The sequence below is a fragment of the Chiloscyllium punctatum genome, chromosome 40 (genome assembly GCF_047496795.1).
Source record: "Chiloscyllium punctatum isolate Juve2018m chromosome 40, sChiPun1.3, whole genome shotgun sequence".
In the NCBI taxonomy this organism is placed as follows: Eukaryota; Metazoa; Chordata; class Chondrichthyes; order Orectolobiformes; family Hemiscylliidae; genus Chiloscyllium; species Chiloscyllium punctatum.
The window spans coordinates 52,232,031-52,341,728 of record NC_092778.1 but is presented as its reverse complement, the minus strand read 5'-3'; the positions used below and the strand labels follow the sequence as shown (position 1 = coordinate 52,341,728).

Here is a 109,698-nt window from a genome sequence, read left to right as displayed (position 1 = left end):
AACAAATGCTGAAAATAAGAACGTACAGTACAAATTTGTTGAGTTTATTGATTAATCTTTAACTGTTGTTCAAACAGTAAAACAACCCACCAAACAAATTTACAAGACAACTTTGACTTTATTGCTTGATGATGATGAAGACTCAAGCTCAAAGAGCAGCATTTCTATCTTGGATACTGCAAGGAAACCTGTCATGGTGTTGTGTGATTTTTAACTTTGTACACCCCAGTCCAACACCGGCATCTCCAAAGCAAGGAAATAAGTCCTTGTTTCACCAGAGAAGCAGTCATCGTTGGCACAAGGTGGTGATAATTCATTTGAGGTACTTAGTAAATGCCACAAATTTTTAACAATTGTTGTCCTTAATTTATCTCGACAGGTCCAGATTGCAGCATGCACGTTTGGGGAAAATAGGATACAGGTTGCAACATTGGGGCTGGAACCCAGCAGCTGTCAATCAGATTGTCGCGCAGGCGCGGAGTTGGTGATTGAGGAAGATGCTGTCCGGGAAACCGTCAGTCTTCCTTTTAATGGTCAACGGGCAGATCGAAAGTGCCGATGTAAGCATTACTTTTATTTTATTTCATGAAGGAGGGACGTTATTTTCTGGTCTTTGGCCGGTACGATGTAGTTTCTGTCCTGGACGTGGACGGGCCTCGGGCCTCGGGCCTGGTGGCGACCATCCCCCGGGCAACCAGCCTCCAGTCAGCGGCTCTTTATAATCCGTCTGGTTAGTCCCACAAAGTGTCCTTTATTAACTGCCAATTTCAATCAACACCCATTCGTTACTTTGTGAGCAGTAACTAACCTACAGTTTTGCTGTAATAAATGTTATACAGAGTTCAAGAGCCTCCCTCAGGGTAAGGGGGAAGCAAAAAGAATTAGAAGTTCGAACCATTTAGTGTTGTACTTGGTGTATCTGCCAAGTAATGTGTTTTTTTTGGTGCTAGGAATAACATGTTAACTGCCACGTTTCATCGTCAATGCATTCACAAATAGACGGGTCTACATTCCCCTTCTGGATTAGTGGTGCTGGAAGAGCACAGCAGTTCAGGCAGCATCCAAAAGCCCTTTGCCCGAAAGGTTGATTTCGCTCCTCCTTGGATGCTGCCTGAACTGCTGTGCTCTTCCAGCACCACTAATCCAGAATCTGGTTTCCAGCATCTGCAGCCATTGTTTTTACCTCGGTCTACATTCCCCTATCAACCTGCTCTTTGCAGACCTGGTTCCCAGTTAAGTCATTAAATAAAAGAAAAATAATGCAAATTTTGGAATTTCTCTCGCCACCGAGACGACCAGATGTGCTGAGTTTATTCAGAATTTTCTGTTTTTATCCCACTTAAACAACACCTTGTTTTCAATCCATCCATATCGGGTCTTGCCTTGTGTCAGTAATTTCTTCCAGTCCCACAGCTCTCATCTCAAGGCTACACTACTGTCATTCTGGTATCTTGAGCGTGTCTTATTTTAATAACGTCATCACTGGTCGTGTATTCAACTGTGTAAGCCCTTAGCTTTGGAATACCCACCCCATTTTGTCTTTCTTAATTTTAAAGTCTCCAAACTTTTGTTCACCTGCCTTGATATCTCCTTATGTGAACTGATCAAATTTTGCTTCATTCTTGGGATGTTTTGTTACATTAGTGTTGCTTTATAAATAGGTTTATAGGTTATTAAGTGCAGGTTTTTAAAAATTCATTCATGGGATGTGGGCATTACTGGTTGGGCCAGCATTTATTGCCCAACCCTAAATGCCCATGAGAAGGTGGTGATGAGGTGCCTTTGTAGAATCCCTAAAGTGTGGAAGCAGGCCATTTGTCAATCCTATCTCAGTAATTGTGCATTTCCTTTCGCTAATTCACCTAACCTACACATCCTGGGACTCTATGGGCAATTTAACATGGCCAATCCACCTAACCTGCACATCTTTGGACTGTGGGAGGAAACTAGAGCACCCAGAGGAAACCCACACAGATATGGAAGAATGTAAGCTGGAATGATACTCATGTCCCAGGAACTGTGAGGCAGCAATGCTAGCCACTGTACTGCCCTTCTTGAACAGCTGCAGTCCATGTGCAGTAGGTAGACTCCCAATGCCTTTATGGAGGCAGTTCCAGGATTTTGACCTCGCAACAGTAAAGGAACAGTGATAAATTGCCAAGTATGAATGTTGAGTGGCTTGGAGGGAACTTGCCATGGTAGTATTCCCATGTATCTACTGCCCTTAGCCTACTAAATGATCGTTGTTGTGAGTTTGCGAGGTGCTATCTAAGGAGCTGTGTTGAATCGAGTGAGCTGCTTTGTCTTGGCTGGTCTCAAGTCTCTTGAGCATTGTTGGATCTGTTCAAGTATGTTGATGGTCATAGGTTGTTCTCTACTGCCTCAGTCACTCTCTCAATTTTTTGATGTGGAGGTGCTGGTGTTGGACAGGGGTGGACACCTGACAAAGGACCAGCGCTCCGAAAGCTTGTGATTTCAAATAAAACTGTTGGACTATAACCTAGTGTTGTGTGATTTCTGACTCAATATTTTGACGTGTATTTGCATGCCGACAGCAGGACAGATACGCATTCACATTTTGGGGTGAATTGTGTGCTCTCTGTGCTACTGCTGTGACTTATGTGAGGAATAAGCGAATGGTCAAAGAAAGAGTAGGGTTAGCATAGGGAATTTGTGTGTGGAGTCTGAGGAGGTAGGGGAAGCCCTAAATGAGTTTTTTGCTTCTGTCTTTACGAAAGAAACAAACTTTGTAGTGAATTAAACCTTTGAAGAGCAGGTGTGCATTCTGGAATGGATAGAGATAGAGGAAGCTGATGTGCTGAAAATTTTGTCAAACATTAAGATTGACAAGTCGCCAGGCCCGGACCAGATTTGTCCTCGGCTGCTTTGGGAAATGAGAATTGCAATTGCTTCGCCACTTGCGAAGATCTTTGCATCCTCACTCTCCACTGGAGTCATACCTGAGGACTGGAGAGAGACAAATGTAATTCCTCTCTTCAAGAAAGGAAACAGGGAAATCCCCGGCAATTAAAGACCAGTAAGTCTCACATCTGTCGTCTGCAAGGTCTGAAAGGATTCTGAGGGATAGGATTTATGACCATCTGGAAGAGCATGGCTTGATTAAATGCAGTCAACGCGGCTTTGTGAGGGGCAGGTCATGCCTCACAAACCTTATCGAGTTCTTTGAGGATGTGACTAGAAAAGTTGATGAGGGTCGAGTTGTGGATGTGGTGTATATGGACTTCAGCAAGGCATTTGATAAGGTTCCCCATGGTAGACTCATTCAGAAGGTCAGGAGGAATGGGATACAGGGGAAATTAGCTGTCTGGATACAGAATTGGCTGGCCAACAGAAGACAGCGAGTGGTAGTAGAAGGAAAATATTCTGCCTGGAAGTCTGTGGTGAGTGGTGTTCCACAGGGCTCTGTCCTTGGGCCTCTACTGTTTGTCATTTTTATTAATGACTTGGATGAGGGGATTGGAGGATGGGTCAGCAAGTTTGCAGACGACACAAAGGTTGGAGGTGTCGTTGACAGTATAGAGGGCTGTTGTAGGCTGCAACGGGACGTTGAAAGATGCAGAGATGGGCTGAGAGGTGGCAGATGGAGTTCAACCTGGATAAATGCGAGGTGATGCATTTTGGATGGTCAAATTTGACAGCTGAGTACAGGATTAAGGATAGGATTCTTGGCAGTGTGGAGGAACAGAGGGATCTTGGTGTGCAGGTACATAGATCCCTTAAAATGGCCACCCAAGTGGACAGGGTTGTTAAGAAAGCATATGGTGTTTTGGCTTTCATTAACAGGGGGATTGAGTTTAAGAGTCATGAGATCTTGTTGCAGCTGTATAAAACTTTGGTTAGACCACACTTGGAATACTGCGTCCAGTTCTGGTTGCCCTATTATAGGAAAGATGTGGATGCTTTGGAGAGGGTTCAGAGGAGGTTTACCAGGATGCTGCCTGGATTGGAGGGCTTATCTTATGAAGAGAGGTTGACTGAGCTCGGACTTTTTTCATTGGAGAAAAGGAGGAGAAGAGGGGACCTAATTGATGTATACAAGATAATGAGAGGCATAGATAGAGTCGATAGCCAGAGACTATTTCCCAGGGCAGAAATGACTAACACAAGGGGTCATAGTTTTAAGCTGGTTGGAGGAAAGTATAGAGGGGATGTCAGGGGTGGGTCCTTTACACAGAGAGTTGTGAGAGTATGGAATGCATTGCCAGTAGCAGTTGTGGAGGCAGGGTCATTGGGGACATTTAAGAGACTACTGGACATGCATATGATCACAGAAATTTGAGGGTGCATACATGAGGATCAGTGGTCGGCACAACATCGTGGGCTGAAGGGCCTGTTCTGTGCTGTACTGTTCTATGTTCTAAATGGAGTACAACATGGATCAGTACTTGGGCCCTAGCTGTTCACAAAATATGTCAATGATTTGGAGTTGGGAACCAAATGTCAAAATTTGTGAATGGTACAAAGCAAAGTGGAATGTGTGTTGTGAGACAGTAGCTACAAGAGAATTTGGCTTAGTTAATAGACAAGAACATAGTAGGTGTAAGATAATGTGGAAAAATGTGAGGTTATGCATTTTAGAGGAGAAACTGATGTGGATTGTATTTCTTAAGAGGCAGTATACGTACCTCCTTGTTGATAAGTAATTGAAGGGTAAAATGCAGATTCAGTAAGCTATTAGAAGGGCTAAAAGAATGTTAGCCTTATTGCAAGAATATTTGAATACGGGAGTAATTGACTCAATAGTATCAGTACTTAGTTAGACTGCACCTGGAGTACAGTATGTAGTTTTGGATTCCTTATCTCAGGAAAGATATTATTGCCATTGAGGGAGTGCAGTAAATGTTCACTCGACCTGTTCTTGGATTGGCAAGATTGTCCTATGAGGAGAGCTTGGGCAAACTGGTTCTGTATTCTCCAGAATTTCAAAGAGTGACAGGTAATCTCATTGAAATTTACAAAACATTTGAAGGAACAGACGGGTTGGTGCAGGCAAGATGTTTCCCTGAATGGGGAAACTAGGAGGCAGCAGCCAAGGAGTAGGAGAATTGTGTTTCAGGCATAAGCCCTTCATCAGGAATGGGGTATCTCCAGCATCTGCGGTCCTCATTTTTTCATGAAACTAAGAGGACAATTTAATGATGAGGTGAGGGTGGGGTTCCACTTAGGTCTGGGATGAGAGTTGTGAAACTTTGGAATTCTCTACCATCAAAGGCTGTGGAAGCTTAGTCTTTGAGCATGTTAGAGATTGAGAGATTTCTAAATACCAATAGTGTAGGATTATGGGTATAGGGTTGAGTAAAAGACATTGAAGTGTTTGATAATCCATGATTACACTGAATGGAAGGATTGGATTGATAGGCTGAATAGCATATTTCTGTTTCTTTTAAATGAGAATTCAACCCATACATTACAGTTTTCCAAGTCAGTAGTTTCCCTCCATTAAATGGTTGTTTCACTTCAAACTATCTATAATTATAAATATAGCACTTGATGTTCATTTGCATGGATCATTTTAATTGACCAGTTTAGGGGGCATATCTGCTGTTGGGTTTATTACTGTTTGGTGCCTGGTACTTGCAGAGAGAGGTTGTGTAGGCAGAGGACTTCCAAACCTCCAATCACTTCCAATCAAAGGACAAGGGCAGTAGACCTGGGAGACATCACCACCTTCAAGTTCCCTTCCAGGCCATTCACTGTCCTAACTTGGAAATATATCATTGCTCCTTCAGTGTGATTGAATCAAAGTCATGGAATTCCCTCCTTAGTGGTAATAAGTGTCTCTATGCAGCATTGGTTCAAGAAGGCAGCTCACCACTACCTTCTCAAAGCCAGCTAAGGAGGGGCAATAAATGCTGGCCCAGCTCGTGACACTCACATCCAATGAGTGAATTTAATTAAAAAAAAGCTGGAACACATTCCAATTATATGACTGCCAACAGCTGTTGGCATGAGATTGTTGGAGATTAAAGCAGCAGAAGGAAGGGACCATTGCAACAATTACTTCAGTTGGAGAGATTAATAGATGGAGGAGAAAATAAGGACTGAAGATGCTGGAGAGTCAGAGTTGAAAAGTGTGGCACTGAGAAAGCACAGCAGATCAGGCAGCATCCAAGGAGCAGGAAAGTCAGTGTTTCGGCTATAAGCCCTTCATCAGGAATCAGATTAATGGATGGGTTGAGTATTGGCAGGAGGGACAACATAAGAATGACTTCTTGGTGGGTGGGTGTGTGTGGTGGATACAATGATGTAATTTGTTAAGTGTGCAAAAAATCAGGAACAGTTATTTGATACATCTTATTGCTTGAAAATTATTCTTTCTGCTAAAAATGAAGATTCACTGGATTTGAATGAAAGCTTTTTGGGAAAGCCTTCCAGTTTATGCAAAGAATATTTCAGCAATTTTAGATTAAGGAAGAGGTTGGTAACATTGAGTTTTTTTCATGGTCTCACTGCAGTGACCATGCTGTTGTCAAAACTTAGACTCTAAGAAAGAATAGTTATAATGTTGATATGATGTTGAACACGGGAACAAGATTGGTATTGTTACAAAATAGCCTTGAAGTTAATTCCTTTGATTCAAATGTACGTTCGGGCTTATGTTTGCTATGTAATTGTTTTTTTTTAGTTAGTAAGTGCATGTTTAGCACTATGTTTTGAATTAGGAGCAAAGTGCGACTTTCAGCTCAGAAATACAAGTTAAGGTTCTACTGGTCTAAACATCGACTTATGGGATCAAGCAGGCAATACGTAATGTGTTGCCACAAATGTGCATGGGAGTTTAAGACACCTTAACACAGACCTCACGTGGCTGCAGACCAACTGAAGTGGGTCCTCCTGCATTAACGCCTATGCTTAATTTATACTCCATGTTTAAGTTGGCCCCTTTTGAAAACATATTTTGATTCCTCAAATATTGACTGATTGCACTGATAAATTCTTAAATGATTGTAGCCAGATTGTAACAAAAGTGATTATTCTTCAAATAATATTGAGCCCTTCAGCTGTAAACTGCTGTTTAAACCCAGGAGAAAATTATTTCTAATTATTGTCTCACTACATGACAGTGAATAAGTCACAATGCCAGACTTTTAACAAAATTTGTATTTCTATTCCTATATTATGGTTTTGTAACTTTTTCCTGATTGAGAACTTTGATTCTGTTAAAGTGTTCTATGAGATAAAAATTAAAATCCTGCTTACTGTTAACGGTAGCTATAAAAATACTAATTGTAGATATTTTGAATCTTTGCTGATTTCAAAATACTTTAAACTGACTAATATTAAATGAGAAACTTTAAAACTAAGCATAATATCAGCATTTGGAAAGTTTTGCAATTTTTGTTCAATTTTAATGTTTTTTTTCCCCCCCAGTTTCCAGAGTTTGATGAGCTGTATTGCAAATACTCCTATGTATATGGACATGACTGGGCTCCAACAACAGTGAGTATTGATGTTAGTTTGTTGAGCTCATTGTGGTTACAAACATTTCTCCTATAATTAATAAATGACTGCAAGCTTAGTTACTATGACAATCTGAATTATTTTCCAATGTGATAAAATTTGAATTCTATTCCCTTGGATATTGAGTCATTCCGGAATTACAGCTGCCTTGTAGCATTATTCTTGCATTACAGGAGCTAATTAAAATCATAAGTCCAAATGAAATGTCACTTCAATGGTGATGCAAGCATAATGGTTTCTGTCATTATAAGCCAGTGAACTTAATGATTGTGCTATTTTTGTTAATCCAAATATTTAGAATAAGATTATTTCTAAATGAAATAAATTGCTTGAAGATTTGTTTTGGAGCTCCCAAGAAGCTGTTTTTAAGGTTTTTGTTACTAAATAAAACTCTGACCAGAGACTGCACTTCTAACCTAACAATTTAAATATACTGTTAATAAGAGTGCAAGGTAGTGTGCTTTTTATTGATTTTCAACAGTTTCGATACACAGTGTGTTGTACAAAATGTTCTTTTGTAGAAAATTAATTTTAGAAATGCTGTTTTGAAATAACTGAATGGCTTGAGACACTTTTCCTGACATTTATAGTGACTAAATTTGTTATGTCATTTAACTAATGAGATAGCTTAATGCATTGAGGAGAAAATAACATTCAGAAGCATCATAAATCTACACCCTGCATTGCTGTCACGAGACTTTCAGTAAAGTGATTTAATGTGCGAAATTTTTGTGCCGTTTCTTTTGGTCTTTAAGAAATAGAAGAATAATAGATTTGTGTGGTAAACCAAAATTTCCTGCGAATCTTATTACCATGACAGTGATGCTTATTGAGGAAAAACTAAATTTTAGATTGGAATTAGAATAAAATGCTTTCCTTGTACATCATTTACGTCCTATCTTCTTGCCTTGTGAAGTCTTTCCTAACTTAATAATTCAGCAATTGCCTCACACGCTGAAAGCTTTGAAGGAAATTATATTAATACCTAGCATTTATTATGAACAGAATTGGCACCTCTGTTCTCTCTCTCTCTCAGTTGTTCAATCTTATTGGTATCGTCAATAACAGACAATGAAGAAATTCCCTACTACTTTTTAAATCATCGATCTTTCAGATACAAGCACAAGTAAACAAAAACATTGAGAAATGTTTTAGGGAAAACAGTTTAAAGCAGAGTGCTGGTTTAAGTCTGGCTCTGTTTGAAAAGTCATCATTAAATTCATCTTTGCATTAATCTTACACACGGAGATTTCAGGTTTGGCTGTTTGTGATGTAAGCGAACTTGAATTTCACAAATAAATACTTGTTGAAATCAATCACGATATGAAGGAGTTGTGACAATGTAACAGGGCTATGCCCATGTTATGCTTTGGATTAATTTATTGAAAATTAGTTGTTTTCTCCAGTCATTTATGCCTTCTAAAATTGCTTGACTAAATGCCTTTAATCCTCTAGAATGTGGTATCAGGCTAATCGTTCGAACAGTCATTTAGAGAAGTCAGGTTTTTAGTTTTATTTCCCCTGCAAAAAAAAACAAAATATATTTGTGTTAATTCTATTAGGTGTGTACCTGTATTCATTCTGAACTTCAATTTACACTTCATAGCCAATTTGACCAGAACTTAACATTATTCATTTCTACAGCTGTTTGCACCAGTGTGTAGTTTCTTGCTTGTGATCTGCTCATTTGCTGGAAACATGTTCAAAGTGTAGAAATGGGATGTTCACCTGTACCAATTTGCACCAGTGCTAAAATTTGTGTCATGATAAAGATTTCCCCACCACAATTTCATTGCTGATTTCTTCCATTAGCCTCCGCACCAAATGATTTCTCACTTCAGTGATTACAATCTTCATCTCAAGTTCTATTATTTTTCAAATAATTATGGAAAAGGGTAGAGCAGATCTAAAAGTTGAAGTTCTAAATTGGAGGAAGGCCAATTTTGACAGTATTAGGCGAGAACTTGCAAACGTTGATTGGGGCAGATATTTGCAGGAAAGGGACAGCTGGAAAATGGGAAGTCTTCAAAACTAAGATAACGAGAATCCAGAGACACTATACTCCAGTTAGGGTGATAGACAAGACTGGTAGGTGTAGGGAGTGCTGGATGACTCGAGAAATTGAGGTTTTGGTTAAGAAAAAGAAGGAAGCGTATGTCAGGACAAAATGGTAACTAAGGAGAGAATAGGACCCTTCAAAGATCAGCAAGGCAGTCTGTCAGTGGAACCACAGGGGATGGGGGAGACACTAAAACTGTATTTTGTACCAGTGTTTATTTGGAGAAGGACATGGACGATATTGAATGTGGGGAAATAGATGGTGACATCTTGAAAAATGTCCATATTACAGAAGAGGTGATGCTGGATGTCTTAAAACATGTAAAAGTCAGTAAATCCCCAGGACCTGATCAGGTGTACCCTAGAACCCTGTGGGAAGTAGTGAAGTGATTTTTGGGCCCCTTGCTGAGATATGTGTACCATTGATAGTCACAGGTGATGTGCCAAAAGACTGGAGGTTGGCTAAACTGGTGGCTGTTGTTGGAGAGAAACTGAGGGACAGGATTTACATGCATTTGGAAAGGCACAGACAAATTAAGGATAGTCAACATGGCTTTGTGCATGGGAAATCATGTCTCACAAACTTGATTGAGTTTTTTGAAGAAGTAACAAAGAGGATTGATGAGGGTAGAGCGGTGGATGCGATGTGTATGGACTTCAGTAATGTGTTTGACAAGGTTCCTCATGGTAAACTAGTTAGCAAGGTTAGATCTCATAGAATACAGGGAGAACTAGCCATTGGATACAGAACTGACTTGAAGGTAGAAGACAGAGGGTGGTATTGGAGGGTTTTTTTCAGACTGGAGGTCTATGACCAGTGGAGTGCCACAAGGATTGATCCTGGGACCACTACTTTTCATCATTTATATGAATGATTTGGATGTGAGCACAAGAGGAATTGTTAGTAAATTTGCAGATGACACCAAAATTGGAGGTGTCGTGGCCAGCGAAGAAGGTTGCCTCAGACTACAATGAGATCTTGATCAGATGGGCCAGTGGGTTGAGAAGTGGCAAATGGAGTTTAATTTAGATAAATGCGAGGTGTTGCATTTTGGAAAGACAAATCCGAGCAGGACTTGTACACCTAATGGTAAGGTCCTGGGGAGTGTTGCTGAACAAAGAGATCTTGGAGTACAGGTTCATAGTTCCTTGAAAATGGAGTCACAGGTAGATAGGATAGTGAAGAAAGCATTTAGTATACTTTCTTTCATTGGACAGAGCATTGAGTTGGGAGGTCATGTTGCGGCTTTATAGGATATTGGTTTAGCCACTTTTGGAATAATTGCGTGCAATTCTGGTTCCCCTCCTTTCGGAAAGATGTTTGGAAACTTGTGGAGGAATGGGATTATGGGAGATGTAGAAGTTTGGATTAGTAATGGCTTGTTGAAAGAAGACAGAGAGTGGTGGTTGATGGGAAATGTTCATTCTGGAGTCCAGTTACTAGTGGTGTACCGCAAGGATCGGTGTTGGGTCCACTGCTGTTTGTCATTTTTATAAACGACCTGGATGAGGGTGTAGAAGGGTGGGTTAGTAAATTTGCAGATGACACTAAGGTCGGTGGAGTTGTGGACAGTGACGAAAGATATTGTAGGATACAGAGAGGAATAGATAAGTTGATAAGCTCCAAAGCTGGGCTGAGAGGTGGCAAATGGAGTTTAATGCGGACAAGTGTGAGATGATTCACTTTGGTCAGAGTAACCGGAATGCAAAGTACTGGGATAATGGTAAGATTCTTGGTTGTGTAGATGAGCAGAGAGATCTTGGTGTCCAGGTACACAGATCCTTGAAAGTTGCCACCCAGGTTGACAGGGTCGTTAAGAAGGTATACAGTGTTTTAGCTTTTATTAATAGAGGGATTGAGTTCCAGAACCATGATGCTACAGCTGTATAAAACTCTGGTGCGGCCGCACTTGGAGTATTGTGTACAGTTCTGGTCACCGTATTATAAGAAGGATGTGGAGGCTTTGAAAAGGGTGCAGAGGACGTTTACTAGGATGTTGTCTGGTATGGAGGGAAGGTCTTACGAGGAAAGGCTTAGGGACATGAGGCTGTTTTCATTGGAGAGAAGGTTGAAAGGTTACTTAATAGAGACATATAAGATTAGATTAGATTACTTACAGTGTGGAAACAGGCCCTTCGGCCCAACAAGTCCACACCGACCCGCTGAAGCGCAACCCACCCATACCCCTACATTTACCCCTTACCTAACACTACGGGTAATTTAGCATGGCCAATTCACCTGACCTGCACCTCTTTGGACTGTGGGAGGAAACCAGAGCACCCGGAGAAAATCCACGCAGTCACAGGGAGAATGTGCAAACTCCACACAGTCAGTCGCCTGAGGCGGTAATTGAACCCAGGTCTCTGGTGCTGTGAGGCAGCAGTGCTAACCACTGTGCCACCGTGCCACCCAAATAATCAGAGGGTTAGATAGGGTGGACAGGGAGAGTCTTTTTCCAAGTATGGTGACGGCGAGCACAAGGGGGCATAGCTTTAAATTGAGGGGTAATAGATATAGGACAGATGTCAGAGGTAGTTTCTTTACTCAGAGAGTAGTAAGGATATGGAATGCTTTGCCTACAATGGTAGTAGATTCGCCAACTTTAAGTGCATTTAAGCCATCATTGGACAAAGATATGGATGTACATGGAATAGTGTAGGTTAGATAGGCTTCAGATTGGTATGACTGGTTGGCGCAACATCGAGGACCGAAAGGCCTGTACTGCGCTGTAATGTTCTATGTAAGATTTACAAAGGTATTGCCAGGGTTGGAGAATTTGAGCTACAGAGAGAGGCTACATAGGCTGGGTCTTTTTCCTTGGATCATTGGAGTCTGAAGGGTGACCTTCTAGAGTTTGTAAAATCATGAGGGGCATGGGTAGGGTTATCAGGGTGGGGGAAATCCAGAACTAGAGGCCATCGGTTTAGGGTGAGAGGGGAAAAATTTTAAAAGGGACCGAAGGGGCAACTTTTTCATGCAGAATGTGGTATGTGTGTGTGCGTGCTTGCGTGCACACTGAGCTGTCAGAGGAATTGGAGGCTGGTACAGTTACAACATTTGAAAGGCATCTGGCTGGGTACATGAAAAATAAGGGCTGAGAGGGATATGGCAAAAGTGAGAACTGCAGATGCTGGAAATCAGAGTTTAGATTAAAGTGGTGCTGGAAAAGCACAGCAGGTCAGGCAGCATCTGAGGAATAGGAAAGTCGACTTCGGGCAAAAGCCCTTCATTAGGAATAAGAACAGGAATTGCTGGAGAAACTCAGCAGGTTTGGTAGCATCTGTGGAAAGAAAGAAGAGTTAATGTTTAAAGTCAGTAACCTTTCAGAATGTCCACTGGACTAGAAATATTAACCCTGTTTTTTCTCTACAGATACTGCTAGGCCTGCTGAGTTCCTCCACTTGCTATTTTAACATCAGTACAGTGTCAGGACAAACGTTGATTCTAGATTTTGTCTGTTTACGTGATAACCTGAATGTTAGTTTAAAATTAAACTGGTTTGTTAATTGACTGTGCTTCATTTGGTAAATGAATGTAGTGGTGGTCCTTTGATATATTTTGGATTTATAAGGTAGGGTTGTAGTCTCATGGTTAGACATGGGTGGACATTTGTTTCTTGCCAGTCCATTGTTTAAAATGGACAGTTCACGTACAGTAAACTTTGTTTGGATCAGTACCCATGATAAACTGGTAAAATTATATACTGAAAGTTTACTGCATTATCGTGATCTACTGCAATGTCTGAATAGTCAGTTGAGGGGGTGAGTGAGAAGACGCTTTGGTAAGTTTTACGTAAGGCAGAGTTTTCTTATTATTTGTGATATATGCTGTGAATAAACTATAAGTGATGTATATATCCCCTGTATAATGGTTTTATTTCTTAGTGTGTGTTTTTACATTGATAAAGTGGAACTCTTGATCAGCCGGCACACTCTTGGTCCCTTGGGTACCGGTTATGAAGGTAAACTGGCCAAAAATATAAGGGAGGATAGTAAAAGCTTTTTTAGGTATGTGAAAGGCAAAAAAATGTTTAAGACTAAAATTGGGCCCTTGAAGAAAGAAACAGGAAAATATATTACGGTGAACAAAGAAATGGCAGAAGAGTTGATTTGGTACTTCAGATCTGTGTTCACTGGGGAAGACACAAGCAATCTCCCTGAGGTAACAGTGGCTGAAGGACCTGAACTGAAGGGAATTTATATTTGCCAGGAATTGGTGTTGGAGAGACTGTTAGGTCTGAAGGTTGATAAGTCCCCAGGTCCTGATGGTCTACATCCCAGGGTACTGAAGGAGGTGGCTCGAGAAATCGTGGATGCGTTGGTGATTATTTTCCAGAGTTCAATAGATTCGGGATCAGTTCCTGTAGATTGGAGGGTGGCTAATGCTGTACCACTTTTTAAGAAAGGTGGGAGAGAGAAAGCAGGAAATTATAGACCAGTTAGTCTGACCTTAGTGGTGGGAAAGATGCTGGACTCTATTATAAAGGATGAAATTACGACACATCTGGATAGTAGTAACAGGATAGTCAGAGTCAGCATGGATTTATGAAGGGGAAATCATGCTTGACTAATCTGGAATTTTTTGAGGATGTAACTCTGAAGATGGACGAGGGAGATCCAGTAGATGTAGTGTACCTGGACTTTCAGAAAGCTTTTGATAAAGTCCCACATAGGAGGTTAGTGAGCAAAATTAGGGTGCATGGTATTGGGGGCAAAGTACTAACTTGGATTGAAAGTTAGTTGGCTGACAGGAAACAAAGGGTAGTGATAAATGGCTCAATTTCGGAATGGCAGGCAGTGGCCAGTGGGGTACCGCAGGGATCAGTACTGGGACCACAGCTTTTTTACAATATATATTAATGATATAGAAGATGATATTAGTAATAACATTAGCAAATTTGATGATGATACTAAGCTGGGTGGCAGGGTGAAATGTAAGGAGGATGTTAGGAGATTATAGGCTGACCTGGACAAGTTAGGTGAGTGGTCAGATGCATGGCAAATGCAGTTTAATGTGGATAAATGTATGGTTATCCACTTTGGTGGCAAGAACAGGAAGGCAGATTACTACCTAAGTGGAATCAATTTAGGTAAAGGGGCAGTACAGAGAGATCTGGGTGTTCTTGTACACCAGTCAATGAAGGTAAGCATGCAGGTACAGCAGGTAGTGAAGAAGGCTAATAGCATGCTGGCCTTCATAACAAGAGGGATTGAGTGTAGAAGCAAAGACATTTTTCTGCAGCTGTACAGGGCCCTGGTGAGACCACACCTGGAGTATTGTGTGCAGTTCTGGTCTCCAAATTTGAGGAAAGACATTCTGGCTGTTGAGGGAGTGCAGCTTAGGTTCACGAGGTCAATTCCTGGAATGGTGGGACTACTTTACGCTGAAAGACTGGAGCGACTGGGCTTGTATACCCTTGAGTTTAGAAGACTGAGAGGGGATCTGATTGAGACATATAAGATTATTAAAGGATTGGACACTCTGGAGGCAGGAAACATGTTTCCGCTGATGGGTGAGTGCCGAACCAGAGGACACAGCTTAAAAATACAGGGTAGACCATTTAGGACAGAGATGAGGAGAAACTTCTTCACCCAGAGAGTGGTGGCTGTGTGGAATGCTCTGCCCCAGAGGGCAGTGAAGGGCCAGTCTCTGGATTCATTTAAGAAAGAGTTGGATAGAGCTCTCAAGGATAGTGGAATCAAGGGTTATGGAGATAAGGCATGAACAGGATACTGATTAAGGATGATCAGCCATGATCATATTGAATGGTGGTGCAGGCTCGAAGGGCAGAATGGCCTTCTATTGTCTATTAATAAACTTTTTGCTTTACTGTTAATATTAAGGAAACAACTCTCAATTTCCAAATGTTCTATCTATTGTCCAGGTGCTAATTCTTGTTTGAGTGCTGCTCTGTAATTATTATTGGCAGTTTTCTAATACTCATTCAAATGGACTAATATGCCTGTATATACGTGAACCCTTACAGTAAGTATGGATTCACAAGATGCACTTCTAACCCTGCCAGTCCTCACCCAGTACATGTGTGTTTTGTGGCAATCATTCAATAACATTCAGAAATTATTTTTCTTCTTCCTACTCCCCCACAACTAAAGATAGTCTCCTAACAGCAGTCAAAGATCTGATCAGCAAGCCCTGCACCAACCAGAGATCCTTCCTCATACCTTCTGCAATATATTGCTTAATAGTTTTAACTTTCAAGGATACAACTCTCTTTTCACCACAGAAAATGTTGTTTTCCTTATATTTAAATAATATTTATACAATAAAAAAATAAATTTAGCATAATTTTATATCCCTGTGCACATATTATTTTAAATTTTGAAATAATTTCCATACCTGCCATAGTACACCACACTTGTTCTAGTGCTTTGAGAAATAAAACCAAAATAACAAATGGCCTATTGGAGTTGATTGAATGCCTAATTTCCCATTGCTAAATGATGTAGCTTGAAAATCAATTTAAAGAAAATTAAAATTCCTAATATTAATTTACATAGTATATTCTTCTGCAAATTACAGGTAAAATAGCCCCAGCCAATTCAGCCTTTCCCTATAGCTCAAACCCTCCAACTTTGGCACTTGCAAAACTTTTCTGCATCCTTTCAAGTTTAACAACATCTTACCTATGGCAGGGAGACCAGAATTGATCACAGAATTCCAAAAGTGGCCTAACCAATATCCTTTGCAGCCGCAACATGACATCCCAACTCCTATGCACCAACCAATAAAGGCAACTGTACCAAAGACCTTCTTCACTATCCTGTATAGCTGTGACTCCACCTTCAAGGAGCAATGAACCTGCACCCCAAGGTCTTTTTGTTTAGCTACACTTGCCAGGACCAATGATTAAGTGTACAGTCCTGCCCTGATTTGCCTTACCAAAATGCAACATCTCGTTTTATTGAAATTAAACTCCTCTGCCATTCCTTGATCACAGTCCCGTCGTAAATTTACTAACCATTCCTCCTAACCTAAATTTATTAACCATTCACATAAATATCATTTATATAAATGACAAAAAGCTCCAATCCTTGTAGCACACCGTTGGTCACTGACCTCCAGTCTGAAAAACGACCCTCCATCACTACCTTCACCTAGGTAAAAACAATGACTGCAGATGCTGGAAACCAAATTCTGGATTAGTGGTGCTGGAAAAGCACAACAGTTCAGGCAGCATCCCAGGAGCAGTAAAGTCAACGTAGCATAGAGTACAATAGGTGAGTGGGGGTGGGGTGGAGGGTGGGGGAAACATAGCAAAGAGTACAATGGGTGGATGGGGGTGGGATGAAAGTGATAGGTGGAAAAAAAGATAGGCAGGTAGAACAAGTCATGGGGACAGTGCTGAGCTGGAAGTTTGGAACTGGGGTGAGGTGGGGGAAGGGGAAAGAGGAAACTGTTGAAGTCCACATTGATGCCCTGAAGTGTTCCGACGTGGAAGATGAGGCATTCCTCCTCCAGGCATCGGGTGATGAGGGAGTGGCGGTGGAGGCGGCCCAGGACCTCCATGTCCTCGACAGAGTGGGAGGGGGAGTTGAAATGTTGGGCCACAGGACAGTGTGGTTGATTGGTGCGGGTGTCCCAGAGATGTTCCCTAAAGCGCTCTGCTAGGAGGCGTCCAGTCTCTTCACCTTCATCCACCCATTATACTCTTTGCAACCTTCCACCACCCTCCTCCCTAACCTATCACCTTCATCCCCACCCCCACTCACCTATTGTACTCTATGCTACTTTCTCCCCACCCCCACTCCTCTCATTTATCTCTCCACCAATCAGGCACTCTGCCTGTATTCCTGATGAAGGGCTTTTGCCCAAAACATTGATTTTACTGCTCCTCGGATGCTGCCTGAACTGCTGTGCTTTTCCAGCACCACTAATCCAGAATTCAGTCTCTACCTTCAAGCCAGTTTTGTATACAAATGGCTAACGTTCCCTGGATTCTAACCTTGCTAACCAGTCTACCATGAAGAACCTTGTCAAATGCGAGCTGAGACCTGACCAACATTTTATATAGTTCCAGCATAAACTCCCTGGAACTGTATAAAAGATCTTAAACTCTGTGCCTTTTAACTACTTTGTATGCTGACCCACTACTTTTAAAGAACTGGTATGCATACAGACCAATATCCCTTGATCTTCATCTTCAGCAGGTCTAGTAGTATCTGTGGAGAGAAAGCTGTCAATGTTTTGGGTCCAGTGACCCTTTTTCAGAACAGTTCTGATGCTGCCAGACCTGTTGAATTTCTCCAGCAGTTTCTGTTTTTCTTTCTGGGATCCACAGTTGTTGTTTGTTCCACCTGATATTTGGTACTCTTCATGTATTCCCTTGCCCAGTTTGTCCTGCCCAAGTACATCACTGCACACTTATCCAGATTGAATTCCATTTGCCACTATTCAGTCAGTCTATATCATCCCGTAATCTAAGGCTATCATCCACACTATTTACCGCTCCATCTATTTAGTATAATCTGGAAACTTACTGATGCACCCTCCCATATTCATAGAACATATAACATTACAGCCCTTTGGCTTTCAATGTTGCACTGACCCGTGAAACCAATCTGAAGCCTATCTAACCTACATTATTCCACTATCAACCATATACTTATCCAATGACCATTTAAATGCCCTTAAAGTTGGCAAGTCTACCACTGTTGCAGGTCGGGCATTCCACATCTTACTGCTCTCTGAGTAAAGAGCCTACCTCTGACACATGCCCTATATCTATCACCCCTCAATTTAAAGCTATGTCCCCTCGTGCTAGCCATCACCATCTGAGGAAAAAGGCACTCACTGTCCACCCTATCTAATTCTCTGATCATCTTGTAAGTCACATCTTAACCTTCTTCTCTCAAACGAAAACAGCCTCAAGTCCCTCAGCCTTTCCTCATAAGACCTTCCCTCCATACCAGGCAGCATCCTGGTAAATCTCCTCTGCATCCTTACCAATGCTTCCACGTCCTTCCTATAAGCAGCAACCAGAACTCTACGCAATGCTGCAAGTGTGGCCACACTAGAGTTTTGTACAGCTGCAACATGACCTCATGGCTGCAAAACCCAATCTCTCTACCAATAAAAGCTAACACACCCTATGCTGCCTTAACAACCCTATCAACCTGGGTGGCAACTTTCAGGGACCTATGCACATGGACACAGATCTCTCTGCTCATACACACTACCAAAAATCTTACCATTAGCCCAGTACTCTGTATTCTTGCTACTCCTTCCAAAGTGAATCAGCTCACTTTTTTCCGCAATAAACTTCATTTGCCACCTCTCAGCTCAGCTCTGCAGCTTTTCTATGTCCCTCTGTAACTTGCAACATCCTTCTGCACTGTCCATAACTCCTTCGACTTTAGTGTCATCTGCAAATTTACTAATCCATCTTTCTAAGCCTTCTTTCAGGTCATTTATGAAAATGACAAACCGCAGTGGCCCCAAAACAGATTCTTGCGGTACACCATTAGTAACTGAACTCCAGGCTGAATGTTTCCCATCATGCTATCTTATTAGCCACTGTCTTTAAGAAAGTACAGGGTGCGAAGGTGCCAGTGTTGGACTGGGGTGGAGATAGTCAGACATTCACATGACACCAAGTTTTAGTCCAACAGGTTTATTTGAAATCACAAGCTTTGGAGTGTTGTTCTTTAGTCAGGGGAAGTGTTCCTGGGCTGTAAATTTTCTTTGTTCTTATTCATGACCTTGTTACTCTCAACCTCCTGCACACTGGAGCAACAATGCAGGTTCCCATCCCTCCTCCTCTCCTCTCTTTCCCCTCTTCCCCCCCCCCCCCACATATTAGAACTCTGGTTCAGGTGTGGGCCATCCTGTATGTAGAGGTCCACATTTAAGTCCAAATAATTTATTTGTATAAAAATACCAAAGGCCACATCCCTTTGGGACCCCACTAGATACAGGTTTCCAGCCCCATAAACACCCTTGACCCATCCCCTTCTGCTTCCTGGTACAATACTCTGCTGTTTCTCATCCAATTTGCCAATTTTCTTTAGATCTCATGGGCTCTTACCTTTGCAATTAGACTCGCTTGCAGGACTTTATCAAAAGCCTGGCTGAAATCTAAAGTAGATCAGGTCAAATGTGTTGCTCTCATGTACACACCCAGTTACCTCTGAAAAATTCAATCAAGTTGGTCAGGTGGGACCATTTAAAACAAAAACAGGCGGAGTCTTTATGATGAATCCCAGTCTCTCCAACTGCTGATTTATTCAGTCTTGCAGAATTACTTTCAATAGTTTCCTAATCACTGACTGGTCTATCATTTCCTTGTTTAACCTTTCTCATCTTTTCTTCCTTCCTACCATATCCTGTGGGAATCTCTCCTGTGGTCTGTTTTCTCCCTTGTCTCATTCAGCAGCCTGGGATACATTTCATCTCGCCCTAAATATTTATCTACTTCTAAGCCTGCCAGACCATTCAGAATGTCTATTCTATTTGTGCTAATTTCATTAGTTCTTCTTCAATTTCTATGTATATTGTGCTTCTCTTTATCCAATCCTGTATATCCCTTACAAACTGGATTTGTTGATCCCTTCTTTATTGGAACATCTTAGTACTGTGCCCTCCTGATTTACCGAAAATTATCTGCTCTCAGTACACTGGCCAAATCATAGCTGACTTTATTAAAATAGGTTCCCCGTTTCAGAATATTCCCGTCCTTGTTCTTTTCCATAACAAGTTTGAATCTAATGGAAATACGATCACTGTATGCAAAATGCACCCGACTGATACTTTAAATACTTGGCCGACTTCATTACCTAACATTAAGTCCATGACTGCACCCTCTCTTGCTGCACTTCATGGAATTCCCTACATTATGGCCCATCCAATCCGCACTGACCCTCGAACAGTGTCCCTGTAACCTGGCATTTCCGTGACCAATACACCTAATCTGCACATCTGTGGACTGTGGGAGGAAACCGGTGCACCTGGTGGAAACTGACATAGAACAGGTGAGAACTTGTAAATTCTCTACACACAAATCCAAAACTGGATTTGAATCCAGGTCTCTGGGCCTGTTAAGCAACATTACTAACCATTGTGCCTCTGTGCACTCATACGGTCACTCCACTCACTCACTTCTGGATTCATTTTCAGAATTCTGCCCTCTATAAACTTTTCACACCATGACTACCCCAGTTAGTTAGATATTGAAATCTCCCACTGTCACTACCTTATTACTTCTACAGTTCTCTGAAATGCACCTACAAACCTGCTCCTCTATTTCTCTCTATTAGTGGGGACGTATAATACACTCCCAGCATTATGATTGCTCCTTTTTTGTTATTGTTTTTAAGCTCTACCCTTATGGCTTCATTTGAGGAGCCTTCTAAGATCATCTCTGCTTGCTGCTGTAATTGATTTCCTGATCAATATTATGTCACTTCCTGCCCTGTCTCCCCTGAAGACTGTATACCCTGATGATGATTTCAAATCACAAGATTCTGAGGGAACTTGATTGATTATTCTAGGTTGTTTCTCCTCATGCTGTCATCTAAAATCACAGATCAAAGTTTAATAGCAAATCATTCATTTCAAATAAAAATGAGAAGCAGGTTTCCTCGAGAGGAGTGAAAAATGAGTCATTAAATTCATAAAACCCGAGATGGACAGACTCTTAGGGGTGTCAGGAGTTATGGGAACCAGGTGTGAAAACATAGTTAAGTTCAACATTACTTGTGATCTTTATTGAAGGCTTGAGAGACTGTCTGACATTGTGGCTCCTCATGTTCTTAATTTGCTTGACCACGGAAAATATAAACAAGTTTGCATGTTGAAGTTACAAATACATGGTATTCAAATAATGTCAATTACTCATATGATACAAAAATGATACTTTACTTTTGCTATAACATTTTGAAACTGTTAATGATTACTTTTAAGGAATGCAATGTACTCTTATTTCAACACTTTTAATATATACTACAGTGAAAAAATGTTCTCAGTTGTAGTTTTGTTATCGCATGTCAGAAAGCAGTTGAGAACTAGTAATGACTACATGATGTTCGCTGAGCTGCAAAGTTGATTTGCAGACTTTTCCTCCCCTATCTAGGTGACACTTTTTCAGTGCTTTGGATCCTCCTATGAAGTCCTGCTATACGAGTCTTCTGGAATTTATTTGGTTCTGTTTCTGCTGCTTCTGGTTGTTCATTGTAGTAGCCGGTGTATCGGGTCTAGGTCAATGTGCTTGTTGATGGAGTCCATAATGCCAGCATGACCTCGTCCCCATATACCAGCCACTACAATGAACAACTGGAAGCAGCAGAAACGGAACCAAATAGATTCCAGAAGACACATACAGCAACGCTTCACCGGAAGCTCCAAAGCACTGAAGATGTCACCTAAATGGGACGAAACATCTGTAAATCAACTTCCCAGCTTGGTAAACATACCCACAACCACGACACAGCACCCAAACTACAAGTCTTCACACAAACCTTGGACAACATGATGATTACAAGCAAAGGATAGTTATCCAGTACTATCCATCTGTTACTAAAACAATTAATGTAAGTTGAATTAGTTTTGTTACTGTCTTATAGTGCAAAGTTCCAAAAATAGATTGTGGACAGATAAGGATGCAAGTCAGCTCAGCATTAGTTCCTCAATTCAGAAGTTCTTCCATGTGAAGGGATCAAGCAATCAGTCATGGAATTTCAGCAGCTCCATGGAGGTTTATCTTCAGTAAAATGTTACTGCTCCTTATTGTAGCAATTGCTATTTTTGTTTTGGTTTTTCTTAAAGGGTCTAGAGGAAGGGATATCCCAGATCACCTCTAAAAACAGGGATAGCAATCAATGCTTTGTGTGGAACTTTCCAATGGAAATCACATTCAAGAGTACCAACCCATTTGGCTGTAAGTGTTTTTTCTTTATTAAATTCAGGAACCCTTTTAAACAAAATGACTCCGCTTTTTAAAAATCTTAATACGACAACCTTAAAAACATTAAGAAATAGGGATACTTGCAAAAAAAAAAGCTATTTTTTAAATCCAGCTGTTCAGACAGAATGTGATCCACATCAGGTGAGACTTGAATCAGACCTTTGACCATGATGTGGGGACATTACCACTGTCCTGTAAGACATTCTACTATTTATTTTGGATGTTACGATACTCCTCTGTGACTGACATCCTGATGTGGGATTTTGATCTGGACATTATGGCTGAGATGGAATGCCTTCATTAATGTCACATTTATTGTAGATATTAGTTATCTGAAGCATACACGGTTGCTGAGCACCTATATCTTTCCTTCTCTTAAGGGCCACAGATAGTTATAAGTGTGTATGGTGCTGATCTGTTTGGAAATGATGTCGTCCGTGGCTATGGAGGTGTTCATGTTCCCACCACTCCAGGAAGGTGAGTCAGGTTTTTTTTTAAAGAAATAAATTCATGGTTAGTAGTCCAGCAATTTTGGAAGCATAGACCCAGTGAGGGAAATCAGGAGTGCACATAAAATAGTAATAATGATCCCAGACTGAAACCTATCATATTTGTTTTTTCTGGTTTTAATGAGATGGTCATTCATGAAACACAAACATAAAATGTTGCAGATTCAGGTTTAACAATAAAACAGAAGCTCATTACATAGGAGATAAAATAGAATAAGTCAAATCATATAACACAAATTTGAAGATTTTGAAGCACACAGTAAAATACATAATCTTATAAACCTTCCTTTTCACTTCTGAGAGAATTCCCTTCTCTTTTATATTAATAGGGCTTAATTTAACTGCAGCATTTTGACAATCTGATAGCCTTTTTGTACAACTGAGCTTAGACCTCAGTTTCAAGTAACCCCTTCAGAGTTGGAACTATACGCTTCTGGTCTGAAACTGTTAAACTGCTTACACAGATAAACTATTTAGCTAACCAAAGCTACCTCCCTTCTCAGGAATAACTGTTTTACATATTCAGTTTCAGCCAAGATTTCTGCACATTTGCTCCAAACAAACTAAAAAGTTACCAAAAATTTCTAGAATCTTCTATCTGAAAGCCTTCAATATATCTAAAACGTCAAAGCTTTTCATCGTGCCTCAGATGATGTGATAATAAATTCAATTCAAATGTTGCAGATGACAAAACTGGGTAGAAGGGTTGACCTGTGAGGAGGATGCAGAAATCGTTGAGTGTAATTTGTTAACGTTGAATGAGTGGGAAAATGCTTGGCAGATGTAGTATAATGTGGATGTATGTGAGGTTATCTACTTTTTGGTAGCAAAAACATGCAGTTTGTTATCTGAATGGCAATCGATTTAGAAAGGGCGGGGGGGGGATTCAGTGAGATTTGACAGCCCTTAACATTTGCCACCTTCATCTGCTGCTGCATATGTCTATGTTGGCCTTCATAGTGGGGATGTCATGCTGCAGTTGTTTAGTGCCTTGGTAAGAATACTTCTGGAATACTGTGTGCAGTATTGACTATGGAACGAGTGCAACAGAGTGTTAGGTGAAGGGGTAAATGGGTCTGGGTGGGCTGAAGGGCCTGTTTCCACACTAAGTAATCTAATCTAATCCCTCAGCCTCCAATGCTCGAGGGAAAATTGCTCCAGCCTATTTAGCTTTTCCCTATAGCTCAAACCCTCCAACCACGGCAACATCCTTGTAAAGCTTTTCTGAACCCTTTCAAGTTTCACAACATTCTTCCTAAAGCAGGAAGACTAGAATTGAGCACAGTATTCCAAAACTGGCCTAACCAAAATTCTGTGCAATGACATCCCAACTCCGTTACTCAATGCACTGACCAATAAAGGGAAGCATACGTACTGCCTGATTTGCCTTTCCAAAATGCAGGACCTCACATTTATCTAAATGAAACTCTATCTACCAGTTCTCAGCCTACTGGCCCGTCTGATGAAAATTCTATTGTACTCTGAGGTAAGCTTCTTGGCTGACCACCACAGTTTTAGTTTTGGTGTTATCTACAACCTTTATAACCATACCTGTGTTCACATCCAAATCATTTATGTAATTGGAAAAAAGCAGTAGACCCAGCATTGATCTTTGTAGCATAGCACTGGTCACAAGCCTCCACTCTGAAAAGCAGTCCTCCACCAACACCCTCTTTCTCCTTCCTACCTTTTGAGCTAGTTCAGTATCCAAATGGCTAGTTCTTCCCATATTCCATGTGATCTAATCCCAGCCAAGGACCAATACCAATCCAAACTAGAGACCCAGACGGACACCCAACGACTATGGGAAGGGCTAAATGACATCACAGGTTCTAGAAAGAGACAGTGCATGATAGCAGGTAATGACATATCCCTCCCAGATAGTCTTAGTGCCCTCTGGGCTTGCTTTGAGCAGAATTTCAACGGAGAGGCAACACCTATTCCAACAAGTTCTGACAAACCTACCCAACTGTTACTGCATTAGAGGTCAGATCAGTTTTCCTTCATGTGAATCCAAGGAAAGCGATGGGCAGTACCAGGCTGTGCACACAGGGCATGCACAGATCAACTGGCAGAGGTCTTCTCAGACATCTTCAGCCTCTCCCTGCAGCAGGCCACTGTCCCTGCCTATTTCAAGAGGGCCAACATCATCCCTGCAGCATGTCTCAATGACTACCGCCCAGTGGCCCTAACTTCAGCAGTCCTGAAGTGCTCTGAAAGGTTGGTCATGGCATTAATCAACTCCTGTCTCCCCACTACGCTTGACTCAGTCCAGTTTGCCTATTGGATCCACGTTAGATGCCAGATCACTTGCCCTTCACTCCTCCCTAGAACATCTTGACACCAAGAACAACTACATAAGAATCCTACTTATTGACTACAGTTTAGTCTTCAACATTATTATCCCCTCAAGACTGATTACTAAACTTAGTGATCTCGGGCTAAGCCTCACTCTCTGTGGCCTGTGGGTCAGGAAACTGAGGATCCAGTTGCAATCAGTGATGACTGGGGACAATAATTTATCCTCACAAATACTCAACATGAGCTTCCCAGTGCATATCAGACCCCTATTGAATTCACTTTATACCCATGACTCTGTTGCCAAATACCAGACTAATGCCATTTACAAGTTCATCGATGATACCACCATAGTCATTTGAGTCTCAGATGGCAATGAAACAGACTATAAACGGGAAGTGGAAGACCTGGAAAAATGGTGCACTGAGAACAACCTAGCTCTCAATGCCAGCAAAACCAAAGAACTCATTATTGACTTTCGACAGGATGTTACTCATGCCCCCCTTACACATTAACAGCACAGAGATGGGATGAGTGGAGAGTGTCAAGCTCCTGGGAGTGGTCATCCACAACAAGCTTTCAAAAGCATTCTGTCCGGCTGTATCACTACCTGATATAGCAACTGTACCATTCAAGATTGGAGATGGTTACAGAGAGCGGTGAACTTGGCTCAGACAGTCACAAAGGCTAACCTCCCATCTATAGAATCCACCTACCAGGCCTGCTGTCAAGGAAAAGCTGCCAGCATTCTCAAAGATCCATCTCACTCTGGTGATGTTTTTCTACAACCTCGACCATCAGGAAGAAGGTACAGGAGCCTAAATACACACACCAGCTGGTTTCAAAACAGTTTCTACCCTACTGTTGTTAGAACACTGAATGGACTAACAAACTCTTAACATTTGCCTATTCCTGTGTTTTTGTTTTTACCACTGTTTATCTATTATTTACTTATCTATGCTACTTGACTATGTGATCTGCCTTTATTGCTCACAAGATAAAGCTTTTTACTATGCCTCAGGTCACATGACAATAAATTCAATTCAATTCAATAATTGGTCTACCATGTGGAATTTTGTTGAACACCATACTGAAGTCCATTTAGATCACACCCACTGCTCTTCCTTCATCAATCCTCTTCATTACTTCAAAAAACTGAGTACTATATTCACTCGAATTTAGAAGAATGGGGGGAATCTCATGAAAACTTAATTTTAACAGGCCTAGACATGGTAAACATAGGGTATTCTCAGTGACTGGGGAGTTAAGACCTAGGTGTCACAGACTAAGGTTGCAGAGTAGACTACAGAAATGAGAAATTTCTTCACCCAGAGAGAGTGATACCATAGAAAAGAGTTGAGACAAAAAATTGAATGTTTTCAAGGAGATAGGCATCAAAAACTACACCTATATGGAGAAAATGGGAATGGGCTCCTGACTTGGATAATGAGGTGCAATCATACTGAATGGCCAACTCATGCTCCCAATGTAAACAAACTCCCATTAGCATCCCCAAACATACTCTGACTGCGTTAAGAAAACAATGACCATGGCTACCGAAAGATGTATAAGTTAATCATTAAACTCATGTCCTCACACAAAGCTCATATGCCACTAGGTCAAAATTCAATGTTGCAAAATAAATATGGACTAAATATAAATCAATCACATATCCTACATCATAAGATAGACTGAGGGCTTTTGCCCCAAATGTGGATTTTCCTGCTTCTCAGATGCTACCTGACCTGCTGTGCTTTTCCAGCACCACTCTGATCTCCAGCATCTGCAGTCCTCACTTTTGCTTAAATCTATTCGGTGTTTAGGCTACAGAGGATGAATTCCTGGAGTGTGCACACACTGGTTTTTATATCGGTGCATTGAAGAATTAGAATTGTCAGAGAAAAGGCTAATAAATATCCTTGCTGTAAAGGCACCTTTGGGAAGCAGTGAAAATATAAATTTACATTATTTGATTTCATTTGTTTTATTGTTGTCACATGTATCTTGTTAAAGTGGAAAGTTTTGTTTTGCAGACAGTATAGGCAAATTATAACAAATAAGGACATACAGATCATAGGGTAGATTGGACAGAACGAGGCAGAGTTACGATTGCACGGGTGAACAAAAGCAAGATCAACATTAGATTTGAAATTTGACAGGTCCAGTTAGCAGTCTAATAACAGGGAAGAGACTTCTTTAATCCATTGGTATGTGTTTAAGCTTTTGTATGTTCTGCTGATAGAAGCAATTGGAAGAGATTAGAACCAGCGGAGGGGTCTTTGATGATGTTGGCTGCCTTCCTGCAGTAACGAGAAGTGTAGGTAGACAAAGGTCTTTAACCTGAATAAAGGAACCTATGAAAGCATGAGGGCAAGTTGCCTATGGTGGATTGGGAAAATACATTAGAAGACTTGGTGGTAGACAAACAATGATTAATATTTAAAGAGGTTTTACATGGTCTGCAACAAATATACATTCTTTGAAGACAGAAAAGCTCAGAGGAAAGGTGAATCAACTGTGGCTAAAAAAAAATTAGATTGCATTAGATCAAAGCAAATGAATTGTAAAAAGGTTGCCAGAAGAAGTGGTAAACCTGAGAATTGGGAGCAATTTAGAATCCAGCAAAGGATGACCAAGAATCTGATAGGGGAAGGAATGAGGGAACACAAATGCAAAGTATGAAAGCGTGAAACTTAGAAGGTACACTGTAAAACATCTCTACATATATGAAGACAAAACAATATTATCAAGGATAAATGTGAATTCATTACAGGCAGAGACAGAAGAATTTATAATTGAGAATAGGGAAATGGCAAAAAAACACAATTACTGTGTTTATCTTCAGATGAAATGCAGAAAACCTCGCGTAAGTATTATTGAACTAAGACATAAAAATGAGGAGCTGGAAGAAATTTAATATCAATTAAGAGTGGCTCTCAAAATTATTCACTGGATTAAAGATTCAAAGCCCTCTGGACCAAGTGAGCTTTTGCGGCAAGTATTGAAGGAGGTCACCATAGAGATAATAAATGCATTGGTGGTTATCTTTTAAAATTCTACAGGATGTCAGGCAGGAAGCGGTCGAGTGAGAGAGCTATAATTTACTAAAGAAGTTGAATCTCTTAGCATAGGACTCCTTCTTCCTCTTGACAAGATGAGGTGTGAAGGCTCAGTTAGGGCATTTGAGAGTTACAACTTAGCTAGAAAGGACTTAAACAGCCAAGAGGGGGACACAAGAAGTCTTTGGCAGGTAGGATCAAGGAAAACCCTGAAGCTTTCTATAGGTATGTCAGGAATAAAAGAATGACTAGAGTAAGATTAGGGCCTAAAGTGCAACAATCTTCAGCTGTTTCACAACGAATTACCCTCCATAGTAAGGTTAGAAGTGGGGATATTAGTTGATGATTGCATAATGTTCACCATTAGTGATTCCTCTGATAATGAAGCAATGTCCAAATGCACCAAAATCTGGACAATATCCAGGCTTGGGCTGAAAAGTGGCAATGACCATCTCAAGTAAACAATCTAATCACTGTCCCTTAATATTAAATAGCATTACCACTGCTAAATTTCCCAATATCAACCACTGATGAGAAACTGAACAGGATCTGACAGACAAATACAATAGCTACAAGAGTAGTTCAAAGGCTAGGTAATACTGTAATAAGTAATTCACTTCCTAACTCCCCAAAGCCTGACCATCTACAAAGCAGAAGTAATGTGATGGAATTCTCTCTAACTTGCCTGAATGAGCAACACCATTTTAAGAAGCTTTTCAGTAGCAGCAGTGTGAACTGCATATGAGATGCACTGCAAAAATTTGCCAAAGACTGTTAACCAGCATCTTTCAAGCCAACAGTCACCTCCATCTAGAAGGACAAGGGAAGCAGATACCTGGAAACACAACCACCTGCTCTTTTCCCTTCATGCTCCTCACCATCCTGACTTGGAAATATCTTGATGTTCCTTCACTGTGGCTGGGTCAAAATCCTGGAAATCCTCCCCCCCCCCCATCCTCCAAAATGAGATTCTGGTCTACCTGCAGCAAGTGCACCACAGCAATTCAAGAAAGCAGCTCATCACCACTTCAAAGGCAATAAATATTGTTGGAGTCAGCGACACCCACAAACGAATTAACACCAAATCCTCAAAAATTAGTATTTTTGATAAAGTCCCACATGCGAGGTCAATAAATTAGACTATGTGAGATGATACTGGTATGTATTGAGAATTAGTTAACTGACAGAAAACAGTGGAAATAAATGTCTTATTCTCAGGATGGCAGGCTGATACTAGTGGGCTATCACGGAAATCTCTACTGTAGCTACAGCAGTTCACATTCTATTGATGACAACCTCTGTAGAAGAGTTAAAATTGTGAGGATATAAGGAGGCATCAAATGGATTAGAACTGCGTAAGCAGATAGAATATATTCTGAAAAATGTCTAGTTATGGTGTAATCTTGTACATGGGTGTACTTAACATTTTAAATATTATCAATATTCATAGAATAACAACTTTACAACAAAGCTTAAAATGAAATAAAGCTGCATTGGCAATTTGCTTTTATTTGTAGACATAAAAGAACTATTCCAATGTTTGTCCCAGAGTCTTCATCTAAGCTGCAAAAATTTACAAGGTAATTAAACTTTTGGAAATCATTATTTAGTTGTCATCTCCAAATAAAATATTAAAATAATGGTTATTACAAACTTACAGAACTTTAAAAATATATTATTTGATTAAAAGGATTGTGTTAACATTTTTATGCTTGTATTGTCATATCTATTTGACAATTTATAAGCATCTTCATTTTTGATAACAAATTATCAAAAACTTGAGGATTGATTTGTTACCTCCCATTTTTTGAGCTGCATCATTCCTCTCGTCCCTCCCTGGAGTTATTTCCAAACGAACAGTAACAATCACATCGCGGACTGCAGTGGCTCAAGAAAGTGGTCTAACACCATCTTTTGCAGGCAATTTAGAATGGACTAGCAGGAACAGGGTACAGATTTGTATGGCATGCAGTGATCATACTGAATGGTAGAGCAGTCACATGGAACTGTTACATAAAAACCAATGCTGTTGGAGCACCCCTCCATCTCTTGAGCACCCTGTACAATCAGACTGCCTGTCAATGTTTGGATTCAGCAACGTCTTACGAGTAGTGTTGGAAATTGGTCCTCACAGAATCCCAAATGGACATTCAGAACATAGCAGGGTACTCCTTCACAATAATGGGTAACAACTGGAGTGCTCTTTTGCTGGATGACCAGCTTGAAACCTTGTGAGGTGTAAATGTATCTGAATCCTGAATTAGCATTCAGGCTCCCAAGTAGATCATAGTATTGCAATTTCTAAAATTCTGGGCCCCTGCATTGTTTCTCAATCTGTGTTGAATGTCAGAACAGTCCTGAGGCAGTATCCCTCTAATCATATTTGGTGATTAAGTTATAGAATTTGTTAAAATTCCACCAATATATTATACTATTTACTTAAATTAGTGAAACATTGGAAAGCAATTGAAACAAGAAATTGAAAAGACTTGCTACAGGAAGGATAAATTGGTGTACAGCTGGTGAAGCTGAAGTTTAAGAGGGTAACTAATGCGACCAGAGCTAAAATGTGTGCATGGTTTAAGTGTGATTCAAGGATCATCTGTTAAAGGTAGCTCAGTACATGAGTCAGTAAAATTGGGATAAATTAGGGTCTGGATTGCTGATGACAAACCTGTTTACCTCAATAAGAGAGGTAGTTCCCTGAATTTTAGATTGTGTCGTAAATGCATTAAACCTTAGAGATGAATAATCCACAAAATGGTCGTAACAACAATCCCAAATGCTGATGTTTAAAGCAGTGCTGATAGTTCCATTTAATCAAATCATGATTGCAACAAACATCTGAATTTATTATACAAATGATAGAAATTAAAAATCTGGTGATCTGATTTATAGTTGTTACACCATCTTATAACATTTGATTCCTGCTGTCCATTACTGTGGGAATTATTAAGAACCTTATAATGACGCAGTCATGTTTTAATTCACTATTCCAATGTTGTCTTTCTATAACTAAATTATTTTCATGCATTCTTTTATATTCCATTCTAGTTTATCCCCGTCCTTACACTGCTTGGTTTTAATAGCTATCAATTATATTGGGGACATTTGAGGTTCACAAAAGGTGCCAGTCTCAGCCAGGATGTATGCATTCATGAGACAAGTAAAATTTTAGCATATGACATTTTTACTTTCTGCCTTCATAACTAATCAATGCATATTGAGTAACAGCCATGATTTGAAAGAACATGTTTGCATCTGCAAATCCATATTGCTTATGTTTCTGGAGGCAGTTTGTGTGGATCTTATCACTTTTAAGATAATAGAAGCTTGGCTGAGAATCCTAACTGAAACTGTAATTAAAAAAAATTCTTGTATTTTGAATCCTAGTTTATTTTTCCCAATAGTAATGAAATAGGGGGTTTGAACATGACTTGCATTGTTATTTCTTTTAAAACCTAATTTTCTAACTCTTAATTTTATTACGGGAATATAAAACATCCTCTAATATTTTTCCAAACTCATTACTCATTTTTGTTCAAATAGTGAATATTGCTAAGCTATTTTATTACAGGGTGCAGCACATATGGTTAATTTGATAAGTCACACATTGGGTTCAGTTCTCAATTCAAGCCCAGGTGTGAACTGTCTTTGTGAAATGGCCATCTGAAATAGGTGATTCCTTTGGACTCGTGATGCAGTGATAAAGTCCCTACCTCTGAGTCAGGAGGCTTGCTTTCAAGTCCCACTATTTCAACAACTCAATAGATTGATTTCTTTAAAACAAACACCATGGACGGTTTCTGTAAGAGGCAATGTATGGTGCTCAGCGAGCTAGCCAAATTAAGAGGTTGCAGACCACCTCTATCTAGCTACAATGTAGCGAATATGTTTGAATCAGCAGAAAGAATGTTGTCTTCAGTTTCTGAAGACACAACTTTCCTTGCATCATTATCAGAGATTATGACACTACACATTATTTTGTTCCTTTTGTTTAGCTGGCTCACAGGAAGGCGCCCAGAATTTACAGATCCTAAAGTGGTTGCACAAGGAGAAGGAAGAGAAGGTTTGAGTCAGAGTATTTTCAGTTTATATATTACCAGTGGAACTGCTCTGCTGCACAGGGCTAGTAGTTTCATATAATTAAACCTGACAAGCAGTGACTTATGAATTCGTTACAGATTAGGGAAAATGATGCCTTTATAGAAAATGATATAGCATGCTGAATATCACAGTACTGGGGGGGGGGTCAGATTTTCTTTCCTCACACTGCTTCCACCCCCAAACTGGGGTGAGGTTCACTGCACTTGTTTGCCGCAGTTATGGAATGGGCTTATCAGGCTACAGTTCAGGTCCCAGGGATTTGTGTGTCCTTATCAGATGTACCTGGAACCCTTTACTGAGAGTATCTATCATCGATAGCCATGGATGAGGTGCCAGAAGACAGGTGTTGCCATTATTTAAGAAAGATGATAAGGAAGAGAGCTATAAACTGGTGAACCTGAGGGACATGATTTACATGCATTTGGAAAGGCAAGGACTGGTTAGGGATAGTCAACAAGACTTTGTGCATGAGTTTTCTGAGGTGATGACAAAGACTGATGAAGGCAGAGTAGCAGACTTTATCTATATGGACTTCAGCAGTGATCAGATTTCGTGGACTAGTTAGCAAGGTTAGATGACATGGAATGGGGGGGGGGGGGGGCGCTAGCAAATTGGTAACAAAATTGGCATGACTGTAGGAGATGGAGGGTGGTGATGGTGGAGGGTTGTTTTTCCGGTTGGAGACCTGTGACCAGCAGTGTACTATAAGGATCAATGCTACATCCACTGCTTTTTGTCAACTCTCTAAATGATTTGGATGTGAATATGGGAGGTATGGTTGGTAAGTTTGCATGATAACAAAATTGGTAGTGTTGTGGATAGCAAAGGTTATCTTAAGAGTACAACAGGACTTGCATCTGCCACTCCTCAGGACAGCTGATTGTGTTTAATTTAGATAAATGTGGTTTTACATTTAGTAAGACAAACCAGCACAGAACTCACACACTTAATGATAAGTTCCTGGAGGATGTGGGCAAAGACCTGGGTGCAGGGAGCATTTGGTATGTTTGTCTTTATTAGTTATTGGTGCATTGAGTATAGGAATTGGAATGTCACGTTGTGGCTGTAGAGGACATTGGTGAGGCTACTTTTAGAAAACTGCATACGTTACTGGTCACCCTGCTTTCGGAACAATGCTGTTAAACTTCAGAGGGTTCAGAAAAGATTTAAAAGGATGTTGCCAGGAGTGGGAGTTATAGGGAGACCTTAGGAGGTTTAGAAAATCATGTGTATGGCATAAGCTGCCAGTGGAGGTGTGTACAACACTCAAAACTCACCTGGATGGGTACTTGAATAAGAAGGGGATATGGGTCAAATGCTGGCAAATGGGATGAGATCAATTTCAAGTAATGAAGGCATTAGTTAACTGATAGTGACTCCAAAGACGACATACCAGAACTGTTGTTAAAATATTCAGAGCATTTTCTTTTGCATTTTTAAGATATTAATTCATTGACTGGGTATGGATATTGCTGGCCAGCATGTATTGCCCACCCATAGTTGCCCTGAGAGCATTTGAGAATTAATCATATTGCTGTCCTTACATGGTCTGGCCTGCATATGATTCCAGACCCACAGCAATGAAGCAGACTGGCTTTTCTGGCATCAGTTTCGTGGTTATCATTAGACTCTTAATTATTCAAATCCAAAACATTAACTGGGTGTCTGCATTAACAGTCTAGAAATAATACCAACAGGCCATTGCTAGTTCACTCTGTCCATCTCGTCTCCACTAATTCCCTTCTTTCCTTATAAATTAAACATGGTAGGAAGTGGGTGTTCCTCTGCAAGTAAAACACTTGTTCTTTTTTATAACGAGTACTTCTTTAGATAAAATTATTCCTTCTATGTAATTAGGTCATGTTTTCACCTTTTAGAGCAATTGTTAATAGAAGCAAATGGAATATTCATTGTCTTCTTTTGCATATTTAGTTACAAGGGTATTGTCACAAGGCTACGTAACCATCTCTTTCAACATCGTCACCAAGGACTTGAAGAAGCTTGGATATGATTCAATCCCTGCTAATCAAACATCTGACAATACAGGATTCTAAATGTGTCAGGAAACTAATTTAAATTAATGTCACTATTCTGAAATTTTTTTAAACTATTTAAGTCTTATGCATTTTCTAAATATGTTACTGTCTATAGTCCACTATTTGCAAAATATCAGGATTAATAGTATTTGCTGCTACACACATTCTCTGATCAGGAAAGCATTAGTTAAATAGTATGGTCCAAGGCCAGTAACAGATCCCATGTGGATCTGGTTGTAATACTTTACCTGTGATCTTCCAAAATAATGATCATCTGAATAGATGAGTATATTCACAACAATTTTTCTGAAGATTAGAGTACTCTGCCTATTCCCAAGCCTACTAGCACTTGATGTCCTTCATAGATGTGGGTACAGTCTATAATCATTCAATTGTTTTGTCCAACTGCAGTCATGTTGTATTTCATTCTTTACTGATTTGGAGAGAACAAGAAAAAATAAGATTGTCCACTGACCATCTCCATTCTGCATGTTGTTGTTATCTGCAAATGTTGACCTCATGATGAGCACATTAGAAAAATCTTCCCTTTGCCATAAAGATTTCATCACAATCCCTCAATCTTTTCTCTGACTTTAGCTTTGGCTCAGTAGTAGCATTCTTGCCGGATACCATACCAACCAGGAGGTGATGAAACCTCCCATTCCATATCAACATTTTAAAGTGACAAAAAGGACTCCAATGACTTGAAGCACAAATGTCCAACAACACTTACCAAACAAACTTTGTTTCTTGATTTTTGTTTCTGGTATTAAAAAATGCACTTGATTGAGCATTAAAAGGTTATCCAGTAATTATAGTGTTGCATGGTGTATAAGTTAAGCTCTTTTTGGAAATAAATACAACCACAGAATTTGAGTTACTTTCTAATGATTTTACCATTTTAGCCATTGTTAGAACTATTCTCAGATTCACACATCTGTCAGTAATGGCAACACCAGTTAAGACTAAGGGAAAAGAAATTGAGGCTTTGAGCGAGACTGACAATTTAAAATAAAATTTCAGAAGATGGAGAAAACCTTTTGCCTTCTGTGGAAAGTACTCATGTTGAGTGAAATAGCAAAACTGTTAAGTATCATCAATATTAGGAGTCAATTGAATTATTCCAGAGTAGAGTACTCCAAGATCTTTGTAAATGGTTCACGGCACAATGAGCCCAAAGAGATTGAGTGCAACCCTTGTACTTCCACAATGTGTGATGGTGATTAAAAAGGTGTAGTGAATAACTTTGGTAACCAAATTTTACCACCAAACCAGAAAGGTTTTCTGTCTTTCACAGAAATCAGTATTGCGTATACAAATTTCAGTCCAGGTGCAATGCCCAGTACAGCCCAAATGATCGATGATTCATATTGTGAAGATTCATGACATGATCTAAAAACTTTGGTGTTAAGAACAGAATGCCAGTTTGTTTTATTTTTAATGTTTCATGCTCTTCGTTGTCTTGAGATCTTTTAATAGGCAATATAAATGGCTTATCAATAAGGAATTGTATGACTTCATTTCCCCCCCCCCAAAAAAGCAGGCCAATCAGAGAGAAACGATCTGTACTAGTGGTACTGCTAGTGAGCTGTCTCAAAGTTTCAGGCAAAAGTCCAAAGTGGTTTAGTAGTTAGTAAGAGAAAGGGTCAAAAACAAAAGTTTTAAAAACGTGTCTGTCAGGAAGCATCCTATAAGGCTGCTGAATGCAAGAGTTTCAGGAACATGTGTTCCTGAAGGTGGAGTAAATTTAGTTAAAGGTTCTTCATGTGATCTTTATTTAAAGAAATCACTTAGAGTAAACACAGACCTTTTCAGAAAATATGACTATCCTAACAATTTGAGTGGTTTATGAAATTAGCATGGCAGGTCACTTGGCTATAATGAAAATACAGGCCGAAATATAAAACAAACTTTCACTGGCCAGGATTTACATAGCATAGTCTTTAAAGTTTGCCAGCAACTCATCACATTGAGGATGTCTCACATCAAATCATAATAAATTATTTCCTTTGGAGTGCAATCACTATTGTATTTCATTGCCCCAAGCATAACATCTGTTAACGCCACTGTCTAACACTTGCAATTACTGTTCAATTGTCAATACTGCAGTTTTATATGCGTATAATGTGGCATTACATAGTTACGGTATAACAAATGTGGAATTTGCACAAAATTAGTAACCTTTAGCAATATAAAATATACATTTCTTATGGAAAATAAGTGACATATGCAAACCATAGTAACAGATACCAACAATTTAATTTCATCATTTAAGCAACAGGCCCCTGGATCTTTTCTGCTGTTCAAATGGCATAAACAATAAGATTTTGTGTGAATTGCTACAAAACCATTACATAGAAAATAAAATACAGAACATATGTTACAATAGTACAAATGATAAATTATATTATACAGTAATGACAGTTGAGCACAATACCATAAAAAGCAGCCTGCTTCCAGCATCATGAAGGAGTTTGGTAGATATACAGAACATAATACACGAGAAAGGTAGGTTACTCACCATGTGCAGTAGTCCTCATTTCTTTAAAAGTAGTTATCCATTGCCTTAAAGTAAGCCAAATAACTGGAAAATTAAAACGTTCCAGTCCCTCCACTAAACACTTCAATGAAAGCCTCAAATGATTTGCTTGCCTTAGTACTATACAAGTGTGTATTCCCTCTAATTCCCACCAAACAAAATTCTCCATTTTAAAAAAAAATGTAAATTTCAAGATAATGGTTTGGTGGTACTTGAAGAATGCATCAGTTCACAGTTAATAATTAGAATTAACAATGAATCCAACCTGTATTACAGCAAGCACATACCAAAGTATTAACAATAGCACAAATAGCATGAATTCACTTGCTTGGAGTGTACAGTAACAGGAAGGCCTAAAAATTCATCAGCCAGATTAAATGGATTACTAACTCATGCTGAATAAAGTGGAACTTTATTTTCAGTACGGAACTCTTTGAAACCAAGGCATGGAGATGAATCCTGGTATCGTGCAGAGGACTGTACATGCAGAGTGCTGTGTTTTGAAGGAAACCAAAGTTTTCAATTATGTGCAAAAAAATAACATTTGCCATGTTATTCAATGTATTAATTCCAAAAAGGATCTGATATACTTGCATTTGAAACATTTTGAGCTGTTTAGGATTTCAATGTACAGAAGTGTTCCAAGGCAGAGGCAGAGACACTAGTTTGCCACCAGGTCTGCAACTCTAATTTACTGTTTTCAGCTATGTCTTCATTCAGCAATGTGGAGTAAGTCACCCACAAGCACTTTTTTATATTAGGGTGATGAACTCAGAGACAGAATGCTTACATACTTTCTGAATGATGCACGGTACATAACTTGAGAGACCGAGAGAGAGAGGATGTGATTAAAATACACACTCACATGCTCATAAAAGTTAAAAAGGTATATTAATATATTCTAGAAAGTGTTTTTACTCTATTTTGCAAAATTTCTGCATTATAATTAATGCAAATGTAGTTTTTCTGAATATGCAACTTTCATATAATCTTTTAGTAAAAGATACTTCTACTTCATCTCAATTAAAAGGCCTTGCAAGTTGGTGTGAAGGTTTCTAAATATGAATGCAGAGAATGGAATTAAAGTAATTAAAATTAGCACATATTGTATCCGACACCAATAAACCTCAACAGGAACTATTACAAATGATTTTTATTTGTGAAGGAGTGCAAACAATGAAAACGTACTGATGGCTGAGGTAGTTTTTCTGTGACTTTGTTGCTCAATGTGAGCACAAATCATTTCCTTTCTGCCTTCCGATGGGGCAATTAAGTAGTTTTCTGGAACCTAGTTCCTATAAACATCTCCATGCAAAGTATTTTGTAGGAGCCTTTTCGGATTCACTAAAGTAGTCGACCACATTGTTCACACTTACCTAGGTTTTCTCCAATATAATTACATATTTGGTGTAAATATGCAAATTAGCAAAATGTGGATACACAGCTATAAACAAATACACAAGGATGACCTTGGATGTTAAGAGAAAAGTAGTTGTCGATCATTTGGCTTCTAAAGCATGTTTCATCATTTATAAGGTCATGGCTGATCCAATTGTATCCTCAACTCTACTTTTCTGCCTAACTCCATTATGAGTCAAGCATATCTAATCACAGAAATATTATGTTTTGCACTTTGACTAACAAAGAGTTTATTTCTAAATGGGTCCATACCACACATGAAAATTGCCATGGCCAGCAAATGTAAAATAATGCATTTTGGAGGAACTTTTAGCCTTGGAACTACTTTCCAGGATTTCCTAAAACCTGGTGAGAAACTGGGCAAGAACAATCACTCAAAGAGATCTAACTTCATGCTTTGGAGGAATGCATGAAAATGGGTTTGGCTTGATCCATCACAAATAAGTGAGTTACTACAGAAAACAGTCAAAACTGAAGTAGCAACTGAAAATGACTGAAGAATAAATTAGAACATGTGAAAAGAGAAAGACAAACGTGTGGATGTAGTGTTAGCCTTCATTTCAGCAAGGGCAATTCATGTAGGTTTCAACTGTGTGAGGCCTCTCTTTGATTTTCCAGTTCTATGGCTTACTTAATTCATAATGTGGTAAGGAATATTGAATAGTCAGGATGCGCATTTAGAAAGTATTAACTATGCTATTGATCAAATACCTACTGTACAGCTCCCTGTAGTAAAATACATAACTACAGTACATATGAAATTATACAAGTTGCAGATGACAGACTACATTTACACTGATGCAGTTATGTAATAGAATGACAGTAAGTTTTTACAGTACATAATGAAAACAGTTGTAGATACAAATCTTACCAGAAGCTTTGTATAAATTTTAGTGACTAAATGCAAGACTATACAAGTCGCAGATGCACTCTTAACATGCATACTCTCACACTTGCTAGAACTCGAAGAACACAAATTCAAAATATCTTGACTCGTATAATATAAACATATGGCAGATTGAACAGGGTCACAATCCACATGAATTTGCTTTGCATGAAATATGTACAGGACATTTGTGTGTTTGGTATGCAGATCACCACTTTGATTAAAAAATGCACACGTGTGTGAAAGTAACTTGAGAAGCAATATTTGTATTTAGAAAACTGGAAAATTCGAGAGTTATATAATTTCTCTACTTGTATTGACAGTAAGGACTTTAAAAATATAAGGTGCACACTGTAGTCTGTATATGCTAAAACTAAAGAAATTAGTTTGACATGAACAATTATTCCACATCCATATTTTAAATAAAAGCAAATAATGCAATTGCTGAAACCTGAAATAAAAAGACCTAATGCTAGAGAAACTTAGTAGGTCTGGGAGTACTATTGAAAGAGAAACAGAGTTGGTATTGAGTCCAACATGGCTAATTCTGTAGTATTCATATTGGACTCGAAACATTAACTGCTTTCCTCTTAACAAATGCTGCCAGTTATGAGTTTCTTCAGCACTTTTGCTTTTTTATTTCCATACTTTAAAATATTTACTGCGAGTAGTTTCTTCTTCACAGCCTGTTGCCTCTATCTAAGCAAAATAAAAATCAGTCGGATCTCTGCATTTCATTTCAATCTGGATGACAGGTAACACACAAAAAAATTACACTTCTGAATATAGATCTGAGCGAGAAAAAAAAAAGCAACAGATTATTTACGATAGCTATCCAGTGGGGGTATGAAATCTTCTACGTGCATGTCAAATGTTACTGGAAGAAATGTGAAGTGGAAATACATTGAAGAAGTGCTGATCATCACCATTATAATGCCAGACTGCTTATTATCCACTACCCTGTAAACCACTCCAAGACACATTTTTATTACTTAATAAATGCTATAAAGATGAAGGCTATTGTTTTTCTTCTTATGGAAGTAAACTAATTTGAATGAGTAAACTAAATCCAAGCTTTTCATTTTCCCTTTAAAACAATACTAATGTGCTGTTGGTCAAGTCTACAAAACTCATTACTTAGCCCCCCCTCAAAAAAAACTCAAACTCTGAAAAACTCTCGGTTGTCCTAACCCACTTGTCTTCATAAGAGAAAAATTCCTCATTCATTAAAAGCAGTGCATGGATTGATCACTGTAATCAGCCCCTTTTAGTTACTAAAATACCAACCTAGGGCTACTTATCTTCTCTGCATAGCAATTTATTCTTACATACACATCTGGTCATCCATATATTAAAAAAAAACTTATTTTCAAATTTCATTATGAAACTTTATAAACTGCTATGTCCTGTGTGTTGAACCAACATGACACATTTAAAACAACAGACAAATAAACTCTCATGACTGGATTCCTTTTTCTCTTTCTAAAATGTAGAGCTTAATCTTAACTCAACAATGAAGCAAAGATACAATTTGGACCGCACATTTCATGGCACCTGTCAACACAATGTTTTAAAGCAGATAAAAAACACGGTTGCAAAATCTTACCAAAATCCCTACACAAAGATTAAAAATAGCATAAAACTTGTAAACTACAACATGGTTGCAAATTACAGACTCTAAAATGTGGCTATTTAACCCTTACATGAAGACTCATCTATTTAAAAAAAGCTGTGCAAAATATACAGGATTAACTGCATATACCAATGTTGAGTCTGAATTAGCTTAATGGTTGCTTTACTTAGTAAAATCTAAAAGAAATAAAACAAAATAAGCACCTAGATTTCAAAATTACACAGATGTACATTTTCTTTTTTAAATTCTATTTTACTAATCTCTACTCAGTTTCATTAACAATGGTGAATACTACAACCTTTCATGTAGACAAGTGTTTTTAAATATTCTAGAGAATAGCCATTGTCATCATTAGCAAATCTTAGATTTCAATAACAGAAAAAGACTAATGCATGCAGCTTTCTTCCACTTAAAAACAATCTCCACCAAGTTACTGTGTAAATGGTTTGTTCATCATTTGCAATATTTAATAATCACAATTTTACAAGGAATTTCAATCCTATCAGTACTATTAATACTGAACAATAACTGATACCTTCTGCTTAAATAGAATCTACTGCCAAGAATATTACTTCAAATAGCAATTAAAAGATGCATGCAAGAGTCCAAATTCTAAAGCAATTTTGTGACAGCCTATTCAGAAGATAGCATGACTAAAAACGCCTTACTGCTATGAACAGGTGTGTAAAATTATTTTCAATCCATCAGCTAGGAAATCAGGGTTTGTAGGCTTATTGATATTCTGATTTTGGTTAATTCCATTTTTGTTTTTATGATTAGGAAGCAAATTTCTAACTCCTGAAAACAGTCATTGTGGCCTGTCGAACATTCTTTAAACAGGTCAATAAGTCAGGTGACTTGTGAAATATGCAAAACAGTGATTATACCACACAAAACACTATGTTACCTTTGGACAAACTATAATATGCACTTAAGGATTGGAGGATTCATTAGATGTGAATATTAAATTCACAATACTAACGTTCAACTACATGTTCAGTCACCATATGATACCTCCATTGGCAGCAAATAGCTTCTTTAGAAAATAGTGTAAAGTAACCACTGTAGATATACACTTCATGAAAACCAACACAGCAAAAACCCAAACTTACTGTGAAGGTTTCCTCACCACAGCCATATTGCAGTCTAGAATACATTTAACTTAGCTAGCCACACTCCTATCTAAGGTTTTTCTCTGTAATGAAGACATTTCCTCTGGTATTTTATAATAGGAAAGGATTAGTCGTGGAGGTCTGGGATGTAGGTGGAGGGATGCCTGTTGTTATAAGTGGCTGGGGCATTGCTCCAGCAATGTTCATTCCTGTACCCGTTCGACCAATAACAGGTACCGGAACCATTCCCATTGCCACTGGTGCTGACATAGAGGTGTGTGGCATCGGCTCCATACTGACTGCGGGTAAGGTGCCAAACGTAGTCTGTCCTGAGGCCATCAAAGGACTTGCTCGCATTTGGTTCAATGTAGGAGGCTGTGGCTGATTAATTTGAAAGGGATTAATCTGAGTGACCTGGACTGGCGCTAGAAAAAGAAAATGAAAATCAATAAAATAAATTTAGATTTTAAGACATCTAAACAAAAATTATAATATTAACTTACAATCTTTGCAAGAATTTCCAATCATTTTCTATCTTTATACTAACAAAATGGTCTCACTTTTATTTGGCTTTACATTAAGTAATAAACAGAATTGCTAAGTACTCTACTTTTCTTGAAGAATTTAACCATTTCTGAATTTTAAATATACTGCAGATTAGAAGTACAAGAAACCCATCTGGGTTATAGTCACTCAAATCAGAATTTCATTTACAATGGTAATGCACTTTTGCATTTATAGTGTACATTGCAAGTTTACGAATTTCAATTCTCATCCACATACTTTGGATTATTTTCCATGCCTGGAAACACAAAGCAGAAGACAGGAAAGTGCAAACATAATTGTTAGAAAACTGAAAGTAGGCAGTTTATGCATTTAAAGTTAAAAGTTTGCTGGGATCCAGTAATATATAGAGTCTGGTTCAGCTTGAGAAAATGGTCAATTATGGACTAGGGAGAAATTGGTGGAAATAACACAAGGGTTTGTTATGGAAGCCCAAATCCATTTCAGAATAAAACAGCAATCAATGCAAATATCCTTTATTTCAATTTGTCTTGAACGAAAAATAACCTGAATCATGTTAAGTGCCAGATTTAGAGTACATTCGGGATTGTCAGGCACCATAATATTGAGTGCAAGTTAAAGATTTGAGTCAAGATGGTTCAAATGAGGCGATGGAGAGTCACAGAGTAGCCAGGAAGGATTTAAAAGAGTTAAGAAGAGCAAGACTTTAGCAGGTAGAATAAAGGATAAGCCTAAAGTTTTATATAGATATGTGAGCAATAAAAGGATGACTAGGGTAAGAAAAGGGTCTGTCAAAAGACAGAAGTGGGAAGTTGTGTGTGGATCCTGGCGAGATTGGAGAGGTGCTAAGCGAATATTTCTCATCGGTTTTCACTTGGAAAAAGGAGAATATTGTAAAGGAGAAGACAGATTCTATTATACTTGATAGGATTGAGGTTAGTAAGGAGGAGGTGTTTCAATTCTAGAAGGTGTGAAAGTAGATAAGTCCCTTGTGCCTGATGGGATTTTTCAGAGTGTTCTCTGGGAAGCTAGGGAGAAGATGGTCGGTCCTTTGGCCTTTATCTTTGAGTCATCATTGTCTACAGGTTCAGTACCAGATGACTGGAGGATTGCAAATGTTGTGCCCCTGTTCCAGAAGGGAGGTAGAGATGATCCAGGTAATTATAGACCAGTGAGCCTTACATCTGTTGTAGCAAAGGTTTTGGAAAGGACTATGAGATAGGATTTATAATAGTCGAGCAAGCAACAATTTGACTGGAAATAGTTAACATGGATTTGTCAGGGGCAAGTCGTGTCTCACAAACCTCACTGAGTCTTTTGAGAAGGTAACCAAGCATGTCGATGAGGGTGGGGCAGTTGACATGGTGTACATGGACTTCAGTAAAAGGCTTTGATAAGGTTCCACATGATAGGCTATTGGAGAAAATGCGGAGGCATGGGATTGAAGGTGATTTAGCAGTTTGAATTAGAAACTGGCTTTCTGTAAGGCGGCCATGAGTAGTGGTTGATGGAAAATATTCAGCCTGGAGTCCGGTTACTAGTGGTGTGCCACAAGGATCTGTTTTGGGACCATTGCTGTTTGTCATTTTTAGAAACGACTTGGACTCAGGTTTAGGTGGATGGATAAATTTGCAGGTGATACTAAAGTCGTTGGAGTGGTGGACAGTGTGGAAGAATATTGCAGGTTACAGGGAGGATTGGATAAACTGCAGAACTGGGCAGAAAGGTAGCAAATGGAGTTCAATGCAGATAAATGAGGGGTGATCCACTTTGGGAAGAATAACAGGAAGGCAGAATACTGTGTCAATGGAAAGATTCTTGGTAGTGTGATGTGCAGCAGAATCTTTGTGTCCATCCCGGAAAGTTGCCACCCAGGTTGACAGTGCTGTTAAGACGACATACAGTTTGTTAGGTTTTATTAGTAGAGGGATTGGAATCCAGAGCTGTGATGTCATTCTGCAACTGTACAAAACGCTAGTTCGGCCTCGCTTGAAATATTGTGTACAGTTCTGGTCGCCCCAATACTGGAAGGATGTGAAAGCATTGGAAAAAGGTAGAGGGGAGATTTACCAGGATGTTCCTGGTCTGGAGTGAAGGTTTTATGAGGAAAGGCTGAGGGACTTGTGTCAGTTCTCATTGGAAAGAAGGCAGCTAAGAGGGGATTTAATAGAGACATACAAGATTATCAAAAGATTAGATAGGGTGGACAGTGATAGTCTTTTTCCTAGGATGATTATGTCAGCTTGTATGAGGGGGCATAGCTGCAAATTGAGGGGTGATAGATTTAAAACAGATGTCAGAGGCAGGTTCTTTACTCAGAGTGGTAAGGGTGTGGAATGCCCTGCCTACTAACATAGTTAACTCAGCCATATTAGGGGCAATTAAACAGTCCTTAGATAAACATATGGATGATGTTGGGATAGTGTAGAGTGATGGGCTTAGATTAATTCACAGGTTGGCGCAACATTGAGGGCCGAAGGGCCTGTTCTGCACTGTATTGTTCTATGTTCTAAGTATAAATGGGTAAGTAGCCTCTGGCGATCTAAAATATATGTTAGGCAAACAGCCTTCATACAGTTTAAAAAACACAAACATCCCATAAGAAAGCAAACAATCCTACCTCCATATTATTCCAGCTTTGTGCTGACATGTGAAATTTTAAACTCTCAAAGCAGCAGAATTAGAGAAATTCAAGAATATCCTTATTAGCGCTCCAGTTAATTGAAGCCACAACACGTGGAAAACATCAACTTCCTAGACACCACAATATTTAAATTGGTACAAGTAAACAGGCATAAGTTAATATTTTTGACACACTTCTATGCCCAAAAAGCCATCACCCTGAACATCTTTTGCGAGCTGGTGGGGTTACAGCTAATGCATTTTCAGTGCGCATGCACAAATTGGAATATTTCGATGAGGCATTAACAAACCTGCTTACTGCATCCTGGATTTTAATCTCAAATTTAAATTAAACAATTGACAGCATTCATCAGTGTAGGGCCCATTACATTTTCTAAGTACTGTAGTTCTTGAGCTTAAAACTAGGCTTTGCAAATTTTTTTTGTCAGGAATTCATTGCCTCAGCAATTTTAAGTTTTTCCAGTTAGTTGGCTTCATTCATTGGTATGTTTAATGCTGTTTTTTCTTCTTTGCAGCCTCCCTCTTGCCCCTCAACTCTTGCAGCCTCATCATCCCGTCTTATAACCTTGTCGAACCCCCTCTAAACGTCCTACCCGTCTGACACCCTCAACCAGATACAGCCAGGAGAACCCCTGGTTCTGACAAAAAGCCACTACAGCAGAAGGCTTTCAGCACCCACCATCCCCTTTTGAGCAACACAAGCCTCAAAAGTTATTTCCCTTACATTCTCCACAGTGTCTACAGATATGCTATGGGTAGAGAATTTATGATTTATTGATTTGGAAGGAACCAGAGCTATTGTTGGATAAACATACCAAAAATGTCTCAGATACGATGGAAAAAGACCAACATTTTTCAATTTGTGTAACAACACTATTGGAAGCCATCATACTGAAAATATTGTTGAATGCTGGTATGAACTCTACAAGAACAAAAGCTAAATTCTAAGATATTCTCAAACCTCTCAAATAAAAGAAATCAAGCTCTGGATCAAAACCTCAAAACTATTTTGGCAAAATCTTAAAAATTGTAAGCTGAAGAGCATCACCACTACTTTCCAGAATCAGTATCCCAGTTCAATTTGCAAAAACATTTCTGAAATGCATACCTGAAGCCAGGAAAGGATTTGATATACTGGAAGGTTGCACAGGCTTGGATACCAGGGAATCCAGATTCACTAAAGCTGCATTAGGGCCCAGAAAGGACTCTGGTGTTTTTCGAGCTGTTGTTTGCTTTGATGGTGCTGAACTAGGAAGTGCTGAATCAAATAAATCTGGACTAACTGAACCACTGGGTTTAGAATTTTCTTCCAACAGGTCAGTCTCACCTGAAATAAAATAAAAATTGATCAACTTCAAAATTATTAAAAAAACTTCAGTTGATTGTATAGTAGAGGATGCAGAACCATCAAATGCTAGGGTAATTTTTCAATTTTTGTTTTATATATTGCCACTGGTCTGTATAGTAATGTGAATTTACAATCAACTGCAGCCTAACACTGCATTTTCACTATAATTCTAAGTTTTCTGCAGGTATTAATAAGGCTGACAAATACTACATGCACTATAAAGTACAGGATCAAACATTTAATTACAATCTACACAATACTTTGCCAGCTTCTATATTTAACTTGTGCTTAGTGATAATGACCATTGATCGTCTAAACACAGAAACAGCATTTATGGTTGGAAAGCTGTACAGTATAGACACTTTTTATAGTGAGAAATGCCAAAATTGGTACAAGTCAACAGGCATAAGTTAATATTTTTGACACACTGACACACTTCTATGCCCAAAACGCCATCACCCTAAACATCTTTTGAGAGCTGGCGAGGTTACAGCTAATGCATTTTCAGTGCGCATGCACAAATTGGAATATTTCATTGAGGCATTAACAAATCTGCTTACTGCATCCTGGATTTGAATCTCAAATTTAAATTCAACAATTGACAGCATTTGCTGATAAAAGCCTCTGCTGCAAGCATTTTGATTCAAAACAGAACTTCATTGGAGAGATTGTTTCTTAATAGTAGTTAGTAAGAATAAAAATGTTCCTTGAACTTCAGGAGTCATAAATTCCTCAACTTGTACAAAATTTGATGTAACATTGGTAATAACACCTGGACACCTTTAGCTTGTTATAATTGTAAAGACTGTTTTTTGATTGATGTTTTTAACTGTTGTGGATTGAAATGAGAAGGCAGTATTTGAAAGCATAGCTGCAATTTTTAAAGCAAGTAGCCTGACACCCTTTAACAACTGCTGAATAAGCAATAACTGAAACTGGAGCTGCAGATGATTTGGAGCCAACGGGGTGTACAGATGCAGCTTGTGCTGGGAACAAAAAGCTGCTGTGTCTATGGATCAGTAATAGTCAATAACAGAGATCTTTTTACCTGCTAAAAATTGAGAGATTTGATTCTTAGGTAACTGAACAACTTGGAGCTGGAACAAGAGAGAGAAAGACAGGAGAAGTATTCCATTCTTCCCCAGCATGGGAGCAGTCTCTCCATTCTCTGCAGTCAAAACCTACTGTAAACCTGAAAAACATTCAGTTTATCTTTGCTGCAACAGTTGCTGTAAACTGTGACTTTTAACTGAAAGTTGAGAGACTTTTTAATGAGTGAACTAACCATCTTGAGTCTCTTACTAACCAATGGAAGCATCAGTGGAAGATGATTGAAGCAATGAGCTGACTAATACAAAACTCAAAGTCATCTCAGCCAGAGAATCTGGGAATGAAGACTAGTGAGCTGTTTTTTCCAGTCTTCCCTTTCTGAATGCCCAAAATGGAGTTGATAAGGGGATAGGGAATCAGAATTTCAATTAGAAATATTATATGGTGACTGTTTAACTGTAACTTAAGTCTAACTACTTATTATAAGTGAGAGGGTCTTTGATAGTACGGAAATCTGGCCCGTGTTTTCTACTAATTGGAATCTGAAAGTTAGGTAAATTGGGGAATTTTAAGCACTTTAAAAATCTTTAGCCTTTTGGAAGACACTAGTGATTTCCAGTAAGTCATAATATAATTAGCATTGGAGTATATGAAAACCTTTTAGTTCTGGAACAATTGCATAGGAATATTCAGTAGGCTTCAAATGTGTAATTTTTAAGTATGCGAAGAAATATTATACAACTTTAAAAGCAGCAAATATTGCTTATAGATGTAACATTGCATCAAATTATTTACATTATGTTTAAAGTCTGGCATGTAATGAGCACTTGCTTCAGATCCAAGTAATATTACCTATAGAGTTTTAAGAGTCATATAGTATAGTAAAAGACCCTTTGTCCAACTCATCCATGCTAACCAGGTTTCCCAAACTGAACTAATTCCATCTGCCTGCGTTGGGCCCATATCTCTCTAAACCTTTCCTATTCTTGTACCTGTCCAAATGTCTTTTAAATATTGTAATCTAATTTACTTCTGCTGGAGTCCTTCCAAATCAGTGAAATGGAGTGTTCTCCAAAGTGCCGCAAACACATGTCGTGAAAATTCAGACATCTTGCCCACACACCCTCTGAATGGTTGTCTTCATTCCTATTCTACTTCAATTAAGAAAAGCAACACTTGCACCATGATGAACAAACTTTTGTCAATATTTTTTCTTAAAGGCACTCCCAGAAAAGCCTTAGGGAAGGAAAACTCCATATACACAACACGATGTTTGGATCTTAAATTTCCTCTAAAATCAATCAGCAAGGCATTCAGTTATCAGTAAACCACCATAAAAAAGGTTAAAAAAATTGAAACCAGATACCACCTAGAATTGACTGACATCAGAAATGACAGAAAATCCAGTCCTGTTAATTCTGCCAAGCCCTCCTTAATAATATCGGAGGGCTTCCAGAATTAGGAGAGTTGTTGCAGAGACTGGTGAAACGACAGTCAAACATAGCCGTAATCACTAAATCATAACTTAGTGTCCCACACAAGACCATCACAATCTCTGGGTATTTTCTGTCACACCAGCAAGACAGATCCGCCAAAGCGACAGCACAGTGGTATACAGGTAGGAGGCAGTTTCTTTGCGAGCATGTATTTTTCCACTCAAATGTACTCTGGGTGAGGTAACTTCAATTTTATAGCATCAAGACTCTTGGTCCCTACACTGCTGACCTGAGTTGGCTGAGTCTTTGAGGATGTAACTGCTATGGTGAGTCAGCAGCAGGTGGTGAGGAAACAAGTAAGAGGAAAGAATCACCAACATCATCCTCATCAATCAGCCTGTCACAAATACAGCTATCTATATAGTACTGGTCGGAGTGATTACTGCATCACCCTTCTGGAGACAAAGGCCTGTCTTCATATTGAGGATACACTTCATTGTATTGTGTGATCCTGCTATTGAACTACATGGGATAAATTGCAAACAGATCCAAGAACTCAAAATTGCTTATCTAAGATGCATTGTGGGCCATTAAGCTGTAAAAGTATTTTATTCAAACACAAACTTTAACCTTACAGCCCAGCATGTTTCATACTCCACATTACCATTAAGCTGATGGAACAACCCTAATTCAATGAAGACTGCAGGTGGGCATACCAAAAGCGGAGATGATTGACCTCCAACAGCTATAACCAAAAGCAGCATCAGGCATACCTAAAAGTGATTTTATTTGGTGAAGATACTACTCAGGAGTACAGCAGCATGTGACTGACAGAACTGCGAGTTCTCACCAACTGATGAATCAGATTTAGATTCTGCAAACTTTCCTCATCCAGTCATAAATGGTAGTGGATAATTAACCAACTAATAAGAGGTGACTACTCACCAATATTCTCAATCTTCAGTGATGGGAGATCCCAGCATATCAATGCAAAAGCTGAAGCGGAGCAATTACAGACACATTCAACCATAAGTGCCAAGGAGATGATGATCTTGCCCCTCTCATGAGGTTGCCAGTATCAGACACCACTTGTCAGTCAGTTTGATTCTCTCATATCAAGGAATAGCGGACATCAGAAATAAAGGGAAAGGGAAGCCAACTTCCAGCAACAGTACTGATGACCTTTGCTCCCCAGAGTTAGCCACACTTCTAGCCAAGCTATTCTGGCATAACACCACTTCTAATATTTACCCAACAAATATGGAAAACTGTCCAGGAGTATCTTGTATGCAAAACATAAGACAAATCCAACATGGCCAATTACTATCCTATTGTCAGTAACTTGATTGAAGGGATTGTTGACAGTGCCAGCAAGCAGCAGTGTCTCACTAATAACCCACTTAAAAGTGCAGCATCAAGGGCCCCAGTAAAATCAGAATCCATGGGAATCAAGGGTTATCTCTCCACTGGTTGGAATCACAGCAAAGGAAGATGCTTATAGTTGCTGGAGGTCAATCATCTCAGTCCAAGGATATCACTGCAGAAGTTGCCCTGTGACTAGAAGTTGAACCAAACCAGCCATATTGTACTGTGACTCCAACCACAGATCTAGGAATTCTGCAGTAAGCCACTCATTTTTTAGGTTGCTAAAACATGTCTATTTATGAAGCACAAGGCATGTTGGAATACTCCCAAGGAGCCTGGATGAATGCAGCTCCAACATTACTCAAAGTTCCACAAATTCAGGACAGACAACTCACTCAACTTGCACACCATCTAATATTTTGAACATTCACTCTTTCCAATATGGACACAGCCACAAAAGCTGCAAGTTTGTCCAGGTTTCATTTACTTGGCAAGTTAAAATTCATGTTCAATGGTTTCTCAATAAGTTTTATTTTATAAGTGTATGTCAAAGAACAAATTACTTTGAGGAAAAAAAAGTGTATTGGAAATGGCACGCTTGGGATATCTTCTGTGTTAATGTCCAATAATATAAATCACCATACGGGGTTATACACTCTATGGACTACTAGAATTACACATAGCAGGCTTACTTCACTCGCACTGAAACAAGAAATTAACATGTTTAAAAGGGAAAACTGTGCTTGAGACAAGATAAATATCTTGTTACCTGTTTTTTTTGATGAAGCTCGAAGGTCTTCAAAATCTGCAAAGTCATCCTTTGCTGCACCATTTAATGTGCTAAATGGGTCAAAGGTTGCACCACCTACATTGGGAAGCAATAGAAAAGGGAAATCATAGTAGATATTCATTTAGGATTTACTTCAAATTGGAGGATTCATTGACCCCATACTATATTAACTTTGCAAATCATTCCTGAAAATCAATAATTAGAATAGTCAAAATCAACATGCCAACCTCAAGAATTTACATCCTAAATCTGACTAACTGATATTCTTTTTAAAATTTTAATTTATCTTTAATAAATGAAAAGATAAAGTATTGATAAAAATTACAATGCAAAATGTTGCTGTCAATAAGATAGCTAAGCAAGAACAGAGAGATGTGATTTCCATAGAAACATTCAGATACATTAGGAGCTGGAGTAGGACATTTGGCCCTTTGAGCCCACTCTATCATTTAATAGAATCATAGCTGATAACCTTCCAACCCCTTGCTTACTAAGAATCTGTTCAGCTTTATCTTAAAACACTGAAAGTTTCTGCTTTTCCATCATAATTTTAGGAAGAGTTCTAAAGACTTACGAGCATGAGAGAGAAAAAGTTGCCTCGTCTGTTTTAAATGAGCAACCCCTTATTTTTAAGTGGTGACCCCTTGTTCTAGATTCACCCACAATTGGAAACATCCTTTCCACATCTATCTCACTGAAACATACAAGACCCTGACGAGTCTTAAATCAGGTCAGCTCACTCTTCTAAACTCCAGTGAATACATGTTTTTACTTATCCAAACTTTCCTCATAAGACAACTTGTTTCACAGCTTTAGCAATCTACTAAACCTAATAAGTTATAGGAACAGAATTAGACCATTTGGCCAAGAAAGTCTGCTCTGCCATTCAATCATTTCTTTCTTAAACCCATTCTCCTCACTTCTCCCCATAATCTTTGATCCCCTTACTAATCAATAAGGTTCTGAGCTGCTTCCAACACATTTTGTCCTTCCTTAAAATACACAGAGGCTAGTGTACACAGTACTCCAGATATGGTCTCAAGTCTCCTGTATAACAGAAGCATAATGACTTTCTTTTTAGGTTCTGTTTCACTCACCAAGAAGAATACATTCCATTACCTTTCCTATTACTTGCTATACCTTCATATTAGCCTTTTTGCAATTCATCCATTGATGCCCAGATCCTTCTGAATTTCAGAGTTCTGAAATCTCTCATTTAGAGAATAAGCTTTATATTTTTCCTGTCAAATGGCAAATTCCATACTTTCTAATATTACACCCCATTTGCTAGATATTTGTAAACTTGCTTACTTATATCCCTTTATAGCTTATGTCCTTTTCATATTTTAGTTTTCTACCTACTTATATGCTTGTGTCATCAGCAAATTTAGCAACCATTCCTTCGGTATATTCATTCAAGTAATTTATATAAATTCTATACCAAATTCTTAATGCATTTGAAATAAGACTGAAAAAGACCCAGTTGTGCGTACTTTGGTTTCCTGGTGACTTGGCAATTTTCTATCCAATGTGTTATACAGTACACTGTGAGCCTTTACTTTCCGCAACAACTGTTAACATAGCAACTGATCAAATTCTTTATGAAATCTAGGTATAGTACAATTTCCTATTATCCACAGCACTAATTGATTAAACAGGGTTTCCCTTTTAAAAACTGTGTAGATTCTGTCTGATCCACTTAAATTTTTCTAAATGTCTTGCTGCGATGGCTTGAATAAAGCTGCTAACATTGTAAAATTTCAAGCTTAACTTTCAGCTCTGCAAGTTTAAATTGACAATTCTAAAAATTATGTGGATGAGTACAGAAGTTAGTTAAATAAATGTAAAGCAGAAAACAATAATGATGTACCATCCTTAGATGTCTCTGTAAATAAAATAAAGTACATTTACAAAATATTTAGTTGCATCTCCTACTGCATTTTTTTAAAAAAAAGACAAATTCATACAGCTTAATGATATCTTAAAGTCTATCAATATATGCAGCTGGGATTGAATTGAAATATGAGGTTGTTGCATGGCTAATCTTTAGGCCCTGGACCTACAGATAAATCTGTAACTGTTTTCCCTTTATAACAACCACCTCTGAAATTTTCAATTTGTTAGTGTTCCTTTGAAAGTCAAAGAATACAAACAGATTTTGTTAAAAGTTGAAATCCTTTCAATTTGGCAGAATGGGTTATATAATAGGGTTGCCAATTGCCCTTCAATTTCTGGACACCAGCTTGAATTTTGCCCAGACTAATACAATAGCATACAGACAGCAGAAATAAATCTGCATTCCCTGCATATCCAATAGGTAGCAAATAGCTAATCGCAAATCAGCACGAATATATCTCTGATTAAAACTTGATAATTTCCAAATACTCAAAAATGCATTGGTGCAGAGAATATTTTCAAAAGATATGAAGCAACTTGCAAATTCTTTAGAAAAAAAGCACAAAACTGTGGATGCTGGAAATCAGAAACAAGAAAAATCTCAGAAGGTTAGGCAGCACCTGTGGAGAGAAAGCAGAATTTAGCTTTTGAGTCCAGTGATTCTTCTTAAGAACAAGTATGTTAACTCTGCTTTCTGTTCACAGATGCTGCCTGACTTGCTAAGTTTTTCCAGCAATTTCTGATTTTGCAAAGTCTCTACATGCATCTTCTTGTGTGATGCCTCTGCTTGGAGTGCATGATACTGGCAAATTGGTGACAAACTGGAAAATTATAATTTCATCTTTACAATACACTTACCTAAAACAGAATCAGTCGAAGGACCTGGTCCCCATGGGTCAGCTGAAGACCTCAGAACAGCAGAGGTAGTATCTGAAGTCCATGGGTCAACATTTTTAGGAAGTGCTTGTGTGGCAGATAACGTAGGAGCACCCCAAGGATCAACAGCAGTAGTTGACTTGGTATCTAGGAGCAAATAAGACTTTTTAACATTTTAAGCATTTTAAAAAGAAACATACTTTTAATGCCAATGTCATCAGAATAATCAACTGATCACTGATTCCATGTCCATTAAAAACAAACTGATATTTGAAACAAACAAAAACAGAAACTGGAGGAGAGTTTCAGCAGATTTGGCAGCATCTGTGGACAGAAAACAAAGTTAACGTTTCTATTTTGTTTTTTTCAGATCTCCAGAACTGAAGCTGTTTGTTTTATTTAACTGATATTTGAAATTGGGTGGATATTGCCGGTTTCTGGTCATGCTATAAGAAAACAAATAGGTTGCAACCTAAGTAACAATTAAATAATTATTTTTAAAAAACATTGTTAAAGATATCTAGTACTGATGAATTACTAAGTGCTCATACATTCTGTAGCATAACCCACAATACAGGTTGTGAACACACAAAGGAAAATATTCTGATATTTGGCTAATTGAATGAATAACAAAAAAAAACTTTCTTGGAATGTAGGTTTCACTGGCTGAGTTGCCCATTCATAGTTGTCCTTGAAGATGGTGGTGAACTGCCTCCACTGATCCAATGCAAATCTATAATGGTGCTGGGGAAGGAGTTCCAGGATTTTGATCCAGCTGATGCTGAACGAATGGTGATATATTTCCAAGTCAGAACAGTGAGCGTCTTGGAGGAGAACATGCATCTGTTGCCCTTATCCTAGTTGGTAATGGGTTTGGAAGGTGCTGTCTAAGGGAACGTGGTGAATTTTCGCATTGCACCTTGTAAGTACACACTACTGCTACTGATCACCAGTGTTGGAGGGAATGAATGTTAGCAGATGTAATGGTAACAAAGTAGGCTGCTTTGTTCTGGATGGAGTCAAGCTTCTTGAGTATTGTTGGAGCTACATTAATTCAGGCAAGCGGGCAGTATTAGATCACAATTTTAACTCATGTTTTATAGATGATGGCAAAAGTGAGGACTGCAGATGCTGGAAATCAGAGTTTAGATTAGAGTGGTGCTGGAAATGCACAGCGGGTCAGGTAGCATGCAAGGAGTAGCAAAATCAGCCTTTGGGAAGTTAGGATGGAGGTTACTTGCAAGATTCTGAGCCTCTAATTTGCTCATGCAACCACAATAGATACATGGTGAGTCCAGTTCGGTTTCTGGTCAATGGTAACGCTGAAGGTTTTATCTGGAAGGGGATTCGGTGATGATATTCTATTGAACGTCATGGGACAATGGTTTGTTTCTTTTTTGTTGGAGATGGTCACTGCCTAGTACTTTGTCACTTGTTAGACCAAACCTGGATATTGTCCAGGTCTTGTTACATTTGGACATGGACAACTTCAATATCTGAAGAGTTGCAAATGGTGTTTAGTATTGTACACTTATTGGCGAACATTCCTCATTCTGACCTTATTATGGAGGGAAGGTAATTGATGAAGCAGCTGATTACAGTTGGGCTGAGGACACTATCCTCAGGAACTACTGCATAAAAGTGTCCTGGAGCTGAGATAAGTGATCTCCAAAAGCCACAACCATCTTCCCTTGTTCAAAGTTTGAGAGAAGATTTGTAGCTCGGGTGCTCGTTGTTGTGGTTCTGTTCACTGAGCTGGGAACTTGTGTTGCAGACATTTCGTCCCCTGTCTAGGTGACATCCTCAGTGCTTAGGAGCCTCCTGTGAAGCGCTTCTGTGATCTTTCCTCCACAATTTGTAGTGGTTTGAATCTGCCGCTTCCGGTTGTCAGTTCCAGCTGTCCGTTGCAGTGGTCGGTATATTGGGTCCAGGTCGATGTGCTTATTAATTGAATCTGTGGATGAGTGCCATGCCTCTATGAATTCCCTGGCTGTTCATCTTCCCTTGTGTCAGGTATTATTCCAACCAGCAAAGAGTTTTCCCCTCTGATCCAATCAGTTCTAGGTTTGATAGGATACACACTGTCAACTATGGCCTACATGTCAAAGGCAGGCACCCTCACCTCCTCTGTCCAAGTTTAATTTAAGGCTACAGTGAGGTCAGGAGCTGAGTCGCCCTGGTGGAACCCAAACTGAGCATCAGTTCGGGTGAGCATGTTATTGTCCACTAAGTGTTGCTTGATAAGATTATTGATGACACCTTCCAGGGATGATGAGATGATAATTAGTTGAGTTAATTTATCTTGCTTTTTGTGTACAAGACATAGCTGGGCAATTTTCTATATTGTCAGGTCGATGCCAGCATTGTTGATTCACTGACAACTTGGCCAGGGTACAGCAAGTTCTGGAACACATATTCAGTATTATTGCCAGAATGATGCCAAAGTCATAGACTTTGTAGATTCCAGAACTCCTAACCATTTGTCGGTGTTGTGGGGGGTGGACTGAATTAACTGAAGATCCGTAATGCTAGGGGCTTATGGTAGAGACAAAGATGGAGCATCCACTCGGCCCATGGTGAAAGATAATTTCTTTTCCCTCCAATAAGAAGTTTTATTGACCCCCACCATTCACGACAATGTTTGGCAGATCTGCAAAGTTTAGATCTGATTTGTTGGTTACAGAGTCGCTTAGCTTTGTCTATCACTTGCAGGTTAAGCTGCTTGGCACACATCTAGTCCTGTTTCACAGCTTCACTAGGTTGTCACCTCATTTTAAGTGTGTCTGGTACAAGTCCTGACACACACTTTGCACTCTTCATTGAACCAGGATTGATCCCCTGACTTGATAGTAATGATAGAGTGGAGGATATGAAGGCCATGAAGTTGTAGATTGAAGTCGTTGGAGTATAATGTGGCTGCTTCTAATGACCTGTAGCACCTCCTGGATGTCAGTGCTGAGTTGCTAGGTCAAATGGAAGTCTATCTTATTTGGCATGGTTACAGTGCCACACAAACATACTGGAGAGTATCCCTGATTTGAAGAGTGCACGTTTTTCTCCATAAGGACTGTGGGGTGGCATGTCTTACTCCTACTACAGCAGCAGCTGGTAAATCAGTGAGGAGGAGGTCAAATATGTTCTACATCTTGTTTAATCCACCACACCTGCTGCAGATCCAGGCTAGCACGTGACCTTTAAGACTCAACCAGCTTGGTCAGTAGTGACACTGTCAAACCACTGTTGGTGGATGACATTGAAGTTCCCCATCCAGGGTACATTCTGCACCTGTATCACAAAGTTTCCTCCTAATCATGTTCAACATAGAGGACAGCTGATTCATCAGCTGAGAGGCAGTGCTATGTGACAATCAGTAGATTTCCTTGCTCGTGTTTGACCTGATGCCTTAAGATTTTGCAGGGTTTACAGTCAATGCTGAGGGCTCCTAAGACAATTCCTTCCTGACGTATGCCAATGTGCCAACACCTCTGCTGCTGCTCACTGGTACAGGTCATATTCAGGCAATATGATAGTAACGTTTTTGACATTTTCTGAAAAATAGGATTCTACGAGTCAGACCATTTTTTAAAAATAGTCTGTGAGCTATTCTAATTTTGGAACTAGTGTACAACGTTAGTAAAGACTACTTTGTAAGGTTGGCAGTGCTGTGTTTGCCATTATGATTTCAAGTGCTTTAGTCAGTGTCAGGTGGCCTGTCTATCTATGCTAAGCCATTTCAGAGGGCAGCTAAGAATCAACCACACTGCTGTGGATTTATAGTCACACAGGCCAGACCAAGCAAAACATTTTTTTTTCTTTTTTCATTCCTGGGATGAGGGCATAACTAGCTAGTACAACATTAATTGTCCATTCTTAATTGCCCAGTTCAGAGTCAGCCAGATTGCTGTGGGTCTGAAGTCACATGTAGGTCAGACTAAGTAAGGACGATAGATTTCCTTCTTAAAAGGTCATCAGTGAATCAGATGGTTTTTTTCTGACTATTGACAATGATATGATCAACATTAGACTTAGTTCCAGATTTTTTTTTTACTGAATTCAAATTCCACCATCTGCCATGAAGGGATTTGAATCTGGGTCCTCAGAACATTCCCCGAGTTCTGGATGAATAGTCCAGCAATAATATCACTAGGCTATTGCCTCCCCAGGTGGACAGATTGCTTGGTGAAATAGAAGGGATTTTAATGACAATCGACAATAGTTTCATGGTCATTTGACTTTAAATTCCAGATTTTCAATGAATTCAAATTCTACCAACTGCCATGGCTTCAAATCTGGATCCCCAGATAATTACCTGTGGTCTTCAGAGTTACTAGGCCATTGACATAGTTTACGTTTTAAGTCATACTGTATTCTAGTTGCTTGATACCTTATGGAAGATTAGATATCTCTGCAATTCCAATATGTTAATATGGGATGATAACTTTTAGTTATTTAATACTTAAATATGAAACGTATCTGTAGGATAACCAAAAGTTAGCAATGAAAACAAAAAGGGAAACATTCTGGAATAAAAGTTAACATAATTTGCAAGAAAGGGATTTAGTACCAAAATTTAAATTTATTAGTTAGATTAGAAATTAAAAAGGACCCCCGCAATGTTATTTCTACACACAATGCAATGGACAGTACAAGTAATCTTACCAACAGATTGCCATGGATCTGATGCTACTGGACTGCTTGCTTCTCCCCATGGGTCATTTTTTTCTATAGAAACAGGTCGAACAGATACTCCCCACACTACAGGTTTTTGTGTTGCTGCAGTTGGCAAGGGATCCATGAGAGTAACCATGGATGCCTGTTATTTAATTGGGAGAAAGGAAGAAAAGAAATAAGTTATCCAACAAAAAATACTACAAAAAAAATGTCAGAGTGAAATATAAAGCAATTCTGACCTGGGATCTATTCAGGTTGATACATCAGAGTACTTTAACTAGATTTTTAAGGATTATAAAATGGAATACATTTTAAAGAAGAAGTGTTTCCTCTGTGCACTTGCCACTTTTTTGTCCCCAAATATAACTTTAGGTTATGCAATTGATAATCTTAGGCTTGATTTTATCCAGCTGAAAATTCAATTCATTTTCAGATTTCAAGTTGGGTCCTTACTTTCAGGACTGAAATTTAATGAACAATGATTTTTGGGAAGGATGCAGACAGCAAAAAAACACTTCCCTTCTGGTATTTCTTCCCTGTACTGTCCACAAGTACAAGAGTAAGCAAACTAATTTCTCCCAAGGCACTTTCAAGTAGCTGCAGACTCTATGCAAGGAGGATAAACTAACTTTTTTTACGTAAAGTCTTCATCATCTGACTTTCCTCTCCCAAAACAGCATAATTATGGTGAGACATCAGGAAATGGAAACATTTCCATCCTCCATGACACAATAACAATCAACACCCTGATCTAGCAGCTGGATCATTTTCTCTTAAGTATACATTTAAAAGTAGACTTCACACCCTTACTGCTAAGTAATTCATTTCATCAGTCTCCAGAAAGGTAAACAACAATTCCGAAAGGACAGCAGCACACATGATTAGGAAAAATAACATTTTAAGCCAATACTATTAGTGATATAATATTTAAGAAATGTTTTAATTTTATTGGCTACAAAAGTCAACCATATATTCTATAGCCAAAAAAATTAAAATAGGCCACTGAATCACAAGATACTCTAAATATTTATTACTACTGAATAAAAGTTCCACCTTCCCAATATTAATTTCCAAAATTAATTCAAAGCTACACAAACTTACAGGCCTTAAAAACTGAACATCAAAAAAAACCCCTAGAAAATATAAAAAGAACAAAAGCAGGCTGTTGGTCCCAATAGGTCATTGTTAGTGTTTATGTCCATTAGTCTCCTTCACATTTCATTCAATCCCTTTGGAATATGCTCCTATTCTTCCTCCTTCACTTGCTTGCCCACCTTCCCATTAAATACATCCTATACTATTCATCTCAACAACGTAATAGCAAGTTAACCACCTTTTGAGTAAAGGTTCTCTCAGATACTGATGGCTTCCAGATTATATTCAGAAGCAGCAAGCATAACGCTCACCTTTTTCTTCTTTGGAGCTGTGCTACCCACTACTACAGCTGAATTTCTGCGGCTCTCCTCCAAGGCCATCTGAAGTCGAAGATCATCACCACGGCGAAGACGATCCTCCTGATGAGAATTACAGTGCAAAGTTATAAAGCATTCCCTTTGTATGCAGTGACAGGTTAATTAGGGTACATATTGACAGATGAATTAATAAGACCAAGGCATGACAGCAACTTCAGAAAACTCAAATCTGCCTAAAGAGAATAAAAGAAAGAGAGAAAAGAGATTTGTCACACAATTTTCAAGACAATATGGGGAGAGAAAAGGGAAAAATTAGAATTTTCAGAGAACAATTTGAACAAATGTAAACAATATCCAAGTTAGGTAATCTCCTGTTAAAAGATTATGGGTTGCAAGCTAGAACAATTTGCTCACACAAATTCTGCGTTAGTTGAGTACATTTCTTTGCTAGTTATCTCAACATTGAATACATTCCATGTCACGCTACTCAGTTCTAAACCAAATACAGTAACCAGTAAAAGCTAATTGGACAATGAATGTACATATCTTCTCTCACATCAGAGGCAGTGTTTAGCACTTCACATGCTTCTCTCATCAGCAGCGATCAAATACAATTGTCTACCTAGGAACTTCCGTGTCACTAGTGATGGGCTCTGTGGGTCTTTACATGGTTGATGAGCTCAATCCTAGAGTTGCATTTATGACCACACATCTGGGAGGTGGAATTGGTCCCTGGCCTTGTAATTGTTGCCATTCGTTTCTCTAGTTTCTTTTCTGTACTCCCTCTTGCCAATGTATGTTCTCGAAGAATTGTGTCCTTTCACACTGGAGCTTCCAACAAGTCGGCTTCTTCTGAACAAGGTCTTTCAAGTGCTGAAATCTATAATGCATTTCTTGAGGGAGTTTTTGAAATGTTTCCTTTGTGGTCCTCTCATTAGAGTGCGTTCCTGGAGATACATAAAGATGATCTTCTTTGGCAGTTGGAACTCAAGCATCCTAAGCATATGATCAGCCCAGTAAAGTTGGCTTGAATGATCATGGCCTCAATGCTGCTGCCATTGTTGTTTCAAAGATGCTGGCATCAGAGAAGGGCAGACTTCTCAAGATAGGTCAATATCGCATCTAATGTTGGTTACTATTTTGTGAGCTTTGCAAGTGAAAATGTACAAAGAATTACAGAAGTCTTGGCGCACAGTGCCTGGAAGTACAAAATTGCTAGGACTATTTTTCTAAGCTTGACAATTACATGTCCGAGGCATTATAATGAGATCATGTAGAATTAAAATATAATTCGTGTCACTTAAGGCAATTCCTTATGTTGTTATCACGTGTATATCTGGTGCCCCTGAAAACCTTCAATAAATATACAAATTGGTTTCTGCTCATTAGGAATGCACAGGACAGGTAACATTTTCAGTTTCCTTCACAACAGTATTGAGTGTTCAATTCCATTTGCCTTCAAGAAGATGGTAGTTCTCTTCAACTCCATTTTGATTTAGCCCTCTCTATACCTCTCCCTTACCTTTGATGGTTTTCATTGCCTTAACAGGCTTTGCACGTAAATTATTCAATTATAAACACAGGTGATGTACTGGAGGTGATTAACAGATGAAAAAATACCACAGATGGTTTGGTGACGGGGCGAAAAAAAAAGTTCAGTTGCATCTAACAGCACTCCTAGATGTAAAAAGAGCTGGATTATTTAATGGTTGATAGATTTACAAAGTACTACCGATGATGAAAAATAAAATCATTCACTTGCATGCAACAGAATTTCAGGATATGAAAAAAATGGCACCTCTTTGAACCACTTGAATCCATTCAGGTGCACTCACTGTGCTGTTAGGAAAAAACTTTCAGAATTCTGACCCAGTAAGAGTAAAGGAACAATGATACAGTTCCAAATCAAGTGGTCCTGGTTTGGAGGGGAACTTGCAGATGATACTCTTCCCGTGATCTGCTGTACTTATCCTCCTAGGTGGTGAACATAAGTTACTGGATGAGCTGTTGCAGTGCATCTGTGGGTGTCTTGTATGGTTTCTACTGTATCCTCTAGTCGAGGAAGAAAGTGTTTAAGCTGATTAATTGGAAATCAATAAACAGCTGCTTTGTCTGGAAGTGTTCAGCTTGTGAAAACACAGTTGGAGTAGTCACAATCATCCAGGCAAGTAGAGTATTCCATCACACTTATATCTTGTGGATTGTAGAATGTTTTTGGGGAGTCAGGTACACAGTTAATTGCCACCAAATTCCTCCCTCTGACCTTCGTTTGTAGTCAGCTTATTTGTATGGTTAATCCAGTTAGGTTTTTGGACTCAGTGACGGTAATGCCATTGAACATAAAGGACAGATAGTTACGCTTTCTCTTAAAGGAGATAGCCATTATCTGGCACTTGTATGGAATTAATGTTATTTGTCACTTATCAACCAAAATCTGAATTTCATCCAGATCTTGTTGCATTTAGGCAAACACCATGTTGTATCTCAGGGTACTGGAATGGTACAGAACATATTGCAATAATCAGAAAACATCCTGACTTCTGCGTCAGGTAGTACTTCAACCCATGGAGAGTTCTGCTCCCGATTTTCGGTGACTACTTCGCTCCTTGATGCCATACCCAGTTAAAATGCAGTCTTGATGTCAAGAGAAATTATTCTAAACTCTGCTTAAGTTCAGCTCTTTTACCAAAGCTGGAATCAGGTCGGGCACTGAGTAGTCCTGCAGAACAAACACTGAGCTCTGATAAATAATTATTGATATATTAGAAGCCCCTCAGAACACGGTCAATGATACCTTTCATCAGCTTTCCAATGGTCAAAAGCAGATTAATGAGGTAATAATTGTGCGGGTTAGATTTATCTTGCCATTTCTGCTGGACCGGATATATCTAAGCAGTTTTCCAATATAGTAGATGCCAATATTGTAGCTGTACTTGAATTGCTAAGCTAGGAGAATGGATAATTCTGCAGCACAATTCTTCAGTGTATGGCTGTTGCATTGTCAGAATCCATGGCCTTTGTAATATCCAGTGCTTTCCACTGTTTTGATAGTATTTGGAGCGAATCAAATTGGACAAATGCTGGGACCTGTGATAGTGGAGACCAAAAGGGTGGCTGAGAAGGATCATTAACTTAACAACTCTGTCTGAACATGATTGGAAATGTGTCCACCTTGTCTTCTGCATTGAAACATTGGAGGACCCCAATAATCGAAGGGAATGAGGGGGCTAATAATAAAGAAGCTAGAAGCAGCAATTTCCATTGACTCTGGTGGGATGCCACCACCAGCCTCTCATTCTTCTCCCTTCCCTTGTCAGCATTTCGCAGGGATTGTTCCCTCCTGGACACCCTGGTCCACACCACCTCCAATGCCAATTCTCCCCCATGCCAACTTTCTATAAAATCACAAGGTGCAACACTTTCCTCTACGTTCACAATATCCAAGTCTCCAAACACACCTACCAGGTAAAGCAGCAATTTACCTGCACTTACTCAATCTTGTCGCTGTAGTCACAGTTCACAATGTGGTCTCCACTACAGTAGGGAGACAAATTGCAGGGTAAGTGACTATTTTCCAAAGCACCTAGCATCAGTCCACAAAAATGACCCTGAGTTCCAGTTGCCTGCCACTACAGTGTTGCCCAGTCAACATTTTTGTCTTGGGCCGGCTGCAATGCTTATGGGATGTTCAGTGAAAGCTAGAAGAATACTGTGCTCAGTGGTTAACACTGCTGCCTCGCAGCGCCAGAAAACTGGGTTCGATTCTTGCCTCAGGAAGTGGAGTTTGCACATTCTCCCTGTGTCTGCGTGGGTTTCCTCTGGGTGCTCCGGTTTCCTCCCACAGTCCAAAGATGTGCAGGTCAAGTGAATTTGCCATGCTAAATTGCCCATCGTGTTAGGTGCATTAGTCAGGGGTAAATATAAAGTAGGAAAATGTGTCTGGTGGGTTGTTCTTTGGAGGGTAGGTGTGGACTTGTGAGGCTGAAGGGCCTGTTTCCATACCATAGGGAATCTAATCTAAACAATCTAAAACAGCACCTCATTTTCTACTTGGCTGCCCTACAGCCTTCAGGGCTCAATACAGAGTTCAATAATTTTAGAACCTGAACACATCCTGCTTTACCCATCCCCAAACCACAGGTCCTGGCATGACATGAACTGTTTCCAGCACATCTCCCCCAACCTATTTCCACCTACTTATGGTGCCTTTTATCAGCTTTTTTTTCTCCTTAGCATACCTTTCATTCCAACCTTTCGTCTGCCTGTCATTTTGGTGTCTCTCTGGGCTCCAACTCTCCCTATCCATTCATTATTTCTGCCCTGACCCCTATCTACAGCATATATACCACCTTTTCCTAGCTATCAGTTCTAATAAGGGTCACTGGACTTAAAATGTTAACTTTGCTTTCTCTCCATAGATGGTGCTAGACCTGCTGAGTTCCTCCAGAAATTCCTGTTTCTGTTGTTGATAATTAAGAGCTAAGTGTGTTTAGAATGCTTCTATAAATATGGCAAGCTAGTAATCAATGGGTTGAGTGTTTCATGAAGTATAGGTAACTGAAATAATATGCTGAAATAAGAGTGCACCTGATTTTGTTTAAAATCATTTAAAATTAGAAGAATAAAACTGTTTTAGAATTTAATATTGGTAGCAGGGGATTGTTGAGTCAAAATAAAGTTTTGGGAAATAATTACTCACCCAGTTTTCTGACAATGAGCCTTATGACAAGTGGAAGAATTAAGTTACAATGTGGGCCTGGTTTACTTATTCACTAAACAGGAAGCAAAATATGGCCTTTACTTGCTTTGGAACAGAAAGACAAGTGCCAAGAAGCAAAAGCTTTTTTTAAAAAAAAGAATTGAAACTTGGTCTGAACACAGATGAAGGTTTAGATAGATAGCTAACCTTCAAGAATAAAGTTTATCAAAAAGATGATCTATTCACTGCATAAAGGGTGTGGTCAGATTTTCACAAATTAAGACAGACTGAAGTTAGTGCAATAGCAGAGTCCAAAAAGGAATTTAATAGGTTGTACACGAGACTGCAGAAATTTGACTGGAAACTTCTCTATTCATGCTGACATGTACATTTTTGGACTGTGCTGAAGTATCAAATATGGACTGACTTTATTTTTACAATATTTAAAAAATTGTGCATAAACATACATTAGAACAAGTGTCAAAATCACTAAAAAAAATTCCTTAGGAAAGCATTCCTTCCCAGCAACATTCATTGCACAAAGTGGACCTGTGATAGGACAGAAAAAGAAGGACACAATGTTATCTAATAGGTGAGAGCATCTATATACACGTTATAGGCAACTGTATGAAAGGAAAACTTCAAAACAGAAATTAGATAACTTTAAGAAGCAAAGTTAATTTGGGGTGTACAAAGAAGTGCCTATGGGACAACCAGTCTTATAACAGAGGTGGTTATGCATCAGAAATCACCAACAGAACTTGTAAGGCTAGTTGCATGAGGTTTTGAAGAAAAACTTGGGGATCAAGATACAAAAGTGGATTTAGCAATGACAGGAAAGCATTGACATTTTTTTGGCTTCATTAACTATGAATCCTTGGAAGAGCAGTTCAATTGTATGTTTCTGTGCTGTACATCTCGAGGACCCTAATTGATATTGAAGCTGCATTTTCACAGTGAAGTCAGCTTAAGAGGAAGAGTTTCTTGATTGTCCAAAAGAGACACCAAAAGTAGCGGGGATGCTCAAAGTTAATTAACTATATATATGGCCCAAATGATCCTCTACAGTTTGGTACTTCCAATTAAGGTGTCTCTTACTAAAATTGGGCTGTTTTCAGTTAATAGCAGACCCGGTCATGTTTTACTGGCATAAGGGGCAGCTTTCAGATATTTTTATGAGACATATAGATTTTTTTTAATGTGGGGTAAGGAGTGAATTTGAAGATATAGTCTTAAAATGGCCTTAAAGCAGAATTTAAATTTGTAAGTCATGGCTTCTGGGAGATTAAGTACATTGGATTAGAAATCAGGCAGAATGGATCAAATATCACTTTCATCGATAATCTTGTTTAGAAAACTCTGGACCTATTGCTATTATTCAAAATAGAGCTTAACAAAAAGATACACTGGTTTCCAAAACAAAAATAGAAGAATTGCAAAGTCTCATTGGATAGCTGAATTGTCTGGCACCCAAACAAGACCACTTGCCAGTTTCTGAAGTATTAGCATTCCATACAACTACAAAAGAAATCCCAAGGCAGAAGATGCTATTCAGACAAACAAAAAAAAAACTGAAAATAAATTAGAAACTGAGCAACATGTTTTGAAATTTCCATATTTGGAAGATACCAGAAACAAATTAGATTAAAAAATTGACTTGATAGTAAAGACTAGAGGGTGGTGGAAGATTATTTTTTGGACTGGAGGCCCGAGACCGGCGGTGTTCCTCAGGGATTGGTTCTGGGTCCACTTTTGTTATTTATAAAAACAATTTGGATGAGAATTTAGGAGGCACAGCTACTTAGTTTGTGGATGACACCATAATTGGCGGTATAGTCGACAGTGAAAGTAGTTATTAGATTAGATTACTTACACAGTGTAGAAACAGGCCCTTCAGCCCAAGTCCACACTGACCCGCTGAAGACCAACTTAGCATGGCCAATTCACCTAACCTGCACATCTTTGGACTGTGGGAGGAAACCAGAGCACCTGGAGGAAACCTAGGCAGACATGGGGAGAATGTGCAAACTCCACACAGACAGCTGCCCAAGGCAGGAGTTGAACCCGGGTCTCTGGCACTGTGAGGCAGTAGTGCAAACCACTGTGCCACCCACTGTGATCTTGATCAATTGAGCCAATGGGCTAAGGAGTGTCGATGGAGCTTAATTTGGATAAATGAGAGATATTGCATTTTGATAAAATAAATAAAGGTAGGACTTATACAGTTAATGGTATGGCCTTGGGTAGTGTTGTACAGAGACCTAGGGGCTCAGGTATGTAATTCTTTGAAAGTTGCATCACAGGTAGATAGGGTGATTAAGATGACATTTAGCAGACTTGCCTTCATTTTTCAGAATAGGGAGTATAGGAGTTGGGGTGTCATGTTGAGATTGTACAAGACATTGGTGAGGGTACTTTTGGGGTACTGTGTACAGTTCTGGCTACCCTGCTATTGGAAGGATATTATTAAATTGGAGAGGGTTCAGTAAAGATTTGCCAAGATGTTCCCAGGACTGGAAGGTTTGAGTTATAAGGAAAGGCTCGAAATGATAGGAATTATTTCACTGGAGCAAGGTTAAGGGGTGACCTTATAGAGGTTTATAAAATCATGAAAGGCACGGATAAGGTAAAGAGCAAAAGGCCTTTTTCCCTAGGGTGGGGAAATTCAAAATTGGGATGCATACTTTTAAGGTGAAAAGAGATGGATTTGAAGAGGGACCTGAGAGGAACCTTTTCCACAGAGGGTCGTTAATATGTGGAATGAAATGCCAGAGGAAGTGAAAGATGCAGGTGCAGTAAAAGCAGTTAAAAGGCATTTGGGCAAGTACATGAATAAGAAAGGCTAAGGAGGATTTGGGCCAAACACAGGCAAGTGGGACTAGTTTAGTTTGGGTCAGCACGGACGAGTTGGACCGAAGGATCTGTTTCTGTGCTGTTTGACTTATGAATCTATGAAGCGTGTTTTTCATGATGCTTCTTAAGAATCTGACACAGAGATTTGTATAAGTGGAGAGTCTTGGAAAGGGAAGTATATGATGGTTGTGGAGGTAGAAAGGTAGGAAGATCTGGTGAACTAATAGATATGGCATTTTTCTTCTGTGAAAATATTGTAATAAATCCTTTTAAAATAGACTAAGCAGCAATACCACAGTGTTGCTACCTCTATGGAGTCTGTTCTGCCAATGGGGCAGGGCCCATCTAGAGATGGTAATGAGGGGTCTAGGAAACTGGATAGAAAGTGAGGACTGCAGATGTTGGAGATCAAAGTCAAGAATGTGGTGCTGGAAAAGCACAGCAGGTGAGACGGCATCTGAGGAGCAGGAAAATAGATGTTTTGGGCATAAGCCTTTCATCGGGAATGAGGCTTGTGGGCCATGGGGCTGAGATAAATGGGGGGTGGGTGGGTCTAGAGGTAAGGTAGCTGAGAATGCGACAGGTAGATGAAAGGGAGGGATAAGGCGATAGGTCGGAGAGGAGGGTGGAGCGGATAGATGGGAAAGGTGGTGGACAGGTCAAGAGGGTAATGCCAAGTTGGAGGCTGGGCACTGGAATAATGTGGGGGGAGGGAAAATGAGGCAACTGTTGAAATCCACATGTGGTTGCAGGGTCCCAAGGCAGAATAGGAGTTGTTCTTCCTCCAGGTATCAGGTGGTAAGGGTTTGGCGATGGTGGCGGCCCAGGACCTGCATGTCTGTGGCGGAGTGGGAGGGGGGAGTTGAAGTGTTCGGCCATGGAGCAGTGGGGTTGGTTGGTGCGGGTGTCCCAGAGATGGTCTCTGAAACAATCCGCAGGGAGGCGTCCTGTCTCCCCGATGTACAGGAGACCACATCAGGTGCAACGGATACAGTAGATGACATTGGTGGAGATACAGGTAAATCTCTGTCAGATGTGGAACTGTGAATGCCCACTGAGTTCATCTGTGCATACCTTGACACTGTCCTGTCCCCCACTTTGTCCAAGAATTCCCTACCTACGTTCAAGTCACCACCCACGCCCTTCACCTCCTCCAAGATTTTTGTTTCCCCAGCCCCCAACACCTCATCTTCACCATAGACATCTAGTCCCTGTACACATCGATCTGCCACAACGAAGGCATCCAAGCCCTCCATTCCTTGACCTATCAATCACCTTTCCCATCTATCCACTCCACCCTCCTCTCCGATTTATCACCTTCTCCCTCACCTTCATCTACCTATCGCATTCTCAGCTACCTTCCCTCTAGCCCCACCTCCACCCGTTTATCTCTCAGCACCCCCCCGGCCTACAAGCCTCATTCCCGACGAAGGGCTTATGCCCAAAACGTCGACTTCTCCTGCTCCTTGGATGCTGCCTGACCAGCTGTGCTTTTACAGCACCATATTCTTGGCTCTACGAAACTGGATGTAAAATATATTGCGGTGAACAAGTCTATTTCAGGCTGTTGCTTGGTTAGTACACGGGATTTCAGTCTTAGACCCCAGATGTTGGTAAGAAAACATTTTCAGGGACAGCTAGGTATAGTGTACCATTATCGTCCCTGATCCTAGATTTATGTTGGATATTCTGTGCTATTTTATTACCTTTTGACATTACTCTTGCAGTTTTATACAACTGAGTAGCTTGCTCAGCCCTTCAGAGGGCAGCTCAAAGCCAAATATATTGTCTATAATACTGATTGAGGATGATCAGCCATGATCATAATGAATGGTGGTGTTGGATCAAAGGGCAGAATGGCCTACTCCTGCACCTACTGTCTACGGTCTATTACATTTATGAGAGTTTGAACTCACGTATGGTCTGGCCAGATAAGGGAGGTAGATTTCTTTCCCAAAAATGACATTGGTGAACCAAATGGTTTTCATGACAATGCAATAATTTCATGTTCATCATTACTGAAATTAACTTCTAATTTCAAAAATTCATTTAGTTAAATTTAAAAGTTAAATTCCACAAAATGCTGTTATGAGATTTGAATCAGTCTCTTAAGGATTAGCCTAGATTAGTTTTAGCTCTGGATTAGTCCAGTAACAGTATGTCTAGTGACCTCACAAAAAAAGTGTAACAATGCTCAAGAAACTTATTTATACTGCTTTCTATGATTGGATTGATAAAAGCTTTATCTGTACAAAATGCACCGATGGAACAAACAGTGTATTATGATGTTTATGCGCTATGGCTAAAATGTAATGCTTTCCAACTTAATTAGTTGTGATGCTCACCGTGCTGCTTGAGAGGAGTGTTTCAAGTACCAAATTTCATTTACAAGCTCAAATCTTTTCTAGTTTGTTATAGTCAACTAAAGATTATCCTCCTTGTGCACAGGAATAATCATGCTACTCTAAGATTAAATGCTTAGGCATATTGTTCCAACAGCCATCTCATTATCCAAATTTTGCAGGTCTGCAGTATTCTGATGATATATCTAGCTTGGCCCACTAATGTAACCTGTACAGCTAGCTGTCACCTGGGCTGGTACTTTTTCCACTCAGCATCAAATAATCCTCCACATCACCATCCTAATAGTCAGCAGGGAAAACTTACCAAGTTGTAAGAGCCAGAAGCTGAGTAAAAACAAAATCCAAAAATTAAGAATCAGAGGAAGAATGCAAACAAAATGTTACAAAAGATAAAGAAGAGTATAACAAAGATAAAATTGATATCATTTTCCCTTTTTTGGGTGCTGTTGCATTACTGTACTACATGCAACCATGTGAAACAAAGCCTCAACACTTGTTTATTTCATTTCAAAAAGGAAAAAGTTAGTTTATCTTCTCCTGAGATGATGCAAGGGTGTTCAGTGTACTTTTTGTACATCAGGTTTAAAGTTAGGAGATCAACTGAACTAGTCTATATCAAACTGTTTTATGAATTTTTAGAAGACAAATAGATTTTGTAAAGTCTCCAGACTTTCAAATTTTAGAGATTCTTTGTTTAAATAGAACTCATTCCTTTAAAAATATACAAACTTTATATATCAGATTACAAATATCAACAAGCAATTGCCTATTGTGAACAGATCACAAATTTGATTTTGATAAGTAACATAAGGAACATTGAGTCAAACTATTCATAAATGTACCTGTTCTGCTGCTTCCCGACTCATGGCTAAAGCCAACTGCAGCTGAAGTTCTTCTTCTCCACTGGTTTGTGGTCTAGCCTGTTCTAATTCTGATGAAGCTCGTGGAGACGTTGCTAAAACAAAATAAAAAGGCATCCATTAAAACTGAAAAGATCAAAAAATGTTTACACATTCCAACTTGATTTCATGACACCTTCAGAGTCACAAACTGAAGATACTTATAATATCAACAGTATCCATTACAGAGTTTACTAACTGCAAATGGCTACTCTGGCTACTATTAGACGAGTAAAAATACACCCACTTTCAAGAAAGATGCACACATTTCATGATGTAGCTTAATTCTGACAGGTACATTTGACTTTAAACGAATATCAACTTTCCACATGTATTTTGGTTTTGATACCAAGTTGACTGTTAAGTCTAGTGTTGGCCATTGAAAAATGGAGTAAAGAATAAAGAACATTTAATTTTTTACTCCATTTCTCAATACACAGATTGCAGAAGTTTGGTGGCATGGTCTAAAATTTGCATTTTAAAATTGCTAACAAATACATTTATGAAAATTTAAAATATGTATTGGACAAACTTCTATCCAACTACAACTCATTTCCCCTCAAATTATTCTCGCACTCGGAATTACAAACTGAAATCCTAGTGATCACAGCTTTAGAGATTATAGAGGAGCTGAGCAAAACACTGTTAAATAAGGCATTGTCAGGGACACTAACTCGGCCTACTGGACTCAAGTTTGAGAATAGTGGTGTCAGACATAGCATTAAACTCAGTTATTGAACACTAGTCTTCTGTACATTTCTGTACAGTCCAAACTACTAAAAGAGGTGGTGATTCATCAAACTTTAGACCTTCCAATCAATACAAGCAGCCATCAAGCGATACGGAAAGCTATTTGAACCAACGAAACTCCACCTCCTCTACTGGCTGACAACCCAAGTCTTCATTGTGAAGGAACCTGCAAGGCTAAGATTGGGCTTCTAAGCCATCTAAAAATCCATAGCCAACACTAATAGTTTACTTCTACCTAACTTTTTGCCAGTAAAGAAGCATTTTCAACAAAGATACTGACTGACAAAAGGTTAGTCTTAAAAGGTTTTTAACAGAAAGAATTCATAATTCCGCCTATAACCAAAAACAGAGATTGAATTATTGTGTGGTTTCTCTGCAGCTGCCAAATACTGGTAGAAATATATTACATCAGTGAATTATCTTTAATAAAATTTCAAGTTGCTTCACTGATGTGGAAGACCGATGTATCAACGAAAATGCAAGAAATTGGATGTGGGAAATAGTAACAAGTTTTAACCTTATCAGAGAGATTTGGATGGCAAATGAAGGAAATACCACAGAAGGCCACCAAAAATGCAAGAGTCACGGTATTCATTTCAATTTTCCTTTTTGAACATTTGTATTTGGAAGCTAATTAAGTTTAGCAAGAACAGGCGATAGCAGGATTTAATTTGAACCAGGACAGAGGCAATTGGGTTTTGGATAAGTTTGAATTTATAGATATTAAATAATAGAAGGCTAGAAAAGCAAGTCTAAAAATGACAAAAGCACAAGTAGGGGTTTCAGAGTACAGGAGATGAAGTAGTTACAGAACGGGCAACGTTATACTGGCAGAAACTGGTCGTCGCAGTGATGAATAGGACACAAGGAATACAAGCTCAAATCTGTTATCAGGACACAGCAACCTGCTTCATCTCTAGCAAATAGTAGCATGGGAGGTTGCAATCATGACAAACATGTTTATGACAATGTGTTGTTCTCACTATCAAGCTGGAGGGGAGACTGGTTAGCAAGGTTAGATCTCATGGAATACAGGGAGAATTAGCCATTTGGATACAGAACTGGCTCAAAGGTAGAAGACAGAGGGTGGTGATGGTGGAGGATCGTTTTTTCAGACTGGAGGCCTGTGACCACAAGGATCAGTGCTGGGTCCACTACTTCTCATCATTTATATAAGTGATTTGGATGTGAACGTAGGAGGCAGTTAGTAAGTTTGCAGATGATACCTAAATTGGAGGTGTTAGTGGACAGCAAAGGAGGTTACCTCAGACTACAACATTATCTTGATCAGATGAGACAATGAGCTGAGAAGTGACAGATGGAGTTTAAATTAGATAAATGCAAGGTGCTGCATTTTGGAAAAGCAAATCAGAGCAGGAGGTATACACTTAACGGTAAGGTCCTACAAAGTGTTGCTGAACAAAAAGAGACCTTGGAGTGCAGGTTCATAGCTCCTTGAAAGTGGAGTCGCAGGTAGATAGGATAGTGAAGGCGGCGTTTGGTATGCTTTCCCTTGTTGATCAGAGTATTGAGTATAGGAGTTGGGAGGTCATGCTGTGGCTGTACAAGACATTGGTAAAGCCACTGTTGGAATACTGCGTGCAAATCTGGTCTCCTTCCTATCGGAAGGATGTTGTGAAACTTGAAAGGGTTCAGAAAAAGATTTACTAGGATGTTGCCAGGGTTGGAAGATTTGAGCTAAATCGGAAGAATCTGAATTGGCTGAGGCTGTTTTCCCTGGAGCGTCAACGGCTGAGGGGTGACCTTATAGAGGTTTATAAAATCATGAGGGGCATGGATAGGATAAATAGACAAACTCTTTTCTCTGAGGTGGGAGAAGTCCAGAACTATAGGGCATAGGTTTAGCATGAGAGGGGAAAGATATAAGAGAGACCTAAGGGGCAACATTTTCATGCAGAGGGTGGTACATGGATGGAATGAACAGCCACAGGAGGTGGTAGAGGCTGGTACAATTGCAACATTTAAAAAGCATCTGGATGGGTATATGAATAGGAAGGGTTAAGAGAGATACGGGCCAAGTGCTAGCAAATGGGACTAGATTAGGTTAGGATGTCTGGTTGGCATGGATGAGTTGGACCAAAGATCTGTTTCTGTGCTGTACATCTCTATGACTATACTGTATTTAATAACATATTGAGCAGCGCAATTTGACAGGATGGACAAATTGACAATGAATCAAAGTGAAAGGAGATTTAAAAAATAATCAGAAATCAACTGGCTCTTGGGGAGACTTTATTTGTAAAAGGTTGATTTGACTTTAGTATATCTGAATATTTGAATAAAATGACAGGGGTGATGAGGCAAATACAGTAGAACCAACTGGATTGTTATACAGATGGTGATAAGGACTTGATTAGCCAAATTACCACCCCCTATGCTATAATGAAAGAAAGACAACTGGAACAAGAGTCAAATAATTATCAAACTGTCCCAATGTCTGAATTTAACTGAGGGTTAACACATACTTAAAGAAATCAGAGACCTTTTGGGGAACTCTGGAGGAGACACTGCACATTCAGGAAGAGAAGCCATTGCTAGAGATGCTCCAAATTAAAACAAGGTCCATTTTAAACAGTTAAAATTTAACTTATTGCGCGCCCAAATCTGGCTGTAATTCTACCCATCATAACAAACAGATGAGCAGACATTTTTATTAGTTTTAGTTCTTGCAACTGGTCTCTTTAGGAGTTCTTAGGTATGACTTCTGATGTCAGCTGTGCCCACGTTTCCCCCCTCCTCCTCCTCCTACGACCCCCCACCCATCATGCTAATTCAACCTTACGCAAACAAAAGAATACTTACACATTTAATTTTCCAATTATATTTTAAATACATGTTCCTCCTTTACAATATTGAATTACAACTGGTAACAATCACATTGCTTCTCGTGGGATTATCCAAGAAACAGAACTATTGAGAGTTTCTCCTTTAATCATCTTTGTTGTCTACCCACCTATTAGAAGAAAATGTGGGAGTGGAGGCAGATTTACTTAAACAATGGGAACATTATATAAAATTAAACATACCATAAATCAACAGCATTAGACTAACATTTATTGTAATGTGTGCTGTTTCCATCAGGCACCTAAAAATAATTAAAATTTACAAATGCATACCCCAAGATAAATTTAAATGAAAACTGAACAAAGCTTATGTAGAATAATGTGTGTGTGTTTGGGCCTTGCTATTATGAAGGGCTTATTTATTACCATTTTAATGCTAAAGACCATATTCCAACTGTGGTGGTACACTTGTCTTATCCAGATATCTCTGAAGAGACATTTCTGGGATCAAACATCTGACAAAGTATAGAATTTCACTTTTTTAAAATGTGTAATTGGCAATCTAAACAAATGTAAGGCAAAATTTCCATATATTATGATATCAAAAAGTCACCAAAATAGAAATTTGCCTGGAATGTGTTTGAAAACATCTAGAATTCCATTAAAAAAGCAGAAGTTTCTTCGCATTTCTACTACATCAGGTTGTAAGATTCCAGATGGACACAAGCTGGCAAAAGGGGCTCATAAATGACAACTAAAATTTAAAGCAGAGAAGTGGCAAACATTATTTTTTGGCAGGAGGAATGAGGAGAGGTAATACAAACTTAACGAGTACAATTTTAAACAGAGTCCTGGGACTGTATATAGAGGAACCTCAATTATCCGAATATCAGATTATCCAAAGGGGATCTCAAAGTCCCGATAGAAACATTACGTCAAAGAGCTGTTTCAACCCTGATTGCACCTTTTGTTTACAGGTACAATGATCAAAAACAAACTTGGCTCACAGAAATGCTGCCAAGAACAGTCCTGGACATTTCAGACGCAGTCTCTAAATGACTGACCTCCCTCCATCCCTCTCTTCCCCCCACACTTTCTACGCGGGGGTGAACCCTAAACCCAGTCTTCCCCAGATAATCTCTCCAACATTGTCCTGTACAGGGCAAAGATGGAACCTATGAAAAGGTTGTGCGTGTGCGCGCTATTTGGAGACTTACCCCACAAAGTCTTCCTGTTGGTGTACAGTCCAACTGCCCCGGAGAGGTGGGATCAGATGGTTGGGGTGGGGGGGTTAGAGAGTGGGTGGGAATGGACAGGGGTGCAGGGTTGGGGAGGACGGAGGTGGTGTTGGAAGGGGAATGGGGTTGGGAGTGGACAGGGGCGACGAGGTCTCACACACACTGCGCTTTTGCCTAGTCTCCTGAACTGGGAGCAAACTTCACAGAAAACTCCGAGCCCCAGAGGAAATCAATTAACCAAATAATTAATTATCTGAACAAAATAGTGCCCGCCCATCATGTTCAAATAATCAAGGTTCCTCTGTACTTTTAGAAAGGAGAATATCACAACCTCTGATTTACTAGAATAATATGAGGGATGTAGTTATGTTACTCTTCATTCATTGGATGTGTGCAATGCTGTCTGACATTTATTACCCATGTAACAAAACTATGGCTCTTGTATTTTTTAAAAAATGAAGAGAGGTTGAGACAGAGATATCAAGTGGTCTGTTCCAGACCAATAAAATAAAACAGCTTGTGAAGTTTTGGGGTTTTTATTAAAGTTGGATCAATAGAAGCGAAATGAAGGGATGAGGTCAAGCTCCCACAAAACCAGAATTTAAATTTAACTTTCAGTAGCTGTTGAGATTTGGAAGCTGCTATACATCTCTCCCTGCTGTTGTAAAACAGTGGAGTTCTCTCTCTAATGCATGCAGTTTCCTCTGTTTTTTTCCTCCTACATGTCTGACATGCAATGTTTCACAAAATCTATTTTACTGAAATTGCCTCCGTCAAGGGTACGTTTATAGGATGTTACTATCTTGGACCTGACAATCAGTGGTAGCTAACATATACCTGTATATTATTAATTTTTCCAATAGAGTTGTTATTCAAATTCTTCTTTCTTTAGCTTGTATTTTAACGCTAATGTAAGAATGAAGTGTATTTTGATTCAAGCCAGGTAGTTTGACCAATCAAATCACAACCAGAACACAAAATCTTACACTTGCCTTTTAAAAATAATAAAAATTTAGGGTCTGGGCTATCTTCTTAATGTATTTTGAGGTGGTTTACTCTGGTCCATAGCACCAACTCATAACTGTCCCCAGAGAAGATGTGGTGGATTGCTGTCTGAAAACGTTGCAGTCCTTGGAGTGTAAGGACATCCATGGTGCTACTTACTTGGTGTAAGTTTAAAAGGTTGACAGTTCATTTTTAGGTATGCCTGGTGCTAGTCCTGTCATGCATTCCTTCACTGAACCAGGACTGATCTTCTGACTACGGGCATTCTATTAGGCGATGGGATCAGAGTGTGAAAGCAGTTCTATGGCTACTAAGGCCCACAGCACCTTTTGAATAACCAGTTTTGATTTGCTAAATCTCTCCCATTTAGGACAGTGGTAGTACCACATAATACAATGGACAGTATCCTTAATGTGCAGATACTAATTTGTCTCCACATGGACTGAGTGTGCTCACACCTTGTGATTCTGTCATGGACAAACGTACCTTCAGAAAGCAAACCTGCAAGAATAAAGATAAGAATGTTTTTCACTTTTGTGGGGTACTGTTGTCACCTGCAGTAAGCCAGGTCTAGCAGCAATGTCCTTCAGGACTCAAGCAATTGCTGCTCAAAAATACATCCAGGAGTACATTTTGCACCCTTGCCATCCTTAGTACATGCTTCAAGTCACGTTCAACATGGAGTACTAATTTATCCGCTGGACAGGGTGGTGGTGGGGGGAGGGGTTGAAGAAATGGAGAGTTAGATGGTAATCAGCAGGAGGTATTGGACTCAATGTTGTGGATTCCAGCACAACCCATATATAACTGTCTGCCACAGTGCTGCTATCTCTTCTTAATCTGTCCTGCCAGTGAAAGAGGGAACACATAGGGATGGTAATGCTAGTGTCTGGGACATAGTCATCTCTCAGAATCACAGATTCCGGAAAACATCAAGCTGTTCCTTGACAAGTATGAGAGACAGCTTTCCCAATATGGTTTCATTCTTTTGAAACTGGATGATTACAAATGAAACCTCACTATTGTGCTGAAATCCTCAAGTTTTCCAATTGAATTATAATTTGGGAAAATTTGGATATGAATGAGGTTTATCTTAGTCATGCTGTTCAAGTAGGGTGCAACATGCACACATTTGAGGTAATCAGCAGATACATCCTGATAATAATCTTGACTCATCACCATCATGTGATGTCCCCAAATAAATCCATTTTTCAAACTGGCTAAATGAAGCTGGTTTGATTTTTCAATTTGCTTGAATCACCTGAATTTTGGTGACAGGTGGCAAACATAGCCAGCATTCAAAAGAAAAGTATAAAATGTACATTTGGTGTTTGGCTTCACAGAAGCTTTCAGAGAATATACTGAAAATTTCAAAGATAGGCTTTTCAATTTGCAACCTTACAAATCAAGAGATCATCAATTGCCCCTGATTTTCTATTCATAAATTCTGACTCTCACCTGGCAAAGTAATAGCATATTTTTGCCTTGAACCACATCAAGCTGCGAATCTCAACTTCCACATTGTATATTTGTCAAAGCTCACTGCCATGTAACAATGTAGAGTAGTAGGGTAGTGGAATGGGTCTGGTTGGGTTACTCTTCAGAGGGTTGGTGTGGACTTGTTGGGTCAAATGGCCTGCTTCCACACCACAGGGATTCTATGATTTTCTATGATTCCATGAATACTCTCTCAAGATTCCCTCAACAATCTTACAGCATAGAGTGGTGTTAACTCCTCTAAGAAAAAAAGTCATTTTGTTTTTCCACAAGCAACATTTTCAAATTTTTTTTGTAGTGCAGTTGCGGAGAATAATTGCTAACTTTTCATCTTCACCCAATACTTGGTTGTGGGTTACCAATTAATGTTTTTTCTTAGATCAAGACAGAGTCAGATGTACAGCACAGAAACATCTTCAGTCCAACTCGTCCATGCCGACCAGATATCCCAACCCAATTTATTCCCACTTGCTAGCACCCGGCCCATATCCCTCCAAACAATTCCTATTCATAAAATCATCCAGATGCCTTTTAAAGGTTGCTATTGCACTAGCCTCCAAAACTTCCTCTGGCAGCTCATTCCATACACGTAACAACCTCTGCATGAAAAAGTTGCCCTTGGGTCTCTTATATATTTCCCCTCTCACCCTAAACATATGCCCTCTGGAATGCCTTTTTAAAAAAAATGTATAGGACATCTAAGATTTCCAAAATATCTTCTTTCTAATAAAGTTAAAAATCACAAACACCAGGTTACAGTCCAACAGATTTATTTGGAAACACTAACTTCCAGAGAGTTTCTTCTTCATTAGGTGGTTATGGAATATAAGATCGTAGGACACAGAACTTATAGCAAAGATTTACAGTGTGGTGTAACTGAAATTATATGTTGAAAAAGACCTGGATTGTCTGTTAAGTCTGTCATCTTTTAGAATGGGCATGTTGGGTTCAGTGCTTTCCTATGTAAATTCCAGAACTCTCTTAAAAGTTCTCAAGTGAACTTTAACAAAAGGTGCCATGTTGGCCCAGATAACGAATTGAAGGTGTTAGGTGCCCTGTATGAAGCTGTCTGTACCCCAATGTTCAGACTGATTCTAATCGTAAAAAAAGGATTTCCAGACTTTTACATGGTTTTGTGCAGTTTTTGAGCAAAATAAAATGTAATTCTGCAAGTACAAATTCACCCCAAACTTATATGTAGGTATGCGCAGGAGGGGGAAAAGAGATGGGGGCGTGGTGGTAGGATTGTCCGTGAGAGAGTATATATATATGTGTGTCAGTGCGAGTGTAAAAGGGGTACAAGTCTCTGAGAGGGTCCGTTTGACAGTATATGTGTGATTGTATGAGAGAACGTCTCTGTCATCTGTAGGGAGTCTGTGTCTCTGTGCGTCGCGCAGTGGGGTCACCTGTAGTATGACATGAATCCAAGGTCCCGGCTGAGGCCACTCCCGTGGGTACCGAACTTGACTATCAGCCTCTGCTCAGCCACTTTGTATTGTTGCCTGTCCCGAAGTCTGCCTTTAAGGATGGTCACTCATTCCGAGTCAAACGTCCCACACCGCTGAAGTGCAGGCAAGGATGCCCTGAGGCATGGTATATTGGTGAGACCGAGCAGAGGCTATGGCAACAGATGAATGGACACTGCATAACCATTAACAGACAGGAGTGTTTCCTCCAAGTCAGAGAACACTTTAGCAGTCTGGGACATTCAACTCAGATCTTCGGGTGACCATTCTCCATGGCAGACTTTGGGACAGGCAACAACTCAGTGGCCGAACAGATGCCAATAGCCAATTCTGGCACCTATGGAGAATGGCTCCAACCGGGACTTTGGGTTCGTGTCACATTACAGGTGACCCCGCTGCGCTGCACTACACACACACACCCTCTCCCATACACAAGCTCTCTCTCATACACTCCCACACACAACCTCTCACAGATTTATACCCCTTTACACTCCCACACATACTCTCTCACACTCAAACCCACCCTCCCCCACCCCGCGCACACATATTCATATGCACACAAGTCCATGGGGTGAATTTGTACTTGCAGAATTTCAGTTTATTTTGCTCAAAAACTGAATGAATCCATGTAAGATTCTGTAAATCTTTTTATAGATTAGGATCAGTCTGAACATTGGGGCACAAACATTCTCACACAGGGCACCTAACAGATTCAATGCATTATTTGGGCCAACATGGCACCTATTATTAAAGTTTGCTTGTGAATGTAACTTTCAATAAAGTTCTGGAATTTACATGTGAAAGAACTGGAACCAACATGCCCATTTGAAAAGATGAGAGACTTAATGAACAATCCAGGTCTTTTTCAATATATAACTTCAGTTACATCACACTGTAAAACTTTTATTGTAAGTTCTGCATCCTACGACCTTATACTCCATAACTACCTGATGAAGGAGCAATGCTCCAGAAGCTAGAGTTTCCAAATAAACCTATTGGAGTATAACCTGGTGTTGTGTGATTTTAACTTTGTACAGCCCAGTCCAACATCAGCACCTTCAAATCATTCTTTCTAATACATGACATTGGTACGTACTGCTATTCTCTATATTTCTCAAAAAGACATGCTATTTGAAAAAAGATAGATTGTGATTTTTTCCATCAGGTACACAAGATTGTAAATTTTAACCACTTGAAATGGACCTGCTCGAAAAAAAAATCATTTTTCTTAAGCAAAACTCAACTTCTGAAATCAATGTTGCTGCTTATAATTATTTTCTTCAATATGTTGTTAATTAGAGATTTTATCTTTAACTCAGTATCCCAAATACAGATGGTAAAATAATCAACTTGTGATATATCAGGTTATCTTCATCAACATTTTGAAAATGATATTATGTTGATCAATTTTCCACCACACATCTGCTCTCAACAACATTTGCTACATAATGCCGAATGTGCAAGGAAATCCAATTTATGATTGCCAATCAGACCTGCAGCATGGTGTACTTTCGCTTGTATCAGAAACTACATGTACGTAGGACCCTGACCTTGACAGATTGAAAGAACATGTACACAACAAAATAGGGGTCAGTCACTCACCAATTCATTACTCAGAAGAGCACCCTGACTAATTATTCAATCTACCTTGGTTTAGAACTTAAGCAAAGTCTGGCTGCTAACATTTTTTTCCAAATAGGTTGTTTTCAAGGGTTGTGTCTCTGGAGTAGGTGGGACTTGAACCTGGGCTTTCTAGCTAAGAGGTAGGGACACTCCCACTGCACTATAAAAGTCCGTCTGGCTCTTAACTATCAATCAGCAATAATGGATGCATATTCCATGGCAGTATCTCTATAAATGAGCATTCTCCCCACATGCAATACAGTCATTTGTGTTTCCTTTCATGCAAAATGTTGAGTATGAGATGAAATATATCTTTTTCCAGCAAGACAAATTCTAGATCAACAAATGGCTATTAAAATCATTCTTGGAATTTTGATTCGATCTATTTTTGTCACATGTACCTGGGTACAGTGAAAAGTTTTATTTTGCATGCAATACAGACAGACCATACTATACAAAGATCAGAGTGAGGAATACAACCTTACGACAGCACACAAGGTGCACAAAAACCCAAGATCAACATTAGATTTAAAATTTGAAAGGTCTATTCAGAAGTCTAATAACAGCAGGGAAGAAGCTGTTCTTGAACTTGTTGGCATGAGTGTTTAACCTTTTGTATCTTCTGCCTGACAGAAGAGGTTGGAATAGATTATAACCAGAGTGGGAGGGGCCTTTGACGATGCTGGCTGCCTTTCTGAGGCAGTGAGAAGTGTAGATGGAGTCAACGGATAGAAGGTAGGCTTGTGAGATAGACTGGGCGATGTTCACAACTCTGTAGTTCCTTACCGTTCTGGCCAGAACAGTTGCTGTATCAAGCCATAATGCATCCAGATAGAGTGCTTTCTATTGTGCATCTATATAAAATTGGTGAGTGTCCTTATGTACGTACCAAATCTCTTTAGCCTCCTGAGAAACAATAGGAGTATTGTGCCTTCTTGACTGTTGCATTGTGGGTAGTCCAGAACAGATTGTTGTTGATCATCACTCCGAGGAACTTGACGCTCTCAACCATTTCCACCTCAGTTCTACTGATATAACTAGGGGTGTGCCCTCCTCCTTGCTTCTTAAAGTCAATGATCACCTCTATAGTTTTGCTCACATTGAGGAAGAGATTGCTATCTTTACACTACATCACCAAGCCCACTCTCTCTTTCCTGTATTCTGTCTCGTCATTGTTTGATATCTGGCCTACAATGGTGGTGTCATTAGCGAACTTGTAGATGGCGCGCAGATGAAATTTGACCACACAAATTGTACAGAGTGTACAATAAGGGACTAAGTCCGCATCCTTGTGGGGTGACAGTGTTGAGGATTGTCATGGAGGAGGTGTTGTTGCCTATCCTCACTGATTGCAGTTTGTGGGTCAGGAAGTCAAGGATCTAGTTGCACAGGGCAGAGCACAGACTTAGGGCTGGGCCTTTTGAGATTAGTTTGGTTTGGGATTAGAATGGTGAAGATGGAGCTGTAATCAATAAGTAGAAGCCTGATGTATGTTTATTTTTATTATTCAGATGTTTCAGGGATGCATGTAGGGCTAGGGTGATGGTATCTTCAGTAGACAAATTCTAAGGGATCAAGGGTTGGAAGGCTAGAGTTGATATGAACGATTACTAACCCTTTGAAGCACTTCATAATTATGGAGGTCACAGTCACCAGGCAGTAGGCATTGAGGCATGCTGCATTTGTTTTCTTTGGTACCAGGATGATGGTGGTCTTCTTGATGCAGGTGGGGACATCAGATTGCAGTAAGGAGTTGTTAAAGATATCAGTGAATACTCCCAACAGTTGGTCCATATATGATCTGAGTTCATGGACAGGGACTCTATCTGGACCAGTTGCTTTCTGTGTGTTCCGTGGATTTAAAGACAGAGGCAGGTGGATACGGTGACTTCAGTGAGGGATTTTCCTTTAACAAACAAGGTCAAGGTTGGAACAGCATTTAAATCTAACATTTCGTTGGAGAGCAAATGACTGTGTTCTCCGGTGGTGTTAACCAATGGATGCTGACAACTGTTAGGTTTACAGCTGATGGAGTAAATATGCATGGCCATTAACTTTATTTTCAGTTCAGATAAATCTAAGATGAGGCAATTTTTTAAAAAGTGAATTCAGAAGATTGATGAGTTTAGAAGTGAGTTTAGTTTCTTTTCTCTTCTCTTCGGAGGATTCAGAGCTATTCAGGACACAAGCAGGAGGATTAGTTCCTGAAATTTCAAAACCAGGAGAGTTTGAAGGTGATTGTACTGAGAAAGTTTAGGCTCTCAGATTTGTGAAGAACAAAGCTAATGTTGACAGATTTGGAAAGCACTCTTGCAACTGTTTCCATAGTCCACTGGAAAGAACCTGAAAAGGAGTCAGTTAAGCAGAATCCTCAGGTAGCGTAGTTTTGTATAATGAACTTTTGTTCAAGAAAATCTGTAGCTTTATGTGAATGTGTCTTAGGTTCAGTCCCACTTGATCCAAATATATAACACCCCTAATCACCACATTAATATAGACAAAAAAAAATCCATCAAATATCATTCTGGAACCTGAATTATTCAGTAGTACTCACAGTTGGAATCATAACAGCCCTGCTCAATGTAAGGTCTAACCTAAACATTTTATTTAAAATTTTGTTGGAATTGGGCCTGATCAGCATAAATGTAGAACAGAATCAGACGGCTACAGAGGCAACTCCTCACAGATTCTGTCACTTGCAAGTACAGCAGTAAGTTTTCACTCATTAATCACCCCAAATTGAATTTTCCCAGGTGTTCTGGTGGATTTTCATGGAAAACGTAGCCTAAGTATAAGCTGCTGCTCATGAAAGGTGACATTTTTAGGAATTCTATTCCTTTCTCTCTATTTACTTCTTTCTTGTCACAATGAGTAGGTAATTAAATACCAAGTGACCATTTATTATCCACCCCAAATTTTCCTAACTGCACTCAAACTTAAGTACTGCTTCAAATAATCAATTCCCCTTACCTAAATTCTCTCAGTACTGCACAATGTCCCACAAACATATTACAGAGAAACCTCGATTATCCAAAGGACACAGGTGGGCAGAATTTCATTTGGTTAATTGAATTCTGGATAATAAAATGCCAGATAACATAGTTTAGCCGAGCACCAGGACCTTGCGATCTTGCCGGATAATCAAATACTGAATAATCGAGATTCCTCTGTACTTGCAATTCACCAGTATGTCAAAGCCTAGTTTAGAGTGATAATGAACTTAAAAGGAGTCAGGAATACTTGTCGCACTGAGTTAAAGGCCTCTGTCACTACTGAAATACCTCCAATTACTCCCTAGCAAGTGTATTCACCACCCAACTGTAAAATTTGGAAATAATCAGTAGGTCAAACAGCATTTGTAAAGAGAATCAAAGTTAATGCTTCAGATCAATGACCCTGCATCTGAATACATTTCTCTAACTCAATTACTGAAAATCAGTTCACGAAAATCAGTTCTTCCCGGTTCCTCAAAACCTTTCCACACATTAAGATTGAATATAAACCACATTAAAACAGCACAATTACAATTCAGAGTCATCATAAAGCACTCACGTAACCGAACCTATTTTACCTTACAAGCAACATGAGAAATCCACTAGTAAGTTCTATTGAATTGTTATGGACATGTTGCAGGTTGTGCTTCTGATGTAGCAGGCTAATTTGGGCATCTCATCCCACTTTCTGACACTCAGTATCTCTGTGCTTCTCTTACAGCTACTATCATCTTCCTAGTTAACACATTCCCTTAGATCATCCCAACTCAATTGAAGGCAGATCACTACTCTCAAATTCCTTCTTCATACCAATCTATTGGCTGAAGTACCTCATATAATTTTCTTCTAGAACTTTAAAATAAGACAAATTGTAAAATTATGCTTTACAGATGAAAGCAGAGTAATCAAAATGTACCAGTTTGGTTTTCCCAAAAAAAACTGTCATTGTCATGATACTTGGTTAAAGATTATACACAATTTCAAATGTTACAATTACCATTGAACACTAGTCCTAAAGTACTTTGTTACAGCATAAATAAGTGCATGCTTTTATATAATTCCAAGGTTAATATACCCAAATCACAACAATTCAATAATCAAGACAAAAATACAAAAATTATTTTAAAATGATTTACTTACAACCATGATATGATGCAGGCGACCCTCCTGACTTTCCATACTCATGTTCTGAATAGCTTGTGGATAGATTAGGTTGACTAGACCCACGACCAAAAGTAATTTGATTATTGCTTCCTACTCCTGTGGCTACTTGAGCCATACGCTCTTTTGTCTTAAGTGCCTGGACTCTCTCTGACTTCAGCCGTTCATCATCCTTCAACAAAGTGACCAGCTGCTTTGACTTCTCTCTTACATTTATGCCTTGATCTTTGCCATCTCTATCAATATACTGGAAGTCTTTCAGAGTCTGTATGGCAAATATGTTTTCCTTGCACTGTTGTGCAACTCTTTCTGATCCAGTTTTAATCATATAGTCTAGCAGTGTAAGAGCTTTGTAAACATGTCGCCAATTTTTGCCATGGTCATTGAGACGTTTCCAAATCATGCTCATTATTTCAGAGAATGCTACTACATTATATGTTAGGTCTGCAATTTCAGTCATTAAGGAACTAGAAGGTCCCCAAGGGTCATTGGAGGTTGCCTCGCGTACTTTAATTTCAGCTTCAGAATAGTTGTTTACAATGTTTTTCATTTGCCTTCTAATAGCTGACGTAGTCATGATTAACCCAGATAAAAGGAAAGCTCGCAGAAAAGGCCACCTTTAACAAATGAAACAGTACTAGTGATTTTTAAAACCAACAGGTACTGCTGGGAATACCACTTAGAATCTTTGTATTTTTCAATGCTTGTTGAAAAACGTCTTCTGGTAAAATCATTTCCTCTCTTCAAACCGAATGTTCATTTTTGGGCCGATTACCTGCGAAAGGACACAACATTGAATAAGAACATTATGGCTACAGTATTTAAAATGGTCTTTCAAAAACCTACAAGAATCAACTCTCAAAATTCAACCCACAAAAGATTTTCTGCATATATCAAGTAGCCACTGGGTAGAAGCAGGTCATTCAGCCCATCAGGTCTGCACCACCACTTAATGAGATATGGCCTATCGGATCATCCTCAAATCCTTTCCCACCTTTTCCTTCTAATCCTCAATTATTAAAAAAATGTCTATCTCATCCTTCAGTATATATGATTAACAAGCTTCAACAACAGTCTGTGGTAAAGAATTCCACAGGTTCACAACCCTCAGAAGAAATTTGTCCTCATTTGTGTTTTAAATGTATGACCCTTTACTCTAAGGTTATGCCCTCTGGTCTTAGACTCTCCACACAAAGGGAAATAACCTTTTCACATTCATCCTGTCAAGTCCTCAAATAATCGTGTATGTTTCAAAAAGATTGCCTCTCATTCTCCTATATTCCAAAGGCTATAGGCCCAATCTACTAATCCTCTCCACCATCCGTATCAGTTTGGTGAACTCTCTCTGGAGTGTCTCCAATGCCAGAGAATTTCTTTCCCTCAATGAGGGGCCCAAAACTGTTCACAGAATTCCAGCTGTGGTCTGATTAATGCCTTGTAGTTTCAACAAAACCTTCCTACTTTTATATTCCAACCCCTTTGAAATAAAGGCCAACATTCCATTTGCCTTCTCTATTACCTGCAACTTGAATGCTAGCTTTTGATAACTGTAGGTGAGGATTCTATAATCCCTCTGTTCTGTAGCTTTCTGCTGGTCTTTCTCCACTTAAAAAATATTCTGATCTCCGACTGTTCCTGCCAGAGTGAATAACCTCACATTTTTCCATATGACATTTCATCTGCCAAGTTTTTGCCCACTTCCGTAATCTGTCTATATCCTTCTGCAGACTGTGTAATCTTCACCACTTGCCTTTCCATCTATTTGTCATTTGCAAACTTGGCTATAGTATATTCATTTTTTTCAATCAAGTCATTAATGCATATTAGTGTAAAGTGAGGACTGCAGATGCTGGAGATTAGAGTAGAATATGTGGTGCTGGAAAAGCACAGCAGTTCAGGCAGCATCCAAGGAGGAGAATCGACATTTCAGGCATAAGCCCTGCATCAGGCATTATGCCCGAAACGTCGATCCTTGGCATTACTTGGCAGATGAAATGTCATAGGGGAAAATGGGAGGTTGTGCACTCTGGCAGGAACAATAAGTGATCAGGATATTAGTTATGCCCAAGACGTTGATTCTCTTACATTAAAAGCATATTATAAATAATTGTGGCCCAAGTACTGATTCACACGACTAGTTACAGTTTGCCATCCTCAAATTCCTCCCTTATCCCAATTCTGTCCTCTATTGATTACCAAATCCTCCATCCATGTGACCATAATACCTCCAGCACCCCAGATTTCTATCTTAAGTAGCCTCTTATGGTACCTCATCAAAAGCTATCCGAAAAGTATCTTACATCCACTGTTTCCTCATTAATCTATCCCACTTGTTACCTCTTCAAAAGAACTGTAATAAATTTAGCAGGCATACTTTCTCCTTCATGAAGCCATACTGGCTCTGCTTAATCATATTATACATTTTCAAGTGCTCTTTTATCACCTTTATAATAAAAGGTGATAATATTTTCCCAATAAGGGACATTAAGCTTACTGGCCTACAGCTACAGTGGGCGGCACGGTGGCACAGTGGTTAGCACTGCTGCCTCACAGCGCCAGAGACCCGGGTTCAATTCCCGCCTCAGGCGACTAACTGTGTGGAGTTTGCACGTTCTCCCCGTGTCTGCGTGGGTTTCCTCCGGGTGCTCCGGTTTCCTCCCACAGTCCAAAGATGTGCAGGTCAGGTGAATTGGCCATGCTAAATTGCCCATAGTATTAGGAAGGGGTAAATGTAGGGGTATGGGTGGGTTGCGCTTCGGCGGGGCGGTGTGGACTTGTTGGGCCGAAGGGCCTGTTTCCACGCTGTAAGTAATCTAATCTAATCTAATCTAATCTACCTTTTAAATAAAAGGTGTTACATTGGTGGTGTTCCAACCTTTGAGACATTTCCAGAAACTAAGAATTTCTAGAAGATTCATGCATCTACTCTCTCCGTAGCTACTTCCCTTAAGAGGATGGATCTCCTCAGGTGCAATGGATTTATCGGTCTTTAGCCCTATTAGTTTCCCTAACATTTTTCCTCTATTGTTGGTTATTATAGTTATTTCGCTTTCCTCCTTTTAGCCCTTGAATATTTAATAATTTTGGAAGGTCTTCAACTTTCCTGGTTCCCCATTATTTCTCCAGTTTCATTCTCTAGAGGACCGATGTTCATTTTGGATTCCCTTTCTCTTTTCATATGTTAAAAAAGTAGCTCTGGCCATTAGTCTTCATATTATTGAAAGCTTACTCTCAATGTTTATTTTCTCCTTTTTTTTGGGTTGCCATTTGTCGATTTTGAAAACTTGCCAAAATATCCACCAATCCCCCTGAACCCCCAGGTAACTTCCCCTACAACTGGAAAAGATGCAAAACCTGCCGATACAACACCCCCGTCACCTCGATCCAGGGCCCCAAACAGTCCTTCCAGGTGGGACAGAGGTTCACCTGCCTCGCTTCCATCCAGGTTTACTGCATCAAGTGCTCTCAATGTGGTGTTCTCTACATTGGGGAGAGCAAGCATAAACTTAGGGAATGGTTTGCCAAACATCTCAACCAGGCCTACTGGGGCAGACCACACCTCCCAGTCACTACCCATTTTAATTCTCCTTTCTGACATGACCATCCTTGGAATCCTCCACTGCCACAACAAACCAAACCACAAATTGGAGGAACAACACTTCATCTTCTGCCTGGGCAGCCCACAGCCCCGAGGACTCAAAATTGAGTTCTCTAATTTCAAATAACCTCCCTTCCAACCCCTCCCAGATACCTACCGGATACATTCCTCCCGTTGACCAACCAGGTCGTGCTTTCTGCCTGATCACCTATAACCACTTCACCACCCTGCCCCCATGACCCCCTTTACCTGCAGCTCCCCCTACACTCCCACCCAGTCCTGAAGGATGACTCAAAATGTCAATTTCTCCAGCTACTGATGCTGCCTGGCTGGCTGTGTTCTTCTAGCCTGACTACTTACCATTTATCTTTGCCAGGGTGTATATTTTCTTTTAACGTGATGCAACAATGGTTTGTAAATCCTTTTTCCTCACTGGAATATATCTTTGTTATGAGCTATTAAACATCCAATGTTTCTCAAGGATGGACTGGTTGAGCAGAGTCTATTCTCTGCGCAGTACAAACAACCAAAGAGTCAGAGGTGTACAGCATAGAAACAGACCCTTCGGTCCAACCCGTCCATGCCAACCAGATATCTCAACCCAATCTAGTCCCACCTGCCAGTACCTGGCCCATATTCCTCCAAACCCTTCCTATGTACCCATCCAAATGCCTTTTAAAAATGTAGCAATTGTACCAGTCTCCACCACTTCCTCTGGCAGCTCATTCCATACATGTACCATCCTCTGTATGAAAAGGTTGCCCCTTAGGTCTCTTTTATGTCTTTCCCCTCTCACCCTAAACCTATGCCTTCTAGTTCTGGACTCCCCGACCCCATGGAAAAGACTTTGCCTATTTATCCTATCCATGCCCCTCAATTTTGTAAACCTCTATAAAAGGTCACCCCTCAGCCTCCGATGCTCCAGGGAAAACAGCCCCAGCTTGTTCAGCCTCTCCCTATAGCTCAAATCCTCCAACCCTGGCAACATCCTTGTAAATCTTTCTGAACCCTTTCAAGTTTTACAACATCTTTCCGATACGAAGGACAACAGAACTGCACGCAGTATTCCAACAGTGGCCTAACCAAAGTCCTGTACAGCCGCAACATTGCCTCCCAACTCCTGTACTCAATACACTGACCAATAAAGGAGAGCATACCAACCGCCTTCTTCACTATCCTATCTACCTGCAACTCCACTTTCAAGGGGCTATGAACCTGCAATCCAAGGTCTCTTTGTTCAGCAACACTCCCTAGGACCTTACCATTAAGTGTATAAGTCTAAGATTTGCTTTCCCAAAATGCAGCACCTCACATTGATCTGAATCCTTCTGCCACTTCTCAGCCCATTGGCCCATCCTGTTGTAATCTGAGGTAACCTACTTCGCTGTCCACTACACCTCCAATTTTGGTGTCATCTGCAAACTTACTAACTGTACCTCTTATGCTTGCATCCAAATTATTTATGTAAATGACAAAAATGAGAGGACCCAGCACTGATCCTTGTGGCACTCACAGGCCTCTAGTCTGAAAAACAATCCTCCACCACTACCCCCTGTCTTCTACCTTTGAGCCAGTTCTGTATCCAAATGGCTAGTTCTCCCTGTACTCCATGAGATCGAAACTTGCTAAATCAGTCTCCCATGGGTAGACTTGTCGAACACTTTACAGAAGTCCAAATAGATCACATCTACCGCTCTGCCCTCAATCTTCTTTGTTACTTCTTCAGAAAACTCAATCAAGTTTACGAGACATGATTTCCCACGCACAAAGCCATGTTGACTATCTCTAATCAATCCTTGCCTTTCCAAATACATATACATCTTGTCCCTCAGGATTCCCTTAAACAAGTTGCCCACCACTGACGTCAGGCTCACCGGTCTATAGTCCCCTGGCTTGTCCTTACTATCCTTTTTAAACAGTGGCACCACGTTAGCCAACCTCCAGGCTAAGGCTGTGCCCACGGGTCCTAGTCTCCTCGCCTAATGGAAACAATTTCTTAGCGTCCACCCTTTCCAAGCCATGTATTATCTTGTAAGTTTCTATTACATCTCCCTTAACCTTCTAAACTCTAATGATTACAATCCCAGGATCCTCAGCCGTTCCTTGTATGTTAGGGATCATCCATGTGAATCTCTGCTGGACATGCTCCAGTGCCACCATGTCCCTCCTGAGGTGTGGGGCCCAAAATTGGACACAGTACTCCAAATGGGGCCTAACCAGAGCTTTATAAAGTCTCAGTAGCACATCGCTGCTTTTATATTCCAACCCTCGAGATAAATGACAACATTGCATTCGCTTTCTTAATCACTGATTCAACCTGCATGTTTTCCTTTAGAGAATCCTCGACTAGCACTCCCAGATCTCTTTGTACTTTGACTTTATGAATTTTCTCACCGTTTAGAAAGTAGTCCATGCTTGTATTCTTTTTTCCAAAGTGCAAGACCATGCATTCGCTCACATTGAACTTCATCAGCCATTTCCTGGACCACTCTCCCAAACTGTCTCGATCCTTCTGCAGCCTCCCCACTTTGAGTACTACCTGCCTGTCCACCTGTCTTTGTATCATCGGCAAACTTAGCTAGAATGCCCCCAGTCCCTATATCCAGATCATTAATATATAACGTGAACAGCTGCGGCTCTAACACTGAACCCTGTGGGACACAGCTTGTCACCGGCTGCCATTTCAAAAAAGAACCTCTTATCCAAACTCTCTGCCTTCTGTCAGACAGCCAATCCTCAATCCATGCCAGTAGCTCACCTCGAACACCATGGGCCCTCACCTTACTCAGCAGCTTCCCGTGGGGCACCTTAATCAAAGGCCTTTTGGAAGCCTATATAGACCACATCCACTGGGTTTCCCTGGTCTAACCTATTTGTCATCTCTTCAAAAGAATTCTAACAGGTTTGTCAGGCACGACCTCCCCTTACTAAATCCATGTTGACTTGTTCTAATCTGACCCTGCTCTTCCAAGAATTTAGAAACCTCATCCTTAACAATGGATTCTAGAATTTTACCAACAACCAAAGTTAGGCTAATTGGCCTATAATTTTCCATCTTTTGTCTTCATCCTTTCTTGAACAATGGGGTTACAACAGCGGTCTTCCAATCATCTGGGACCTTCCCTGACTCCAGTGACTTTTGAAAGATCTCAACCAACGCCTCCGCTATTTCCTCAGCCACCTCCCTCAGAACTCTAGGATGTAGCCCATCGGGGCCAGGAGATTTATAAATTTTCAGACCATTTAGCTTTTCTAGCACACTCTCTTTTGTAATGGCAACCATACTCAACTCAACCCCTGACTCCCTTTAATTGTTGGGATATTACTCATGTCTTCCACTGTGAAAACTCATGCGAAGTACTTGTTAAGTTCTCCAGCTATTTCCTTATCTCCCATCACTAGCCTTCCAGCATCAGTTTGAAGTGGCCCAATGTCTACTTTTGCCTGTCATTTGTTTCTTATGTATTGAAAGAAATTTTTACTATCATTTCTAATATTACTGGCTAGCCTACCTCCATATTTGATCCTCTCCTTCCTTATTTCTCTTTGTTATCCTGTTTGTTTTTGTAGCCTTCCCAATCTTCTGATTTCCCAGTGCTCTTGGCCACTTTATAGCATCTCTCTTTTTCTTTGATACATTTCCTGACTTCCTTTGTCAGCCATAGCTGTCTAATCCCTCCCCAGATAATCTCTCTTCTTGGGGATGAACCTCTGTACAGTGTCCTCAATTTTACCCACAAACTCCTGCCATATTTGCTCTGTCTTCCCTGCTAGGCTCTGCTTCCAGTCGATTTTCGTCAGTTCCTCTCTCATGCCCTCGTAATTACGTTTGTTTAACTGTAACACCATTACATCAGATTTCACCTTCTCTTTCAAACTGCCTCTTAAGTATACTCCTACTGCGTTTATACTGTAAGGATTCACTCGCTCTATCCTGTCTATACCTGACATATGCTTCCTACATTTTCTTAACCAAACCCTCAATTTCTTTAGTCATCCAGCATTCCCTATACCTATTAGCCTTTTATCTCGTTATCTCATTTCTGAAGGCTTCCCATTTTCCAGTCGTACCTTTACCTGAGAACATCTGCCTCCAATCAGCTTTCAAAGTTCTTGTCTAATACCGTCAAAATTAGCCTTTCTCCAATTTAGAACTTCAACTTTTAGATCTGGTCTATCCTTTTCCATCACTAATTTAAGTCTAATAGAATTATGGTCGCTGGCCCCAAAGTGTTCCCCCACTGACACCTCAGTCACCTGCCCTGCCTTATTTCCCAAGAGTAGGTCAAGTCTTGCACCATCAACCCCAGGGCATCAATGTGGACTTCACCAGTTTCCTCATTTCCCCTTCCCCCACCTCACCCCAGTTCCAAACTTCCAGCTCAGCACTGTTCCCATGACTTGTCCTACCTGCCTATCTTCTTTTCCACCTATCCACTCCACCCTACCTCCCCCCAACCTATCACCTTCATCCCCTCCCCCACTCACCTATTGTACTCTATGCTACTTTCTCCCCACCCCCACCCCCCTCTCACTTATCTCTCCACCCTTCAGGCTCTCTGTCTGTATCCCTGAAGGGCTTTTGCCCGAAACGTCGATTTTACTGCTCCTCAGATGCTGCCTGAACTGCTGTGTTTTTCCAGCACCACTTTAATCTAGACCCTACCTTCTCTAGTAGATACACCCACATACTGAATCAGAACATTTTCTTGTACCTACTTAAATTCCTCTGTATCTAAACCCTTAAAACTATGGCAGTCCCATAAGTTAAAATCCCCTACCATAATCACCCTATTATTTTTAGCTGAGATCTTCTTGCAAATCTGTTTCTCAATTTCTAGGGGGTCTATAATACAATCCCAATAAGGTGATCATCCCTTTCTTATTTCTCAGTTCCACCCAAATAGCTTCCCTGGATGTACTTCCAGGAATATCCTCCCTCAGCACAGCTGTAATGCTATCCCTTATCAAAAATGCCACTCCCCCTCCTCTCTTGCCTCCCTTTCTATCGTTACTGTAGCATTTGTACCCTGGAACATTAAGCTGCCATTCCTGCCAATCCCTGAGCCATGTTTCTGTAATTGCTATGATATCCCAGTCCCATGTTCCTAACCATGCCCAGAGTTCATCTGCCTTCCCTGTTAGGCCCTTTGCACGGAAATAAATGCAGTTTAATCTATTAATCTACCTTGTCCCTGCTGCCCTGAACTGTTTGACTTGCTTCTGTTCTCAACTGTACCAATCTCAGTTTGATCTCTTTCCTCACTATCTCCCTGGGTCAACGAGGTAAAAAACAATGATTGCAGATGCTGGAAACCAGATTGTAGAATAGAGTGATGCTGGAAAAGCACAGCAGTTCAGGCAGCATCCTCCACCCTCCTCTCATTTATCTCTCCACTCTTCAGGCACTCTGCCTGTATTCCTGATGAAGGGCTTTTGCCCGAAATCTCGATTTTCCTGCTGCTCGGATGCTGCCTGAACTACTGTGCTTTTCCAGCACCACTCTATTCTAGATCCTTGATCCTGGCACCAGGGAAGCAACATACCATTCTGATTTTTCGCTGCTGGCCACAGAAACATCTGTACCTCGGACTACAGAATCCCCTAACACAAGTGATCGCTTGGAACCTGACGTACCGCTTGTTGCTTTAAAGCCAGTCTCAATACCAGAAACTTGGCTGTTTGTACTACGTTCCCCTGAGAATCCATCACCCCCCCACATTTTACAAACCAGCATACTTGTTTGAAATGGGTACAGTTACAAAAGACTCCTGCACTAGCTGCCTACTTCTCTTACCTTTCTTGGAGTTAACCCATCTACCTATGTGGCTGTATCTGTAACTTTTCCCCCTACCTATAACTGCCATCCATCGCATACTGTTGTTGTTGCAAATTCCTCATTGCTTCTAACTGTCTCTCCAACCAATCCATTTGATCTGATAAATGCGTTTGGTTGCGAATCTTATGGCAGATATAATCTACTGTAATCCTTAAACTCTTTTTAAACTCCCACATCTGACAAGTGCAACTCGCTCTACTAAAGGCCATTTTTCCTCCTTCACAATCTACAGACCCAGAAATTAACACTGTCTTATTCCTCGACAAACAATGCCCCAAGTTAAAATATAAGCCATAACGATTAATTTAAGTTTAATCAAGAGACATATCTCCAAAAACATATACTCAAGAAAGAACCTACTCTACTCACTACTGCAGACTTTCTGTAGGTCACACTTAAAACAACTATTTGAATCAATCGTTAGGATGCTTGGCCAACAGCTTTGGCTTTCAATGGGCATTCAGACTGGCTTTTTGGACTAATAGCATCACCAATTTAGTAGAAAAATACCGAATGACTAATCATTGCATACTAGTAGTATGAAACAGCTTGCTTAACTTGTTCTTCAAATTTTTCAAATACTTCAGCAAAAACTACCCAAGAATTAAAAAGCATAGCCTTTGACATTTGCAACCATAATTTACAGATAATACAAAATGGAACATAAGCTTGAGTAACAACTATGATTTAATTAGTGTACCAAGGCACTGCATCGGAGTTTTATAAAACAACTGTCACAACCACGTGAACAGATATCAGGTCCGATGACCAAAATGGTGTGCTTTAAGGGAGTGGCTCAAAGATGGAAAAGACTAATAGACATGGAAAAGAATTTAAGAGCATGTGACTAAGGAACTGAAGACAGTCACCAATAGGTGGGTCAATCAAAATCTTTTTTTTAAGAAAAAAAACACAATATAGTTCAATTACAGAAAATACAATAAAAATTACATTTTTCAGATGAACAATTTGTAAACTTGTCTCATTCCAAATGCAAAAGTGAAACATTTACTAAGTATGTCAAGAACTATATATAAATTTCAATACAAGCCTTCTGAGCAGTTTTACACATTAACAGCCCTTCAGTACATGTGGGCACAATGGCCTTAGACAGTGCCCTTTCCCCAGAGTTTTGGCAGCAGGTGCTTCAAGCTTTTGTGCATTCCTCAGTGCAGAGTGCTGGACCTTGAAATGTACCAGCCTGCAACATTCAGTTGAGAACAGCTCTTTGTACTGGAAGACCAATACATTTTAGGCAGACCAAAGAACATCCACTGAGATTATGGTCCTCCAGGCACCGGTGAGGTTTGTCTTGACGTGCATCCCAGCAAACAGCCCACGGAAAAGTGTCCTTTGTCACGGAGCTGCTCAGAATGAACTTCAATAAACACTGCTGCATTTGTCCGCTTCTTTACAAAAGGCACATTCCAGAAGGAGATATGTGACAGTCTCTGCATTGTCAAATTTAGAGGGCATGGTATAGTGAGTCTGGGCATGCATGAACAAAATGGAGAGTGCCGCTTTCTTCATGAATCAAGCAATGTCTTGGTGCTTTTTAGAAAGTTCTGCCGATGAAATATTCAACTAAATGATTTGGATCATCTACACAGGATCAATGATCTCCTTTTCCCTTTGGGCCTTGAGGATGTTACACATGGGCCACTACTTGATGGGTATGTGGTCAAAGGTGTTCTTCTGTACAAACCGCTCCAGAAGGGATGGGCGACATGGTACAGACCAACTAATCACAACATTCTGCAGCAACACAGTCAGACCCATTCTTCGCAGCACAAATGGACACGTAGGACTTCAGCACATAATGACAGTGATAGCGTACTGAAGGTCTACACACAGCTTTATGCAGAAACACGCGATAGTGACTATAAGGACACCTATAACATTGTGTAGGTTCTTCCACCTCTCCTCTATTCAGAGACTTGTACATGATGTCCCTGCAGCCATAAGCCATTTCTTATGTCCAGAGGCCAGAATTAGATTAATGCAAGGATGATAGGCAAACAGGATGTGGTGCAAGTTAGGTCGTAGGCAGCAGATGATAATGTTTTCAGGGGGTAACATAGAAACAGAGAAGATAGGAGCAGGATGCAGACATTTGGCCCTTCAAGCCTGCTCTGCCATTCATCACGATCATGGCTGATCATCCAACTCAACAGCTTAATCCTGCTTTCCCCCCCATTACCTTTGAATGTATTCAGTGGGTGGCTAAATATAGCTCTTGGAATGAATGGGATCAATGTTTTGGGATCAATGTTTTGGCATCAACTACTGCCTGTGGTAATGAATTCCACAGGCTCACCACTCTTTGGATGAAGAAATGTCTCATCTCCTCAGACTGTGACCACTAGGTCTGGACACACTCGCCACTGGGAACATCCTCCCTGCATCTACTCTGTCTAGTCCTGTTAGAATTTTAAAAGTCTCCATGGGATCACCCCTCATTTGTCTGAAATCCAGCAAAAATACTCCTAACCTAATTAGTTAATCACTCCTCATAAGTCAGTCCGGCCATCCTCTGGAATCAGCCTTGTAAATGCTGCATTCCCTCAAGAAAGAGCATCCTTCCTCAGAAAAGCAGGAAAAAAAACTGCATACAATATTCTCGGTATGCCCTCACTAAGGCCTTGTATAACAGTATTAGCACATCTTCGTACTAGTACTCAAAACCTTTTGTGATGAAGGCCGACATACCATTTGCCTTCTTTACCGCATGCTATACTTATGTGCATAGCTTCAGCGACTGGGCCACAAGGACATCAAGTCCCACTGCATACTTCATTCTCCCTATTTTCAGCCAGCCATTCAGGTAGTAATCTGCCTTCTTGTTTTTGCTTCCAAAGTGAATAACCTCACATTTATCCAACTAGTGCAGATCACGACAAAGGATTTCTGCATCCTCATCACAGTTCACCCTCCCACCCAACTTAGTATCATCTACAAACTTTGAGATGTTACATCTTATTTCCTCATCCAAATCATGAATATATATTGTGAATAGCTGAGGTCCCAGCACTGATTCCTGTGGCATCCACAGGTCTGCCAATTCAAAAAGGACCCATTAATACCTATTTTTTGTTTCTCTCTGCCAACTAATTTTCTATCCATCTCAGTACATCTCCCCCAAACCCACGCGCTTTAATCTTGTGCAATAATCTCTCATGTAGGACTTCAGCAGAGGTTTACTGAAAGTCTAAATATACCACATTGACTGGTTCCCCCTGGTCAACTCTACGAGTTGCATCTTCATAGAATTCCAATAGATTTGTCAAGCATGATTTCCACTTCATAAATGTATTATGACTCTGTCTGATCCTGCCACTGCTTTCTAAATGCTCAACTATAAAGTCCTTGATAATAGATTTGAGAATTTGCCCTACTACTGATAGGCTTACTACCTTTCCCTATTTTATCTCCCTTTTTGAATACTGGAGGGACGTTAGCTACCCTTCAATCTATAGGGACTGTTCAAGAGTCTACAGAATCCCAGAAGATGACCACCAAAGCATCCAGTTTTTCTACAGTCACTTCCTTATGTATTCTGGGATGTAAATTATCATGCCCTGGGGATTTATCCTCCTTCAATCCCAATTTTCCCAGTACCATTTCTCTCCTAATATTAAAGAGACTAGCCAGCAGCATGATGGAATGATCATAGGTAATAAAAGCACAAGTAAGGATTTCAAGACACAGAGCAAACCGTGGCAATGTTACAGGAGATGAAAAAACACAATCTTAGTGATGATGCAAAATATGCAGCCATAAGTTAATCTTTTGAGTCAAATCTAGAAGCATCAATTTCAGATCTCATTAAGAACAAAATATATGTGTTATGCATTCATCAACTTATAATCTATTCCAGAAAATCTTATTCAAGGCTCAACTGAATTCGGTTTCAAATTTATTTTGAAACATCAATTTTTTTTAAAAATTGCTTCGGATAAAAGCAACAGCGTTTGCAGCACTCAATATCTTAAAATGCTGCCCCCTTCCTAAAAGCCCTGACGATATCTCTAAGTTGCAGCAGTTGGCCTGGAGGTGCTTGGGGCTCACTGAAGTTTCAAGAACTGTCAATAGCTGACAGTGGGATAAAGGCAGAAGCACAAGTTGGAATTGCTTGTCACAGTTGAGTAATATTGGAGCCAAAAAAAAACCAAGAAAGTGTCAGTTAAGTGATACTCGTTGTTAGCAAGAGAATTAGAACTGTGCTAAAAGAATGTGCTTTAGTGCACTCCATTTCAGGCAATCTGATGAAAAATCTCAGGGAGAGAGCTGTTAGTCAAATACATTGAGAGTCTGGAAATAATATTGTAGGTCAGACTGGGTATGGATGAAGGATTTCCTTTCCTAAAGGACACGACTGAACCAGGTGTTACTTTTTCAAAACAACAATTGATATCAGTTACCTGGTTGTCATTAGGCCAGCTTTTTATTCTGGATTTTTACTGAGTTCATATTTCACCACCATGGTGAGCTTCAAACCCACGGCCCCAGAATAATAGCCTGGGGCTCTGACATAACTACTACATCAGTGCCTGCGGTTAAGGTCAATGATTCTCCTGTAAAGTAAAATCCCAAACTATGTTGCATAGCAGGAATTCATGTGGACCTTATTATTGGGGAAGGCAGGAAGTAACTAAGTTTCAAGAAATAAAACTCTAGTGGCTTTAGGAAAACACAACAAAAATATTCTGGTTCAATCAATAAATTTCTATTAAAGTACAGAGAATTCTTTACCAAATTCATTTCCCTCATCTCATTTCCAAAGCAGATTCTGAATAACTATTTATGCAACTATTGTATGTCTTTGCTTCCATAATTTTACCATTTTGATTTTAAAAATTTTATACTAGTTCTCTGAAGATTCCAAAAGAGCAAACTCAATAAACATACTTAAGATTGATTGCCATTTTCTTTATTAAATATTTGGTCTGAGATCTCAGAAGTCTGTATCATTCCAGTATAATTTCATTCTTAGCTCAATATTCAATTAGAATAAAGTAACAGCTGTTGTACATGATTTGCCACAGAATTTTGTTGGTATTTTTCCACCACTCTGGAGCAAATATTTTGTATATCCAACAAGTCATTTTTGCCATTTGCAGCAAAAAGGCACATACAGATAATTAAAAATTCAATCTCCAATGATTTTTTAAAAATGCGTGGTTTCATACATAGTATTCAAATACAGTAGTGAATCATATTCTCAGAATACATTACACTTCAGTTACATTAATAATAACGTTATTAAAAATGTTTCCACCATTTAGCATTTAAAAATTAAAGCCATTCCGATCTACAATAATCTTGTGCTATACTGTCACAGATTTATATGACTTTATTGAAATTGCCCAAATAACGTTTGCACGTTACAATTAAATATTGTTCCTTATTGCCTGAATTTTACATCTCCACGATATAATGTAACTCCCTGTACAATGGAGAATTTCCCATGCTCCTACCAGCTGTAATACTTTGATTCCCACATAATAAGCTGTCAATTCAGTTACATTTTGTTTAAAATCAAAGTGATACATGAAAATAGAAAAGGAGATTTTTAACTTTAAAACAAAGACCAAATGATGTCTATATGCTATGTTCTGATCGTTGTAGGAAAATTATAAGATATTGATATTCTGTTGCTTTGCTAATATCTATTTTTCTCTTAAAAATCACAAATTTGATACTTTCAGACAGTCCATATGTTGTGTGTACCTGGTACAGGCATCAGTATTCCTCCGCACTTCAAAAAGGATTACATTGCATGCTATTCTTTCACTTTCCAGAGGCAGCTCATTCGTAACAACATTTGACAATCCCCCTTAGGTTAACCTTGGCTTTAGTAAAGCATAATTACGACATTTTATACCAATAATACTCATTAATACATACAACCATTCAAGAGCACAGGATGCATACATTAGATGTGGTTTCCAAGCGGAAAAGTAATTGATTTAACACAAAAATGAATCCAGAAAACAGATTACTCAAGAACTAAGTGAATTGAAACTCTAAAGTTCCAATTATACAGTTCCCAGTGAAGCACAAATATACACAATGCATGAAAAATTGTCATATGCTGATGTCTTCACAGTACAAGACAGAAATAACATTCCAAAATTAATAATTAATCAAGAGGCAAAAGGAGGCGAGGAATACATACAATTGTTATTGTTAGAGAAAAGACATTAGAAAAACTATAGGGTTAAAAAGTGTTAGGTCCCCTGAAACTCATGGCACGCATCCTAGGATATTAAAGGAAGTGGCTACAGAAACAGTGGTTGCACTGGTAGTAACCTTGCAAGAATCCTTAAATTCTGAAGAAGTTCCAGGGCACTGGAAAACTGCCAACAGGACAGCCTTATTGAAACAGGGAAAGAAACAAAAAAAAAGGAGAAAAAGTGAGGACTGCAGATGTTGGAGATCAGAGTGAAGAGTGTGGTGTTGGAAAAGCATAGCCGTTCAGGCAGCATCTGAGGAGCAGGGAAAAAAAAAAAATCAATATTTTGGGCAAACGCCCTTCCGTCAGGAACGAGAGGGTGGCCTAAGAGGGCTGACTGATAAATGAGGATGGGGTAGCTGGAAATGTAATTGGTAGATGAAGGTGGGGTGAAGGTGATAGGTGGGAAGGAAGATAGACAGGTAGGACAGTGCAGAGTTGGAAAGGTGGATCTGGGATAAGATGGGGGGGGAGGAGGAATGAGAAAACTGGTGAAGTCCACATTGATCCCATGTGGTTGGAGGGTCCCAAGGCAAAAGATGAGGCATTCTTCCTCTCGGCAGCAGGTGGCTAGAGTTTGGCAGGTGGAAGCAGTCCAGGACTTGCACATCCTTGGAGGGGTGGGAGGTGGAGTTACCACACGCGATCAAAATGGATTTCACCAGTTTCATTTCCCCTCTCCCCGATCCAACTTCCAACTTGGCACCGCCCTCCTGAACTGTTCGACCTGACTATCTTCCTTACCACCTATCCGCTCTACCCTCCTCTCTGACCTTCCACCCCTCCTTCATCTACCTATCGCATTCCCATCTACCTTTCCCCCAGCATTCCGCACCCCCCTATTTATTTCTCAACCCCCATGGGCCACTGCCTCATTCCTGATGAAGAGCTTATGCTCGAAACGTCGACTCTCCTGCTCCTCGAAAGAAACAAAAAAAAAGGTAACTACAGGTGACTTAGCTTAAGGTGTTAATTTAAGTTGTTTGAGGCTATTATAAAGGATCAAGAGCTTTTAGAAATACATAACATGATCAAGCAGAGTCGATATGGCTTTATGAAGGGGAAATTATGCCCAAGAAAGCACAAGAATTCTTTAAGGCAACAAACAGCAGGGGAATCAGTGGATGCAATATTTTTGGATTAACAAACTGTGTTTGGTAAGGTACCACACATTAGAATACTTCAGAGCCCAACAAGAAAGTCCCAACATTATCAAGAAAAAAGTCAAAAAGGTAACTGGTAGAAAACAACACTTTAAAAAAGAATCAACAAATTGAATGTGAATCAGCCAATAGAGTTCGTTTTCAAACTAAATATATAATTCCCACAAATATCTAAAGATAAAACTTTTAGAGCCCTATCCTCAAATAATTTAAAAATTCCTGTTAGTGAAATGTTTTTATCAATAACTGTGTTCAGGACAAAAAGAGATGCTACTTGGAATCAAAATTTAATTACAATTCAATATTTTTTTAAAATTATTTGAGCCGGTATATTTACAGCAGCTGAACTGGAGGCCTGATTCAATGACCTGATAACAAAGGAGAATAAGTTAACGAGTTGCTTAAAGTAATCAAATTTCTTTCTGCCAACACTGGAGAGGTGGGAGAAGTAGGAATTATGTAAGGGAAGCAAAATAAATATCTGACTAAATTAAGTACAGTAGGTTACATCAATTAAATGATCAAATTATAGATGGAGTTTTGGCATCAAATCATCAAGAATGTTTTGTAAATAGGGCCTGTGTTGTCATAGGCTGATGTAGTATACTGGTACTAATATGCCTTAGGAAGAAAACTGCATACAAGCTAATACATTTGAACACGTTATCTGATCATCACACACTGCTCCCTCCACTTATATTTTATCACATAACTGGAAACTTTCTACTCAGTCATAACCCAGACTCCCAAGCCTGTTGTAACTGGACTCTTGGGTATTTGAATACTATTCCTGGAATATGTAGATTGTCTATTTTTCTGATCTGTACATATCATATTATATTATATTAGTTTGCATTAAAATTCATCTTTTTTGTTTTTTTTAAATTTCATGTTTCCACTGAAACTAACTTCAGATGATTTCAAAGGAAAAAAGAGAAATCATAAAGGACATAAGCCAAGAATTGTACTGCCGAGCATTTTTAGTTCGTGACAGAACGCAAAAGCATTTCATACACTTACCATTATGTTTTAATAGTGAATCAATTGCAAGACATTGATTATTGTAATGTTACCAAAATGCAGTCTAATTATCCTAATAAAGGTTTTCAGTTTTCATGAACCACCTAAAATTTCATACAGCAAGAGGAAAACAACAATTTTTAGTTAACTATCAGACCATGTATGCTCTTGGACAAAAGTTAAGGAACCTGCCAAAAATGATAATGCTCCAAGGCTAGAGTATGGATGAGATAATTGTCTTGGCAGGTACACTCAGAGATGTCATTCAATTGAGGAAGGGTGCTGAAAGCCTAAAGTCAATTAACATATCTATATAACCTGGTATTGCTAGGTTTTTAAAGCATATAGTGGTGGTCAGATACTATAACATAAAAAGGTACTATAATCAAGAACAATGTCAAGAAATTAGTCAATTTTATAATTTGTTTAAAAAAATGATAAAATAGTACAATGTTTGATTTCATTAACAAACAGAAAATATAATCCAAAGTGGGCTTAGACATAGTTCAGGTATTATAAATATAGTGATGTATCAAAATTCTAATCAGGCATAGATTTGACACTAATGAGCCAAAAAAGAAGAATTCTAGCCTCACCATACTTGCTTTTTTCATCAATAATATTGTACAGGATTGCTTAACTGACTCATCATTTATAGAAAACACCTGAAAAGCATAGCTGCTTTTTTTGCTACCTAATTGCAAGATGAAGTTTTTATTTGCAAGCTCCAATTTTCACGTGCATTGTATGGAAAAAGTTCCGAGGTGATTACTCTTTTCCTTTGGAATCATCTGAAGTTAGTTTCAATGAAAACATCAGAAAATTAATATATTATTTCATTAAGAAAAATGAGATGAAGTTTAATGCACACCAATGTGTTATGCACAGCACAGAAAAATAGACAACCTACATATTCCACGAGTAGTATTCAAATAGCCAAGAATCGAGTTGAAGACATTGAATCTGAGGTTCAATGCCAAATATGAAGAGCTAATAGAAAGTGCAACTACATGGCCAAAATTTATAATTCATGACTGGGAATTTTTAACTGGGAAAAGATGTGTCAGAATTTCAGCAAGTTTTTAGGATAAACATTGAACTAAAATATATCTTTCAATTAAACTGTGGAAATAGAACTTGGTGACACAGGCAAGGATCCAAACTGGTTATTAATTCTTCACACAGCGATCAACATTTGGAATAAGTGCAAAGAGAGCCATTTAAGAAATAAATTCTACATTACAGGGTGGATGAGAAGAACACATTAAGATCTCACTTACTGAACAAATGGAGAGAGGCTAAAATGGTCTTCCATATCGGTGATTTGAGAGATTCTGGGAAAGTGAAACTTATTACTAATAGAGCATGTCTTGACTCATTCTCCTTCAACCTTTTCGTAGAATTTTACAAAAATTGTGGTGCTAAAATTCTGAACTCGCTACATTGTTGCACAGGAACATTCAAGGGAGTAAAATTGGTTACCGACGTCAAATGTATTTAATTGTTTCGGCTAATAAGTACTGGACATTTTAATAGGGGGTCAGTTAGCAAGACAGCTGGTTTATAAAATAGGGAAATACCAAAATCTGGGTTCAATTCTGCACCAGTTGAGGTCATCATGAAGGACTCTCTTTCTCAACCTCACCCGTGGTGTGGTGATCCTCAGGTTACGCTACCACTTATCTCTCTCTCTCTCTGAGAGAGAACAGTCCTGGGATTTGGTAGATCTATGGAAACTTTAACTTTATTCTAAATTAATAAAATAGCTTACTGTAAATGATGTTATAACCTTATAACTGAATAGCAACACTGACAAAGATTGTTTATAAAAATCCGGAACCCCCTCCCTTAACAGTATTGCAATGGTGCCTACACTAAGTAGATTGCAGCAATACAAGGCAGCAGCTCACCACCACCTTTACAAGGACAATTAGGATGGACAATAAATGCTGATCCAGCATTAGAGCCTATATTCAATGAGTGAATTATAAAAGAAACAGCAGGACCAGATTTTATAACTGCTGTTGCAGTTATCTCAGTTCAGTTATTATGTCAAGTTAACTCAGTTCCTAACACTAGGTTTGAAGGTTCTGGTTTAAAAGCAAGTTCAGTATGTATAAAGTAATTCTACATGATCAGGGCATTATCCAATAGATGTTAAAGAAAGAAATTCCTGCCAGGTATTGGTGTTAACTTTCATTAGATTAATTGTTTCTGTGAAGACACAGACTATGTTAAAAGTACTGCACTATATAAGATACAAGTTATTCTTATTTTTGTTGATCCACATTGTCACACAGAAAATATTACTAACTGAAGAACCAGAATTTTCTTAAATGTAGATCAATATTGCACCAAGCCAGTCATTAGAACTTGATCATTCATCACAAATGCTCGAGATCTTGATGTTCACAAAAATTAATGCAATTGCATAAACTACAAATGATCTTTAAAGTTATTTGCTGTATGCTACTCTTGAAATGTAACGTCACATAATATATATGAAAAGCTTGGTGTACACAAGTATGCTTAAGTATTGTAACAAATATTTCTGCCATAAATTCTTGTCAACCCATGGCCCAACACTTCTTCCCCCCAATGTTTAGAAGCAACACATTGCATTCTCAGTGTATCTGAAAATTATATGATAATCAGTCTCAAACAGGGAGGCACTACAGCACCACTAGAAGGGGAGTGTCGTTAAGTAAGACAAGTTAATACAGGCAACTTATAAATACAGGTAACGGTATTGATGAAAAATCTTACTAGAAGTGCATGTTGATTTAATCCTTTTAAATTATTGTTTTATGAGTATCAAATGCCTATTACATTGCCTTCCATTGCTTATTAGCTATCAGCATTCTTGCTGAGAGTCAGAAACATTTGCATTTTGGACACCAGCTTAGTTGATAAAGGACTCTTGTCTTAGTTACAGAAGCTTGTGGTTTAGAGCTCTCATCTGAAAATTGGGTATATAATCTAGACTGACACCAATGAAGCATTAAAAAACTACTGCACTGTCAAAAGGCTTAAGCTTCGAACGAAGTGTGTTAAAAAGGTGCAACTAGAATTCAGTACAATGGGCATTCCAGAGACTGAATTTGTGGAGCCAATATGTGCACAAAGAAGAAATAGCTTATTACAATGTGTAACACAATTAAGACAAATTTGATATCAGATTTGCTCAGTTACATTACACTTTTGTCACAAAAGTCAATCCACTGCTTGATGACGTCAAACCGAAGGATAATCCTTATTAATAGTCAACATTCACCAGCATATACAATGATCAAGAAAACCACACGTAGGAAAACAATGTTGCTGCTGGTTGAGTTCCAAAGTACAAGATTTTATTTAAACAGATTGATTTTAACTCCACTTACTAACAGAGTCTTTTATGCTTAGGAAGATTAGTAGATTAGCTGACATGCACCAAGTGCAAAAAGCATTTCATTTTGTGTAATGCCTCGAACAAGAACCAAGTTTAGAAAAATTACTTACAAATAAAACTATGATAAATAACCAATGATGATGAACAAGAGTTGAAAGCTTTTACTTTCTTGTTCAATGGGTGCTAGCAGCATTGCACTTTCCACAAATAAATAAAACTGCAAGCAAATCAGAAAATAATGTAATATTTTATGCCATCATGTGTCTGAACAGATTCTATAAAATGTAGAAATACACACCTTAGTTATTGTTTAAGGTGTGTCAGAATGAGAATGACTGACCAGGCAAGAATTTATTCAATAGTAAAAAGCAAATACTTCTGTGCATATTTACAAAGAATTCTTAGAATCTGAGACTTCCTTCACGTCACTGATATCCTAACTCACCACAGCCCTACCAGCAGCTGCTCAATTTAAAATATGAATCATCATTCTTGGGTAAATTATGCACAATGGGATTATGTGCACTCATACCAGCAAAATATATTCTCCAATACCATTGTAAATTTTACATGAATTACAGGATTTCAAAAGTACTTTACTGTCTATAAAGCATTTGGAAATGCCTTGAAGTTATTCAAGATGCCATATAAATATCATAAATAATCTAACTTCATACATCCATAATGATTATTTCCTTGGATTACCTTAACTTTCCCGAAACACTTTTTTCCAGTACAAATACAACAGGTCTACTGGTTTACAACGGCCAAATAAGTCTTATTACAAGAGATTCTAGAGTTACCAGTTATTTGGGACATCAAATTCCCTAATCTAATCAACATTTTGGTGAAAACCATACATCACCTAAATGAGCTGGAAAAAGATGTACCTTGCAACACTCAATTCAACGAAAAGGAGGGGAGGGACTGTATCCAGGATTGTTAAACTGCTTACAGAAATAGATGAAAGCTAATCAACACACAGGGTTTTTTTTAAAAAAAGCATTTCTTGTACAGTACATGACTACGATACACACAAAAAAAGAACTTACAGGTATGGATGAATGTTTTAACAATATTTTTAAAATGCAGGTTTGACTTTTTTAAAGCAAAAAATGATTCTATTAAGGCGGATATACAGAAGGATATACTTTACATTCACGGGAGATTTGGGAAATGAGTCGACAAATCTACTTATGAAATAAGTACTATAAAAACGCACCTCAGTCACATTGACAGCTTCCAGTCACTGACGGGGGAGGGGTGGGGGCACAGTTAGTGGCTAACAAAAAGCAGCAAGGTGCAACATATTCCAACCCCTCTTAATCACCCCCGGGAAACCTTTAACGAGAGAAAAACTATCATTCCTCTGTCGGAAGGGAGACGCCAGCGACAACAAATAATGGAAACAGATTTAAAGCACAGACAGGCCTGGCTGCTGGTTGAAGCCTGCGCCACTCCTCCCGGCCTTCGTGTGGACGAGGACGACATGGAGGAGGTTGTGTAGTGAAAAGGGCGTGGAGGGAGAAAGAGAATCTGTTTACCTTCCCCGCAACTCCTGAAGACTCTTTCATTGCTTGCTCTCTGTCTCTGTCTGGACGATAATAATCGCTCCCCTTACCTTCATGGCAGCTCCACAGCCGCACCCGCGCGCCGGCGCCTAGAAGCTTCTGGGCGTTTCCCCCCGCTAACGGCCGATCGCTCTGTCGCTCGCGCTGCTGCAGTCCGCCCTTCAACAACATGGCGGTAGCGCCAGTACGAGCACTGATGGAGGTGTGGTTTCAAAGATTGAGAGAGAGAGAGAGACGTGCAGACGGAGAGGAGAGCGACCTCGGGTAAACAAACCCTTTCATTCCTTTAAACCTCACTTCTACGCCCCCGCATTTCCGAAATAAACAAACCTTCTCATTTAAGTATCGCCTTTCACCCAAGCATCCCAAAGTGCTTCACAGCCCACAAAATACCTTTGAAGTCCACAGCCATGGACTGCGGAAATTATAGAGAACGTCGACGGGTTAATTTGGCGTACAGTAAGATCCCACAGGCGGCTGTGAGGTAACGATCTAGCCCTTTGCCTACCTCCTCTGAAACTTTTCATTCATGATTTGGTTAGATCTCGACTTGAATGTTCCAAGTTTCACAACACACTCCTGGCTAGTCTCCCACATTCTCTAAACTTGACGTCATTTAGATGTCTGCTTCCCATGTCTTAACTTGTATCAAGTCCTTTTCCTCTACCGCACTCGGGTGCTTTTGGCTTAGATTGGCTCCCGATTAAACTGAAGTCCTGACTTTATTACTCATAGAAACGCCCCGTTACAAGTGCAAAATGAGGTCATGGTGTCCATCATGTCTGCACTGGCTACCCCATGAGCGTTATGACTTGGTGTCATTCTTCTGCCTTTTCCTTTTGCCCTTGCATATTCTTTATAGTCAAAAATGAATTAATGTCCTTTTGAATGTTAAAATTGAATCTGCCTTCACCACAAACGAGTGGTGGCAATGGGTGAATTTATGTGAAAAAGTTTCTTTTTTCATTTTGCATTTGTGAATCACTACACCTGTGCCCCTCATTTTTGATCCTTTTGCAAGTGAGAATCTATTCAGATCTCTCGTGACCTCACTTTTTCTACCACTGTCATCTCCTCCTGGATATCTGCAGTCTTCAAATTCAGACCTCAAGGTCCCAAGATCTAGAATGCCGGCCCTCCACCTGAACCATCTCTTTTAAAGAAGAAGAATGTAAAACAAAAAAGACTAAAATATTGGCCCCCCCCCTTATAAGCCTCTTCTACCGGTCAATACATCAATCAGAGATTTGATGTAGTCTTAACTACACTTTCCTGTGTCCCCCCAAAAACTATTAACTCCCTTGTCAACTATACGACATCCTTAAAACTTTGAGAAAAGTTTTGGTTATCATCTTATGATGTTCTGTGTCAATCTTTGTTTTATAAAGCTTCTCTGAGTATCCAGATATCACAGAACTGTTGCACTGCGAAAGGAGGTTATTTGACCCATTCTGTCTGTG

At 39.4% G+C, this 109,698-nt stretch overlaps 2 protein-coding genes across 10 annotated transcripts; one reads left to right on the top strand and one right to left on the bottom strand.

Moving 5' to 3' along the window:
* The first annotated feature begins 447 nt into the window (after positions 1-447).
* Positions 448-35,345, top strand: b9d1 (B9 protein domain 1). Of its 2 annotated transcripts, XM_072559905.1 has the most exons (7): positions 448-560; positions 7,393-7,461; positions 22,322-22,433; positions 22,841-22,937; positions 29,844-29,906; positions 32,328-32,395; positions 34,366-35,345. In XM_072559905.1, the coding sequence occupies exons 1-7, from the start codon at positions 498-500 to the stop codon at positions 34,485-34,487; spliced, it is 594 nt and encodes a 197-aa protein (XP_072416006.1). In that variant the 5' UTR covers positions 448-497; the 3' UTR covers positions 34,488-35,345. The 2 variants fall into 2 exon arrangements, with proteins under 2 accessions (XP_072416006.1, XP_072416007.1); XM_072559906.1 differs by lacking the exon at positions 32,328-32,395.
* A 1,364-nt stretch (positions 35,346-36,709) lies between these two features.
* epn2 (epsin 2) lies at positions 36,710-108,944 on the bottom strand. 8 transcript variants are annotated; one of them, XM_072559897.1, is made up of 9 exons: positions 108,747-108,944; positions 85,401-86,196; positions 70,828-70,940; positions 60,065-60,172; positions 58,647-58,800; positions 53,970-54,134; positions 51,195-51,290; positions 46,335-46,553; positions 36,710-42,483 (listed from the first exon to the last, which is right to left on the bottom strand). In XM_072559897.1, the coding sequence occupies exons 2-9, from the start codon at positions 85,996-85,998 to the stop codon at positions 42,170-42,172; spliced, it is 1,767 nt and encodes a 588-aa protein (XP_072415998.1). In that variant the 5' UTR covers positions 85,999-86,196; positions 108,747-108,944; the 3' UTR covers positions 36,710-42,169. The 8 variants fall into 8 exon arrangements, with proteins under 8 accessions (XP_072415998.1, XP_072415999.1, XP_072415997.1 ...); XM_072559898.1 differs by lacking the exon at positions 108,747-108,944 and adding an exon at positions 108,632-108,738; XM_072559896.1 differs by lacking the exon at positions 108,747-108,944 and adding an exon at positions 108,289-108,413.
* Positions 108,945-109,698: the final 754 nt, after the last annotated feature.

Coding starts and splice junctions, on each gene's coding strand:
- b9d1 (XM_072559905.1), top strand. CDS start 498: ATGCTGTCCGGGAAACCGTCAGTCTTCCTTTTAATGGTCAACGGGCAG. Junction 561..7,392: donor GGCAGATCGAAAGTGCCGAT/GTAAGCATTACT, acceptor TTTCCCCCCCAG/TTTCCAGAGTTTGATGAGCT. Junction 29,907..32,327: donor AAGCTGCAAAAATTTACAAG/GTAATTAAACTT, acceptor CCTTTTGTTTAG/CTGGCTCACAGGAAGGCGCC.
- epn2 (XM_072559897.1), bottom strand. CDS start 85,998: ATGACTACGTCAGCTATTAGAAGGCAAATGAAAAACATTGTAAACAAC. Junction 58,801..60,064: donor CAGCTCCAAAGAAGAAAAAG/GTGAGCGTTATG, acceptor ATTAAATAACAG/GCATCCATGGTTACTCTCAT. Junction 46,554..51,194: donor AGCTTCATCAAAAAAAACAG/GTAACAAGATAT, acceptor ATTTTATTTCAG/GTGAGACTGACCTGTTGGAA.